This window comes from Micromys minutus, assembly GCF_963924665.1.
Source record: "Micromys minutus genome assembly, chromosome: 7".
In the NCBI taxonomy this organism is placed as follows: Eukaryota; Metazoa; Chordata; class Mammalia; order Rodentia; family Muridae; genus Micromys; species Micromys minutus.
Genome location: NC_137976.1, coordinates 11,270,872 through 11,415,050, shown reverse-complemented (window position 1 = coordinate 11,415,050; position 144,179 = coordinate 11,270,872). Strand labels below are relative to the sequence as shown.

The 144,179-nt window shown below is 41.3% G+C and overlaps 4 protein-coding genes across 7 annotated transcripts in view; 2 read left to right on the top strand and 2 right to left on the bottom strand.

The window, feature by feature from the left end:
• The window catches only part of MRPL39 (mitochondrial ribosomal protein L39), a 14,492-nt gene extending 2,864 nt beyond the window's left edge, over positions 1-11,628 (bottom strand). Inside the window, exons 1-8 of one of the 2 annotated variants that reach the window (XM_080918670.1) lie at positions 11,528-11,628; positions 10,787-10,993; positions 8,818-8,957; positions 7,120-7,219; positions 6,705-6,772; positions 4,116-4,228; positions 2,569-2,634; positions 1,146-1,299 (exon numbers count right to left, since the gene is read on the bottom strand). In XM_080918670.1, the coding sequence (XP_080774796.1) occupies positions 1,146-1,299; positions 2,569-2,634; positions 4,116-4,228; positions 6,705-6,772; positions 7,120-7,219; positions 8,818-8,957; positions 10,787-10,940 (795 nt within the window). In that variant the 5' untranslated portion in view covers positions 10,941-10,993; positions 11,528-11,628. The remainder of the gene's footprint in view (positions 1-1,145; positions 1,300-2,568; positions 2,635-4,115; positions 4,229-6,704; positions 6,773-7,119; positions 7,220-8,817; positions 8,958-10,786; positions 10,994-11,527) is intronic. The other variant, XM_080918669.1, reaches the window with a different exon arrangement.
• A 35,127-nt stretch (positions 11,629-46,755) lies between these two features.
• On the top strand, positions 46,756-96,535 carry JAM2 (junctional adhesion molecule 2). The gene is made up of 10 exons (XM_080919465.1): positions 46,756-46,997; positions 75,021-75,089; positions 79,432-79,539; positions 81,083-81,235; positions 83,936-84,135; positions 86,412-86,511; positions 87,446-87,553; positions 89,965-89,980; positions 92,254-92,296; positions 93,464-96,535. The coding sequence occupies exons 1-10, from the start codon at positions 46,931-46,933 to the stop codon at positions 93,494-93,496; spliced, it is 897 nt and encodes a 298-aa protein (XP_080775591.1). The 5' UTR covers positions 46,756-46,930; the 3' UTR covers positions 93,497-96,535.
• A 1,038-nt stretch (positions 96,536-97,573) lies between these two features.
• Positions 97,574-104,992, bottom strand: ATP5PF (ATP synthase peripheral stalk subunit F6). Its single transcript, XM_080919385.1, has 4 exons — positions 104,855-104,992; positions 100,737-100,916; positions 98,128-98,252; positions 97,574-97,699 (listed from the first exon to the last, which is right to left on the bottom strand). Exons 2-4 carry the CDS (start codon positions 100,898-100,900, stop codon positions 97,662-97,664), a joined length of 327 nt encoding a protein of 108 aa, XP_080775511.1. The 5' UTR covers positions 100,901-100,916; positions 104,855-104,992; the 3' UTR covers positions 97,574-97,661.
• On the top strand, positions 104,982-129,221 carry GABPA (GA binding protein transcription factor subunit alpha). 3 transcript variants are annotated; one of them, XM_080919383.1, is made up of 10 exons: positions 104,982-105,069; positions 108,995-109,097; positions 111,085-111,229; positions 112,594-112,678; positions 114,428-114,673; positions 120,320-120,514; positions 123,842-123,895; positions 125,456-125,596; positions 125,805-125,997; positions 128,443-129,221. In XM_080919383.1, the coding sequence occupies exons 2-10, from the start codon at positions 109,021-109,023 to the stop codon at positions 128,669-128,671; spliced, it is 1,365 nt and encodes a 454-aa protein (XP_080775509.1). In that variant the 5' UTR covers positions 104,982-105,069; positions 108,995-109,020; the 3' UTR covers positions 128,672-129,221. The 3 variants fall into 3 exon arrangements, with proteins under 3 accessions (XP_080775509.1, XP_080775508.1, XP_080775510.1); XM_080919382.1 differs by lacking the exon at positions 104,982-105,069 and adding an exon at positions 105,427-105,560; XM_080919384.1 differs by lacking the exons at positions 104,982-105,069; positions 120,320-120,514 and adding an exon at positions 105,427-105,560.
• The last annotated feature ends 14,958 nt before the right edge of the window (positions 129,222-144,179 follow it).

The window sequence follows — 144,179 nt, the reverse complement described above, 5'->3', positions numbered from 1 at the left end:
ACTGTTTTAACTATGGCAACTCCTCTTCCCTCCAGGCCAAGTTTAGGCTCTGTGTATTAGAAAATTTTGAAAGTAAAAAATATATTTAAATAAATGAAAAATATCCCATATTAATATATTAGGAAACTGAACATATTGAAGGTATGGTGGTTTAAATATGCTTGGCCCAGGGAGTGGTCTTGTTGGAGTGGGTGTGGCTTTGTTGCAGGAAGTATGTCACTGGGGGGGGGGCTTTGAGACCCTCCTACAAGCCACATGGGAGCCAGCCAGTCTTCTTCTGTTTGCCTTGCCGTCAGAACAAGATATAGTACTCTCAGCTTCTCCAGAACCTGCTCCCACCTTGATGATAATGGACTAAACTGTATTCGTATACTTTGATACAAAAAATGCTTAAAATTTGTACACTTATCTTTGTTTTTTAAAATAAAGTTCTTCAATTAAAAAAGGGGGGGGGAACCTATGAACTGTAAGGTACCCCCAATTAACTGTGTGCTTTCTAAAAGTTGTCATGGTGTCTCCTCACAGCAATGGAACCCTAAGACAAAAGGTAACAATTCTTTCCAAACTGCTAGAGAGATTTAGAGAAATTCCTATTATGATCTCAAACTGATTAGACTAAAGTTAAATGAAATGCAAAGGAATTACAGAAGTTACATTTTTATATAAACAACATGTATGCATATATGACATTTGTTTTCTAAGCCATCAGCAATGAAGAATGCAGCCACGGGTGCATGCCACCTATTACTCCTCATACCTGCAGTTACCACCCAACGCTTACAAGAGTGGAAGGAAACACTTGAGTAGGAGCAGTGTGGGAAGAGGTCCGCGGAGGAGGTCCAGGGCATCTGCCTCACAGACTCACAGGACCCCATGCCCGAGGGCACCATCACTTTTATTCTCCCCAGCTACTTTGGAAAATTAAAAATACCAACCTTGATTTGATTGAATTTTTCCAACAACTGGTTCTTCCTTGAACAAACCTTTACTCCTAAACAAGTGTGTTCTAAATCATGAGGATGCTTGCAAAATTATAAGTAGAACACAAGGAAAATCATAATGTAAGTTCTTCTAAGCATTATAAAATCAAGTATAGACTCAACACATCCCCAACTTAGAAGACTTAGAGCTTTGGCCTTACTTACTCGTAAGTGAGTGGGTAAAGACAGGCCCTGAAATCTGCGTATGAGGCTCGGCTGGCTGGGGTGGAGACTGTGGACCGCTGACACTTCATACTGGAAACAAACACTGGTTCTCGGAATAAGAGGGCCTTCACTGACATCAATGAAGTCACCAATTCTGGTTTGATAGAGAAAAATAAGCAAAGAAAACCTTAATATTAAATCACATTAGTTTGTAAAAAATAATTGTCTTCTTACTGCTATCTCTCAACAAAATTACTCTGACTCAATCCATCTGTCACAACCCCTGATATACAATGTCAAGAGGATAAATTGAAAATTATAAGACAAATCTTTTTCTTAATTAGAATTCCTACAAATAGGAAGGATTTTGAGTCATGGAACAAGCTAACAGCACATGTAACTTATCTCAGACTAATACCCTATAACCTTACAGTAACCCACAGTACTACCCTGTAACCTTACAGTAGTCTATTCACAATGCACTAAGTGCAGAAATTAAGGACTGTTTCAGGAAGAATTCACCCCACCCCATGCCCGGGCTGGGGCATCTTCTGAGTTCTAGGAGTACTCAATGTGCAGGCATAAAGACTCCCTCGGAACCCGAATAAAGCTAAGCCTAGCTACACATGCCTGTGACCCCAGTGTTACTGGACTGAGATAGATGAATCCTGGACCTCACTGGCTAGCCAATGTAGCTGAACCCACAAGATTCCTGTTCAGTGAATGTCTCAAGGGATAAGGCAGAGGCCAATAGAAGACACTCAGTGTCCTCTGGCCTCTGAATGCACATGCTGGGAGTGTGTATCCATGACCTCCTGTTTTCTCCATCCCTTCCCTCCTCCCCTCCTCTCTCCTGGACACAGCTCTCTAGGAAAAAACACCAACAAAAGCAGTAGGTTTTCTTCATCCTTCCAACAGAGCACGTTCCAAGTTAATTTACATGAAACATAAATAACAAATTATTCATAGTTCTATACACAAAACTCTCCTGTCCAATTCCTATCTAATGGTTTGCCCAATTTCAAAATCAACTCTCAAAAATTACTTTAACATTTTCAAATCTTCATCTGAATAAAAATAAATCCTTTAATTTTATAGAATCACATGTGGTAGCATATCCCTGTAATCCCAGCACTCAGGAGGCTGAAGCAGGAGGTTCGCATATTTGAGCCCACTTTACAGAGACCTGGTCTCAAAAAAAAAAAAAACAAACAGAAAGGAAGAAGATATATAAAATAAAAAGGAGAAAGCACAACTGTCCTCAAGATCATGTGAACCTCCTAGCTGCCACCACTTCCAACACTACCAAAGTCACAGAGTGAGGTCATGACAGCCAAGGACAGTCCACAGGCACCTCCTAAGCCAACACACTTCGCTAGGACGAGGCTGACTGTAGCAGAGACCCCCAATGTTAGATTCTTACCTGTGTAACTTGACTATTCTGTCAGGATTCTGAGATGCCTTCTCCTCTATGAAGTCCACTTTGTACCTGAAAAGCAGCACACAGGCAAATCACACTCTAAGTAGTCAAAACATCTAAAGATATTCGAGCTTCCAACTCCTTTTCACCCCAACAAACTCCTCCCACTAAGGTCACCTGCAAGCAGACACTTCGGGTGCTTTACTTCTCACAGCGCTTCCCAGGGGCCTCAGGGGCACAGCCGCAGCCTGCTAACCCAGATCTTAGCCACCTTCCATTTCCCTTCCCTTTAATGTCTATCCTACACCCTCATTTTTACTTGGCCATTCGCCCTGAAGTAGCTTTCTTGACTTGCAAATGTTAGCTTCCACTGATGCAGTTAGATTCCCACACCTCTGTCCCTAATCCATGTCTCGATTCCGTGCTAGAGACCCAAAAGTTCCTGACATCCACCAGGGTATTCGTTGTGCCTCATTTTGTCTGTCAACTTGAACAAGTTAGAGTCATCAGATGAAGAAATGCCTCCTTGAGATCCAGCTGTAATACATTTTCTCAATTAGTGATTGATGGAGGAGGGCCCAGCCACTGTGGGTGTCATCCCTGGGCTGGTATCCTGAGAGCCAGTAAGCAGCACCTATGGCCTCTGCATCAGCTCCTGCCTGACTTCTTCCAGTGATGAACTATGATCTGAAAGTATAAAATGAATAAACCCTATCCTCCTCAACTTGCTTTTTGGTCATGGTTTTCTTTTGTAGCAGCAACAGAAAACGCTAAGTAAGACAATATATTCCACAAACACCCAGTCACCAAACTGAACGAGAAAAGTCTCATTCTTTTCCAATTTAAACACGATTTTCATGCATTCCTATCTTAACACAACCATTCATGAGTCTTAGTAAAAATCCAAAGAGATTTCCTTGATTCTTTCAACACTACCAACAACTGCCCACTTGGAGTGGAAGAATGAGAGGGAAAGGCCGCCCAGTACACAAAAATGCACAGGTTATCATCTCAGAGTAGAAAGAAAGGGGAAACATACTATCCAGATAAAAAGGGAAGAGCCAGCCTAAAAACCAGAAAACTAAAACATAATGAGGTTACTGAGGGAGCAGGGACCACTTTTCTCATAAGTCAGCAATGATATTAATAAAGGGCAATACAGAAACAGCAGTGAATTACAGAAAAAGAAATCTCAGGGCAAAAATAAAATAAAATGATACCTTATATAAATCATATATTAAAATTCCTAGTGAGCATGGAAGTGTAAGAGAGCCACAATTCCAGGAACTCCAAATACTAAGGCAGGAAAATGAGAAGTTCAAAGCCTACCTGCAGAACTCAGTCTCAAAAATCAAAAGGAAAAAGAGGGCTGAAATATAGCCCAATGGGAGAGTACTTACCTAAATGAACAAGTCCTTAGGTGCAACCCCATGACCACAAAGAAATATATATATATAAGAAAAATAAAATAACAAAACGTAACAGCTGAGTTTTCCCCATGAGATGCTATTCTTGGAGGTCAGCGTGTCTGAAAGGCAGTCAGTGCTTACTTGTTATGCTGAAATATCTCTAATGCCACTTTCGCATCAACTTCCAGAGGTTCAAAGGGAAGGTCCCTATATATTAAAGTATGGGCATCTTTTGTGAAAGAACGGAGGTTCTCCTGGAAAAGAAAGAACTAATCATTAGTAACCATTAAGCCAAAAGCATTTCACAGTAAGTTAGAAGACAGACCACACACTTAGTACCACAGATCTAAGTTTAAAAGCAGGGAAAACAGAAAAACTAACTTATTAAGACATTTTCATTCCGAGTATTCCTGTATGTAGACAATACACATTCCTTTAATTCCAGAAGCTAAAAAAATGTATAAAGCATTATACTGGTTAGTAAAAACTACTGAAGATAGATCTGCAGAGAAAATTTTAACACTTTACCCAAAGCATAAAGCAAACCCTGACATAAGTATAAATAGAAACACCAATAAGCAACGATAATGAGACAAGCGTATGCTGCATACACATGACTAAAACTAAGCTCAATAAACGCACGAGAAATATCACTGTTTCCATTCTTCAGTTTTACTGGTCATGTGATGCAGGATATTTGACCACAGGGTGAACCTGGAGATAGTGAACTGGAAAAACCTGTTTCTTGTTGTGATGTGACTCAGCCCAAACCACACCTTTAACCCAAGAGCTTTCTGTAAACAAGAGCTAAATAAAGGCAACAAGAGGTCAAGAGGCAGAGCAAGCAACAGTGGGCAGGGAGTGAACACAGAACCCAGGAAAGAGCAAGGGGGATCTTTGAGTAAGGATATTTAAGACAGCACGGAGAAGAAGGAGCTCTTCCCTCTTCAGAGATGTTGGAAGAGTAGGAAGGTCTGCTAGCTGTTTCTCTAAGCTAACAGGCTTTCACCACATCATCTGGCTCCTGAGTCTTCATTTGGCAAATTGAACATTTGGAATTTTGTTTTAAAATCAACAGTTATTTAGTGTCAGCAAGTTCCAGACCATTCGGGATCACTATTATGTATGAAGCAGAAAATATATAATTAGTTGAGGTTTGGATATGTATGTCATTGCTACTTCAATCACTTTTTCATATCTAATCTCCCACCTTAAAAAAAAAGTTATTGATTTTATTTGTATGTCTGTGTGTGCAATTGCGTACAGAAGCCAGAAGAGAATGTCAGATCTACTGGAACTGGAGTTACAGGGAGTTATGAGTGCCCGATATATGTGCTAGGAACAGAACCTATGTCCTCTGTACAACAGCAAGTACTCTTTTATTTAATTATGGAGACATTTCTCTGGCCACATCTTCCTCTTGATAAGACTCTTACATATAAAGAACTCTCACTATATGCAAAATACTAAAATAGTTTAAGGTGGTAGTTTCCAAAATCTACTCTAGGACTCCCAACTATGTGTGCTTGTGTTGTGTGTGTAGTGTATGTATACTTGTTAAAGTGACAGACACCTGATGGAGCCAGAAGAGAACAGGTATGAGGTGTCCTGCTCTCACACTCTGCCGTATTCCCATGAACAGTGTTGGCCGCAGGACCTGAAGCTTGACTGGTCATCAGCAAACCCTCAACAATCTCTGCTCCAATACTCCCAAGAGTGCAAGGGGTTGCAACTACATGTGCTTTTGACATGGATACTAGACATTTGAACTCAGAACCTCATACTCACACAGTATCTTAGTTAGGAATTTTATTACTGTGATAAAACACCATGACCACAAGCAACTGGAGGAGGAAAGATTTATTTCTCTCATACTTTCACATCAGAACCCATCAAAGGAGTTCTGGGCAGGAACTCAAGCAGGAAGTGATGAAGAGGCCATGGAGTACTGTTCAATGGCGTGCCCCCCTGGCTTGCTCGGCCTGCCTTCTAGTTCCCAAGAGCACAAGCTCAGGGATGGTACCACTGACATGGACTGGGCCCTCCATCAATCACTAATTCAGAACATTCTATACAGACTTGTCCACATGCCAATCTGGTGGGGGCATTTTCTCAATTGAAGTTCATTTTCCCCTACGACTCAAACTCCTGTAAAGTTGAAAAAAAACAAAACAAAACAAAAAAAAAAAAAACCCTACGCTGTGAGCCATTTTACTGAGCCATATCTCCAGCCCAGCATTTTTTTTTTTTTAATTCTGAACATCCTAAAAACCATTGCTTTAGGAATGGTACTTCAAAAGCTAAGCATGGTGGCACACACCTTCAATCCCAGCACTCAGAGGCAGAGGCAGGCAGAGCTCTAGGAGTTTGATGTCAGCCTGATCTACAGAGTTAATTCCAGGCCAGCCAGAGCAATGCTATAAAACCCTGTCTTGAACAAAAAAACAAAAAACAAACAAGAAATTTTTTTTTTAATTTTTTTAAGTCAAACTAGAATAAAACTACAATGTTTTATTCACTACTGTGAATGTCCTACTACAGTCATCTATATCACAACTAAGCTGAAAAGTCCAGTGGACGGATAGAGAGTGATGACTGGCAGGCAGACAGATGATGGGTAAATCCTCTCCCAGAGAGGATTTCCTAAGTACCATCAATGTGCAGCAGCAGCAGCAGCACTGTTAACAACGCTATTCTGGCAGAGAACAATGTTCCAGGGAGCATACTTACTTTTGTTGGTATCCACTCGTCCAGTCTCTGATCCAAAGCCACATCATAGCAGAAGGCCCCAGCAATCACTGTAAAAGAACAGCAGGTCAGCAGCTGGCCCGTCTTCCCTTTTCCTCACCCTCCCACAAACTCAATTTAGAAATAGTCTTCAAAAGGAAAAAGGAAAAACAAAAAAAAAACTATCGCAGTGTAATTCCATGACACCTGTATTTAAAAATAACTAATTTTATTCTTAATTACTGACTTATCAAATTATTCACACTTCATCCTAGCAGAGTAATTCTATTATCTATACTATATGAAATACATGTACAGTCTTATACTAGGTGAAATCAGAAATAAACTCTGTAGGTAAACAAAAATAAATACCAAAGCATTCACAGAACTTGGAGTATGAACACAGTGTATGTATTACCAGGAACTTGGGGCGCTCTGACCAGGCTGACCACATAGTCGTCTTTGAATGCCCTTTCTATCACACAGCCCATCATCATGGCACAGGAGCGCCAGTAAGCCTAAGGAAAGAAACACACAGTGCAGCACAAGTGTCACCAGCATCCCTACATTAAATCTTAGCCATTGTGTCACTTAGTACGTTCTCCCAACACCTGCCCATTCTCCCACTGTAACCAAATTCCATCAAAACCTACTGTGCTTTTGCCAAAACACCTCAGTTCACACCCAGATCTTACCACTCCATAGCCAGCAACCTTAGTCAAGCTGTGAACACTCTCTTTATCATCTACTTATGGGACAATGGGTAGAAAAGCACCTACTCTTGAGTTTGAGATTAAGTGATCACCTGTAAGTCAATTAGAGCAGCAGCTCATACATAATAAATAGTGTCACCACTGCAAGTGCTTCTCTCATCCTGCTTGTCATTTCTTCTTTATACTGAACGTATATCTCACTGTTGCTGCATGTGGGACTCTGACGAGGCCAGAAGCCCCAAAAGCTGGAGTTCCTACAGGTGGGGGTTAGCTACCATACGGGTGCTGAGAATTGAACCTTGGTCCTCTGTAAGAGCAGTAAGTGCTCCCAACCACTGAGCTGCCTCTCGGCTCCTAAGTATGTCATAGCAACAGATGTTTATTAACATCTGAAGTCAAGAACTAGATCCAGGAAGGAATTATCTCTATATCTACAGAAACAGGAACCTAGTCCAACAATAATATAAAAACGCTGTGTCTAGAGACACAAGCCAAGGGATGCTAAAGCCTAAAGAATTTTGTCAAGCAGAACCTAGCAGGTTTCACAGAGCAGACGGCTTAAACTGAGTCATAATATAAAAACACAATTTTAAAGGGGAAATAAAATGATCTGCATTGAAGAAAGAGCATCAGCAAAAGCAGGGAGGAGAATAAAGTGTAAACCGGCAAGTACTGGCAAGGAAGAGGAAGAAAAGATTCCGTAGGTGGTAACACTCAGCCACCAGAAAGCTATGTCACCTCTACCACAAAGGCAGGTTCTTCCGGAAAAGGCATAGAAACCCTGTAAAGTCACTAATAAAACTTGATAGAATTGTTTAAAAAAAAAAAAAGTGATGTTCTAAGCAGTAAAAATAAGGAGGTTGAGAGTAGAACAAACTCAAAAAGTTACTAAAATCATCCACTAAAGATGTGATCTCAGAACAAATTCAAGTTATGTCAGCAGGAGTGGAACTCCCAATAACATATAGGGTTATCAAAAGTTATGAGCATTGGGCTGGAGAAATGGCTCAAGAGCATCGACTGATCTTCCAGAGGTCCTGAGTTCAATTCCCAGCAACCATATGGTGGCTCACAACCATCTGTGATGAGATTCGATGCCCTCTTCTGGTATGTCTGAAGACAGTGACAGTGTACTCACATACATGAAATAAATAAATCTTTAAAAAAAAAAAATTATGTGCCTAAATGACATGCCCTATAGTTTTGTCAATCCAAACCAAGTATTTTGGATTGAGAATATATTTGGATTTCTCAATCCAAACTAGTATTTTGACCTGAGCTGACCAGTAAAACACTATCTTGAAGACTACCACATGAGTTTGGCCATAACGTTAGACTATTTACTCACAGAACGCAGGTTTTATTCAGAAGGATAAAAAAAACTAGAGGAGACAGGAAAATACCTTATTCACTTCTCTTGGGTCAGGGTCTTTGAAAGTAAGAAATTTAATCTCACAAGACTTGGTCAAAGGCTTATACATGTCCCATGGTTGTCCGTCCACAAGAGCCAGAATGGACTTACTGCAGTACCACTCACTCAGGTCTGGGAATAGAAGATGGATTTATAATTTAAATGTAAAAGAATCCAAGATGAAAGGCTACATGTTTAAATGCTACATCATGAAGAACTATGGAAGCAAAATTCTGAGGACTATTTTTGCAGAAATATGTACAACAATATATATGCAAATTTTTAAAAAAATCAACACACAAAGGTATTTTAACAAAATGACCCAAACTTTTAACAATATGTATTAAAGCTAAGTCTAGACTGAATTTAATCTACCAGTTAACAAAATAATCTGGAAAGAGCTATAATTACTCAAAGAGAAACAACATGAATATATGGACTGATGCACACACAATTAAAAAAAAAGGAAAACATATCTGTCTTAGTCAGGGCTTCTAATACTGTGACCAAAGTCCATAACCAAAAAGTAAGACAATGAGGAAAGCTTTATTCGGCTTACACTTCCAGAATCATAATTCATCACTGGAGAAAGTCGGGCAGGGCTGGATCCTGGGGGCAGTAGCTAATGCAGAAGCCATGGAGGGTGCTGCTCACTGGCTTGCTTCCCATGCCCAACTCAGTCCACTTTATAGATCCCAGGACCACCAGCCCAGAGATGGCACCAGTTATCATGAACTCAGCCCTCCCCCACTGATCACTAATTGAGAAAATGCCTTACAGCTGGATTTCATGGAGGCATTTTCTCAACTGAGGCTCTTTTCTCTCTCATGACTCTAGCTTGTGTTGAGTTGACACACAAAAACCATAATATCTATACACACACATAAATATGCTTAAATTATCCTAGAATCTTGCTCACAAATTACCTTTATTCCATCATCCCATGACACAGACATGTCAAATTAAATAATACAGTTATTACTGTAAAATTACAAATGTGAATTCACTGTAAGCTAATCACCTCTAATCTGTTTTATTTTCTAGCCTAAGAAAATTCTAACCCTGAATACATACTTTACACACAGTCACAAATATTATCAAACTGGAGCTTAACATATCAACTAGTTCCGTAACAAAGGTCTTAGAGGTCATGATGGATCAGAAACTTCATCTCTGCATATGGTGTGTACGGAGTTCCATTAGGGACTTAGGCTTGTCTTCCTCTCCTCCATAATCTCTATTGTCTACCACACAGCACATACTATGAAATACATGGAAACCAAAGGAGTACTCGTCATCAGTGTTTGTTTAGCGGCCAGAGTGCAGGGAGACTGACTACACATGCCATATCTAGAACCAGTGCTGTCAATCACCTGAACAACACTATCACAGCCAACCATGCCTATCTACTATTTGGGAGCTATTTCAATTTAAATATCATATCATATATTTAAATACCCTATCCAAATGTCTTCAGTACCTTTACATCCAAGGATCTAACAATAGAAACAAAATGTTAGCATTCGCTATACTTACATTTCCATCCATACATTTAGTACCTATGCTAAATGAAACCACAACACAGGAGACAAGTAGGAAGGAGATGAGACATTAGGGAAGGAAAAAAAAAAAAAAAAAAAAAACAAAACCTAAAAAGAAAAAGGTAGAAAAAAAAACAACAAAACCTCAAAACAAAAACAAAAAAAACCTTTAATGCGACCTGCTAGATAAATGCTTCCAGTTCATAGAAAGTACTTAGTCATATTCAGGCAAACTTGGGAGACAACCTGTACACCACAAAAATGATGCAATACCCACAGTACACACAAAGCAAAAGGGATAGTGGGTGGCAATGTGACTGCAAATAAATCCTATAGTTTTGCAAAGTAATCACAGCATTTTCCCCTCTGCAGTGTTCTACATAGCTCGTGTAAAATGATCAAAACTGGTCTGCTACTTACGCATGGCACAACTGTAAGGAGTTGAAATGTTTTTATTCATCACGAACACAGTGCCAGGATCAGTTTTCCCAACATGCTTAACTTCGATCTTCTCTGTTCGGGGAGTTAACGACAACTGCCTACTTTTCTCTTTATTAAACAGATCATTCCGCATGACTGTCAGTTCCGTGGGTGACAGCTCGGCAGCTGGCGATGTCGCTATAAATCCTATGCAGAAATTAAAGAGTGAATAAGTAAGTAGCTTACTATGGGCCTATAACAAGTACAGAGAGCGGTAGAATTTTGCGGAACATACGTCAAAAAATCGACTAAGGCAAATCACTTTATAACGTTAATAATTTAGGACCCAACAACGAAAAAACGCTGGACGCTGATTTACTCTCAACTCTCACATCACCACCGATTTCCTCAGTGGCGTCCCAAAACCAGACTCGGTGGGAAGGAGAGCAAAGTTGTAGTTGGAAAGCATCTGGGGGGCGGGTGAAAACGCTCCAGGAAAGAGGAAATCCCATGCCCAAACTATCAATATCTAGCATGAGAAATGCTTTTCTTCCAAACTCCATCGCAAGGGACGTGGCAAGGGACGCACGAGTACTCACTCCCTAGAGGAGACGGGGACATGTCTGCAGGAGACTAGGGTGCCTTCCTAAAAGCCCCACAAGAGCCGCCAAGCCCGCATCCCTTCTCTTCCCTCCGATTCCAGCACCCAGATTGTCTTCCCAGACTGGGAACGCAAAGAACTCACTCCAGCGGGCCCCGCCGCCCGGGCCCGGCCGCCTAAGAATCAACCTTCTTCCCACTGCGGTAGCCATGGCTTCCGAGGTAGCCCAGGGAGCTCGGCGCCCGGGTCCTTCTCTTCCCTCTTCCTCCCGGAAACTCGGAGCGCCGGACCGAGGTTCCGTAGGACTCCGGGGCTCAGATGCTGGGACTGCGGCGTGCCACGCGGGGGCGCGTGCGCGCTTCTCCGAGGATTGATCACCTTTAGCCCCGAATGTTTTCTGTTCAAGGATGAGCCACTGCTCTGAAGAATAGAAATGTCTCCCCAGCAGAGGAGTCACATTTGAACCTCTGTCTTACAAGAGTTCCATTTTCCGGGCAGAAAAAAATTAAAGGGCTTTTTCTGCCTTGCTTCTTTGATAGCCTGGCCAGCCCCTCCGGATTCAACTCTAGAGGGTGGAAATAAAGGTTTGCAAAAGTGAGTTTTAAGTCAGCTGCAGTGGGTCTGAACCCGGTTCACCGTTTGATCGACCACGTTGCTGTGCTCTTGGAAACACATCATGTTGATTTTGGAAAGAATGACCTAGAACTCTTTTCGAATGATCTGGGAATGTCTGCACGGAATCTGTGTCTCGTCCGTGGATGTATCCCAAAAGTGCAAACCATGCTTGGCGCTCAGCAAATTTTTGTTATGCCTGTTCGTAAAAAACACTGCTACATCTAACGCCTTTGTGGTGCCAGCATAATACTGTTGGAGCAGCATTCTATACTTCTGCAAAACTGAACAAATATAGTTTTATAAACTTAGGAATTTTCACATGATCCCTACTTTTAACTTGTGGTGGAGTATACCGCCACCAGGCGGAAGGGTAACCTGAGACACAGATACTATGCTTTATGCCACACAAATGTGCTGTCTCCTTGGCCCAAATCATACATTTTTACAATTGCATAAGGAAAGTGTTAAGACCTTTCCTTATCTTTAAGGTAAAAAAATATAAGTATAAATTTGGATTAAATCATTCAATATTGTACTAGACTATCTCTCATGTAAAATCCTCTGCGGAGAATAGTGAGAGATGCCTGCAATCCCTCCTCAAGAAGGCTTAGGCAGGAGCTGGAGAAACCTTAGCTACTTAGCACACCTTTTCTCAGCAGTAAAAATTCTAAATCAACCCTGGAAAAATGTGTGCACATGCGTGTGTGCCATGTGTGTTACTTCCTTAAGTGTTTTATGGTCCCCCTGAAAACTTTCGGTTTCATACTTTTTACAGACTGTGTACTTTTAGCCCCACCTAGAAAGACTGTAGTTCACAGCCACATTTAAAATAAATCTCTGAACATTAACTTAAGAAAATTTAATCATAAGCACATCTGCACACCGCTGACTGGGGAGTCTACTCTCACATAAAGTAATTTTGCTGGAAGGATGCCACAGGTGATAGTGGCCAAGAAGTACTGAATATGTGCTGGTTATAAAATAGTTTGTTAGCCCACAAAACTGCCTTGAATAGTTGTAATGTCATTTGCCAGGCAACGTTTGGAGAGTTGTACAGACCTACCCAAAATAGACTTTTGACCAAGAATTTCGTGTGTGTGTGTGTGTGTGTGTGTGTGTGTGTGTGTGTGTGTTTTCTGCATGCCTGTCAGCACCAGTTGCTTGACTGGTGCTGGAGAAGGTCAGAAGATGGCATCAGATCCCTTGAAACTGAAATTACAGGTGGTTTTGAGCTGCAAGAACAATGGAACGACTCCCTTCCTCCTCTTCCTCCTCCTCCTCCTCCTCCTCTTCTTTTTCTTCTTCTTCTTCTTCTTCTTCTTCTTCTTCTTCTTCTTCTTCTTCTTCTTCTTCTTCTTCTTCTTCTACTTCTACTTCTCCTACTTCTTCTCTTCTTTCTCCTTCTCCTCCCCCTCCTTCTTTTCTTCCCCCTCCTCCTCCATCCCCTCCTCCTTTTCCTTCCTCTCTTCCTTCTCTTGGAGACAGGACTGAAGACCAGGCTAGCCTTGAACTCAGAATCCACGTACCTCTGCCTCCTGAGTGCTAAGTCTAAAGGTTTGTACCACCACACCCATTAAAGAGGCTCTTGTTGCACAAACTCAGAACAGCTTCTCCCCTATCTTTTATTATTTTTTAATTTAGCATATAAAGTATTAGAATTCATTGCAGTAAGTTCATGTCACTAAACATTTCCAATTGTTCGCCCCCCCCCCTCTTTGCTACACTTGCTGAGTCCATTACCCAGATAATCTACTCGTTGCTCACACTGTGGTTTGAATTGGTATGTGTTATTGGGGTCCTCAGAGGAACAGACACAAAGGCAGAGTACAATATGAAACAATATTAGTAACCAAAATTATGATAAGGAATTTAGACATGAGTATTAGTCCTTTCCCCATGGAGACACGGTGTGCAACCGTTGCAAACAGCAGCCTTCTTGGTAGTGTATGTAGCCTGTTGCCTGTATGGGATTCCGGAAAGGACCTTGGAGACAATTTTCTGGCAGTTACTCAAGTCTCTGGTCTCAATGCTGTCCCATTCTAGGTTCTAGACAGGTATAAGTGATGCCTTTAGGTAACCCTAATGGCCATAGTTCACAATGGCCTGGTTGGTCATTTTGTCCTTCTGCACCAAGCTGCAGAATTAGGAACATTGAGCCTCATGATTGAAGCTCAAGTTCCCTGGCCACAACAAGACCACATCTCAAAGAAGTGGGGTTTCACCAAGTTTAATGCAGATTTGTGTGTGTGTGTGTGTGTGTGTGTGTGTGTGTGTGTGTGTGTGTGTGTGTTTGCAGTTTCCTGAACAAGTAGAGAGCTCTGCATCACTGAGAACTTCCATGGTGTTCTCTTGTACCCTAGCAAATCATGTTCAATAATAAATCTTACATCCAGTGTATGGAAAAGGACATATATATACTAGAAAGTACCAAAGTCTATAATATTGTTCAAAATTAAATGGCAGTAGGTAATGAAGAAATAGATTTCTTTACCAAGAAAAAAGTGCTAGATAATCAATGGGAAACAATCATAACTGGTTCGGATGAAGAAAATCATCATGGAATGTTAATGTAAAGAAAGTTGCTAAGTGTTTTGGCTCAAACCTTTAATCCCAGCACTCGGAAGATAGAGGCAGGAGGCTCTCTGAGAGATTGAGGCCAACCTGGTCTACACAGCAAGTCTTGGACCTGTCAGTTACATAGTGAGACTCTTGTCTCAGAAACAAAACTGGGCAAAGTTTGCTTGGATCCATTTAAATGACCCGTGTGTAGGCACGTAAGTATGCACATGGAGACCAGAGGTCAACTTCAGGTCAACATTGTCCAGCTTGTTTCTTGAAACAGGGTTTCTCGGTGGCTTGAAACTCACCAAATAAGCCAGGTTGTCTTGCTATCTAGTCCAAGGAAGCCACCTCTCGGCTTCCACACCATTCCAAAAGTGTGCTTCCAATCCTACCTCTTCTACACAGGATCTTGAGCTCAAAGTCAGCTGCTGATGGTTGCACAGCGAGGTCCTTACTCACTCTGTCTCTCTAGCCCTGAAAGTCACCTAATCTTAAGTATCATCTAACTAACCACAGAGAAACCCAGGTCCCTTCTTCTGTGGGGCAAATGTTATGTGCTGTCCCCAAAGACTTTGATTTTGTTTTTCAAAAATTTGTACCTTGAATCTCAGTAAAATCAAATTATTATACATTCATTGAATGAAAACTTAAAAAAAAACTGTTAGAAGCACATTGGGAATCACTTTCATCCCAGCCCTTTTCATACACACACACACACACACACACACACATTCACACACGCTTCTTGAGTGTGTGTGTGTGTGTGTGTGTGTGTGTGTGTGTTTTCACTCTTTTCATTTTCACTCTTTTGATCCAAATGCAACAAACCAAACATATGAGTCTGGAAAAATTGTACAATGTATATTCATGGAGTCTTGAGAGGAACAGAGCTCAGCATGCAACTGGGAGCAGGCAGAGTTCAGCGTGCTAGCATTTTAATCAGCGGGGATGCCTGTGTGTTAGTTAAGGTTTCTATTATCAACTATGGTGGAATATGAGCAGAAGCAACTAGGAGAGGAAGGTTTTATCTTACAGTTCTGTAGCCACACTCTATCACTAGAGGAAGACGAGGCAGGAATCAAAGACAGGAATCTGGGGGTAGTGAAGCAGAAGCCATGAAGGAATGATGTTTACTGGCTTGCTCAGTTCATTTTCTTATACCCCTTACCCAATGGTGGCACCACTGGAAATAGTCTGAACTCTCTCACATTCCTCATTAAAAAGAAAATGCTTTATAGGTTTGTCTACAAACCAGCTAATGGAGGCATTTCCTCGATTGAGATCCCTTCTTCTAGAAAACCCTAGCTTGTGTCAAGTTGGCAAAAAAGCAAACCAGGACAACCTATGAAAGAAAAGAACAGGCAGCCAGGAAAGGCTGACTACACGTGAAGTTCAAAGGAAGAAAATTAACTAGGCATAGTCTTGACCAACCGATCCAGGCAATCTAAACATGTGTCAAAACCCTCATGGACCATGGACCTGAGTCAAAGTCCACCATGAAGGGCATTTTGGTCTCCCTGGAGCTAGTTTACTTCAGTATTCCTTTCACATGCAATGCTTTACAGGGAGATGCTCCTGAGACCTGGGATTGTAGCCTCAATGTATACTTGGCAATGAGTCTTAGAATTTATTAGATGACGGAGGATCAACTGTAGTACTTAAAACTGGAGCTATGAAGCACATGAAATAAACTGCACGTCATAAATCAAGTAATTTAAGGAGTAGTTGATATGAATTTTACATGCCCCTCATAAATATTCATGTGTGTGTGTGCGCGCGCGCACACACACACACACACACACACACACACATTTATGCCTTTTTTGTATTAAGGCTCTATTTCTACATGACTTTAATGATTCATACTGCAGTGAAATATCAAAAGATAAAAAGCAGATTAAAAACGTATTTTTCCCTCTCTGCTGATCCATGAAGTTAAATGGTATGGTTCCTCTACCATCATTCTTTATCAAGACTTCCGGGAAACCTGCCTGTGTGTGTCGGACATCTCTGGAAATACAAAAGGCAGTCGAATATAAAGAAGTACAGAAGCTAAGGGATATAGCTGAGTAGCAGAATGCTTGCCTAGCATGCACGTGGCTCCGGGTTTGATCCCAGCACTACAAAAAGATTTTTTTTTAAAGCAGAAAAAAAGATGTACAATGCAACTGACTCCTTCAATCCCTCTGGTTTAGAAGAGCCTGTTCCCCCTGAAGCCCTAAGAAAACCTTGCCAACTCTTTCTTAACTTTAAAGAGGGAACCAAGGGTACAAGTCATCAAATAACAGTACTGCTTGTCGATAATATTTTTTCTGTTTTGTTTTACAAAATGACACACACACACACACACACACACACCATTTGGGAAATTATTTGGGAATTTCATACAATGGATCTTGGTCACATTTGCTTCCTATTCCTCCCAGATCCCTTTCACTCCTGTGCTCTCCTACCCAAAAGAGCAACAACAACAGCCCACAAAGACCAATCCGTACTTCCCATATACTCACTGGAGTATGTCCACACTCCCAGTGGCCAGACCCTTAAAGAAAACGAGTCCTTCCTCACCCACCCCACCCCCGAAGCTATCAAGGGTGAAGACTAAACTTAATTAACACCATCACAAATTTTAAGGACTTTCCCCAGTTGCTTCCTGTTTGGATTCTTTCTTTCTGGGGGTGGGGAAATATGGGGGTTGTCACAGAAGCCTTCAGTGTCTCTCATTCTCAGTTATGAGTCTGCAGCCACCGGCACCTCTGCAAAAGAAGCTCCTTTGCCAAAACAGCTATTGGCAGCATGGACCATGGACTTCCACAGTTTCCGATGGCAGTACAGAACACATCACCTTCGTTCTTAAAAACAAATAATGTTTATTTAAACTGCTGATGATTCAACACGTGCTGAAAATTACAAATAAAATCACGAGTTGAAGAGATGGCGCAGATCGGGTATCCCACCCCTTCCCCCTCAGTTAGTAGCCAGTGAAAAATGAATCATAAAGGGACTGGTATTTGGCTCAAGGTCAACCAGAATGTTAGTGTGGGCATCTGGGTTTCTTGGAAACACTAGGGCATGCCAAAAATTTCAGGACTCCTGATGCATGTGGAATTTGGTCTTTAAGTCATTCAGAATTATCCCTGCCTGTGACTGCCACCAGGGGGGGGAAAATCCTTCACTTCATAACTTGGTGGGAACATCACAAGAGTTCCCAGTCCCATTTGTCTAAAATTTCAAAGATGTACTAATTTGCCAAACATATGTTCACAGGAATTTTCTTTGAAGGAAAAAGATAAATATGTTTCCTGGACATGGGAATCCTGACCTTCAGCCTGGGAAAACCTATCCAACCAATCAGAACACAGCTTATGTAGAAGCTTAGGATGGAGACACATGGGTCCTGAAGAATAGAGTAAGTAAGGCTTGATTCGTGTTTTTTTAACTCCTTCTTCCTTCCTTCTTCCTTCCTTCCTCCTCCTCCTTCTTCTCCTCCTTCTTCCTCTTCTTCTTCTTTTCTGTGCGTGTGTGTTTGTCTAAGACATTCATTCCACCAGCTTCATGTTAGTTTTACAAGACACCACTTCTCAGCTGATCTTAATGCTACTGGTGTCCTTTCTCTGTCGATGAGCTGAATCACATTCCATAGCAATCCCCTGCTCTTAGTTAGTCATAATTTCCCTTCCTTTTCATATTATGTTAAATTCTTGACCCACCTTCCTTGTTTGTAGTCCCTTAACTATAACTTGCATTCTCTTTGCTCTCTCCCAACCATAAAATTTTGTGGAAGGATCCTAGGATAGACAGGGAGACATGTATCAACAAAGGAAGCCAGTTTCCCCAAAGATTGAAAATCTCTCCCCACCCCAACTTCATATAAGTTGTAGAGCATTCATAAGAAATGCCCACAAACTCCAAGTGTGTAAGTTGGTCACTGTGGGAATGGTTCACAAAGGGTGAAGACTCCTGAGTCAGGGCTTGAGAGATTCTGATCCTTTTCAGGTCTTCCGTCCACCTCCAACCCTAAAAATGATCTTTAAAAAAATTCTATGAAAAATAGTCTTTCCACAAGATAAACTCCCTAATTTGTTATCCAATGCCAAGGATAACAAATTGAATGCAAGCAATACTTACAGGATTCAGAAGGCTTTTGTTTATATTGTTTCTGTGTATGTGTGTGCATTTGTTTATATTGGTGTGAATGTGCATGTGTGTGCACATGCACATACACACAATAATAAGAAAAAGTGAAAGATAGAAAAAAGGCTATGAATTTGAGAAGGAACAAAAAAAGGTAGGGTATGGATATGAGTAGGAAGAGAAAAAGGAAGCTGAAAATGATGTCAATATATCCAAATTTTAAATATTGAAAAATATTAAACATATTAAAACCATCTCTCTTTCCACTGTTGTCTATGAATTCCTGGCATAATTCTTTATACTTGGACACAAAAGTCTAGAAATTTCAATAGATTCCCTCACGACCCTGGTCCATGCTTATAACAGAGTTGTGATCACCCCAAGGCCACTTGAAAACTTTAGATTCATAAAATCTAGTGCAGAAAATTATGAAAAGGCTAGGCCACATCCTAGTTATCCAATTCCTAGGCCTGAAATAAAATTACTTATTTACTAAACATATGCACAGTGTGTGAACATGTGTTTGTGTGTGTGTGTGTGTGTGTGTGTTTGTGTGTGTGTGTGTGCTCCCAGAGTATATGTAAGAGTGAGAGTTTTGCTGCAGGAAGCAGTGGTCTGCCTAATTTTTCTTAGAAGGTATGTGGAAGGGCTTGCTCAAGAGTATATAAACATTATTTTGATAGGACTGCCACGGTGACTATTAAAGTCACCAACCATACAAGACGAAGTAGAGATGTTCTTATACTTATATCTGCGGATACTATTCTTGTGGAGAAGAGCTACACTTGCTTGATCGTTAATTTGAGGCTGAGGTCCAGGATCACACCTTTTCAGTCTTCCATTCCCCCTGCTTCATATGAAATAGTTTTCAAACCCCAGCTGTCCCTGACCCACTGGGATCATCACAAAACCTGCAAACTTAGCCACAGTCTCTGGCTCTACAGTTTGTGTCCCATCTCGAAATTCTCCTGTTACATTTTGCACCATGCAATTACACCCTTTGACTAGAATAAATGGACCCAGTTGGATGTGCTTGGTGATTTTGTCTAAAGCTTGTTTCTAGGCTTTCTCTTGTTGTTCCACTTTGCACAACAATAGCTGTCCTGTGAAAATCCCAATGTTAAGAACGTAGCACACAGAAAGTATGAAACCTGAGCCAGGTATGATGATGAACACCTTTAGTCCCAGCACTCAGGAAGCAGAGGCAGGCAGATCTCTGTGAACTCCAGGCCAACCTGGTCTGTAGAATGAGTTCCATGACAGCTATGGAAAGTCTTTCTCAAAAAAAAAAAAAAAAAAAAAAAAAAAAAAAAGAGGAGGAGGAGGAAGGGAAGGAGGAAGAGAAAAAGGAAGGAAAAAAGGAGGAAGGGAGGGAGGGAGGGAGGGAAGGAAGGAAGGAAGGAAGGAAGGAAGGAAGGAAGGAAGGAAAGAACCCATACTTTCCCAACTCATTTCATTTTATTGCTCATTCAACAATCATCCCAAAGTTTTGGATCTAACCACTGTACCAAAATTATTTCCATTATTTAAATCCGTCTCCAGAAAATATAAAGACAAGGAATTTATAAGGACATGAGAATAAGGACACAGTAGCCCTCAGAACAATTGTCTCTGTGACAACTGTGGGAGTATTTTGATAAGTGTTGGCAACAGGGCACGGCATGTGATGGGAGGGAAGGAAACCTTGGCATTCAAACAAGCAAATAGTTTGGCGACAGTTTCTTCAGTTTCTTCCGTGTTTGCAAATGCCAGTAACAATTTCTCAGACTGCAGAGTAGCTGCACGTGACAGATTCGAGAATGCTTTACACAATGCTCACCAAATAATTCATCCTTCCAAATTAATAATCCCATGAACCCTTTGAATAATCGGAACTGCTAAAGCTAAAGTCTGTGCTGGAGCTTTCTATATTTAACTCGTGCACATTGATGATTTAACAAGTACATATTGATGCCCTGTTATAGAATCAGAAGTGAGTCAGACATCCAAATGAATCTTATATAACAGTGTTTCTGTGTGGTTGGGGGATATGTACACATGCATGGCTGTGCCTGGGTTCTAACAGAAGTGGTAGAAGAGTCAGGTGTCTTCTATTTCTCCCAGCTGCATGGCAAAATCTTTCACCAAACCTGAAGCTTGCCACGTAGGCTTTCTGACCAGTAAGCTCCCAAGGGCCAGCCTCTCTCCTTTCCAAAACACTGGGGTTACAGGTACACATGACCATGCCCAGCTACTTATCTAAGTGCTGTAAATTTGAATTCTAGTCCTCTCTTGCTTCCAAAACATGGGCTTTTCCCTACGAAGCCATCTCACCATCCCTAATTTAATCTCTGTTTTACATACATGTATTTGGTAAATGCTTTGCATACCATGACGTGAATGAGGACGCAGAAGGCAACTAGCAGGAAATGATGCTTTTCTTCCACCCAAGAGGTTCTGTGGACTAAACTTAGGCTTGGTGGCAATTGTCCTTATCCAGTGATTCATCTTTTCTGTCCTCTAACTCAGTATTCATGGGTTTCATATTATTAAATCTTCAGGTTAAAACGATACCCTGTTTTTTCCAAACCTTATAGGCATTCCTGCCTGCAGTTTTAAAGCAGGAAAGTTGAGTAGGTGAGTGGTGATGATCCTGATCCTGGGAAATCCTTCCCTCTGGCGTGGATCTCTGCCGTCCCTCTAGGAATGTGGTGTTGCTTTGCCTTGATTTCCGAGGAAGAGTCAGTTCTTGTGAATTCAGTTTGGACTTTCCCATGCCCTCCCTCCAAGGTCAGGAAACCAATGAAAGGTTTCTGCAGGCTGCTATCAAGAATATCTGGTCCAATAATACATCCCAAAACTGGGGAAATGGCCACAGGATATTATGAAACTTAGGAAGCCCCGTGCAAAATGAACTCAAGCTAAAATTCTATTGATCTCCTGACACCATAAGCTCCTCTTCTAACCAGAGGAGGCAGAGTGCCAGTGAAGGCCCAGTGACACAAGTCCATTAGTTGCTCAAAGGTCTGATAGTTTACTCTTTTTTTCCAGTGCTCAATTCCTTAGTAAAAAAGCCATTAGTGTTTTTGCTTTCTTTGTTTTCTTTTTATTTGTTTGTTTTAAGCTAGCAGTCCTTGCAGGGAAACTAGTGGGAATATTAACAGTACAAAGTCTTAGTGTTAGAGTCTTTTATCAAGAGTCCCAGCTCATCACTGAAGGGTTGTGGGGCTATCAATTGATTCATGTCTAAGAATGGATTGGAGTTGTGCATTCATTGTTTTTCCTCGGAGCTGTAACAGAGATACTTGGCTAATGCTTCTTAGGAGAGGAAAGATCTACCTTGGCTCACAGGTTCAGAGAGTTTCATTTCATCATGACGGCAGAGCAGCAGTCCGTATAGGAGGGTGTATGGATTGGCTGCCCTTCACAGCTTGGCTCTGAACGCATAGAACACAGACCAGAATCAGCCTTCACATCCCATCCCATAACCTGCTGCTACCAAGTAGGGCTCATGCCCCTAGCTGAGAACCAAGTGTTCAAACACAAGAGCCTACAGAGGACATTTCACATTCAATCCTGAGTGGGCTCTGAGTGTTTTATGATTTACATTAGACCATGAGAAACATTATACAGATTATCTGTTTCATTCCCAGAAACACCTTCATCATCTGGCAACACCGTAGGTTTGAGCAAGGCAGCTCATTCTAATTGCTGCTTTGACCCTGCCAGCCATCACAGGACTGCCCTTGCCACGTGGCCAGTGGTGAGTGAGAGCATCCCCTTGGCCCTGCTACCCAAAGACCCCATTATCCCCATTACTTTAGGTTTCCAGTCAGTTTCCACTGCTAATTGCAGTTTCCACTGTTAAATCTTGTCTACAGTCAGAGAGGCCATGAGTTGTTCAAAGTGGTCAGGACTTCCCTCACAACGTTGTTATTCACCATCATTATGAAATATGTCATCTTTGACCTTCTCAGTAAGGGGGAGTAGACATTAACTGACGGTTTCAAATAGTCCAGTCTTCCTAGACTCCAGCACCGGCACTGAACTGATGGATTTTAATTGTCTACCACTCATTCATAGTGCACTACTGACCATCTATGTTTTAGCCAGACAACCAAACTGCTGGAGCCCTATTCATTTATTTGTTTATTCAGTGTGTGTGTGTGTAATTTTTTTATTTACTTCTTAATTGATAGATAATGACTATACATTTTACAGATATATGGCATTTTAGTATTTATAATGATGAACTTAAGATTTTGGATTTCCCCCTTATCTCAACCACATATGATTTCATTGGATGAGAACACTGAAGATCCTTGCTTCTGATGTTTTGAGTCATTGGACACAACAATTTTACCTGTAATCACCCTCTGTGCAATAACACAACAGAACATATTCCTTCTCTCTGGCTGGGATTTTGTGGTGTTAACCAATCTTTTCTTTATCCTGTGCCTATCCTGCCCAGTAACCACTCTGCTATTTTTGGCTTCTATGCACTCAGCTTTCTTAGGTTTGGTGTGAGCAAACCAAGCTGTGTTTACCTTTCTGTGCCTGACCTGCTCATGATCTCCTGAAGCATCCATGGTATTGTGAATGACAGGAGTTCATCCTCTCAGGATTAAGTAGCCATGTATTTGTATATATGCAAGTTTGGTTTATCTTTTCATCTGCTGATGTACATTTAGGTAGAATGGGTATCTTGTGAATAGTACCAAGTTAAACCTGGGGAGGCAGATATCGTTTTGGCATACCTGCTTCAAATGCTTTGGCTATATATCCAGCAGTAGAATTGAATTATATGCTCATGCTATAGATCTACCTTTGACATTTTTTGCAGACCCCATACTGCTTTCCTTACTCGGTTCACTGATTTACAGTTCCATCACAATGTACAAGACCTCTTCCTTTTTTGCGTCCTTGCCAGCATTTAGATTTCTTTCTCCTTTTGATTGACACTAGAAATTCTAGTTTGACTGAGGTAATGTTGCATTGTGGATGCTTGGCATCTTGATGAAGACCAATGATATATATGGAGCAGTTTGACATATTTGCTGGCTCTTTTATGTGTTGGAGTCCCTTTGACCAGCCAGAGCTGTAACATCTTTGGGTCTCCAAGACAGCTTCATTGTTACAGCTTCTTGTTTCAATGTCTGGGATCCACAAACAATCTTCTGGGCTCCTCCAAAGGGCTGGCTTCACCAGCTCTGCCCTCTGTAGCACTCTAAGCTTAGGTTGATCCACTCCACTGCTGCTGCTGCTCTTGCTGATCATCCCATAGTACTGACATCTCCAATATACTGGAGCCTTCTGATGCTCTCACAGCCTCTCATCATGGTGCCAAGCCTCAAATCCTTTGAATGACCCCTTCAGTCCTGGATTGTCAACTACAACTAAGGCTGCACTTTCACAAAAGGCCTTCCATAATCTCTCACAGTGCCAAGCCACAGCTGTTCTTTGTAATGTCTTCATGCCTTCAAAACCAGTACCACCTGGGTGATTCTTACACATTACCAAGTACATCTGCAACATGAGGTACAACCTTGGCTATCTCTGGAGCTCAACTGTTTTGTGCTCTCAGGAAACACTTCCCAGAAGACTTCATCTCATTGATACTGGTCTCTTCTTGGTGAACATTAATGGGTTTTTGTGATGGTTTTTATATGCTTGGCCAAGGTGCTAGTATTATTTGGAGATATGACCTTGTTGAGGGAATTGTGTCACTGTGAGCATGGGCTTTAATATCTAGCTTCCTGGAGGCCAGCGTTCTCCTAGATGCCTTTGGAACAAGAGGTGGAACTCTCAGTTCCTCTAACCCTGTGCCTGCCTGGATGCTGCCATGCTCCCACCTTGATGATAATGGACTGAACCTCTGAACCTGTAAGCCAGCCCCAATGAAATATTGTCCTTTATAAGACTTGCCTTGGTCATGGTATCTGTTCACAGAAGTAAGACTCTAACTAAGACAGTTGTTATGTGTGTTGAACAGTTTAGACCTATAGGGAAAAAAGGAGCACATAGAATGAGAATAAGCATGTGGGTACCTGTGGTGCTAGGGTCCAGATGCTAAGTCCTTATTATTACCACACTGAGCATCAGGAGTAGTGGGAAGTGATGAGTTCATTGGGCAGAGTCCTCAAAAAATGGAACAATTGCCTTTACAAAAGATGCCCTGGGCAGCAGTCCTTCCACCCCCACTCTGCAAAGATCCCATGACAGAGACTCACACACCCCTCAGAATGTGGACCCTATTGGACACTGAAGCTTCCCTTACCTAGATTGTGAAGCTCCCTAACTCTACAATTGCAAGAAACACAGTTCTGTTGTTTATAAGCTCCTTGGATGATGGCATTTTGTTGCTACCGTCTCAACAAACTAAGACGCCTGGGTTGACAACTTGTCGCATATTGCTGCTATTTAATTCTTCTGAAGTATTTGACATAAACTGTATAATATTTTACCTCTGGCTCTATAAAAAATAGAAACATACTATTTCCTTATATAGGAAGTGAATTTTACTTCTGAAATCTTTACATTGAAAAGAAGACATTTCTTGTATTTAAAAGTGACTATTATTATTCCTGTCACTATTTCTTCTACTAGCAAGGGAGAAGGGGCGAAAAGTACTTGGACTTGTTAGAATAGGTTGAAATAACAGCTAACACTTTCAGTTTTGGAGTTTCCAGAAAGGATCTGACAAAAGGAAGCCAAGTTCTCTTTCATCTTGAATTATTGATGATGACAGTAGTCAACTTAGTCCAAAAGCTGAATCACCCTGTCTTAGTCAGGGATTCTATTCCTGCACAAATCATCATGACCAGCTTGTGTCAAGTTAACACACAAAATCAGACAGTAAACATCCCTCATTGGAAGTGCTATACAAAAATATGGATAAGTACTGGAAGTTTTTGTTTAAGAATTTAGTCAAAGGGGCTACGAAGATGACCCAGTCAATAAAGTGCTTACCATGCACACATGAGGATCCGAGTTTAAAATCTAGCACTCATGCAAGGAACAACTCTGGGGGGGACATTGGAAATGCAAAGATCTAAGTGGTTGTCTTAGTTAGGGTTTTACTGCTGTGAACAGACACCATGACCAAGGCAACTCTTATAAGTACAACATTTAGTTCAGGCTGGCTTACAGGTTCAGAGGTTCGATTCATTACCATCAAGGCAGAAACATGGCAGTATCCAGGAAAATGTGGGGCTGGAGGTCTGAGAGTTCTACATCTTTGTCTGAAAGCCACTAGAAGACTCACTTCCAAGAAGTGAAAATAATGATAATAATAGTTATTATTTTTTAAATCTGGGTTCAGAAGGCCATGACTACAATCCTAAGATAGGAGTACAGACACGTGAGTATCCCTGAGGCTTACAAACCAGCTAAGATAATCAGAGACATGAGCTCCATGAAGTAGAGAGCTGTTGAAGAAGACCACCATATATGTTTGGCTTCTACATGCACAGTGGCCATATGTTCATGTGCAACAAAACACACACAGATACACACTACACACACACACACACACACACAGAGAGAGAGAGAGAGAGAGAGAGAGAGAGAGAGAGAGAGAGCATGAGAGAGAGAGAGAGCATGAGAGAGAGAGAGAGAGACTCAAAGTCAATATGTTAAATTTTGAAGGCTGAAAGAATATAGAGAAATTATAAAAGAAATATTTGGGGGGGGGGGGGACTGGAGAGATGGCTCGGGAGTTAAGACCACTGTCTGCTCTTCCAGAGATCCTGAGTTCAAATCACAGCAGCCACATGGTGGTTCACAACCATCTGCAATGGCTTCCAATGCCCTCTTCTGGTGAGTCTGGAAACAGCTACCATGGACTCAGATAAACAAAGTAAATAAATCATTTTTTAAAAAGAAAAAAAAAAAAAAAAGGACTTGAAGAGAGAAGAAAAAACTACTTTTACAAAGCCCAAGTCATATGCTAGTCGAGGCATCCTTTCTTCTGTCTGCGTACACCCCCTTCCTCTTCAAACATTAAAAGGGTAAGGTTTGTGCTCGATTTGGCAGCACATACACTGAAATTGGGGTTCTACAGAGAAGGTTAGGATGGCCCCTGCGCAAGGACGACACACAAATTCATGAAGCCTTCTATAAATAAAAATAAATAAATTTTAACAAAGGTAAGATTTAATTCTTTTATCTTATAAGTCCTTTGCCTCAAGGTCAGAAGGGGGCATCAGATTACCTGGAACTGGACTTATGGATGATTGTGAGCTACTTACTATGAGGGTTCCAGTAATCAAGCCTGGGTCTCCTGCAAGAGCAGCAAGTGTTCCTCATCACTGAGACAGCTCTTCCTGGTACTGTAAGCCTGGTCGAAAATACAGCTGGGAAGGTCATAGATCCTAGGCGAGAGCTGACTGGTTTGTCAGTTAAACTGACACTTCATAAAACACCTTCTGAATATTTATGTTTATGCACACAGACCGATGTCACTCTTGGCCTTAATCAGAACAACTTGATTTCCCTTGAATGGTGGTGACACAGAGGTTCCCAGCGTCTTAGGGTACTCAGAATGAGGGGCAGTTGAGTGTTTAACCATAAACAAGCCATTTATACTATCCCCTCTAAGGCTTGGGGCACTTGGAGGAAGAGGGGACAGAATGTAAGAGCCAAAAGACAGGGAGAAGAGCCTGAAATGTCCCCTTCTGGATTTGACACATGAATTGATAACAGTTGATCCAGACTGGGCCTGTCAATAACCAAGAACTCCTGGAGTTCTGTTCCTGCCTGTTGAACCACTGGATATTGGAATATTTTGAGAGAGAGAAGTCATTGTCTTTGGTTGTGTACTGACTAGTGAGCCAAATGGTTAGCTCCAGACCCATAGCCGCACAGATAGCCCTGATTAAACTCAGTGCATCAAAAACAAAACCAAAAGACTCCAGGATTGTGGGAAAATGTTAAGGGACCTAAGAGACTGGAGATAAGGGAGTCGGGTTAGAGTAATTGGGATATATTATATACGTTAATGAAGTATATTTGTCAAAGAACAAATTCAATTAACAGGAATACAGTTTTGTTATGAGAATTTATTTCTAAATTTGAAATATAAGGGCAGTTTAGTTTTGCACTTGAAAACATCTGTAAAATTACAGTCCTTTTTTTTATATAGGAAGAAACAATGTTGCAGGTGTGCGTAGGGTGCTTACAGGGTGTCAAGAGACAATTATTGCTTCTGGAGTAGTCTGGGAATCTTAAAAACCTTTGATTTTCAGTTCTCTGGAATGGATAGTTCCTATTCTAGAAAGGAGTGACAAGGACCACTACGTCTCTGACCCAGCATCCTGGTTGTTAACCACCATCCACTCCAAAGTAGAGGTTAAAAGTCTTCTTGTGTATAGACACGCATTTGAATTTCTGTCTCTGACCTTAGCACTTTAAATGCCAACAGACAGGCTTTCTTTGTGCTGTTACTCCAGGAAAGGGGACACCTCAGAAGATGGTTGTAACCTCTGAACATTCACATCTATAAAGTTCAAGGCAAGCCTTAAAATCAAATAAGCAAGTGTTACATGAGCAAGCGCTCCCCCTTTGTAAAAATGCTTTTGAGAATTTTGTACTATGTATTTTGAACTTTTCTCCCCCTTCCCACCCTTCTCAACCCTCATTCCTCCCCACTTGTCTTTGAGAATAGTTCTTTTTTTTTCCTCCCTCAAGTCCATTACGGCCTGCCCTGGTGTGTGGTCAGTCTACCAGGGGTCACATACTGGAAATGAGTTACTTCCTTTTGAGCTGTTGCCCGATGGTGTCACATAGATCTCTAAGCATTGTAGGTGACTGTGATTACCCCACATCACCTTCTAGAACTTGACAGTAAGACCTTATTGCTGAATCACATATTTGAATCACACGACATGAAAACATCCAGCTGGTACTTGCATTCAGACTTCATCTCTCCTGGCTAGCATCCATCATACCGGCAGCTTCCGGAAGGAGGGAAACAAGCTTTGGGCTCATCCAGCTGTGATTCTAGAAAGTTCCAGCAGTGGGTACCTGACACGATAGGGTCACTGGGGCTAATGGCACAAACGCTGTGGAAGTAGCTGATGACGTTCAGATTGGATCAAAACCCCACTCTAAGAGATGGAATTTATTCCTGACACCATTATCAAATGGGGCCAAGACACTGTAGCTAAATAGGTCATGGGTCTTAGGGGGTAATCCATCACCATTACTTTGCTTAATAGTATTCATATAACTCCTAATACCTCCCTGCAATAATTCTCAAAGAAATAAACATCTGGGCTTCTGGGGAAAAGAGAACATTGTCACGCTGTTATCAATCATGACACTGAGTGTTAATCGTCTGCTGCTATTCCAGTCTGCAATTATTTCGTCAGCCAAAAAGAACATTCGGGAAAGGCCAAAATCATCCACCTGTTAGAGCGGACAGATCCGAGAGCATAGAAGAATTCCTGAGTCTTCGGGAGGGAGAAGGCTTCCGTATGTTTCATGTCTATTTGAGCACCGTTACTACGAATGTCCTTCTTGTTCATCCTCTCTGCTCCCCTCTGAAAGATAAACTCTTTCAAGGTGAGAGTGTGGAGTTGAAATGCTGGTGAGCAATGCTGTTTTACACGCATATGTTCATGGAGATAGTTTAGAAACACAAATAAACCATAAACACTTATTTTTGCTACTTTTCTCCTATTTCTCTACCTGCTTAAGTTGACATAGAGGATACACGGTAAATTTGGTCTTTCAAGAGTGCCTTGAGTATTTATACAAGAAAAGGACTCCAACTTTCTTTTTTTTTTTTTTTTTTTCTTTTAAAGTTATATTTTTTCTTTTTTTTTTTTTTTTTTGTTTTCTTTTTTTCTTTTTTTTTCTTTTTTGGTACAGGGGCAGAAATATCCTCTCAGCAAGTAGGCAAGGTAGTAGAATCTGTTATGGAAAAACTCAAGTATTAATGTTGTGAATTTATCAAAAACTTGTGTCAAAAAACTTATTAAAAACTGTCAAGCTTTATAACTTATTGCAGCCATTTAAGTAGTATTAACTATTCTTCCCAAAATTCAGGCTGGGAGCTGGGGGATGTTTCAGTTTGTAAAATCCTAGCCGTCTGAACATGCGGACCTAAGTTTGGGTCCCTGGAACACACATGAAAGTCGCATGCTGTGGAAGGTGCCTCTAATACCAGCGCTGGGGAGGCAGAGATCAGATCTCTCATGCTCGCTACCCATCGAGTTATAATATAAACTACACCGATAAATTCTCATGTACTATTTGTGACCGCCAAGAACTGATGCTAAGAACAAGACAAGCTACTTTGTCTCAGACCCCAAACATGTTTATTGTGAAGGTCCACCCCCTTTCCTCGGGACGAGCTAGTCACCTGACACAGCAAAGAAAAGAAAGAAAAAGAGCAAAGCATTCCAGGAGTTAAAACATCATGTTCTTGAGAACAGGAGAGTAAATCATTTGGGAGGGGAAAAAAAAAAGAGAAAGAAACAAAAAAAGCATTGTGCCTGTACTGGCCGGTTTTGTGTCAACTTGACACAAGCTGGAGTTATCACAGAGAAAGGAGCCTCGGTTGAGAAAATACCTCCATGAAATCCAGCTATAAGGTATTTTCTCAACTAGTGATCAAAGGGGAAGGGTCCAGCACATTGTGGATGGTGCCATCCCTGAGCTGGTAGACCTGGGTTCTATAAGAAAACAAGCTGAGCAAGCCAAGAGAAGCAATCCAGTAAGTAACATCCCTCCATGGCTTCTGTATCAGCTTCTGCTTCCTGATCTCCTTGAGTTCCAGTCCTGACTTCCTCTGGTGATAAACAGCAGTGTGGAAGTGTAAGCTGAATAAACCCTTTCCTCCCCAACTTGCTTCTTGGTCATGGTTTTTTTGTGCAGGAATAGAAACCCTGACTTAAATAAATTGATATCAGCATAGTGGGGTATTCCTGTGACAATCTGACCATGTTTTGTGGAGGACTGTGGAAGGACTTTGGAACTTTGAGTTAGAAGAGCATTGGGGTGTTAAGAACTCTGTGGGATATTCCCTAGGAGCCTGGAAGATAATGTTGAGAACAGTGCAAAAGATGGAGGCCTGGCTTGTGAAATTTCAGAAGGAAGATTAAAGACTCTTTGATCAGGGCTGTTGCTGTTTCGATTGTGAAGATTCTGTGGTTTTGGTTAGCTGGGGCTGAAGAATCAGCTGTGGTTAACAAGATACCAGAATGACTAAAGCAAAACCTTTGCATTACTGGGACTATTAATGTTGGTCAGCTTCAGCTAAGAAATTAGTGGTGATTAAGAAGAGACCAGCATCACTGAGGTGAAATCTTCTGGGAACTGTTTTCTGAGAGCACAAAGAAGCTGTGTTCCAGAGAAAGCCAAGGTTGTGCCTCGTGCTGTGGCTGGACTTGGTAGGGTGTAAGAGTCACCCAGATGGTACTGGTTTTGAAGACATGAAGGGGTCATGAAGAGCAGCTGAGGGTTGGCACTGTGAGAGGCCATGAAAGGCCATTGGTGAAAGTGCAGCCTTAGTTGCAATTAGTGCCCCAGGACTGACAGTAGTGTTTTAGAGATGCCAGTACCATGACATGACCACCAAGAACAACAGTGGCAGTGGAGAACAGGCAGCTGGAGCCTAGAAGACATATGTGTGCTACAAAGGGCAGAGCTAGAGAAGTGACCCAAGCCCTTGGAGGAGCCCAGAAGTTTGTAAGTGGATCCCAGACATTGGATGGTTAGAGATTAATTTTTCTTTTGATTGTGACTGTACCCTGATATTTTCCCTCTTGAAGAAAGAAGTGGAGCCCACAGCCAAGAGACTTTGAATTGTAGAAAGACTCTGATTTTTAAAAGAAATTGGATATTTTAAATGGATTGCAATTTTAATATGTAAGAATTTGTAAAGACTGTGGGACTTTTAGGGTCATTTAGATCTTGGGGATAAATAAGAAAGTAAGGGTTGAGGCTTAATAGTGATGTGTTTGTGTGTCAAGTTGACAAAGGGTTAATTGTACTGGCTGGTTTTTGTGTCAACTTGATACAAGCTAGAGTTATTACAGAGAAAGGAGCCTCAGTTGGGGAAATGCTCAATGAGATCCAGCTGTAAGGCATTTTCTCAACTAATGATCAAAGGGGAAGGGCCCAGCCCATTGTGAGTGGTGCCATCTCTGGGCTGGTAGACCTGGGTTTTATAAGAAAGCAGGCTGAGCAAGTCAGGGGAAGCAAGCCAGTAAGTAACATTCCTCCATGACCTCTGCATCAGTTCCTGCTTCCTGACCTGCTTGATTCCAGTCCTGACTTCCTATGATGATGAATAGCAATGTGGAAGTGTAAGCTGAATAAACTCTTTCCTCTCCAACTTGCTGCTTGGTCATGATATTTGTGCAGTAATAGAAACCCTGAGTAAGACAGTGTCCAATAGAACAGTGAGAAAGAGAAAGAGAAATCTTTCCCAACAGAGGTTACTTTTGTTGATGGAATGGCATTACAAGCTTTGTGAGAACAGGAAGGTGGAAGCTCCTTGGTGGGGGATGGATCTCCCCTGCCTGGAAACTGTTTAATTAAGAACTTCAGCATTGGGACTGAAGAGATGGCTCATTGTTTAATACTCTTCCCAAGGACCCAGTTCCATCTCTCAGCATCTACATAACAGATGGTTCTCAACTGTCTAATGACTTTGTTCCAAGAGATCTAACCCTCAACTGGCCTCTGTTGGCATTGCATGCCAAACAGACATTTATGCAGACATATATGCAGGCGAAACAAATGCCATACATATAAAATAAAACCAAAAGGGGGTTTTCTTCTAAAAGGAACTTTAGCACGACCATTTCAGAAGGGCCTCTCCAGTCACTTCCATTGGGTCTTGGAAGCATCGTTGTGATGATATTTTGCTAACTACATGTTGTTTCTTTCTATGTGCTACTTAATATTTGTTTCTTCTAATTTTTGTTTGCCATATACATATTCCAAACTAAGAAGCACAGGTATAAATATCATCCGCCATATACAAAACCAATCTAAATGAATCTCAAAAATAAAGAGAGTGAATCAAGTTTCAGACACTGACTCTTGGTCTATGCATACAGCTGTACACACACACACACACACACACACACACATACACACACACACTTAGGTGTGTGTTAAATTTATTTTTCATTGTGAAGTATTAAGAGGTAGGATCTTTAGGAAGTGATAGGGCCATGGAGAGTCTTAGAATACATAAAATCTTGTGGCTTCTGACTTTGTAAACATTGTACTGATGATAAGTCCAGGTGCTGCATCTTTGGGACACTATTGGTTGCAGACCCCGTGCCTACACCAGTATTTAATAAAACATCTTCTTTTTTATTAATTAGTTATTTTATTTATTTACATCCCAAATGTTGCCTACCTCTCCCTGTCCCCTCCTGCATAGGTCTTCCCCCATGCCTTCCTCTGTTTCACCTCTGAGAGGGTGCCCCCCCTCCGCCCTGTACTCCCCCATCCTGGGGCAACAAGTCACTACAGGATTAGGCATATCTTTTCCCACTGAGGCTAGACAGGGAAGCCCTCTGCTACATAATGTGCTGGGGGGCTTGGACCAGCCCAAGTACGCTATTTAGTTGGCTAAAGCTTCTTCTTAAGTCGTATTTACAGTCATGGTGAATCTTTGAGTAACCCCACAACCATAGTACTAGCCTCCTGAAACATCCTCAAGCTCCTTTGTAAGTTACCTGGAGTCCACAATTATGGCAACAGAAACTGGACTAAGACATGTATCCAGTGTCCTGAAGAGATATCAAAGCTTAAGTTTTCTATTGCCTTAAAAAAAATGGTGTTCTGTTAAAAACGTTACATTCTCCTTACATCTGTGTATTCATCCGGTAGCCAAATAGTCACTGTATGTTCATCAACTGACAGAGGACAAAGAGAATAGAAAAGTAGTCCAAAAATACATAGACTGCCTTCATGGAATGGGTCTATTAGCCTTTGACAAACTGTGATGAGTTAAATGTCAAATCATGGCTCTCATGCAAGGGAGGCAGAGGAACAAGGATTTTAAATACCAGGGTTTGATTCCATGGGGAGGGAAAGAGATCCCCTAGGAAAATAGCTACTGAGCAGAGGCAGGAGGCTGAGTAGGCACTGGTCAGATGGAATGCTATTTAAAGGCTCCCTGGAGAAAAAGAACTGATAGACTAACTGTAGGTTTGTTAATGGATATTTATCAGATTATCTCATGTGGTTAAGGACCAAGTAAAGCAAAAATAAATAAATAAATAAATGGCTCTGTATACAGTAGGCAGAGAAACCAGCAGCTGCCCAGTCCACAAAGCTGGATGGCCACAGTCTTAGTTGTCACTCTCTGACTGCGAAGGCCTGAAAGATTCACCGTCCATGTTAGAAGGCTGGAGAATCTGAAGCCTGTCACCAGTGAAGGATGACAACAGCAGCAGTGGCACAGATGCAGTAGCCAGCAAAACAAGTAGATAGGAAAGCACACAGCACTGCCTTTCCCTCGGCCCCCACCCTCAGGCTGTCCCTGGAAGCCTGTACCTGCTGAGGGGGAGTCGTCACCATCCTCCTAGGAAATGTCCTCCCAGACCCCACCCTATGGAGTATCCTTTAGTTGACTCCAGATCCATCAAGCTGACAGTGGAGACTGACCATCACCAATGGGCAGAACCTCAAAGCAATTCTATTGAATGGCTAAGCACAGGGAACTGCAGTCAGCCAAGGTTCAAACCTTACTCTGAGCAGTTTCAGTCCATCCAAGCTACGTTAGCAGAATACCATAGGTGGGAGGCATAAGAAATGAGCACTTACTACCATAGGTTTTGAAGCGAGAAGTCCAACACCAGGCGATAGCCGATTGCTTAGGAAGAGCTCACTTCCTGGTTTGGTGAGTATCATCTTTCAAGACCTGGCATCTCCCCCACTAAAGGAACCAATCCTGTCCTTGTGGGCTCTATCTGTACTGTGTAACTACAGTCCAAAGATTATATCACGTCACACCGTCAATTGGGCAGCCAGGATTTCTACAAATGAATTTTGAGGAGGCGCAAACGTTCAACCAACAACCAGCACCCACAAGCCATGGCGTCTCTGGCATGTTGTTCAACCTTTCTGGTTTAGATACCTCACCCATAAAACGAAGTGAGAGAGTTATTTTCCTTTATTTAATATGATTGTCATGAAGATTGAGTTCAATAACTTGGCAAGACTTGAGCATCATATCTCACAAAGCATATGTTTAATAACTGCCAGATGATAATAAATTTAAGTAAGAGTAAAGAACCTATTGAAGAGGAGAAACCACATGTGTGAAGGTTCTGTAAGAATCTGTGGAAAATATGAAAAGGTGGGAAACTGGTTGTGATTTCTGCATTTGTTCTAAAAGCTGCTGAGATCTTCTGAGGATTTTAAGTAGGAGTGTTTGGTACATTTCATCCCCCTCTTGACTTAATGCTACAGCATCACTGGACTATTCTCCCTCTTCAGCATGGGCCTCAGGTCTGGGCACACCTTTAATTCCAGTACTCGGGAGGCAGAAACATGGAGAATCTGTGAATCCAAAGCCAGCCCGGTCTACATAGTAAGTTCCAGGCCAGCCAGGGCGACATAGTGAGACCTTGTCTCAAAAAACAGAGAAGGTCTTGAAATATCTTCATCTCTCCATCAATGGTGATTGATAGTTTTGCTGGGTATAGCAGCTTGGGCTGGCACTTGTGCTCTCTTAGGGTGTGCATGATGTCTGTCCAGGCTCTTCTAGCTTTCATAGTCTCTGTTGAGAAATCGGGTGTGAGTCTGATTGGCCTGCCTTTATATGTTACCTGACCTTTTTCCCTTACTGCTTTTAGTATTCTTTCTTTGCTTTGGGCACTCGGTGTTTTGACTATTATGTGTCGGGAGGTATTTCTTTTCTGGTCCAAGATGTCCTTCAGAAGATGAGTGGATACAAAAATTGTGGTACATTTACACAATGGAATACTACTCAGCCACCAGAAACAATGACTTAACAAAATTCTTAAGAAAATGGCTGCATCTAGAGAATATCATCCTGAGTGAGATAACCCAGTCACAAAAGAACAGACATAAAATGCAGTCACTGATAGTGGAATGCTAACCCCAGAGGCTTGCACTCCCCCAGAAACAACTCACAGACTGTATGAAGTCCAAGAAATAAAGAAAACAAAACAAAAAAAAAATTTACAAAACAAGAAGACTTTGACTATTTCCATGTTGCGTTTTGTTTTGCATGTACTTCACGCTCATTGTAACTATTAGGTTTTCAATGCATACTGTCAAGCCCTTGAAAAAATCAAGTACTGACTAAAAAAAATATTCACATAGTTTTATGTAAAAATTATTTTAATATCTGAAAAAACAGTACTGACAAAATGTATAATTTTAAGCAAAAAAATGTTTAAAATCTGTACATTTATCTTTGTTTTGTAAAATAAAGTCGTTTAAAAAAAAAAGAGGAGGTGAGGAAAATGGGACATGGACCTGGAGAGGCAGCCCAACGGTTAGCACACTCTTGCTCATAGATTTTTATTTCCACCTATCCTTTCTAAACATCAATCCCCTGCCTCCTGTTCACTGGGATAGTTTTACTACATGGCCCATGCTATTCTGGATCCTTCTGCCTCAGCGTGCAGGGACTACAGTCACAGGTGTATGCAGCTGTGCCTGGCTCACCTGCCTTACCCTTTACAAATGTATTTGTTCACTTATTGTGGGGAGGGGACCTCACGGGAGCCTTGGTGTTCATGTGGAGGTGGAAGAAAAGCTTTCTGAATGTTGCTTCCAGGCCAGCTTCAGCACCGCAGGGCCAACTGAGGAAGCCTGAGTGTGGAGTCAGTGACTGATCGCTAAGCAGCCTTTTCTCTGAGGGAAGAAAGCTTGGTTCGCCCGGGCTGGCACTCCCTGTGACCAGCAAGAAACTCTCTGAACTCCTTAAACACTTTAGGGGCCAGTGAGAAGAAGAGGAGGAAAGGGGGAAAATCTCACACACACACACACACACACACACACACACACACACACACACACACAGAGAGAGAGAGAGAGTGGATAAAGCATGACAAGTTCCAGCAACTTCACATACATACACATATACAGACATACATACAGACATTGCATCTGTATGTATATTAGATGGATGGATGGAGCAATGAGCTGCTTCCATCTGTCTCCCATACATACATAGACACACACACACATTTGGTGGATGAAGAAAGCTCCAACAAGCCACATACATACATACATACATACATACATACATACATACATACATATACATACATACATACATACATATACATACACATACATACATACATATACATACATACATACATACATACATACATATACATACATACATACATATACATACATATACATACATACATACATATACGTACATACACACATACATATACACACATACATATACATACATACACACATATACATACATACATACATACATACATACATACATGTACATATTTTGTAGATGGAGAAAGATCCAATGAATTGACTCCAACAACTTTGTTTTTTCTCTTATTTTTTTTATACCAGCAAAGGTAAGGTTCTCTATGTAAGAAAAAGATTACCTCACAACTATAAGTTACACATTCTCCAAAAGCAATCACCATAAAACATATTCTTCAAAAGCAGCTTAAAATCATCATACAAAAGGAAATTACAACATGGTTATTGATTATGTATTCTTTTGAAACTCACATTTCACTAAACATTTCCCATCTACTGTGCTCTCCACAAGCTCATCACAAATTAACAAAGTTTAAGCAAACAAGTTTTCCCCCTATGCTTAGCTGCTGACAATTTGTTTTTACCAAGAGATACAGAATTATCTACTTTATTTCTTAGTTTTGAAGTCTTGTTCAGCTATACCGGCTAACCATCTGCTCTCTGTTCTTATATCATAAAAGAATCACTTACTTTTATTCATAACTCTGTCTTTTCATGGTGTGCACTGAAACCTGTGGCCACATCCCCAGATCGCAAAATCCAGAAACTCAGACCCAACCTAGAATAAACGTTTTGTTTTGTTTTGTTTTGTTTTATTAAATCACTAACTTGTCCCAAGCCTATTTTTCTCTTGTAAGTACAATTACATTCTTGCAAACAATGAAAGCTCACTGTTCTTCTTTTCTAACCTGTGCAAACCTCAGTATTTATGGGGCGGGGAGGGAGGGAATACATTCTGCTCTTATATCTAACTTTATTATATATTCCTGGCAAGACAACTTAAACCTTCCTATCAACCATTCTAACTTCCTAAAACTGTTTAAATCAAACCATAAAGTCATTAATTCATCTAAACAACATTATTTTATGAACGTTCATCTTGATGTTGATCTGCACAAAAAAAAAAAAAAAAAAAAAGGCTCAATAGAGTGGGCTGTTACCCAGGAAGCAATCACACCAGGCTACAGGCAGTGAGGGTCTCCCCATGCCCACTCACACCATGACAGAATGTGTGGAGACTATAACAGTGACAAACACGAGAAGGCACAGCAGGTGCAAGAAGCAATCATGGGACGAAGCCCCTGGGGCTGTGCCTCTCCAGGTACATCCATGTGAAAAATGGTGGGCCATCTTCCAGAAGCTCACTCGCCCATTGCAGCTCCCCTGGCATGGCATCTGCCACCTTATTTTGAAGCAGACTGTCTTTTGCTTCCTTTACTCCGATGTGTACTTCAGATTATCTGGCCCATGCACTTCTCCTTCCTTTGCCTCTACCTCCCTACAGGAGTGTAGAGATACCAAAGGCATACCACCACCACATTTAGCTCTTTATGAGTTTCAAGGATTGAACTTGGGGCTTTAAGATTGCATAGCTAGTGCTCTTATAAACTGAGCCATCTCCCTGGGCACAGTGTTCCTACTTTGTAGGGAATAGAGAAAATCCCAAGTGAAGCTCTGAGGGTATGTGTGTTACTAACAAGGGTATGTCCATGTTAAGGACTCTATGCCTCAGTCACACGGTGGTGACAAAGCTCTACCTAGGTAATGTTTTCGAGGAATGGAGATGCTTTCCTCAGGTCTGAGTATGAGTGCTTAGAAGGGTTTACAGTGTGTGCAAAAACTAGCAACTGCAGCTTCCTCCTCTAGGATGTTGACAGCGTGAGACTGCTCACCTCTAGAGATCTCTTAACAAGCAAGACCAGCTAACTCCTCCTTCTGTGATGTGCCTAATAAACACACAGGGCTTCTGGGTTGCAATGGTAGCAGACATCCACCAGATCCAAGCTTAAGATATCTGCCCTTCAACAAGCACAAGCCAATCCCTCAGCCTGGCCAGAGGAAACTAGTATCATTATATTTTAGAATGTCCTGTGGGATGGGGCCCAAAGGGAAGAATGATCATATCCTAGATCTGTAGACTGTGGTGGCAAAGGTGTACCCTGATTCCTGCTTGAGATAAGTTGAAGCCCCAGGGACCCTAAGGGTCAGCAGGAGCTTCGTAGTTTCCCAGGAGATCAAGCCCCTCTTCTGCAGTACAGTCCTCCCCACAGCCCCCTGTAGAGAGGTTTGAGTCACACAGGTCATGCCCCAAGTTCATCCTCCAGGTAGGATCAGGACAGAACAGTCATGCCCCAAGTCCTTCCCCATAGGTGGGGCTCAAGACAGAAACAAGACCACACCCCCAAATATGTAGATGAGGTATTCCCAAATTCTCAGGCCAAGCCAATAGGAAGTACCTGTTGTCAGTCTCTGAACCATCCCAAAACTATATATAAGAGGCCTGTCCGGAAATTAAAAGTGTGCAGGTATTACTCCATCGTCTGAGAGCTTCTGTCATAAGGACTGTAACACAGCCATTTGGGAAGAGATATACTCTCCCAAAATCACCGCCAGAAGCTCCCCTGCTCTCCTTGCCGGCTAGCCAGTGTCCTGCTGGCTCAGCCTGGCCCGGTATCCAGTGGCAGCAGGTGGGGCAATACCAGTAGCAGAACCAGTTCCCCTGCCCAAGTCCTGTTCTCTTCGCCTGAACCCATGCACCTAGCCAGACCAGAGATCTCCGTGCGAGGCCTCCAGAACGCAGGCCAACATAGATCCACTGAGCATCTTCTTATATAGTTTATAGCACCTCTGTTCAGTACACGGAGTTAAAGGGCATAGTCCCCTGTAACACATGGATAGTTATACCCTTTGTAACTCTCATCAAGATTAAGTTTAGTTGTCCTAAGCAAGGTATAAGGTGGGTGGGATTACAAATGTAAGTGATGTGTTTATAGAAAGATAAAGGGGGGTATGGTTCTACGGAGGTGCGGTGAGGTGTGGGGGAAGGGGCGCCTCTGCGGGCCCATGCTGAGGCATCCCTTCCCTCTGAGGGACCAGACACACGAAAGTATAGGATAGAATAAAATTTATTCAGGGCATGGGGGGGGGGAGTTAAGAGGGTAGTAGAGACAGCGAAAGGCAGAGAGAAAAAGAGTAGAGAAGAAGAGGAATAGAGGAGTAGACCCTGGCCATGAGCAGCTGGAAAGAGGGGAGGAAAGGAATGGAGAGAGAGAGTGGGGGTAGGAAGGCAAGAGCAAGAAAGGAGCAAGAAAGTGGGGGGGGGGGGGGCAAGCATCCCCGCTTATAACCAGGCTATTGCCAGGTAACTGGGCAGCGATTGGACAGAATGCTAACAGCAAGTGTAACAGCTCTGAACAAAAGCTTTCCCTAACACAAGTGTTGCAACTCTAAGGCGAAATCCTCAATGTAAGTGTTACAGCTCTGACGGGAAAAGCATCCTGGCAGTCTGGAGCAAAGGAATACTACAAAGTCACGCTGCACAACAAAACCCACACAACAGATTTATTGGGAAAGACACAGAGGATAACCGCAGCGGCTCCAGCAAGAAGCAGAGGGCACTGCATGGGAGGCAGGCATATAAGGGTTTGGGGTGGGGCAGTTTTCCAACATGGTGATTGGTGAGATTTCAAGTCCTGAGCTCAGGACAATCCAGGGATTGGTGGATTTGGATCAGCTTTCAAACCTGAAAGTGGGCTCATACCTCCTACCCTACAACAACCAGTTGGCAAATCCTTTTCTAGTCTATACAGAAGAAACCCTTTACCCTACAATAATCAAAGCAGCAAATACCTTCCCAGTCTATACAGAAGAATTTGTACTGAGAAACTGCTTCAAGGCAGGGCTCCTTCCTGACCTTGCATGACCGCAAACCAATAATAAAACCGTGGCCAGCCTCTTTCCTAAAGCATCAAGTGAAGGAGATGAGAAGGCTGGTCAGGGGCTGAAAACCTTGAAAACCGGCTCAAAGTTTTTCCAACTTGTGGCTGTTCTGATTCTGTGGCTATAGACTAATCAGCACCTGCGATAACCTTTGTCCCTTCTCCCCCCTCTCGCAAAGAAATTCTATTTAAAATGTTTCCTGTCACTTAATTCTCCATCTTGTTGCTAATAAAGACTCCAACTACTCAACAGGTAATAAATATGCGTTTTAAGAAAGAGAAATCAATGCCTTTATTAACTGGTTGCTAATGAACTTTACTTAAACTGGAAGGTCAAAGTTTCTCAGTGATGATAACTAATTTAGGAACAGAGAACACAAAAGAAAGACAACCCGATATCATGCATTCAAATATAGGCGCCTTATGAGGGCCATTCTTCTTCAACCAACCACATGTTTTCATCAACCTGAACCACGCCTCCTAAATGTTCACAGCTCCTCCCAAGATCACACTCTCTCAGGACCAAACATCTTTTGGGAGGAAACAAGGTCATCATAAGTACTCAGGGTGGAATGTTGAACCAAGGGACGCTCATGTCTGAGGTCTGAGGAGGTGATGTGCGATAGGGAAGCTGGATAATGGAGAACCTTCTAAAAGACCTTGACTTTTATCCATAGAAGGTTAAATTTTATCTGGGAGATGGTTGGGAATTCATGTGGTACTACAAACAGTTTGGTTTTCTGCTCTCTGGAAATTACAGCGTGGGCACACTTTCCAGCAACTTCTCCACACCCATGAGACACCAACTGGGAGACACTGAGGAATCACTCGGCTTAAACCTAGCCTTTTCCTTCATAGCTTGTTTTAGGAAATGCGCCTTCACACCTCTTCAACGGTATTTGAATTCAGAGTTGGAGTGGGTGGAAAGGAAAGAAAATGGTGATGAGTCCCAAAATACCAAGTCTCCATTTGTGCTTACCTGAAAAATCCTGTTTATAGCACAAAAGCGAAAGTGAGTCTGACAAGCGAGGTGTGAGGGGAAATCAGAGGAGAAGGGCTTCGGTGGCCTACAAGTGCTTATTTCTGTAACTACTTTCAGTAACACTACAGATACGCTCCCCCTTTTCCTTTTCTTCTGTCCTCTCTCATCCTCACTTACTGCTAATTGGAAACACATAATCCTGCTTATCACGTTTGTGAAATATCGATGGCGTTCACCCTCCGTTCCTATGCTCTGTGCATTTATTTCACTCCTTTGTCTTTCTTGGGGCTTTAGGCTTGCTCGAGGCACTGTCTCTCTTCCCTCCAACCTTCCCTTTACGGTCTGTGATAACAGAACCGCTCTATGACTGCGTCCTTCTATGTTGCACCTCCTCCCTCCCCCAAAGTGCCACTACTAGTGGGACCAAAGAGCTGAATTTTAAAATTAAATTAAAGCATATGCAGTCATTTGGGTCTAGAGCCTACTACAATGGATAATGAAGTTCTAAAATATGGTTCTTATGAAGATCATGCCAGCAGAGGCAGGGGGATTGAACATTTGAGGCAGGAGGTGGTTCTGAAAGCCATGGGAAGCCATGAGAGGCAATGAGATCAAATGGTAATGGTGGTGGTGGTGGGCTCATAAATAGCTACATTAAGAAATAAGATGGGAGCCAGCTGGGTGTGGTGGTACATGGCCTGCATCCCAGCATTTGGGAGGCAGAGGCAGGCAGATCTCTGACTCTCTTAAGTTCAAAGGTAGCCTGGTCTACAGAGTGAAGTCCAGGACAGCCAGGGCAATGTGTACAGAGTAACCTTGTCTGAAAAACAAAATAAGGAGGACAGGGAGGGGGAGGAGAGGGGAAAGGGGAAGGGGGGAAGGGGGGAGGAGAAGGGAAAGAGGGAGGAGGATGAAGGGTAGGGGAGGAGGAAGGAGGATGAGAATGAAGGGGAGGGGAGGGAGGACGACTCAGAGAAAGAACACAAGAAAGATAAATCTAAACTGTAAGGAATGAGTTAGGAGCAAAGCAGCCATCCCAGGCGGCCTTGGTAATAGTGCCTGGGGTAGGTGGTGTGACTCTGCTTTAGTTAACAGGTATGGCTTCCTCCCCTACCACATTGCTTTCAAAGGATTCACTTCCTGGATCATGACCTCCAGAGTCAGCAGGATGTTGATTGGCATCTGTAACCCAGTCTCTTGCTTTGCCAGTGCTCTGTTCTCTGTCCAGCTCCACTGACAGTCTAGCACTGGAGAGCCTTGCTTCTCCTAAGCAATCCCCAGTTTGAGATCTCCCAGCTACCACCACTGCTATTTGTCCTACCCAAAATGTCCACCCTTTATTTCTTTCCTTTCAAATAGTCCATATTTGAAAACCAATGAATAGAGTCCTGACCTCATCCCTCTCAGGGAGCCCATACCCGTATCTTTGACTTTGGGTGAGCCAGGAGGCATCTGTCGGCCTAGTTTTTCTTGTCTGTGAAGTGGGAACTCTAACATTCCCTCCTCTGGGGAAGATTAAGTTTTGCTACTTTTAAACTCTACCACCGAGAAAGCATAAAATAAAGCCAGCTGTTGTGGGCCCCACCCCAACAGTTATCATGTGATGTTAGAAATATTTACAAATGGAACTGTCTCACTCCTGGAGACTGAGTTTATTGACAGCAAAGCTTGGTCTTACTCAGCACCGCCCCTAGAGATACACTGTAGCCATTGGACAGATGCCTTGGCTGCTTGTTAATGATTAAATAGAATGTCACAGAATAAGCTCTCTGTCTTTTTTTTTTCATGATTTTTTTTTAAGGAGTAACAAAAAAAAAAAAAAAAAAACCACATAGTTATAGCAAAGATGAGTGAGAAGGACTGTAACAACTTTGTTTTGTGAAAATGGATGAAAATTTCCAGGTCCAAGGAAACGGGGAGGCAGATCTCTATGAATCTGAGGCCAGCCTGGTCTATAGAGTGAGTTCCAGGACAGCCAGAGGAGCTATGTAGAGAGACCTTGTCTCAAAAAACCAACAGCAACTATGATGGTTAACTTTTCATTTAAAGTTTATATTTACTATTCTTGAAAGACCAAAAACCAAAAAGCAAACAAACAAAAAAGCCTCTAACATGCAAGCTTCTAGCTTGGACAGGCTGTACTCTAGTATTCCCCCTTTTCCCCAGACATTAAAGACTATTCTTAAATTGACTGATCTTGTGAAATTTGCTGTTCTGGAAAGTACTGGGTCATAATACTAACTGATAATTCATTCTCCTTTTATAATCAAACTTGACTACTCTGTTCCAAATATGACTAGAAGACATATATGTTAAATTAGTGTTAAATTAGACCCCCTCTATCTATCTATCTATCTATATATATATATATAAGCATATAATCTCTCATATATATATAAATATATATATATATATATAGACATATGATCTTGTGGGGTTTTCTTTTATATGTGTTAGGCTGCTTTGGTTAGAGTCTGTATCTTGAGAGCACTCTCAGGTGCTGTCCTGGTGTACCGTTGGATGCTAGTACCAAAAACAAACAAACAACAACAACAAAAACTTCCAAAACATCTTCTTATTAAAGTTAATTTATGGTCATGGTGAATCTTTGAGCAACCCCAGACCCTTAACACAACAACAACAAAATGGCAGATTAATCCAAGATTAATCTGTGAAGGCAGATTGTTTTATTTCTGTATTCTTTAAAAGGCCTGGAATTAATTAAAATATTCTAAAGAGATGTATGGGTCTCCCGCCCTCAGTATCAATCAGACTATTGAAACCAAGAATGCCAATGCAATGTTATGTCCCCAGGCATCTCCTGCAGAGAGAAAGAAGAGGCAGCATTTTAGAGGGGCCACTCATTTTCCAGAAAAAAAAATTCCCATAGTTCTAAGTAAAAACTTGTACCACCCTATAGGATGAGACTGAAACCCAGACAATGACAACAATGGCTTAGGTGTGAGCTGCTTAGATGTGTAGATACTTGGCTCTGTATTTTATGTCACTTCAGGACCCCAAAGACAGACTTAGGGTTCACTGGGTCTCTACACCTAGCCGCATCAAATCAACCCCCCACCCCAAATCAGCCAATTTTCACTACTAATTTGACTCTTTTAATTGGCATGCTGAAGATAATGGACTTAACCTGCTTTGGTGCTCAGGCCATAACCCTTAAGTTAGATGACACCCTTACTGTTTGTGCGTCTGAACTACCAGAACTGCTTTTGCCTTTTTTTTTTTTTTTTTAACTTTGCTTTTCTTGCCCCCAGGGGTCTTCTGTCCCCTCCTCTTTCCCATGGGGACAAAGCTTTCATCACGGTTGCCCAGGCAACCGTGGGGATGCCTCATTCCTCACAGCTCTGCATATCTAAGTATATCTTAAGCCTTTGTCCACAAGACGGGCTCAGTTCTTTGTAAATGGTCCACCACTAAATCAGCCACCTTCTACGCATAATTATTCATTATTTAGCCTTATTTAAAGCTAAATATTAAAAAAAAAAAAACCAAAAAACTCTTCACCTGAAAAACCACACTGACACAGACGACTCAATTTTCTTGAATACCCCAGATATCAGTTCTGGAGAGGAAATGTGAAAATCGCCTTTGCAAGTGCATGCTTCCGAAGTGCGGGTCAATTTTAAAGAACGCACTGGAGCATTCAGAATGGGTTTCCCTTTTTAAAAGCACAAGAGACCAAAAATAAACCTGACAAAAGGGCAGCTGTAGAGTTTTAACATGTGGAAAACTCCACAGGAGGCAGTTACATAATGGGAAAGAAACAAGATAAATATTTCACACCGTGAGATGAACTTCCAGATGACAACGAAGATGCCAAGAACCCGGAACACACCTTAACTTTCTGCGTGGGGGCGGGGAGGACCGACTTGAACCAAGAAGAGGCTAAGCCTGACCTGACTTGCAGCTGGAGTGATGGCTTTCTAGACTCAGAGGCTGAGCTCACGCTCTCTACTCTAAGAGCGCTTTCCCGGCGGTTTTGTCCGCTAGGTAGAAAATTACCAAAAAAAATCTCCCACACTAGGCAAAACACTGAAAAGGAAGTTTCTTTGCGCCGAGAGAAGAAAAGAGACGTGGCGAGATCGACCGAGTCATCACTACTCCCAACACACACACACACACACACACACACACACACACACACACACACACACACAGAGAGAGAGAGAGAGAGAGAGAGAGAGAGAGACGCGCGCGCGCGCACACACACACACAGAGAGAGAGAGAGAGAGAGAGAGAGAGAGGGAGACAGAGAGACAGAGACAGAGAGACAGAGAGAGAGACAGAGAGAGAGAGAGAGACAGAGACAGAGACAGAGAGAGACGCGCGCGCGCGCGCACACACACACACACAGAGAGAGAGAGAGAGAGAGAGAGACAGAGAGACAGAGACAGAGAGACAGAGAGAGAGACAGAGAGAGACAGAGAGAGAGACAGAGAGACGCGCACACACACACACACACACACAGAGAGAGAGAGAGAGAGACAGAGAGAGACAGAGAGAGAGACAGAGAGAGAGACGCGCGCACACACACACACACACACACACACAGAGAGAGAGAGAGAGAGAGAGAGAGACGCGCGCACACACACACAGAGACACACACACACTACCCTGCCCATCCCACCGGGCTGCGCTCCCCCCGCCCCCACGGTTCCTCGCCCTGGGGACAGCTGGCAGCCCAGCGCGGGACTAGACACAAAGCGGATCAGCCTGGGGGCGGGGGCCGACCTGCAAGGCTCTCCCTCCAGAGGCCAGTCCTCTGCTGCCCCTTGCTTAGGACCCTGCGGACACCAGGTCCCGCGTCCACGCCCTCCCCTCAAGCCTCTTCCACCCTTCAAAAGAAGGAACGTCCCAGACCCTCGCGTCCTAGGGCCAGAAGACCTGCCCCACGACAGCGGGTGGAGACACCCCTGACCAGAGAGACTGACATCGCGACAGGGCCCGCCCCTCTGCTTCCACCTCCTCTACTCCGCCGCCGGCAAAGTGCTGGGGGACCCAGCGGCTCGTCGCGCTCCTTCGGGGGTGACCCTCGGCTAGGCAGCCAGCTGGCGCCCGCGTAGATGGCGAGGAGCCCCCAAGGCCTCCTGATGCTGCTGCTGCTGCACTACTTGATGGTCGCCCTGGACTGTAAGTCTCTGGGGTAACTCCACCCCGCGACCCAGTCTTACCCACCCTCTCGTCTGGCTACACCAGCCTCCCGGAACCTTGCCTGCAGGCATGGCGCTGAGGGATAGGGGTCTGCCAGGTTTGGCAGTCTGGGAGCACGAAGGGTAATCTGGATGAGGGCAGGCTCTGGGCAGGGAGAGTGAAGTCCTGAGTGTCCTGTAAATAGTGTTTGGATTGGGGCAGTTACAGTTGAAGAAAACAGACGATTCTCCTTGCAAAGTCGGAGGAAGTTTTCAAAGACACAGGGACGTGATCAGAATGCAAAACTCTCTAAGTATTCAAGATGCGAAGAGCCCAAGAAAGATGGCATCCGGGGTTGGCGAAGGCCACTCTTAAGTAGCAGCGACTGAGGGATCAGTGGCACGGTTCCAGTGAAGTTCGCTGAGCCGCGGTAGCTTTTCGCCTTTACGCCCGCAAAACCTAGTTAGAGAAGTCTTGCGTGTCCACGGTAGCCAGCTGCCGTGTCCCCAGGGATGTCCAGCCAGCAGGACTGTGAAGATTGTTAGAAAGGCGCAGGAGATGAATGAGCACTCTGGCAGCTGATGTAGCAGACGAGGCAGCCCAAAGCCAGTTTCTCTGGGTGCTTGTAAAGAGGATTTGCGCGGTCCGCTGTGCTAATGTGATTTGAAATTTGATTTTGTTTTCTTCACGTTAACGTTTTAGGAATACTTAGAAAATCACTATCGATTTTTAACGATAAAGTCTTTGTTGCTTTTGTTGTTGATGATGATAATGATGTCCCCCCCCCCATTACCTTTTGTTCTGTTTTTTCTTTCCTGGATTGGGGGGTGAGTGTGTTGTTGACGTTCAAGTTCTAGTTACATTGCTTATAGTAGTTAAATTATTCTGCCCGATGAATGTCTTAACACTAACACTAAGGCTTTTTCTCATGGGAGCCCACAAAGTGAGTTGTCCCTCAGCGCGCAAACAGGGTGCCTAAGGACTGAGGGAGAGGTCTGTATCAAGCCAGGAAGTTGAAGATTCACAATGAAATCTTTATGCATTCTGAAATATCAGCTTGTAGAAAACGGAACCCTCAGGGGCTGAGAGGTATACTCGGATCGAAAATCAGCAACGAAGCTGAAATCTAGGAAAAGCTTAATTTAAAAAAAAAAAAAAAAAAAAAAAAAAAGCTAAAACTGTGTGTTCCTCCGAGCTCTTGAGTTTCACTTTAACAGGAGTGTGTCTGTAGTAGAACTGTTCATTTCAAAAACAAAATAGTTTTTCTCTGAGGCTCCCATTCAATTATCAAAATAGAAACGATAGACGCTGTTTGACAGTCCAGCGTAGTCAATCCGGTAGCAAGCAAAGGCTTACTGAAAGTCTAGAACGAGGTCTTGGATTTCTAGGTTATCTGTGGGCTCTGCTGACCCTGACACCTGTAAGGAGTAAGTTGGGAAGCAGTCTGGCATTTCAAGAGCATTTTCTTTCCTTTTAATACATTTGAAACTTGAAAAAAAAATTTATATTTAAAGAAGAGGGGCATTAGCATAGAAAGTTCCCACATGCTCCATTCTCCGTTGTCACCATTGCTGTCCCATTAGAGTGTCAGATGAGACACTCTGCTTAGATCTTTCTCATTCTTATAGAATGTCCTTCTCTGTTCTGGGATTCCACATTGGGTTCAATGGTCACGTTCCTTTATGCTCTGCTTGGCTGTGGCAGTATTTCAGACACCCCTTGGCTTGGGTTGGTTTGTTTTTATTTAATAACCTTGAGAGGTGCTGGACAATTACTTTGCTAAATTTCCTTCAACTGGCACATCTCAGATACGTCATTTGTGGTTAGATGACGTCATAGGATGTCTGGAGGAAGAACGAAGAGAGGAAAGAGCCATTTTCATGGCTTACCACTATGACTTTAACCTTCATCGCCTGGTGGAGGCAGTGTTTGTCAGCTTTCTCCACGGGTTCCCTACTGTTTCATCCTCAAATCCACACTACATTTTTTAAAGGAAAGTCAGTGTTTGCAATCCACACTAACACACAGAGGCTAGGTTGGTGATACATGATTATAATCTCAGGAGACAGGCGGGAGGAGAAAGGTCATTCAAGGCCAGAAAGGACTCAAGAACAGCCTGGATTTCAGTGAAACTATCTCCAGAAATAACCAAGGAATGAGGGTGGCAGAGGGTCTCGGAGGTAGAAAGTAAGGGCTAAGAAATAAGTACTTACATTACATGAACACACATATGTATGAGCATGTGCATACACACACACATACACAGAGCACATATACACGCACAAAGAAATTTATTTTATTTTCTTAATTTCTTCATAAATTATTTTGGATTTGTATGCTTCAGAAGTATGTCTTCTCAAACTTATTTACATACTTCTTTAATCGCTTATTTTAACATCAGCCCGGGCTTATTAATAAATATATAGTTAATATGTATTTGGTTGGTAATAGAATACTATTTCTTATTTATTAAAGAACTAGAACATCCCTTATGCTAAAGTTGCATACTTGTGTTTTTATTTTATTTTGGGATTTATTTATTTATTTTATGTGAGTACGCTGTCACTGTTTTCAGACACAGCAGAAGAGGGCATTGGATCCCATTACAGATGGTTGTGAGACACCATGTGGTTGCTGGGAGTTGAGCTCAGGACCTCTGGAAGAGCAGTTAGTGCTCTTAACCACTGAGCCATCTCTAGCCCCATCCTTGTATTTATAATATTCCTCTCAGACATAACTGTATTGCTCCTTTGTCCCAGCCCAACCATGTATACTTAAAATATCATGCTTATCACATTCTTTCTACATCTGTCAGCTTCTAATGTCTTTCACAGTAGGTTCTTGGGAATTTTTTGTTGTGCTTTTTATTTTTAAAGTATGAGTTCAATATGAGTTATTGAGCCATGAACATTGACTTTTATTTAGTTGATGTATTGGTCCCCTATCAGCTACTATAACAAAGCATCTAGGGTGATCACATTAGAAAGGGCAAGGTTTGTTTTGCCTCCTGCTTTCAGAGATTTCAGTCTATGTCTGGCCTCAACTGTTGTGGCTGTATTGACACAGCACATAGGGAATATGAGGAACGGAGTTCTGTCTCCAAAAAGGGGACTCAAGGAGAGGAAGAAATTAGGTGCCCTACTCCCCAAGAGCGCACTGCCAGTAATAAGTAAGAACACCCAGATAGCCTCACCTCTTAAAGGTTTTGCCATTTCCCTGTAGACTGTAGGCCAGGGACCATCCTTTAACACATAGGTCTTTGGAGAATACTCATCCAAGCTATAGTATCTTTCCTTGTCCAGTGAGACAGAACCTTTTTGATCGTTCACAGCTGTTCTTATTTCCTTGACTGGGCAAAGCACCTGATCCACAGTAGACGTGAGTGTATATCTGATTGATGATCAGGTGGCTTCTGAGTCCATGCAGCCAGCTATGACTAAATATCATAAACTAGATAGCTTACTTTTTAAAAAAAGATGTTCTTCTCTTTCAATTATAGATGCTGAAAGTTCACAGTGAAGACAAAAGCATGTTCAATGTCTGATGAAAGCTGTGTCTGGTTCATATATGGATCCCTTTATGACCTAATCCCTTTCCAACAGTCCTGTGTCCTAATGCCATCTATCATGTTGGTATCTGGGTTCAGCATATGACTTTGGTAGACACAAACACATTCAGACAATAGAATAGGATGGGGGTGACACAGGAAGGACAGACATGGTGGACAGAGTGAATTAATGATAATCCTGTAAATCACAAAACACCAACTTCAGGCTGAGTGGATGGACTGTCACATTTCTATAAAGTGATAGGCTGTTATTTCTTAAAACAAAACCAAACAAACAACAGGGGAAAATGAGTGTTCAGTGTTGGGAATGGGGCTGTGATGAGTATTTTGATCTCTCAGAGAGTACTTCCTGCCACTTAACAGACTAGTTGCAGCTGGGGTTTCAGATCTGGATTGGACCCCTAGCCAGCTACTTGGTCCATGTCTATAATCTCCCATGAAGTAATCATGGTTGTGTTAGGAAAGAAAGGTCTAGATCCTGCATACCTTCAGACTCCAGGGGACCACTGATAGGAAACTTCTGCCTTTTGTCAATGTTGTCAAGGACAAACATCACAATCAGCTGGCTGAAGGCAATTATTTGAGCTGGTACAGTCTCGATTATCTAAAGAACACAAAGGTCAAAAATGAGAGTTTGTTGGTGGAGCTGACAACCATTTAAAGTCTATGTCAGATACTGCACTTTTAAAAGTCCAGAAAGCTACAACCTTAAACAGAAAAGTGAGTTTCCATTGGCCAGAAAGTCTCATTTATTCTTTCACCTGTGCATGAGGAATGGAAGCCTGACAAGGACCAGCCCTGGCTTGGAGAAGGTTTCTGAGGAAGGGGTGTCTGGGAGCAGGGAAACAAATGACTCGAAGTCTAATTTTTGGTTACAAGATGACAGCCTATGTACTACTTGAGACAGCTTTGCAGATCTATGTTCTGCTTCCAAATGCCCAGTCTTTTATTTACATATCAATTCAGCCTTTACCCCAGGGTCCCTTTTGATTATCTCATGAATCAGCATTCCTGATCCAAGTCTCCTAATTTTTATAAGGAGACAGCAAGCACAGCTCCGACAAGAAGATAGCTGGGTGGGACCCTGCCCCAAAATGACCATTTCTATCCTGCCGGGACATGGACCTAAACTCCCTCTGTCCCAGGCTGACCTTGAGCTCCAGATCTGCCTGCCTTTGCAAGCGTAAACAAAAACTTTTAGCAGGGTAGGATCTTGCCCTGTGATCACCACTCCCTAAATCTCTTTATCTCCTCCTTTCCGACATGCTGGCTTCTAGTGCAGCTGTCTTTGTGCCTTTAGGTGGGTCTGTGAAGCTCCTTGTACAATTCATATTGCCTCCTTATATTTTGCACAGTTGAGACATTATATATTTTTGAATTCATGTTTTCAGAGTCCTTTCCCACAGCCTTCAGGGCTGTCCAGAAGGTCACAGCATTCTACCATTTTGCAGAGACATTAGCCACACCCTCAACTCCCAGGCTCACTCTGTCTCTGATTGTCAATTGTCTTGGAGTTATTAACCTTGGCAGAGAGGAGAGGACCTTCCTCAAAGGAGGAGCATAAAAATATGTACATTATTACACCCACAAGACTTATACATACAGCAACCACCAACACTTATGGAGGCCCACACCCTGCTGGTTCTGTTCCAGGAACTGGAACCATGTCATTCCATCCCTTACACAGCCAAGCATGACTCCCATGATGCTTTTGGACTCAGACCACCCACACCTTCCTTTGTTGAATTGTTTCCAAGGGGCTTATCAGCAGAGGAATGGGCAAACGCTGCTGTCCTTTTCCTTTTCTTTCTTTTCTTTTCTTTCTTTTTTTTTTTTTTTTTAAGGTCAAGGACCACCAGAGATCTGTTAAGGTTGTCATAGCAAACAAATATGTTTGTTGGTTTGTCTGGCTGCCTGGCTGTTTGTCTCATCACACGGTGTCAGTGGTAGGTTGCTGACTCCATTCTTCAGGGCTCAGAGGAAGGTGAGGGTGAATTTAGAGAAGAGGAATTCGAAATGGCTCAGGTGTTTCCTTTGACAAAGCTAGGAAAGGAAGTCTTAAAACTGAGTACTGCTTTCTTGGAAGGCCTTACTGTGCTCAAGTGCAGGGTTCAGAAAACTAACCCAAATGATAAGTTGTCTGTTGCTGTGAAAATAAAGGCCATAACAATACAACACTAATTCACCATGTTAACATTTCAGAAATATGAAATAGACCTCACTGAGAGAAAACTAATTTGTCCTTTTTTAAAAGAAATACTTCTTTATTTAATGTATACGAGTATACTGTAGATCTCATTACAGATGCTTGTGAGCCTCCACGTGGTTGCTGGGAATTGAACTCGGGACCTCTGGAAGAGCAGTCAGTGCTCTTAACCACAGAGCCATCTTTCCAGCCCACCAATTTATCAATAAGCATTAAACCTTCTGGGAGTTACAAGGGAGAACTTGTGTCTCAGTCTTGTCCAGCTTTTCGAAGCCACCATAGGGCCTACCCATCTTCAAAGCCAGCACCAATGCCAAGCAGCTACCGCTGTGGTTCCCACCCTTTTGTCTGTTTCACCTGAGTAATTCAGGCTAATGTAGCCATTTCAAAGTCAGCTAATTAGCAGCTTCATTTCCATCATAGCCTTAGTTTCCATGTCCAATGTAAAGTAACATTAATAGGTTGGGAGAACAGAATATGAGCATATATGTGCTAAAGAGGTGTGGTGAGTGTCATGGTCAAGAGCATCGTCTAAGGGAAATAACCTTTAGCTGTAGACTGTCATTCATAGTAATCTAAAGCCATATTCTTGCTTTGCATTTGACTCTGTGGTCCAGTGGTAAAGAACATGTAGTATGGGCCAGAGTAATGGACTCAGTCAATAAAGGTACCTGTTGCCAAATCTAATGTGGTTTGATCCCTGGAACCTATGCTGTAGAGAATATTGACCTCTAAAGTTGCTTCTGACCACCACATGCATCCCCATACAATAATAAATAAATGTTGAAGAAATCACAAAATGTTCTGTGATGCACAATTCTCTTCTACTTCCCGGCTAGGTGCCCTGGTACCAATTATTTAATTTTTCTGTCAGTTTACTCATCAGTGATGGTGATAATCCCTATGATGATGTTGACCTTATAGCAGTTGGCAGAGAATTAAATGTGTAGCAGTTGTGGGAGAATTAAGTGCATTGACACAGTTAGAAAATTGGAGCTACCAGCCAGATGTATTATGTACACGTTAATCAGTTAGAGTTATGTTTGGAAGAGGCCAGACTAGATGGGGTATGAAGAACTTAACACACAGGTACAGGGGACTATCAAGTGGCAATTCTTCTATAATTATTTCTTAATGGTTTATTAAAATACACACATACTTAGTCACACAGTTTATATGCCCACAGAGAATTGTTTTAGATTTGAAAAGTACCTAAATCTAATGAGGGACTTGACAAATTAGCCTTGGATCTTTATGGTTCTCTTCCCACTCATCTCCCTCTTCCTTTCCCTCCCCTTCCCTCTTCCTCTCTGCTTTCCCTACCCCTATCCCCCATCCCTCTCCTTCTGTAGGCATTAAACCCAGCACATGGTCTACCAGTGATCAATTTCTCGAGCCTGGAAGAAATTTTTAAAAGTAATGTCTGCCACAGGTGTGTCCAACTTCCTGTTCACCTAGGATATGAAGCACTAGGTCTTTGGTTACTATTTACCTTCTTCAATTTTGTTCCCTTTTCTCACTCCTGGGTCTATCATTCTTCAGCATTTGTTTCTGAAAATCTCTGAGTTGCCACCCTTAAGAAGGTTATTTTGTTTTATGTATAAACTCTGTCTCTGCCTCTGTCTCTCTGTCTGTCTGTCTGTCTGTCTGTCTGTCTGTCTCTCTGACACCTGCTTAAATAGATATTTAAATGAATAAATAAATGTCGATTCTGCTCAATGGGAAAGGCCACCAACTTGCAGCCTTTGGATGGGCCAGTGAGTGGGTAGGAAGTGTTCTGTGGTTTGAATTGTTCCTTCAGTTTATGAACCTCCAAACTAAGGACCTCACTGGCCCAGTGCTGTGAATGTGAAGGATACAAGAGAACACAGTTATTTGGGTGCTGTCTTAGTTTTTAAAGTCTTGATCAAGAATCCTTGTGACCTTAACTGACAGGAAATTTGGGTCTTTGTTAGAATCCCTGTCTCTCTGTTTCTCTCTGTTTCTGTGTCTGTTGTCTGTCTGTCTCTCTCATCATCATCACCAACATCATCACCAACACCCAGGTTTTAATTAGTTGTATAAGATTTTATGTTTTGTTTTACTTACCAACACTGTCCTTTTCCAAAGGAACAATTTATCTGCCTTTTTTTTTTTTTTTTTTTTTGACAGTTTATCTTTTACACACTGAACTTGATACGAAAATTTTCAGTGCTCAATAATCTCTAACTTTTTGGATGCTGGTTTAATGCCAGAAGGGGAAGATTCTACAGAAGACATGGGTACAATGAAAATAGCATGTAAATCACCTTCAGGTCACACGGTGCACACAAGGTAGAAACAGATGTTATATTGAGAGTTGGAGCCTTTCCCTAAGACATCTCAGTATGTCTGTGCAAATATGCTAGAAACCAAAACAGTTCTGGGGCCAAGCCTTTCAGACAAAGCAGGGTTCAGCCCGTAGAGTGTAAAGACACCACTCCTTGTCTCCTTCTTGCTTTGAGTGTCCAGTTTGCTTGCTCTCAATCTGCTGCACTGTTTGATCTGTTCTCAATACGTATGTAAAGTAACATATACACATGGTAAAGCCACCCAGCATGCAAAGGCCTCCTTTGCAGCATCTGATTCCTGTTGTGTGACTTCTGGGTAACTGCTCTTAAGTTCTTGCCTACAGTTTCAGGAAATAAAAAACAATCCCATGGAAATGCAAATATATCTATGTAGTTTCTTCACAAATGAAAAAGACAAGCAAGGTGCTGCACTTCGAGACAAATAAATGGCCATCCATTCTGTGCCAGTTTGGGCTACATAAGAAATTCCATGCCAGTTGGGGCTGTCTACTGAGACCCTGTCTCAAAACAGAGTTAAGGTCAAAGTTTGCTCTTTTGTGTCCCTGAGCAAGTAAAATTACACTGTAGAGTATGTATGGTAGAATACATGTAGTGCTCTCTCCTTTCTATTAAAGGTTCTTTTAGTTAGCAACAAAGTCCCCATGCAAAAGTTAGGTCTCACACTTGGGGCTCACAATAATGTCGCAGAGAAGCCTTTAAATTTTTTTATGCCCAAATGCAACAGAAGCAATCCACTCAAAACTAAATAATGGCAGAGAGTAATTAACACAATTGAGGGAAGTAGACTTCCAATCCAGGGACCAAAGCTCAGAAGGGAAAAATGCCAACCTCAATCCAATTAGAAAGTCCGGGTAAGAGGGTGTGTGCCAGACTCAGAGAGAGTCCGGGCTACAGCTAAGATTCACAGACAAGGGCAAACGGCTGCTATTTAAAGAGACCAGACAAGAAGTAATGACCACAAGTAAAAAGAGAACGTGGTGAGCTGCTAGAGAAGTGCTAATTTTGAACGGGAGGCTGGTGTTTATGTTTTAGAAAACTGCTCTAGAGGTATTTTTAAAAAGGGGGGGGATGGGTAGCGGCAAATGTGACCCAATGGGATGAACTGTGACTCAAGTGTCTATTTATTTATTTATTCATTTATTTGGATAAACGTAAACCTGCAGCCATTTATATCACACAGAAAATAATATTATACTGCATAAATGTATTTGGGGCTGTGAGATCATTTCAGCTGGGCTCATAATGGTTCCAGAACAGGTGAGGTGTGTGTGCGTGTGTGTGTGTGTGTGTGTGTGTGTGTGTGTGTGTGTGTAGCTTCTATTAGTATGTATTTTTGTTGTCATGTGTTTTAACCCTTAGGTAAATTAAAATAGGTAAACTGTAGTTTATTTCTTTTTTTTTATCATAAAATTAAATGTCCTTTTCCTGATAAAAATCCTAGGAAACATGCTAAATTATAAACCCTGATAGTTCATATTGTGGTGGGCCAGAAAACAGACAGGGCAATGCTGATAGTTCTTGGCTTTCCTTTCTCATCCCTTTTATCCTGCCCAGGCCTGTAACCAATGGAAGGATGCCAACCATAGTCACAATGGGTTTTTCTCTTCAATAATCCTTCCTGGAAATGGCCCCTAAGACAGACTCTCACCAGTGCCTTAGGTGTCTCTAATTCTAAGCTTGTTTACAATAAAAACCTTCCATTACACCTCTCTACAGTTAGAAAGAAATATATTCACTGGCCTGCCTTTCAGAGTTGTAAGACATTTTACTGGTTGTCTAACTGTAGAAACACACACGTCTCTTATGTTGGTCAGTCATGGCTACAAACTCAGATGAATCCAACAGTCCGTCTTGGTGGAGTTGCCTGAAATTAAACAAAGGATGCTGGAGAGGTGAAATGTACACTGTGGAAGGTAGGACTCAGACTTTTCTCTCGTGGGCAAATCTCTTGGCCACTCAACTAGGATTACAGGAATCTGTGTCCCATAATTGATAAAAGATTATTAAAAGGGATGAAAGATAAGGCTGATAAAGTGGGCTTTGTTCCCAAACCCCTCATAATGTTGCTAGGCATTCTTGTCAAATATTCATAACATATTCTGGCATCAACCTGAAAAAAATGTCCTCTGATCCAGCTGGCTCATGAATCCCCTTGGAGGGTATTGTTATCTCCCAAATGCCAAGATTGGGTCCATCCCGAGACTCTCTGCCCTTGATGTACCACTCCCCATGACTGACCGAGGGTGTTAGAATGCTTGGGGGTAAAAATGTCACTGTCTGGGGCAATTACCTTCAAACTTTATTACTAAAGGCCATGACCCAACATAAACATATATGAATATATACATATATATATGCATTTCTATATTTCCATATCAACACATGTTGTGTCAATTATAAAAACATATAGACTAAGAACCGATGAATAAAATAATGGAAGCCAATAATGATGAGCAGAAACGGGATGGTGACTGACCGTCCTTATTGGAGCAAACTGTGCAATGTCTAGTATTGAAGCACTATGAGGTTGGTACATGACCAGACAGACAGACAGACAGACAGATAGACAAAAATTAGCCTAATGGTGTTTTGGAAATTAGCGATGTGTGTATGTGTATTCATGTTTGAAACTAGGTGGAATACTCAATCCATGCTGCCCTACTAAGTGGTAGCCATTTGGGGAGAAAACATGAACCTCAAAGAACACATTCATTCCAAACAGATCACAGATCTGAATCTAGCAAGAAAGCAAGCAAAACCACTCCCCTCCAGAAATAAAACACACCGACTAATTTTCCCTTTCCCACTGAGAGTGAATGAGGGTCAGGAAAAGAAAGCGCCACAGAATAAGTCAGAACAGTCGTGACGGAGGAACAATATTTTACAATTTAATTCATTTTTGTAACCCACTGGGTTCATCTAGTGCTGCTCATAGGCAGGTGTGAGGATATCCACTGGAGAATGCACACCCTACCAGAGACCACACCCCTGAAGAAAACCCGACTCTTCCTCCCACAGCAACTTCCCACCGGAACTCTGGAGGGAGGGGGGGGGGAGGACGACTCCTGAACCCCTCCCATTTGCTTACTAGAACATTGAGTCCTTTGAGGTTGCAGGGGTCCTCCGTAGGGAACATGGCTCCCGTGAGTTTGTGGCTGCTTTAAAAGGCAAAAGAAACTGACCAGAGTGAGTTTTGTGGTTTGAGGACCTATCCACCTTTTGTGCCCCTCCCCCATGCTTATATTGATTGCTAATCCCAGTGCCACTGTGCTAAAAGAGGCAAGCCTTTGGGACATAATCAGGTTGTGAGGGCACAGCCTTTGGGAATGGGATTAGTGAGCTCACATAAAAGGCCTGAGAACAGGAGAGGAGGGGGATGGGAGAAAAAGCAAAAGGAGATAGAAAGAAAACTAAGGGAGAAAAAAAGAGAGTCCTGGGGGGCCTCATTCACTTTTCCTTCTTTCTGTAGTGTGGCAGCAGAGAAGTGCTTTCTAAGTCCATCTATAAGAGCTGGCCCTCCTAGACTTTAGGTCACATGTCCCTCTGTCTTGGACTTCCTGATTCCAGACCATAAATAATAAAATCCTGCTGTTTATAAATACGTGGTCTAAAGTTATTTATCATAACAACAAGGACAAACTGATATCAGTCTCTATAGCTTTACCAGGGTGGTCTATATTTTAAGAAAAAAAAAGAAGGAAAGAAACAAAGAAAGAACAAATGGAAGGAAGAAAGGAAGAAAGAAAGAAAAAAGAAACAAGAAAAGGAAGGAAGAAAGAAAGAAAGGAAGGAAGGAAGAAAGAAAGAAGAGAGGGAGGGAAGGAAGGAAGAAAAGAAAGAAAGAAAGAAAGAAAGAGGACAGGGGGAAGGAAGGAAGGCAAAGGAAAGAGAATTATCTTTAAGTAAATTTTTTAATGCATTCAATCTATTTCAGAATAACAGAAACTCCTTTAAAATACCCAGAATAATACTATCATCAGGAACTTGGAGATCCTGCATTTAGGACAAAGGCCACTGCATGTCACCTTGTAGGTGTTGTTCTTGCTACCATACTTTTTGCTGCATTGCTTTTGTAAGGTGGCTTCCACAGCTGATCCTCAAAGGGTAAAACTGCCGATCAGACAGCACATGTGGCATGCACCTACCGATAGTAGGAAGAGCTGGTACTGCAAATCTGATTTATTCCCAAAAAGCAGCTAAAGTTTTTCCCTGGGTTTGCTAAACAAAGATAATTTGTCTGAACCTTTCCTGTCTATCCTCTGGCTCTTCTAATCAACAAAAGAGAGTACTTACAGAGATTTATAGGGCCATACAGCCAACATTTGACATAAACTCAAGCACACTTAAAACTATTCCTACTTCCATAAATAACTCATTTTACATTCAAATTCATTGATACTCAAATTTTAATGGGGCGATCCATATGGATACTCTCTCTCTCTCTCTCTCTCTCTCTCTCTCTCTCTCTCTCTCTCTCTCTCTGTGTGTGTGTGTGTGCTCCTATAGGTGCATGTATGTGTGGTGTGCATGTAGAAACCAGAGATCAGCTTTGAATACCATTCACCAAGAGCTATCCATTCTAATTTTTGAGAGAGGGTTTTCAGTTGACCTAACAGGAAAGCTGGCTACTGACAACGAGCCCCTGGAATCTTACTGCCCCACATCCTCAGTCTTGACATTAGGAAGCTACCACCAGGCCTGGCTTTCCCACACAGACCTGGGGATTGAACTCAAGCCACAGCAAGGGCTTGACTAACTGAGCAACCCCATGAGCCCCGTCTGCTGTCTGTATGTAAGCGATTTGCCATATTGCTTTAACCTTGATGACACACAAGCTCCTGGGAATGCTTTCAAGAAGAAAGTGGTTATAGTGGGAAATGGAAGAAGTCAAGGCTTTAACTGCCAAATTAGAAATAGCCTAAAGCCTGTGTCAGCAACATGTATACATTCCCCAGCCATTTATGTCAGAAGCTATTTCCGTATTGGGGACCACTTTCCCCAAATACACTGTGAGTTCATGAGCAAAGGATGTGGACCAGAGGAACAACTTCCTCTCCAGCCCTTCCTTACATCTCACTTTTCATAGAACATATACACAGAGCTTTAGTGATTTGAATAAGCAGTCATATCTGTCTTGCTTTCACCATTCCTGTGTCCAAATATTTATCTTTAGTTGGAAGATAGTAAAAATCTTCTAATTAATACAAGAACACTTGTGAGTAGACTTTAAAAAAAGATTTATTTATTTATTATATATAAGTACACTGTAGCTGTCTTCAGACACACCAGAAGAGGGCATCAGACCTCATTACAGATAGTTGTGAGCCACCATGTGGTTGCTGGGATTTGAACTCAGGGCCTGTGGAAGAGTAGTCAGTGCTCATAACCACTCAGTGGTCTCTCCAGCGTGAGTAGACTTTTTATTATGAGGACCGGAATGAGTGAAGAACCATCACTATCTGTTGGAAAATAGACAACAGTTGTGGAGGTGACTAGAGAAACATTGCCTTTATAGAACAAAGCTATCTCACCAATAGGTTGACTTCTAACTCGTCTCTGCATAGGACAGTGGGCATCTTTTACTAGCAGCGATACTGGTCCTATCATCTCTGACATGGCTGTCTCAGAGACAGGGGTAGTGGGCAGAATTACCTTCGCTTGTTGAGTTCGTTAATTTCATGAATTTTGCTTGTAATATATACATGCCCTTGTATACTTTATTAAATTATTAATATAAATGGATTGTGGAATAGCTCTACTGGATACCTCCTCTTTATGTCTCAATAATAAATATGAAATTTGTTAAAAAGGCATAATATCAATAAAATAGAACTAACATTCCAAGACTGAATTAGATTGGCTCCTAGCAATTCCTATGTATGGCCTTAGAAAAGTTACTTTAATTCATTTGGGCTTTGTTTTTCTTATTTATACAATAAAATAGTTTTGATTTAATGGTAATTAGTGACTCCTAACATTTAACAACATTTCTGAGTGAGAAACTATACCATATTTAGTCTTTGATAAATTTATTTCATGTATACATGAATGGATTTTATTTTTGAACTCTAAACTATCTCCTTCAGAAGACAGGAAAGCACTCTCTAGGGGAAGATAGGATGATTAGCAGGAGCAACACTGAACTCTAGGGGACGTGCTTGGTCAAAGATCACAAAAGAGTGAAGGCGAGCCAGAAAGAGTGCAGAGAAGGAACACATTCACAATGCCAGTGTCCTGGTCACCTGACAGGAATTCTGTAAAGCCATTTATTTGGAGGTCAGGGAGAAGGAAGGGAAAGGCCTGGGCAAATGAAGAAATGAGCAGCCAGAGGACTAAAGGCAAAGAAGGAACAAACTTAAAATGTGTCCACTGTTGAGAATACCTTCAAAGAGATCTTTCATTCTGCAGTCTCATGTCAACATGCCTCTAGGACACATGTCTCACTGCTTTGTAGATGAGAGCCCCACACTCTCCTTTGAACCAGAATAGGAAGAACATTCTGGAAAGCATACGGAAAGGGAGGAGTCTGAGATTTCAAGAGAAATGTTATCTTTGGTGTCCCTAATCAATATGAAACCAATGGGACAAAGAGTCTTCCACATTTAAATTTATACTCAGCATGAGTATCTACAGAGATGCTGTAAGCATGACTCTTGTTCTGTCCTGGTCAAAGAGGTAGATGGTTTAAATATCTTAGTGTATCTTTAAAATATTTTTGAGCACTAAGTATGTTTGGACTATAGCTGTCTCTTAACATAATTAACTGCCTTCCATGTTCACAAACCAATCTCAAAGCAATATTAAAATGAAGTATAAGCCATAAACCTATAATAAATATTTTATTGTAAAAAATATTTAACTAAATATAATTTCCAGATATAAGCACATCCAATATTTTGAAAGATTTATTACTCAATTATACCATCTAACAGGATCACAGATTGTATTAAAAAGGAAGTAGAAAAAGAGGCAATTAAAGATATATATTAAAGAAACCATTAATATTTTTCTTTTCAATAAACTTTTTATTGCTGAATTTTAATACAGCAATATGGCTGCTCTGGCAACTGATCACATCCAAAGATATGGTCCAGCGACAATGCAGACACACCCCGGATTACAGTATGACGTGCCTGGAATGCAGACATGCCCTTAGCACACACCTTTAATCTTTAACAATGAAGGTTATCGTAGTTTGCAGAAGGAAGAAGCCAAACCTGAAAATGACGTCTAATTGAGGGGCAGACAAAGTGATGAGTCAGTGGAAGATTTAACAGGATGAGGCAGAGATGAGACATGCAGAGGAAGAGAGGGTACTAAATACTAGCAAGAGAACATAAAGGGGTGGGTGGGGGCATCTCTGTCATGCCCCACCTGCCAGCGCCATGTGGCACCTACTAATATTTTCTTAAACAAAGTTAAATGATTTTTATGGCACAGGTTTTCTAGGTTGTGTTTGTGTATGTGTGTGTGTGTGTGTGTGTGTGTGTGTGTGTATACATGACTTCCATTCATCGCTTCTCTCCTTTCTCTCCTTGTACTGTGTGGGTTCTTGGGACCAAACTAAGACATGGCAAGGGCCCTTACCCATGAAGCATCTCCCTGGCTCCCGTCCATTTTCTTCAGTCTATACATGTGCACATTTTAACAGCTGCAATGTCCTATCTGAGGGATGGATGCAAGCTGCATTTTGAAACAAAGGATATCTTTTTTTCACTAACTCCCTTGGTCATATTTTACAATGTCTTTTGTGTTTTACCACAGTTCAACTTTAGTTTCTATGGCAACAGGATAAATAAGAAAGTACTTGGAACTATTTTAAAGTGTTGTGTCCAGGATTTCTAACTTTAGAAACCAACTTCGAATCATGGTCCATTACCAGGTAGGTACACAAAAAAGTTCACAAAACAAAACTCTCAAGCTTTTTCAGGTAAAAATGTGTTCATGAATTAAATCAGTAGCCATCATCGAGAGACGGTGTTGTCCATATGGACGGGGAAATTCCATTGCTCCCATTTTTACATGAAGAGCTTCAGGTGGTCAGAGCTGCTGAAGAGGAAGAACTACTCTCCTACAGGAACAAGCTCCCATGTAGGCTGTTCACTCCCACGGGGTCACCCCTGGACACACGGACATGCAGGCGATGTTAGACTCAGTATTTATGAAAACATATATGTGCATATGTGTACATATATGCATATATGTACATACATCTAGGAATGATAGTTAAAAAGAGAATTATGAATTTTTGGGTGGAGCACTGGAACAGTTGGTCAGGGGAGGAAGATAGGAGTGGAGTGAATCTAGCACACAGGTATGCAGTTCCCAGATTAAATAAACGTAGGGTCTGAAGCCGTGGCTCAGCAGTTAAGTACAGAGGGAGGATGGAGGTTCAGTTCATAGCACTCACATGGAGGTTTACAACCAGAGACTCAAGTTTCAGGGAATCCAGTTTTCTTGGATACTCATACACATAAAATGAAAATAAAAAGCCACTTAAAAATCCAGAAGTCTTTAAAAATCAAAATAATTATATTTTTAAAAAGGGAGAGAGTGCTGTGCTTTTGAGGAGAACTATTTGATTGCTATCGAGATAAGCAGATGCTGTGGGGTTACCTGGCAGTGACTGGGAATTTAATTAGCATCTAAGGGATCCAACTTGTATCAAAATGAAGAATTCCCCTCACATGACCTTCAATCCTCATGGTCTTCCAAAATCCAACCACAGACTCATCCAAGTGAAAAGTGTATAATTATCTAAGCCTATAATTTGCACTATTTAACCTCTAGGCAATTTTGTAAGTCTCATCTTTCTAAATATACAAATTTCTATTTTAATATGTAGTAATGAGGTTCTTGATTTTATGTGGAAGGGGTTTTGATTCTCTTGACTGAATCTAGATATAACTTTCTAAGATATAATTTTCCAGGATACTCATGAATGAGCATTTGCTAATTAAATATCTACTGTGTTGTTTTCTTTCTATTTCTACTTAACATTAAGAAATATCACATTTAGTTTTTTAAATATAATATATATGTTATATATATAATATTATCAATATATTTTGTTTCAAAGCGGTTGCAGCCAGCGCTTTTTTCAGAGAACTCCTGGGCTCGGGAGATGGCTCAGTCCCAAAAGTGCTTCCATGCAAGCATGAGGACTTGAGTTCGATTCCCAGTGCCCACCAAGAAAGTCATGTTCAGTGAGTCACACTTGTAGTCCTAGCCCCAGTGTCTCAAAGCCAGGAAGATCTCTGGGACTCACTGGTTGTTGGCCATTCTAGCAGAATTGGTGAGCTCCAGGTTCCAGTGAGAGGCTGTCTTTCTGCAAACAAGGCTCACAGCTTCTGAGGAACATTTAAGGTTAACCTTTGCACTCCTCACTCATGTGCACACGTGTGCAAGTACCAGGACTCATCTCCCTTGACTCAGAGACGTTCAAGTAGAGTTAAGAACCAATGAATGAAAATGAACAGATGACAATTATATACATTGCATCAGTGCGTCAAAGTTTTTGGCTTGTGGCAGTAGAAGACAGGAAGCTTATTCTATGTATGTATGTGTATATATATACATATGTATATGTGTATGTATGTATGTATATACATGTATGTATGTATGTATATATATATGTATGTATGTATGTATATGTATGTATGTATATATATGTATGTATGTATGTATATGTATGTATGTATGTATATATATATGTATGCATGTATGCATGTATATATATGTATGTATGTATATATATGTATGTATATATGTATATGTATATGTATGTATATATATATGTATGTATGTATGTATACACACACACACACACACACACACACACACACACACACACACATCCTTTCCTGATAAGACAGCCTCGGAGAACTCTGCCACTGCAGCAGGTGTGTGCTGAGAGGAGAGGAGAAGCCAGAACGCCACTCCCAGGCTACTACAATAGTCTCAGCAAGAGCCTTTTGCGCTTAGACCTTATTGGTGGGAGTAGGAACAGAGGGGAGCCTTCAGGTTGTAACTGCACCTCAAAAAGAGCGAACAGAGCTTACTAATAGACTGAATTTCTGTTCAATCAGTGGAATAATTAAGGAAAACGCGATTTTGGCCAGAGCAGCTATAGCTGTTGAATGTCACTGTCCAGGGTGGGAGAGATGGAGTAACCTTAGAAGATACTATTTAGATACAGGGTTTGAAAGTCTCTTAAATCTTCAAGTTGCAAGGCTGAATAGACACTTGTATCTGAGCCCAGAGTTTGGCAAAGATGTCTAGACTGGAGATAAACATTTACGAGTTGTTGGCACTTGTCGCTGCTTCATGTCGGGATTGTCTGGCTCGCATCGTTGTGAAAAGAAAAATGGATAGAGAAGAGGAGGCAAGCATGAAATCAAGGGGAGGAAAGGTCAGAGAGGTCTGTCCAGGGTGCTAAGTGCAGAGACATGGAGAAGAGTGCGATGAACGGGGGTGACTGGGGTAGCGAGGAAGCTGCCACCATCACTACTCTGTTTCTCAGGTGCTGCTGCAATAGGCCAACAGTGCCAGCAGCGGTTAAAACACGTCAGCAGGAATGGGAGAAGAGAAGCAAACATAAGCCCTCCTACTCTGAGTAGCCACTGAAATGAAACTGTGCTAATTGTTTTGAGAGACGGGGCGGGGGAGCGAGGGAGCGCACCTACCAGTTTGTTACTTGATAGTCCATCCTACTGCGTGGTTATCATGAAGTCACTTTGGAACACTGGGTTTGCATGGTCACTCTGTATAAAAAGCATCAGACAGCAAGGAAAAGGGAAGAAGTAAGAAGTAGGTATAGGGAAACTATTACGTTCCAGGATCTAGGCTAAGCAGTTATGGACTTTAATTGAACCTTTACAAACCAGTGAAAGGAGGCATGGTCCCCATCGTTCTGTGGGTAAGTGAGCCAACACTATATCTTACCCTGACTGACATGGCTCACACATGATCTTGTTCCTTCTCAGCTGGCTCTGAGAAGCCAGGAATATACCTCTAATGCTAGCTTGAAGGGCTGAAGCCGCAGGATTCAGAGTTTGGGGTCAGTCCAGGAAACATAGAAAGACTATACTTCAAAAACAAAGTAAACGAGTTTTGTTTAAAGATTCCACTTTGGGCTGGCAAGATGGTCCAGCAAGTAAAAAACACACCAAATCTAATCAGTGCTTCCATGATGTGCATGGGTGTGGAGTCATTCACTTGTGAAATGTAGTCTCACTATTTTGCTCAGGCTGGTCTTAAACCTTTAGGATAAAGCAAACCTCCCCCCCCCACACACACATGCATATACACACACATGCATACACACACATGCACACAGAGATGCACATACACACACACACACAAACACACACACACCAGGGTTCTCTGTAGCCCACGATGGCCTAGCAGTGGCTATGAAGCTAAGGATGATGTAATGTCTGATTTCTCTGCCTCCATTTCCCAGGTTCTTACAGACAAGCACCATCACGCCTGGAGAAACGTTCTTCTGTGCATATATTTGAACAAAAAAAGAAAAGAAAAAAGAAAAAGAAAAAAAGTTGAATTGTCAGAACAACATAGGCAAAATATATAAGAATTTAGAGACATTTTGTTTGTATATTTTATATACTTAATTTTAACTAATACATAAAAATATAAAAATGGAACCTGTCAAAGGAGCAACAAGCAATGTTTTGTTACATATATACATTATGGAGTATCTAAACCAGTTCAAGCCCATCTATCACCTAAAACATCATTTCCCTATTGTAAAATTTCTAGAATAAAATTTCTCCATCTTAAGAAGAAAATCCTATCTTTTAGCCTTTAAATAATACAATATATTATTGCTCCTTGTAGTCACCCATAGCACACCAGAGCTCCATGCTCCTTTTAAAACTATCACTTAACACCTGTGGACCAGTGTCCCCCACATCTTACCCTGAACTTCTAGGTGGCCAGCTTTTGCCGATTCCACCTAAGTGTGGCAGCTTAGGGTACTTACCATTCTGGCCTGACTGGGTGCACTTAACAATCTCCAGTTAGTATTTCTACAGATGACAAGACTCATTTTTTATGACTGAATAGTATTCCAACAGTATAGCGTATAAGCGTGTATGCGCCACATTTTCTCTACTCGTGCATCAGCTGATGGACAAGTAGGTTCTTTCTTTTCTTGTCCATTGTGACCAGTGCTGCAATGGACACTGGAGCATAGATGTCTCTAGCATGTCTGCTTTATTTCTGTCGGATATGTATCTAGTATTGAAGATCAGTTTGAATAGATCAATATAGAGGTAGTTGTTCTGGGTAGCTAATATTTGTAATACATAAAGTATATGAGGAGAGGTTGACAGCTATGTCTACTTCTTTGATCTTAAGGATCTTTGGCTACTACACTTCTCTCAATTCCATTTACTTAAAAGATGGCTTGATTGAACTTGTTTAAATAGGAAAAGGTCCTAATCTAATCTTAAGACTTTTAAATCACGGTAAATGTTTAAATATTCTAATACATCTGTCTTGCCTTAGCTCTTCCAACTCAGACTTCACTTTTTAAAGCTTGTACCTAACAATTCTTTTTATCAAGACAAAGTGTTGGTTTCCACCTCAGCATTGCCATCAACCGGGGTCAGGAACGGCCTCTGTTGGCTTCTTTACTGGACCAAGTTTTCTTTTTCAGTGTAAAGTAGGAAAATAAACAGCAATACGTTATGTAGGCCTGATGGTTGAAGTTCATGGCTGTTTTAAAGTCAGCTACAAAGCATCTTCAGTTCTTATGAATGTGTTTCAAAACCACTGGCAGAAGTTCACACAGCAAGGCAGACATGACCATTTCCATTATGGGGAACAGTTCCTGCTCAAGTCCTGCCTCTTTGGAGGGGACCGTGCACCTCTCCCCCCCCACCACCACCACCCTGAAACTAAAAATAAAAGTTCTTGTGTTTCTCTGTTACTTATCTAAGATAATCTGCTAGGACAATGGATAAATATTGATTTTAAACTACTATAAGATATTGTTTGGATTAACATACTTCATTTAAAATGATTCAAAATATAAAGTATGATAGGGGTTTTCATTTTAAAAGTAAAATACAGGCAGTATCTTGTATAAAATTATTATGAAATTGGACAGAAATCATCCTATACTTTAAGTAAATAGTTAAATCATCGTGTATTTTTAGAATGACTGGTAATGATTGCACTGCTACGACACATTGCACAGGTTTATCAGGAGGAACTTGACATTCTGTAGAATTTACTATGGACAATACTTATAAGGCTAGTAGTGTATAAGAAAGTACTCCCACAAGGTAGGAATTAGAAGTTAGATAACATGGTCATCTCTCTCATAATCATTCAACCATATTAGATCTAAGGAGAGGGGAGAGAAAGATGGAGAAAGACAGACAGACAGACAGACACACACACACACACACACACACACACACACACACACACACACACATAGCTTGCAAACATTTGAGGGAGTGGTAATGGGCAGAGGACAGAGGACAGAAGCAGAGGCAGAGAGGCAGAGGCAGAGGAGACTGATTTTTTTCTTTTTGAGAGAGAGAAACCAAAAAAGAAATTATGCAACCATAAGCACTGACATCTGGTGCACACGGCTTTGTAACTTCTGAGTGTGGGTATTCTAATGCTCTTGACTTTGTAGCTGCTAAGAGCTGACATCCACTTTTCCATGTTCTGCTTGGCTCCTCTTAAGATGAAGTCAACAGCAAACGAGGAAATTACTTACAACGTCAAATATCAAACTACACACATCTCAGTGATGCCAAGGAACAGGGAAAAGACTCTGAGATAACACGGGTGCCTTGGAGTGTATCACAGGCACTCCTCAACAGGAAACACATCTACCTGGCACTGACAGTCATATTAAAATTATCCACTGCCATTGTTAAATACTCCTCAATTTTAATTATCTAATTACTATGATCAATATATGACTTTTAAAGACCAAAAGTCCAAAACCCATGTCAAAATTGGATAGTTACTTTTTAGTAGACATGAGTTTAAAAGCAGCATTACCACGGGAACAGGAAGGAATATAGCAAAGTATATAAAAATATGCTGTATGAAAATTTTAAATAAAAAGCAAGAAAACAATAGAGTTATCTAATAAGTCATGTTTGGTTCAATTTGATCAGCTCGGGGTAAATGCCTAAAGCCTGCTTTTTGAATCTGAGTTCAAGAACTAGAACTCTAGTACTGAGTCACCAATTCTGGCTCGAAAAATCTGAAAATCAGCGTGAAATATCTTGGAGTCAGATTACGAACTTGTTCGGTGGTTGTTTTGGCCATGGGACAGGCAAATGGTTATTCCAGTTATCTCTTCATGTTTATAAAACCCCTTTAGCAGGAGCTAGAGAGATGGTTTAGCAGCGAGAGCAGCTGCTACCCTGGCAGAGGCTGGGGTTTCAGTCCACAGCACTCACATGGTAGCTCACAGTCACCTGAAAGTCCAAGTCTAAGGAATTCTGTGTCCTCTTCTGATCTCCAGAAGCATCAGCAGGCATACACACAGTGCTCATCTATACATAAAGGCAAAATACTCATACATTAAACAAATCCTAAAAAAAAAAAGTCACTTAGGTATCAGATGCAAGAAAGCGCTTCTCCCTCCTACCAAACCCTACCTGCCCACACCCCTGCTCAGTGCTGTTTTACACCCTCAGTGGCCTCTGAGTTCCACTTCTGTGTCATAATAAAGCAATTTCAAGGTCACTGATAACAGCCCAAATGTCTTCAAATGGTTTAAAGCAGTTAATACAAGTTATTTTATTGTCAAAATATTCTCTAATATTAACATCCTGTCAGATTCATCTTTGGACCAGCATTTATCCTGCATTAGCTTTATTATTGTTTTCAACATTTTTCTGAAGCAGCAGACATAAAATAGAGTCTAATTAAGGGACACTCATTGGGACCAATCTTGGCCTTGGTATCAACAAAGACCCTGGACATGGGGTATCGAGGACCTCCGTATAAGCACATTCTTTGTAAACATTTCAAGAATAGTGTTTTCCTTTTTTATTTCTTCATAGTAGTAGGGATTTAAACCAAGGGCCCTATATATGCTAGGCAGACATGCTTTTAACCTAGCTATGTGCCTAGTTTAAGAAAGATTCTATTTTATGCTGTCTTTCACAGTACATATAGGTATGGGCTTGCTATTTATTTATTTAGCTCCCCAGACTGACTACCATAGGGCTTGAATAGATGAAGTGGTCTCCAAAGACTCTGATAATTCCACCTTTAAAACACTGAGGATCTTACATGAGCAATGAGTTTATGTGTACATCCATGAGTTCTATCAAACTTTGATCTTTAACACAGAAGGTTGCGAATTATTTTTTTGTTGTAAGTCTCTGGTAAGATGAAGACAAAGAATCGGAGCCTTTCCATGTCACACATGTGGTACCAATCAAAGCCTACTGACAGAAATACTTCCAGAAGGCATCTGAAAGCCAAGGGAAACCGCCCTGCTTATTGTTGCTTCAGGTTTCCTTTGATTAGTCTTCAGGAAACCAAAAGAACAAGAGCCATTTATTTTAAAGTGCAGAACTTGGAAACAATGGCCTGGCATTGTTTGACTGTCATGTTTGTGATCTGCAGGCGAAGATCACGCACACTTAGCTACTAACCTTCATTTCTTGTAAATCCAAGGGTTATAATTTCCCTTTTCTTTTGATAAAGGCAGTTCTCTGACGTACTCTCATAAAAAAAAAAAAAAAAAATGATCCTACACCTCCATCTGTGAGCACACACAAAACAGACAGGTGCTTGGGCAGGTCAAACAAACAGATTTTTTAAAAATGGCTTGATGAGTATCTGCACGCATTTGAATATCTAGGACTTTAGGATGTTTGTCCCGAAACGATCAAGGACATCAGGCTAGTGTGTGCAACTAGAAGATGATCCCAATTTTTTGAAATTCACTCAGATCAAATATTTAAAGACAGTAGCAAAGTTTTTTTGGTGCCATATACTGAGCGGTCAAGTGCACTTGTCATGCTTGAGGTGACACGGTTGTTTGGGATGTTCATGACTGGATCTGCAGTGTAATCAAAGGGACAACTTAAAATCTGGAAGACCCCAGCCTCAGTAGCACAGCGCAGAGAGAGGCAGGAAAAGAATACCCGTGCTCATCAGGATAAACATCTGAAGAGATTTCCATTGCCACTGCTGTCAGTTGGCTGTTTTCTTATTATCATGTCCACTCAAAACTACAGCACAAAGAAAGTCCAGATTTGTGGGAAGACTAAGTATATAAAACACAACCCAAGTCTGTTACTGACCAAAGTAAGACCTTTTCATTGTGTATGTGTGTGTGTGTGTGTGTGTGTGTGTGTGTGTGTGTATGTACATGTGTGTCTGTTTTATCCTTCTACCATGGGGTTCTAGAATCAAGCTCAGCTCACCAGTTCACAGACACAGACACACACACACACACACACACACACACACACACACACGGTACATGAAGTTGGGAGGGGAAGGATATGTTTTAGGGATACAGGAAGAGTCAGAGGGGAGTCGAGTCCATGGAGATGGATATGATTATATTTTATTTTATATGTGTATGTAATCCTTCTTAATGTATGCAATTGTAGGACTACTAGATTAACTCCACAATTAAAATGAAAGAACTGATAAATTCATAAAAGTTTTAAATTTTCAAATACGTACATGTAAAATTTATGAGTGAGTACATGTTGTGAATGAAGTTATTTTCCACAGAACTTTTAGCGATCTTTGAAATTAAGAAAAATGTGTTTTCAAAAGATTTAGTAAGTAGAAAATTGGAATAGACCATAACAAAGAAAAAGAAAAACCATGTTCCTGTTATGGGTCATATAAGTTAGCTTCCAACTCTCTCAGCCTCGGAGTGTATTGACATGTTCCTGGATAAATGAAAATCTTCAAGGCAGCTGAAGAAAATAAACACTCTCAGTAGGTGTGTGGAGTGTTCAGAGTTCAAAGCCAAGACAATGTAAACGGAGCAAAGATTAGCTCTTCCGTTTTCACTCAGATTTCCCCTTAGCTGGTTTCCAGAGACTATTAGTCTTTATTGTTTTGTCTAAAAAGTCCAGTGACATGTTTCAAAACTCGACAAGACTGGTTAGTCATGATCCAGATCTGCTGTGGGACACTAAGTCAGATGTTTCAAAGTGTCTTTTGAAAGTTTAAAAATCCTTCAAGTTTGGAGTCATAATTCTTACAGAAATATCCAGAGCTTTCATCATTAAATGGAAGATATCACAAGAAGGCCCTACATACTCCTAAGCTCATTTATGAAAATCTGGTTTAGCTATAGTCTGGACCCAGCTTCTGCTCTCTGAAGGTTTAGGCTCTGTCTTTGAAATCTAGAGAATACAACTGGGGAGAGAGAGAGAAGGTGGTGGAAAAAGGAGATCTGGGAGGGGGAGCGGAGGGGAGAAGCTTGAGGGGAATGTGGGAAGAAGGAAAACCAGATTGTGTGTGAAGGAAATCCATGGGAAATGCAGAAAAGAGACGTGAAGCGATTCCCCGGACCTTTTTCACACTTCTTGAAATACAGGTGTCAAAAGGGTTGTTTGAAATGACTCTTTGGTGGCCCTGACTCCTTTCCATCACTGAGCACAGTGGCCTGCTGCTTCCTACTCCTTAATGGTCATGTCCCTTAGGACTAAGAAGAAAAAATAAGCAAAAGAGAAGAAGCCACCTCACATGAGTTCTTTCCCCTCCCCAGAAATGTAATAAATTACCTTTCATCATTATGAACTTCCCAAGAACTTTAAAATAGAACTTTAAAAACTTTAAAAGAGCTCACAATTCTCTGCTCTCCTTCAGTCTCATGGCTTATTCTATACATGTCTGTGAAGCTAGCCTATCTGGAGCAGGGTTTTCAACCGGGAATGATTTCCACACCACACTTCCAAGAATCCAGATTTATTTGTCCATCTCTACAGTTTTAGATGTCAGGACAATGGGCAGGGTGATACTTGTATTAAAGCCAGAGATGGTATAAACTCCTACAAGAAACAATCTGACCTCAAAGGTCATAGCATTGAGAACCCCTGGCCAAGAGCCTTCTGAGATTCCCAAGGTTCTTAACCGTTGGGCACGAGCATGGCTGTAACCAAATACTTGAGAAAAACTTTGAGGCAGGAGCATTTCATTTTGGTTCATAGTTTTGTGGTTGGCCTGAAGAGCTTGGGCAGAACCTTAAGGCAGCACTGTTATGGGATGAACGACCTTCTTCATCCCATGGTGGACAGGAAACCGAAAGCAGGAGACAGAAAGTGGCCAAGGGCAACTTAGCTCCAATACCCCACCCCGTGACTAATTGCCCGAAGCTAGGCCACACCCAATAAAATTTCCAGGGCTTTCCAAAATACAACTGCATGCTGGGTATCTGTCCCGGGGGGAGCATTTCATACTCAATCTATAACCACAGATAATTTTTAGGCATTAAATGAGTATATACTTAGGAAGCACTAGGGATGTTTGCCTGACATATATGAATACTTAATACATGTTAGCCATCATTATTTTACTCGAGGCTATATCAAGATCTGTGCTTGCTAACTCACTTCCTCTGTCTACCTCATGTCTGGGAAGCAGGTGTATTTTAATGGTAATTTCTCTCAAACGCTTGCCTAAGCTGTCCAGTTTTTCCACGTCTATCCTGATCAGTGGGTTTTTGTTTTATCTTGTTTTTGGTTTTTTTTTTAAGGTGATGAGTCAAGAGGTGCCCTATTTTTCTCTTGCTTGATTTGGGGTATTTAAATGTTCTCTTGAGACCAGGAACATTGATGAATGCAATAAAGGGCAAAGAGCAAAAAGTACAAATCATCCAAAGCGTTGAAGTGGGTGGCAGAATGCTCAGCCTGCGTGGATGCAAAGATAGGTGTACCCCGGGCCAAGTGCAAGATTCTGACAGGAGTGACCCTGTGTGTTGTGATGCTTTTCACTGTAATTGAATCTGTAGAAATAAGGGAAAGTTTGCATCCAAGCTGACATGTTACGTTTGCTCACGGATTTGTGGTGGAAGTCGCTAAATGAGAGATAGGTGTTTAGTAAAAAGAGAGGCTTGCCTGCTTCATCCCAGAAGAGCTATCAGAGCTGGCGATGAGGATTTGTGAAGGATTTTATAGGAGGGGGTTGTTGTGGTTGTTTTTGCAAAAAGTGGTAATTGAGTCAATGAGAAGATAAAAGACTAAAAAAAAGATAGTTAAGTCTTCTCTAACAAGTTATTTCTGAATGTATGTATGAGTGGATGGGTGAATGGATGGATGGATGGATGGATGGATGGATGGATGGATGGATGGATGGATGGATGGACACATGGATATGTATGTAAGTGAGTGGATGGGGGGATGAGTGTGTGAGTGGGTGGATGAATGGGAGGTAGGTAGATAGATTGTGGGTGGAGAGATCGATGGGTAGGTTGATGAGGAGGTAAGTGGGTGATTAGATGGGTGATTCCGTGAATGAGTGGGAGGGTGAATGGATGGATAGGTGGATAACTATGTGGGCAGATAGATGGGTGGGTGAGTAGATAAATGGATGGGAGGGCGGATGGTGGGTGGGTAGATGCATGAATGGGTGGGAGGATACTATACTGCATAATAAGGTAAATTAAGGACATGCTTGTTTTCAGAGGGGCTGAGGAGAGAGAGTGAAGTTTCTGATGTCTATTCTGTTTGGAAAATATCTAAAAGCGTAAGCCACCATAAAGAAAGGAAGTGACTTGTGTGGCATGCTTTCCTGGTTTTTCTATTTTATGTTTTATATGGTATGAATTACATAACAATTGCTCCTCAGTTTAGGCTGGCTTTGTGAAACGCTGTATCCCAATGAAATATTTGAAAGCAAACTGCCATATTGACTATCCGTTGATTTTACTCTTTCAGATCATAAGGCAAATGGATTTTCTGCATCAAAACACCACCGTCAAGAAGTTACAGTAATAGAGTACCAAGGTATAGCATTTACAGGTTTAACTGGATTGATCTGTTTACATGCCTCATGATGATGTTATATACATGATGCTATATGATGCTACCTAAGTTTTAGATCTTCTGCTTACTCCCCCCCCCCCGGCCGTGTGTGTGTATGTGTGTGTGTGTGTGTGTGTGTGTGTGTGTCTGTCTGTCTGTCTGTCTGTCTGTCTGTCTGTCTGTCTTGGGGGAGGGCATTCAGTGAGGAAAAACTTTGTGGAGTCAGGTTTGTCTTTTATCTTATGTGGTTCCAAGGATCAAACTCAGGACTCTGGGTTTCTGTAGTGAGCTTTTTAACTCTGAGCCATCTTACTGCCTGCTTACATCTTATTTTTCTTTCTTGTACAGTCTGTCTGGTTCTGCTGATGGCATTTACCTCATACTTGGAGCTTCTCCAGTGGCCACTCTGGCAGCCCTCTTCTAGCCAACCAGGTTTTGCTCTGTTCACCTGCAGAGGAACTTTTGGCTTTCAGGCATACAGTCTTCAAAGATAAGCAAGATAAGGGTTGCTTGGATGCTCTATTAGGTCGCCTGGGCAGAACACGATTAGATGGTAAAAGAAAACCCTCTTGGCTACTCTTCGTTGTAATGTATTACATAATTAAGCTAAGACAACACACTTCAGCGTGGGTCAGTTTCACATGAGGAAGGTGGCTAAGAGGAAGTAAACGCCCAAGAGTGATTTGATGTCTGGCGCACTCACGGGAGGGCAAGCTGCACTGGGCAGCATGCCAGAGAGGCATGACCTCCAGAGTCAAAGAAAGTGAAGTTCTGTCTTCTGCTCGCTTTCCCAGGCTTAGCCCCAGGCTGTACATGGCTGGGTTTGAATATCTCTATTAAAATGTCAAAATCCCACCCTTTATTCTTACATGACTTTTGGAACATTGAGGCAAAATTATCACAGCTTCACCATCTGACGTCTTAAAATGCAAACACTTCGGCGGTACTCGGTACATCCAAGACGACCTAAAACCTCCACCCCTCTCTAGACTCAGAACGCTTCCTCCACTCCAGAGTGACGTCCTGAACCTACTCGGCTTTACTTTTTAAAGACCTGCTTTATTTTTAATATAGAAAATCCTTCCATAATTTATTGCCATCAAAAGTTAATCTCAGTGATAAAGTGACTATGCTCAGCAAGAAATTACTTTGTGGTAAGGCCAGTGCTTATCCTGTATAAGGAGCTGGGTTTAATGTGTGCACACACAGACAGATGGACAAACAGATGGACAGACAGACAGATGGACACACATACAGAGAGGGAGAGAGAGGGAGTCAATCTGACTCCAGAGTAAGTGTTTACTGTTTCCTCCCTTGTTTCTGCTCCTTCACTTACAGCACACTCTCGTTCTATTTTTATCTGTGCCTTGCTTATTACAATTGGACTCCCCATTGAGCAAAAATCGATTTGTAGTTTCTTACACATTTTTGTTTAAGGGTATTTTTTTTTTTGAAGTGACATTTTGTGATTTGTAAATGTGAAACATATTTCATTCGGGGTTTTCCTTCTTATGATTCACTGATGTCAAAAAAATTGTGAATTAATCCCTGCTCCTCTGGACGGCTGGTCTGTCTCTCTTCCCACGGTGCTGCCAAAAGCAGATTAAGCTGGAAATCAGGGCAGCATTGCTGGGTTTGTCCATCTCCTGAGCAACTCTCTACAGCATCTGAGCCTGAAAGCTATTAACCAGAGTTTAACATGTTTTACAATACTCAATTTCTTAAACAATAATCATTTTTCAGTGGAAATTAAACAGATGTTTTGACAACATAGTCCACCTTAGTAGAAAATGTTTGCACCTTCTTGTTCATTAATGTGTCTTGTGTGAAAAAATATAATTTATATCAAAACTGTTTTTTTAAAGAGTCATTTATTTATTACATGTAAGTACACTGTAGCTGTCTTCAGACACACCAGAAGAGGGCATCAGATCTCATTACAGATGGTTGTGAGCCACCATGGGGTTGCTGGGAATTGAACTCAGAACCTCTGGAAGAGCAGCCAGTGCTCTTAACCACTGAGCCATCTCTCTAGCCCAAAACTGTTTGTTTTACTATCCAAAACAGAGGTGAAATTTCAGTTCAGATATAGCTAATATAAATATAAGACTTGTGTTGGTATGAACTTCTATCATGTCAAGACAAGCTTACAGTTTAAACTAACTTCCCCCATGAACGAAAACAATGAAGACCATTCATAGAGCAATGCAGTACGCAGGATATCACATGAACCAAAAATGTGTATGTGTGCATATTTATGGCTATACATCTATAGTTGTGACAGGAGTCATTATTTTATCATTTCACCGACATGAGTATGAGGGTCACATCATCTTAGGCCTTTTAAGTAACAAAGGTCTGACTTGGTGGCCTGTGCCATGAGCTCCCATGTCCATAACCAAGAAGCTCGATATGGGAAATTATGCCAGTTTCAAGTTCTGTCGAAGGCAAAGGGAAAGTTAGCATCTAGGTTCTTTATCTTGAGGCGTTAGCTCCATGATTCTAGCGCTGTCACTGTCCCATGTCAAGGTGCTGAGGCCTGAGGGCCCTTGGTCTTGTCTCTCCCTTATGCAGGGCACTTTCTCAAGGACTGTTAGAACCCAGTTCTCTGCCTTCAAAAGCTTTGGTCTGACATTACCTCCTGAAAGAGGCCATCTTTGATTTGTGCATTGTGTCCTTGTCCCTGTGGCCCTCCATGTCCCCTGATGCTGCTTCTGTCTTGTAGCAGATTTGTTGACTTGTTTGCCTGACTTTCTCTGCCTGACTGTGAGATCCCAACTGGCAAAGGTTCCTTTTCTCTACTCACTGATTTCAGCTCAAGAACAATGTTGGCCACACAATATTACTGAACATATTTTGGACAAGTGGCTAGGTCCCTTCTTCACATTATATGTGCTTGGTGAGAAGAAGACTGAAGTCAAACCAGTAGGTAGAGAGAAAAAAAAAATTGGTCACATTTTCTAATGGATTTCTTCAGGTTTTCCCACAGAACAGTGAGGGGGAGAGTCAGGGGAAACTCATCAAAGGGATGTATTTGTGTGCGTGTCTGGTTAAATATACGAAATAATGTGGCACAGTGTAAAATGATATAGGAGTAAGTCACGGAGAAATCGTGAAGGCAAGTGTGGGTGTGTGCGTAATTGTTGGAAAACTCTACACAATACGGGAAGGAAGCCTATCTAAAACTTGAGCCTCCGGAAGTTACCACCCTTTCTCCTTAATCAACAGAACAGAACTGTTTCCTCAGACAGATCCCTTAGCACACATTTGTCTTTGTAGCATAGCTGTAAACACCTCTGAAAATGATCACTCTGTGTGGTGTGGAAGCTTAAAGCTTTACGCATCCTCAAAACAGATCCTAGATCTATTTTTTCCTTGCCTTTTTATCCCCCAGAGAGTTTCCTACTATCTTTCATTTTATTTCTGTCAACAGATGCACAATTGACAGTTTAGACACACAGCAAAGGCCACATAACAACCACAACGACCCATCGGTCATTCAGCCATCACCACGGTGTTGCAGGTTTCTAACACATGCCTATAGTTATTTTGTCCACGACTGTGCATATATAATGAGGGCTGTTAGACAGTAGCATCAGGTGTTCTGTAACATCAAAGTCAGACATAGGCAAACAAGTTTAACCTAACTTTTCTTTCAGTGAAAGATCCTCTGGGGTGTCTTGTTTTCTCTGTGCAGCCTGGGCTGCCCTGGAACTAGCTCAATAGTCCAGGCTGGTCCCGGATTCACAGAGATTTGCCTCTCTCTGTTTCTTGTATGCTGTGATCAGAGGTGTGTGATCTCTGTCAGCCACAGCTGCCCTAACGGCTTCGATGCCACGATTGATGCCCATCAATTTCTGCCTAAAATGGTACTATTTTACCTGCGTCTTCTAGCAAACTGTAGACCCCTCAGGTGCCGAGATTGGAAATGACAAGTGAATAATTAATTACTCAGCTGTTTGTAAAGCACAAACACTGTTTAGGCACGTGTGTTTTGCATATGCTGCTACTTTTGAGGACTCACAACTCTGTGAGCTACCATCGCATTTCAGATGTGAAACTCCAGATTCCACAACTAGAGAAAGCAGGATTACGCCACATCATTATCACAGAGAAGAGCCGCCATGCTCCCAGTTCATTTTTGGGTTGAGTACTCGTGGCACCCACTGGCACAATGTATCTGTGTATGTGTTTGTATGTCTGGGTGGAAATGAGTGGATAGACAGAAATGCAAAAAGAAAAGCAATTTAAAGACATTTTAATGTGTTTTTAGTTAAATAAGGTGCAAACTCATAGGAACATTTTTTTTTCCTATTGTTCCTAGAGGCTATTTTAGCTTGTAAAACCCCAAAGAAGACCACTTCCTCCAGATTGGAGTGGAAGAAGCTGGGACAGGGTGTCTCCTTGGTCTACTATCAACAGGCTCTCCAAGGTAAGAAGTATAGACTGGACGAGGCCAGAGTGAGAAGACACCAGGGACAGCCACCTCCTTTAGCTTAGAAATGGGGACAGGAGAGGACTGATTACTGAAAACGTGTTTCTGTGAGTGTGATATGAAGCGAGGAGTGTCTGAGACTAAAATATCACAGCTATGAACACTCGACAGAGCAAACTCTGTCAGAGTGAACTTCCCTGAGTCCTAGGACCATTAGTTGCTTAACACAAAATACAATCATTTTTTGCTGGGCTAGTAAATTAAACTGTTGAGAGAGGGGGAAGAGAAAAAAGCTGATCTGAGATATGGCCAGGCGTGATGGCACATGTCTTTAATCTCAGCACTCTAATGAGGGCAAGAGGATGCTCTCTGTGAGTTTAAGACCAATGTAGTCTATGTGACAGGGTGTCCGGGACTATAAAGAGAGACCCTGTCTCAAAAAGACAAACAAACAGAGCAAACCAAAAGATGAGCTTGGGATGCAGGGTTCCTGCTCAGCAACAACAGCCTTACCCTGTTAACCAATTCTTTCTACAAAGCAAGCACCACTGAGAAGCCTGGAGAGTTAGCGCTGTGGACTACTAAATACCATGGAGCTTGGAGAGTTAGACCATTAGTTAGATATAACTGTTAGCATGTACTTTTCTACATGTCTTTCACTCTCTACTCTTCCTGCTGATCATATAATTTATTATTAGTTAACATGTGATAGCGGTGGATGAACTATGGCATTCGTTTTGTGTATTGGTAACTTTCCTGTCGCTGTGACAAAATACTATGGCAAAAGCAACTTAAAGAAGAGAGCATTTATTTTTGGCTCACAGTTCCAGAGGGGCACAGTCCATCATAGCAGGGAAGGCAAGGCAGCTGGAGCAGGAAGTTTGCTGATCACGTTTTTACCTGTACACAGAAAGTAGGGATGTACAGAAAGGAATAGGGTGAAGCCCTAATCCCTCGAGGCTCATGTCCAGTGATGTATTTCTTCTAGCAAGGCTCCACCTCCTATCTGCGCGATAACCTCCCAAAACACAGGGCCAGTATTCAAAGTCAGGGACATTTCTCATTCAAACTATCATGTCCACTGAAAGTCAGTCACTCAGCGGGTAGAGGAATCCAAAGCTGTATGAGTTCAAGGCCAAGCAGATCTACATAATGAGTCCTAGGACACTCAAAGCTACATGCTGAAACTATGTATCAAAAATCAAATAAAATAAATATGCCATCCGAGTCTATTCCATTCGGATAGAACTTACATGTTTCAAATGGCTAATAGTACAGGGATTATTACTTTAATTTCCTACAACTGCCCATTCCGGCACCTGCATATAACACAAAACCCCATTTTATTTTATTTTACTTTATTTATTATTACACTTATGTATATAGGGATGGGGAAATGTATACCATAGGATAACTTGCAGGAGTTGGCTCTCCTTCCCCTATGTGGAATTCAGGGATGAAGCTCAGATTATGGGATCTAGAATACTACATAGAAAGCTGCTTGATGATTTCTAATCTTATTGTCTTTTCCGCCCAAAAGGTGAGTTTAAAGATCGTGCTGAGATGATAGATTTCAATATACGGATCAAAAACGTTACAAGAAATGATGCTGGAGAGTATCGCTGTGAAGTCAGCGCTCCGACTGAGCAAGGCCAGAACCTGCAGGAAGATACAGTCATGCTAGAAGTACTGGGTAATGCACATGCGTAATGTTTGTCAGCTGTCCCATCCCCATCCCCCAGCCCTGGGGAAAGAGGATTTTGTTTGTTTGCTTTTTAGTAGCTTACATATGTTCCCTGTCACCCCGCCTTTTCATTGTCAGTACAACAGACACTTGCTAGACCCTTTCTGTACTTTGAATTAGTAGGCACTTCCTTCAGTAGTTAGCCAGCATGAACTCTGCCTTTAAAAAGTCCATGCTAGGTCTGGAGAAATGGGCCAGCAGTGGTTAAGAGTACTTGATGCTCCTACAGATGTCCCAGTTTGGCCCAAGTTCATTTCCCAGCATCTCCATGATGGTCACAAACTTCTGTCATCCCAAGTCCCGAAGATCTGCTACCCTCTTCTGGCCTTTATAAGCATTACATGCATTTGAAGCATTTACATTCATACAGGCAAAATACTCATACAGATTAAATATACATAAATAAATCCTTAAAACCATCATATTGTGTGGCCATATCCGCATTTCTATATTACAGGGAATGGATTTGAAATCTTAATTACATCTTCCAGATTTCTTCACAGTACTTTTTATATTTCAATTACTGAGAGACCATGTTGTGGGACTGTCAGAATTCTGGCTCACACGGTCAGTCCTGAGTTTCCCTGAGATTATTAATAGTTATCTATGGTCTTAGTTAGGGTTTTTGAAGAGACTTCATGGTCATCCAACTTTTTGTAAAGGAAAGCATTTAATTGGGGCTGGCTTACAGGATCAGAATTTCAGTCTATTATCATCATGATGGGAAACATGGCAGCATCCAGGCAGACATGGTGCTGGAGAAGGAGCCAAGAGTTCTACATTTTAATCCACAGGGAGCAGAAGGAAACTGTGTGTCATACTGGGTGTACCTTAAGGATAGGAGACCTCAAAGCCCACTCCCACAGTGACACACTTCCTCCAACAAGGCCACAACTCTTAACAATGTCGCTTTCTATGGGCCAAGCATTCAAACCATGAGTCTGTGAAAGCCATTCCTATTCAAACCACCACACCTACTAAACTCTCTTTTAGTTCGAGTTCCTAAGACCCTACTTTTCCCCTTTATTTAAAAAGTATTCTATAATATAATAAACAGGATACAATAAGATCAAAAACCCCACAATCTCTTGAAAAGTGTCAACAGCTGGAGATCAAGTGTTCAGACACACGAGTCTGTGAGTCACTCCATATTTAGATCTTAATGTTCTGACCCTGAATTCCAAACATTCATGGATATTTAATAAGGTGAGATGCATTAAGTCTAACTTCAAAAATCACTAATACCATGGTCCAAACACTGTTCTAACGTCTGAAGTCTTAGATTGTTCAAGGCAATTGCTTAACTGTCAGCCCCTATAAAATAAAATTTAAAAACGCAGTGTTCAGAATAAACATTCCTCTTCCAAAAGAGAATAATGGATGAAGCGTAGCAAGGAAAGGCTGGGCCAGAGCAAGGCCAATACAGAAGGAAAAGTGCCCAACTCTCCAGTTTCATGTCCATGACCAGGAACTTTTGGTGGTATCTTCCTTTGTAAATCTAACAAGAATCAGTGGCGTTACCATGGCTACCATACAGCTTACATGCTAGGCCGTCTTGACATTTCCTCTGGCAATCAACTTGGTCCACTACTTTTAAAGCTCAGTCTCACTCCAGTTTTCAGGACATTGGCAGAAAGGAGCCAGGTTCTTTGTCAAGATGTCATATTAATGCCCACTAATCTAATTTCTGATACAAGTTGAGTCCGTGACCCTCACCCCCAAGCCTTAAAAAAGTACAATCTTTACTGTTCGCCCTTCCGTGTCATTCTTCCACACTCCCACCAGATGAAGCTCAAGCTCTGTTTACAGCAGTGTAACACTTTAGTCTGCAGCTCCAAACTCTATTACAGTCCTGCAAATCAGTTCCTCTGGCTTAAGAGCCACGAGGTCAGCGACTCCCAGCAATGCTTCCACTTCTTGGTGCTAATTTTTTTGTTATTAGCCACTTTTCTCATTTCTGTGACCACCTGCATGACAAGGGGCAACTTAAGGAAGGCTGGTGTTATGAGTAGGTGTAAGTCCAGCATGGTAGGGAAGCCACGGAGACAGGGTCAGCTCCTCTGTGGGAGCATGATGCTGCTTGCTCACATCTTGGCAGACCAAGAAGCAGAGAGGGGCCCCAAGCAGGACTAGGCTATAGCCTCCAGGTGAGCCTTCAGTGACACGTTTTCTCACAAGTGTCCTACAACTTCCCCAAACACCACCATGAGCTGCCGGCCAAGCGTTCCAGCACACGAAGCAAAGCCGTGGAGGATATTTCATACCCAAATCCTAACATCCTACCTAATGAAATGAAAAGACTCACTCAGAAAAAGACACAACTGCCACCCTCAGTACATGGCTTCTGAAGTTCAACTATACTGATAACTACTTGGTAGCAGATGGGGATAAGGAAGCGAATGAAGCATCCATGAAAATTTAATAGGTCTGGACAGACCACTTTAACTTATATTCCTTTGGTCAACCTAATGTATATGCTACCTGTCATCAAGAAGGGTTAAAATATCGTATATTCTGTGCTCAAGCAAAAAAGAACACACTCCCAGTGAATAGTGACCCCTATGTGTCTCAGCTGTCCACTCAATACAGACTGTTGAAAGCCATGTTCAGCTAATGAATAACCCACACTATTTGGCTTCCATCGTCCAGTGGCTCCTGCTGTTCCTTCGTGTGAAGTACCCACTTCTGTTATGAGTGGAAGTGTCGTGGAGCTACGGTGTCAAGATAAAGAAGGAAATCCAGCTCCTGAGTACATATGGTTTAAAGATGGCACAAGTTTGCTAGGGAATCCAAAGGGCGGCATACACAGCAACAGCTCATACACAATGAATACAAAATCTGGACTTCTGGTAAGGTCATCTCAGGTATTAAACTACTGCCTGTCGTTCTGATCAAAAGGCTATTAGAACTTTACATTATACATAACAGGAGATGAAGCTCGTTGCTTCCTAAGTGGAGAGAGGAGGTGGTAGCCGGAACGTAGACGTATATGTGCTAAGAAATGATGGAACAGACTACTGTGGGAAGTGGGAAGATGGGATAGGAAACCAGGGAGCTCAGCAAACAGGGTGTGACCTCAGGGCAGGCCAAACCTTTTCCGTGGTGGATCAGGAAGTACTCTATAGCTACCTTCCTCTTTGGCCTGGAAATCACAACCTCGATCTCAGTTTTAATAACCGAGGAAATGCACAACAAAACTCAGTTGGAGAAACCTGAACCCCAGTACTAACCGTGTGGAAACAGTGACCATAGGAAAACCATGTTAGGGTGTCTGAGTCATTAAACTTTCTGATAGATCCAGATCCTTTACCGAAGTCTTTGTGATTTACCTATCTGTTACCTAATCTGTAATTTAGTCCAGATTATCCAATTGTTTCTAGAGATATAGCTCTATAAATAAGTTGTTCAAACTTAATGACTATTTTTACTTTTTTAAAAATGTTTTTTATTTATTTATGTATATATAAGTACACTGTAGCAGTCTTCAGACACACCAGTAGAGGGCATCAGATCTCATTACAGACGGTTGTGAGCCACCATGTGGTTGCTGGGAATTGAACTCAGGACCTCAGGAAGAGCAGTCAGTGCTCTTAACCACTGAGGCATCTCTCCAGCCCTATTTTTAATTTTTTCATCTGTGATTTTTTAGAGTAGAGGTAGGAGAGGGGAAAAAAAATCAGATCATTTCATTTGCAACCTTTTGCTTCCAATCAAAGTAACATCATGTTGGGTTTTAAATATTTTGTTTCCAGCAATGAAAAACCAGTACCACAAGTATTATTATGAAAAAACTCTCATAGGCCAGGTAACACTAACAAGTCTTAAGAACTCTGAGACAGACGTAGGCCGTTTCCATTTATTCTTTCGCCTAGTGCAGTGTCATTTGAAAGCCAGATCTTCTGATGCCCAGGAAAGCAGGCTGGTTCTCCAGTTAAATAAAGAGTGTAGGGTGCTGCCCTCAGAATAAGGTCATGCGCTAGCATTTCCAGTCTTTGGGAGCAGTCAGCAGGTCCGAGCCATTTTACACTGTGAAATTGGGCACTAAACCTGCTGTCACATGCTGCTATATTTACTCTTCAGATTTATTTTTTTCTGAGTGGGTGATAAAAGCCCTGAGGCAAGTCTGGAAGGCTGGGATGCACACTCTTCAGGGAGTCAGCCCTTGGGGTATGTGGTAAGGACACCTTATGCCCAAGGGCAGCTTAAACTGGAGCGAGCTCTTCCTCCTTCACCCAGCTCCCTCCCTCCCTCCCTCCCTCCCTCCCTCCCTTCTTTCCTTCCAGAAACTCTCCAAGGGTACCAAACTACAGGGCCAAATTATAAGGTGCTTTATACCAAAGTCTTACCTCTCATTATATGGCAGAAAAAAGTGAGGGTTGAACTTTTGTTGTTGGTGGGGTTTTTTTTTTGTTTTGTTTTGTTTTTTTTGTTTTGTTTTGTTTTGTCTTTTTGTTTTGAGACAGGATTTCTCTGTGTAGCCCTGGCTGTTCTTAGACTTACAGAGATCCACCTGCCTAGGCATTGTCCTGCAAGATAGGATTAAAGAAGGTGCCACCATGGCCTAGGAGACTTGAACCTTTCTTTTCAGGATTTTCAAGTACTCTGGAATTGCTATAATTTACTATCCTAAAAACATCAGTTGCGGTTTCGTGGGCCCGGAGCTACTTCCTGGCTAAAGCTCTGACTCTTGGGGGAAAGTGCTTGTGGTTTGCTCCTGCAGTGACCTCACTGTGACTAAAAATGGCACTTCCCAGAAATTAGAGATACTGAGGGGTCACATACCTGTGATGCTGGCTATGCAAAGACAGAAGACTGAGCATCGACGGTTTGAGACCAGCCTAGGCGACAGAGTGACATACTGTTGGAAAGGAGAAAGACGGAAACAGACTTCCTCAGACATGCCTGTCTTTTCTGCCAAATTAAACAGGCCTACCTATTTACCTCTCAAAGACCTGGCAGATTCTGGAAGATACCTCAATTCACAAGAAAAATAAAAATGTCTGGGTCATTACAAAAGGGCAGACCCACTTGGTGACAAACTTCAAAGGACAATATTTATCTTAGGAGCCTACTCATAGATTTAAAGCCTAAGTAAAGGTCTGTTCATTTTTCTTTGTACAAACAGCAATTCAACATGATTTCCAAGACGGACAGCGGAGAGTATTACTGTGAAGCCCGTAACTCTGTTGGGCATCGCAGGTGCCCAGGGAAACGCATGCAAGTAGGTAAGCATGGGAAATTGAGAAGAACTTGTGGGCAGAGTGTAGAAAGTGTGATGGTTAAAGGAGCAAGAGATGAACGTGTTGGAAGAAATGTTTAAAAAGACATATATACATAGAAAACAGTTGTTTTCACTGTCTTCTAACCAAGGCAAGAGAATTTAGCCTATATATACAGATGCTTTTAATTTATCAAATATGTGTTTTAAAGTAAGCTTTTCCAAGAAATGTGCCTTTCAAATCACTGCTAAGTATGGTATATGTACTGCTAGGGACCTGTAAACCACCTCCACTAGATTACCGCAGGCAGCAGTGTCTCTCTTCCTGGGGTTACACCATAACACAGCAGTGCTTGTGTGCTGTGAGCATTATGGAAGCGTTAGCCATCTGGGTCACTGTCAGGAAGTCATTGACAATGGTTGAGTCAAGGCCCTGAAACACTAAGCTTATGCTAATTGCGGGCTAGGTTTTCCAAAAGACACAGGGAATAATTAGGCATCGAGATTGTTCAAAATGCAACTATAAGATATTGTATTTCACAAAATGACTTTTGGAATCGAGAGAGTGAGAGCGTTAGTTTTCCCTAGAAAATATGACTTTTGGAGCACACCCTCTCTCACCCGAAACAGTAGGGACCAAACCCAAGGCATGAGTGGATGTCAAGGAAGGGCTTCAGGGCTGGAACTCAGGTGTCCAGGCTAGATGGCAAACACCTTTACCCACGGTGCCATCTTGCAGGTCCAAACATTTAAGGCTTTGTAAAAGCCTAGTTCTCTGAATATTTCCAATCAATTTGAGCCATGAATTGAAATTAACCAGTTAAGTAGGTTTCAGAAGCATTAGCATCGCTACCAAGGAGGTTTTATGGCTGTTGGATTTAATGACAGCATCTGTCCATCCACTTAACAAGAATCCACACATGCTTTATTTCACATTCCAGATGTTCTCAACATAAGTGGCATCGTAGCAGCTGTTGTTGTTGTTGCCTTTGTGATCTCTGCATGTGGCCTTAGCATATGCTATGCTCAGAGAAAAGGCTACTTCTCAAGTAAGTTAAGTTTATTCTTCTCAGATACTCCATTTCTCCTGAATATAGAGAATTCTTTCAAAGGTATTGTTTCTCCTATGACGTTCTATCAACTCTGGAGAGTAGTTTTATTGCTACTGTGCACATGCACATGGGTTGTGATGTGGGAAGAAGGAATGCTTCTGGGAATTCTATGGAATGTGTAAGACTAGTCCTTGGAGTGTAACAGCACAAAGACATTCAATGTAGATAAATGTTTATAGTGTATTAACATATGGTATGAGAGCCTTATATTTTATGTGAGAAATTGTATATTTCCGAATGGGCATTAATTACTAATTTTATAAATAATTTCACTAAAATAAGCCATCATTGAAATGTTTCAGTGTAGAACTGTGTAATATTGGATGTCTAACTTAATGCCAGGATGAAGAAAACTGCCAGCCACACCTAGAAACTAGTTGGGTGTGTTGGTTTATGCCTGTTATCTCATGAGATAGTATGTCTGAGCCATATAGTGAGATCCCTCTTTAAAAAAACTCATAAAACAAGGCCGCTGAGCACACAGAGACCTACTGAATTAGGGATGCTTCCAGACTCGGCTTTCCCTTCTTCTTGGTTAGAAGTTTTGTAACTTCAAACTACATTTGATTATGCAATTGGTTTGATGTAAATTTTGGAGATTTAATCATCTTATTCTCTTAATATACACCCGTATATTCTCAGTGTCTAAACTTATGAAACCTCAAGAGGTTCTCCTGCATTAACAAAAGGGTATGACATTGAATTTTTAAATAAAATGATAAATTATAGTTTGAACACATTTTAGAGCCATTGTTTTTTCTTTTCTTTTATTGGATATTTTATTTACATTTCAAATGTTATCACCTTTTCTGGTTTCCCCTACAGAAACCCCCATCCTGTCCCTTCTCTCCCTGCTTTTTATAGGGCATCCACCCACCCACTCCCACCTCCCCACCCTGGCATTCCCCTACACGGGAGCATCGGGCCTTCACAGGACCAAGGGCCTCTCCTCCCACTGATGCCTGGCAAGGCCGTCCTCTGTACAGCCATCATTTGATAGTATTTGTATTAGAATTAGGTTTAAAATTATTCACATTGAAATAAAATCAAAAAGGGGCTTCCAATAGCATTTATAAGTAAGTCTTATACATCATAAATGTTTCCATGAAAATTATTTCAAGGTAATTCCTCCTGTGTAGCTATTGGGCATGGAGCCCACGTGTGCAATTACAGCACTCACAGAGGCTGAGGCAATAGGATCATAAGTTCAAGGCCAATGAAAATTAAGATCCTGTGTCAAGAAAGAGAGAGAGAGTGAACTGTGTGGTGAACAAGAGTGCAGTCTGGCCTATCCTATCCTATTCAGTTAATAGACACTAGCTGTGTCCCCCTGCTGGTCAATAGTGAAGGTATAAATGAAATTATGCAAAAGTCTTGTAATTTTTTACCTACTTAGAAAAATACCTGATGATTTTTAAATGAGGAATCAGTAAAGCTATTTCTGAAAATACTAACAGCATTGACTCGGGTTTAGCAGTTCATTAGCTTAGATTATCCCTTCCTTTTTCATATGGCAGAAAACCTGTCCAAGGGAACCTTAAGTTTTTAACTTACGTTTGGGAACAGCATTTGCAAACCTCTGGCCAAGTCCATCCAGTTTATATATGTTTTTCTTTACTCTTTTTTGGGAGGGGTTGTTCTGGTGCTGAGGAATAGACCTAGGACATTGTACATTGTAGACAACCACTCAGCTACTAAACAACATGGCCAGCCATTTAAACTAATTAATTATGGGGCATACCACCCTGAATATGCTGGATCTCATCTGATCTCTGAAGCTAAGCAGGGTCAGGCCTGGTTAATACTTGAATGGGAGGCCAGCCTTCTTTTTACTTTACTCTGAGACTAAGTTGCCCAGGCTGGCTTTGAATTTATGATCACCCTGCCTTAGCTTCCCAAGTATCTGGGATTACAGATTTAATCCACCAGGCTCAGCTCCTTTCCTAAGGTTTCCTAAGGCCTATAAGCTCATTTTTTTTTTATAAAGGCAAATTTGTAATTACTTAATAAATAGTAACACTATCTTGAGACAGTCAAAGAATCCCATTCTCATTAATAGGCTGATGATACTTTATTATTATTTTACTTTAAATTTTAATGACATTTTTGAAAACTTGTTTTTTTTCTTAGTTATATTTATAACTACCAAAGCTTTTTTTAAAATTTTTTTTATCCTTGAGCCCTCAAAGCCAAAGATATGCTGTATGCATGATCTTTTATAGGAAAGCTTGCATTTAGAAGTTACCAATGTTACAGGTTGGACTCAAAAGAAAATCAGCCAAAGTCACTGTAGATAGATGTGCATATGAATTCTTGCATTAATGATATATATACCTGTTCTTTTGCAGAAGAAACTTCCTTCCAGTAAGTATTCTTAATACTTTTTCCTGTCTTTTAGTTTTTAATCATCTATTTAATGGCAAAGTAGTTTATTTGTGTAGAGTAATCCTGTGAGAAGTTACTCAGCTTCATCAAGAGAAACATAATGCCTCTGTCCTTGGGCCTATTTGTAAATGACAGGAGGAGACATATAGTCTCTAACTGTAGACATTTCCATAGCACAACTTTAAAAAACATTTCTATGTATCACTAAACTAAAAGTTTTCAAATAAGCTCTCCCTTAGTAATGTTCACACTTAACTGAAATGTAATCAGTTTCCTGCCCAACACTGCTCTAGGCCCTCCCACTACACTAGTTAAAAGGTGGGGGCAACACCCACAAAATCTGTATTGGAGATCAGTGCCCAAACTAGCATCATGGTGGAGCCTCCGTTCCACTAAGCAGAAAATGACTGAACCTGTGCACTGTGCAGCGCTCCAGTGTGAGGACAAGAGAACAGAACAAGTGAGAAAACAGGGAGCACGAACAGTGGGAGTGGAGACCATCTTTTTAAATAGAGGGCCAGGAAAGGCCATGGGCAATGTCTGGTAAGGACTGAGGGAGGAAGCCAGCCAAGCAGACAGCCACAGTGGTGTTCTTGTAGAAGGGAGATGAAAGAAGCAGCTCAAGGTCAGGATGCCCAGTCTGTGCCAAGAGCTGTTTGGGAAAGAGAGGCAGGGAGCACACGGAAGTACTGGGGCCACATCATATGGAGATGTTGCATGATGTTTTGAGGATTTTGAGTACACAGAAAGTCCAGGATGGGCTGGAAGCAGCTTTAAACTCTAATTAAATGCTCATCTTGGTTTCTCTGTTTAGAATAAACTTTAAGGGGGAAAAGGTGAAAGTAGTTAGACCGATTAGAACATGACAGTAAGGAACCAAGACAGCGTGTCATACATTGAATGTTAACATGGTATTTGAGGGGTTATTTTCAGCAACTAACTGATCTAGACTAGGCTGTTAAGAAAAGAGCAACATGGAGGTGGCCTCAGGGTGACAAGGACACACACTCTACTTACTGAATGTGGAAGATTGCAGGTTTGGCTTTGGAAGCAAGGTCTCAGAGAGGAGCAGAGAGGTGAAGAGCACTTGAACTTTTAGAAGAAGTCATTGAGAGTGTGCATATGGATCTGGCATTGGGGAAATATTTAAGTGTCTGTGTGTTTTCTTTGATTGTATGTCTGTGTACCAAGTGCATACAGTATCCACGGAGACCAGAAGAGGGTGTCAGGTCAGGCCTCCAGGAGTTAGAATTACAGATAGTTGTGAGCCATTACGTGGGCACTGGCAGCTGAATTCCGGTTCTCTGCAAGATCAAGTGCTCTACCTAATGGAGACATCTTTCTAACCCCTTAATTGCTGAGAAAAATGTTGCAGTCATGCATGAGACATGGATAAGGTCATCAAGGACCCAGTTTGGTTGTACTGGATCTGTGACTGACCTCTCTTTCCACACGGTCATTGAAGATCCCCTGTCCACAATCCCCGCCCCCCTTCCCAGCTGCCATGGCTTCCCTTATATGCTTTGAAGACACCGGCTTCTTATTCCCAGATGCCTGCCTCAACCCTGGGTCTGGATCTCAGGATAAAGTCTAAGGTGTCAGGGTTAGCAGAGGCATGGCAATTCAGAACAGAGCAGCCTGGATGTGTAGCCACTGCCCAACCCCACCCCAGCCCCAAGCAACTGTGAGCACTTCAATTTTTTAGTAAGATCTGAAGTGAGTGAGGGTTTTGAGTAGAGTGACATCTGCTCTTAAACAGTGAGGGAGATTTATACTTTCTTAATTTCGGTCTCTTTCGAATGGGGGGGATCTTTATAATCCAGGAAGGAGGAATTTATTGCCTTATACCTTATGTCCTTTTATGATATCTATAGTTTTCAAATTCACTAAGCTTCTACTAGAAACCTGTTCAACACACAACTTTCCATGGACAAATGAGATATCAGATAATAATCAAACTTCTAAAATATTTAATGTTAATATAGCAGATTGAAAATAAGTCTCTGTGTATTCCACAAAAAAATAAAAACTAAAAAACTTATCCTGTTAGATTTAGACTACATTTTGTTACTCAGGGTTTGACACAAGCTTTGTTAAATGGCTTCCCTGGATACTGTCCATAAATGTCAGGAATCCAGTTTGGGCTGCTGGTGTTTCTTCCTGCCTGGCTAAGACAGCCCTGCTGAATGAGGATGGAGGCCAGGATGGGAAGTAATAATGTTGTAAATACTGTCTTTGTGTTCTACAAACAGGAAGGGTAGTCCTGCATCTAAAGCCACTTCACTGAGCGAAAATGTGAGTACTACTAAAGCATGTTTATTGAATAGGATATTTAGGGACTGTGGCAGGGAACTGGAGTGAGTATGTGGATATTGTGACCTCGGCTTTAATACTTTAGACAACTGGTCCTTTAAAAGATCTAGGTAAATGTTGGCCTCGTTTCCATCTGGGTTGACACATGAAGATGTCTGACATTCAGAGCAGGTACTGCACATGATCTTTATCCTATCATTTCTGTTGAGGGTATTAGGCTCTAAACCTACCTCCCTAATGTGACGAAGTCTGGCACTGTCAGCCATTCTCGATAGATGAGGAAACTGAAGGACATTCTTCAGGGATAGAAAATGCCATGTAAACTGCTGAAAAAGAGCATCTCAAAACACTTAAGAGGAAACTATCATCTAGTTAAGATTACTTGGGAAGCATCATTTGGACCAGCTGGACTACTTTGTGGTAATTTAATAGAGGTGGGCCATCAACATTCTCAACATTTAAACCCTTCTCTGAGGAAGAACTCCCAGAACTCCATACGTCTTCAGGCAAGGGATTCTTAGACGTCTTAGAGCAGACCCCAGGGCCAGTACTTTAAACATTTAAGTGATTCTTACAGACACTAGTATTTCACATCCACTTACTGCTCTTTAACCTCCTGTCCCATAAGTTATTTTAAAAATTACCTACTTTAGGATCTACGACTGAAGTTACCATTTGTAGTTGACTATGCTGAGCACACTCTTCTTTAATTAGGGGACAGATATCACATCTTATCTTCTACAATTTATAGAGAAAGCCTTAAAGACTGGAATAAAATAATCAAACGATAAAAGGGACTTTGTCTCTGAAGTTTACAAACTTGGCCGCACACACATCTCTAGTTCACCTTTGTTCTGTGTAGGGTTTCCCAGCTCAGCGCTGAGCCAGCCTGTGTCATACCCTGAGCACATAGGTCAGTGAGCAGCAGGAGTGCACTGACTCCCAACAAGCCAAATCCCCCTGGCTCTAACGCCAGTCCCAGGTCTTTATTCTCAGCAAAGTTCAGGTTTCCTGGCTTCCAGCAAATTAGACGAAGTTAGATACTGACCATAACTTGAGGAATCTCAGTTCAATATTCATCAGATTTATATGAATGCATTTAATCAGATAGCGTCTTATCTTTAAACTTACTTTTTTCTTCTTTTCTAGGATTTCAAGCACACAAAATCCTTTATAATTTAAAAAGAATTCCACTTTTGAGATGCACCAAAACCACAGCTGTTACACAAGTTATTAAAATATTGTAAAACTCTGCTTTGTCTTACATTTGCAAAGAGATGGATGAAGAAATGAACGTGGAAATTCATCATAATTTTTATGACCTCTAACTCACAAGAAATATTATAAACAAAACGTTCTTGCCACCACTAAAACACAATTTGGCATCTTGTGTCTGACCTAAAGTGAAATGTCTGGTCATCTGAGTTTTTGAAATGCAGATGAATGTCATTTTTGGAGTTGACTATATCACACCAACTGCGAAGCTAATCCAAGAGGCAAGAATACAGTGCACGTGCTCTTTCCGTGCAAGAATGCCTTATGTGTTCAGGAAAATCTCTAATGAATGAAAACACTGTTCGAAAAATTCCTACCAGAATCCTCTTCTTACCTCTACATAATCCGGGTTCCATCGCCCTGTGTCTCTGTATCTCTGTAAGTGAATCCCAGGGCTGGGTCTTACGTCCAAGGGTTTGCACTTTATATTTTCTTACGCTTCTCAGAACCAAAAGCAACGTGAAGGGAGCTGCTACTGCCATTTCCTGAGACTCTTGGAGATCAGAATGCACTACTAGAACCTACACAACTCCAGACACCTGTGCTTAAATGGTGACCTTTTATCTCTCTCTAAAAAGCACTTCTGAACTGGGCTAGTTCCTCCCTGGTGACGTTGAAGGGTTCCCGATCTGCTCATGGTGGAACAGGGACATAGGGGAGAGAAGCCTTTGCCCCATAAGTAAAAGGTAGATGAACAGCTCATTTTGATTCTTGATCCAGCAAAGGCCCAGGAGAAACCATGGCTGAAATGAGACAGGGCTCTATTGTCTTCTGAACTGGTTATCCACAAAAGCCACCAACCACCTAGTGTCAGAATATGAAATTCCCAGGGCTCAACAGGAAAACCAGTCCTATTGGGGACAGGTTTACCCATATTAAAAATAAAATGAACTTGGGGATGTCTAGTTCTGGGTAAATGAGCATGAAAGGTCATGTACTCCCTTATCAGCTTTGAACATGGGCAGTTGGCTATCCACCCAAAAGGCAAAGCAGATTCTCAGGATTCTCATAAGTAAATGGGGTAAGTGGTCAGTGTCTGTTAATGGTCTGGTCACTGGGGTGATGCCCACTGCCACACTGCTCCCCTTTAAATTTGTGGCCTTCAATACTTCCTAATCACTAGACACCTTCCCAAAGGGCTGACTTGTGTAAAATGGCTCAGCCCACAAGATCAGATTCACACTCGAGCCAGCAACTACAAAGTACAAGACAGTACACAATTCAACCACATGGTTCTTGATACAACCACACAATGTAGAGTACAAGCAAGTGTGTCAGTAACATAGATGGGATTTGCCCACAGATCCAAGCTCCTCGACCCTGGTAGCAAACAATAATGAAACACCTGTGGTGTAGAAGAAGTCAGGGTAAATGTTGCTTAAGCCGTGACTATAGATTTGCTTTGGTAGGAAGGCTATCCTTCTGCAGTGCCAAGCAGACATATAACTCTCTTTAGACCCACAAAGCATCACAACACCAACTGCGTCAAGTTAAACGACACAAATCCACATTGTGAGGACAATTGCGTAGTGCCTTACCTTCACTAGTAGATGAAAAGCTTCCTTTTAGGAACCTAAGCAGTGTAAACATCTAAGGACGTCTGTGCCAAACACCTACTGTACATTCATAACTAAACTACTGTATGCAGCTAAGCAGAAGCCATTGCATAAAGAATGCTTCCTTCTACACAAAGGACCTGACTGTGCACACTAATTTTCTAGTTACTAAGTCCATGTGGGAGTCACTGCCATGAAGACTTGTCCCTCTGCTGCTTTCTGAGACTTGAACTCTAACGTGGTGTCAACATCTAACTGTAGTTTCTAGAACATGCTGATTTTATTTTTCCACAGTGAAAGTGTAATAATGGTCTGGAAACATGATAGCAAGTCTTGTCTTAGTATCGTCGCTGTTGTAACTAGATTCAATTTATTTTTAGTCGGAATAGGGGTTAACAGCTAAGTCTGGATGTTTATTTTTTTAATACAATTTTACAAAGAACTTCCTTCATTCTACAACTCACTTTGTTTGATTAAAGTTCAAACTACAAAAATAGCTGTGCACAGCTCTCTTTTTTAGTCCCATTCAACAGAGGGGGGAAGTCACTCACCTATTGTTCAGTAAAACCCAGGAAACCCCTCCCTCCCTCCCTCACACCTGCAATTGGGAGTGAGGCAGCTCTAGCAGTTTTAAAGCCCAAGCCTCACTGGTCTCTCAGCGTGGATACCTGCCAACCTCAACGTCAGAACACAAAAAGGGTAACAACTTACTGATGTTCTCTTTGTCAGAGGTTGAGGATAAGGGAGTGCGGCATTTCATTCCTCTTCCAAGACATGTTGTTTTTACAGTCGGCGGCTCCCGTTTGCAGTGCTGTCACTGGAGGACTGGGGTCCCTCTGAACACACCCACCTGATCCACAGCTCACTTTCTCTTCACCCTCAGTAACTTCTGGCTCACCCCAAACCTATCTTTGTCAAACTTTAACATTTAAAAAGATACAACAGAATTTTCTACACAGCCAACCCAGAACCTGCTTTCTTTTGCTGCCTTATGATTCACCAAACTGAACTATGCTTGTCTTTACAATTTATTCTGCCCTTTCGGATACATTTGTAATACTTCCCTTGGACCATCAGTCCTCACCATAAGCTATGGAAATCCTACATACTCCTGACAGACAAGTCAAATTCAACTCTCTGTGGGACGGCCTTCTCCCACTCGAAGGTTTGCCTCTGAATTCCAATGGCATTTGATTCTTCTGTGATATTGAGTTCTGTGTTATAGTACAGTAGGTATGTATTTGTCTGACATCTCTACCAACCTGAAACCCTGAGAAAAGACCCATGTTGTACAGGTCTTTATGAACCCTAAGGTATTTAATAGTATCTGACATGAAAAAGAGTTTCTAAAAATGTTCAATACCTGTGAAGCACAAAGAATGATTAAATGTTAAGCATCTACTTAGAATATTAATAAAACATTGTTTCTGATACAACTCGGTTTATGTTCTATGAATTATTAATACATGAACTACGGATGGACAAAAATTATTTTTTCTTTTAGCAATTAGTTAGTTATCCATTTCCATATAATTAAGTTCTATGTATGGGTGGTTTGCCTGGTGCAGCTGGATGTTGGGAGAGGAAATTAGGGCCCCTGGAAATGGAGTTCCAGACAGTTGTAAGGTGTACTGGTAATCAAACTCAAGTCCTCTGGAAGAGCACAGATTCCGAACCATGGAGGCATGTGAGGTGAGATTTCTAGTCTCCCACTCCCGTGTGCCATAAGAGCTTAAGTGTGTATAGCTGTGTTTGTGATAAGAAATGACAGAGAGAGACATAGACTGAGAATAACTTGGCTAGAGATCTCACATGTATGAGGACTCTTATTCTCCAATTTTGCTACCCCAAGGTAGCTAGAGGTTTAATAAACATGGACATTTCCCCTTTAGAAGTCATACTTCCTTGAGTGCCACCTACAGTTGCTGAAACTTGATGTAAAAGCTCCTAATTTACCACATCCCCAGGAAATAACTGTTGACTCTTTTACAGCTGGGCAAGATTGTTTTATATAGTTTATCTTTCAGGACCTTTAGTTCCAAGCCACCATCTCTCCTGAATTCACTCCCATAGGCAAAAATTAGGGGTACCAGTTTGAGCTGACAGTGGTTAAGAAAAAACAGATATTCCTGTACATATTCCAGATTTCCTAAGAAAACCATGACAAAGAATGTAAAACCCCCTCCTTCAAGAAGATAACTATAACACCCTTCCTTCCCAGCACACAAGCACTTAGACAGATGATGATGTCCCATTATTAAAGAGGACACCACTGCTCACCGGGAAGACTCTATGTGGGGAGAAGACAATCTTATCCAATTTACCCACCATCTCCAGCTGGTTCATTCTACCAGAATGAAAGGATTTAGAAAGAGACAAAGTACTGCTATGCACACACATTGCCTATCAGCAAAGAACTTAAAGGACATTTGATAACTGTGAAATGAATGTTTATTTAAATTTTTTAGATTAGTTGTACAACTAATTCATACCACGTGGACTTTATTATACGTTCCTCAGGACTGTGGTTTGTCGATGATTTCAAATTTGGGATCTAAAAAGAGGGAAACATTTCAGGCTTAATTATACTGCAATAACAAGATTAGGTACCATGCTGAAATTGGCCAGTTTCAATGTTTAAGAAAAAAAAAAAAATCTGTTTTTAAACATGTGCAGAGAAACAAGACAGTTGACAAACGTTCTGTGAGGGGGGCTCTCTACTAATCTATGTTACATGTATGTGCTGTGTCACTGGACCAATCAAATGAGAGTGGTCTCCTGACGCATCACCATGGTCCCAGTGCTTTCCATGCATGTAGGATCATCACAGGAAACCCTCATTTACCTTCCACACACCTCAAAAACATTATGGATGAGCGACAGAGCATGTTCATTAACAGGAGCAAGGTCCTAGCTCTAGAGAAAAACAGACATCTTCTCCACCTACAGAATCCCCCACATTTTGTTCATGACAAGACTTACCGTCAAATTTGAAGGTAGGAAATGTATCCATCTCTCCTTTACCATACATTTGTTTAAGCTTAAAAAGCTCTCTGTCCAGATCTTGCTGATATTCTGGGCCAATATCAACAGGTCCTCCAGATGCCCTAGTGTATAAATGAACAAAAACTAATTTATGCACTAGTTAAAATAAAACCAACCAAACAAACAAACCAAAAAGGTAAAGCCACTCTTTATCGTCAATCTTAATAAGGTGCACATGTGGGGGAAAGAAAAGGTTAGTAAAATGACTATTCTATTTGCATCTCAAGTCAAATTACTTTAGAACAAGGTTTCAGAGATGAGGTGCCTTTAACCCGCAAGGTTTGTTAGCATCAAAGACACTTAATAATCAGATTTTTCTCAGGATCTGAGTTGCAGTATATGGAAAATGATGCAGTCCAGATTTAAAAAGAAAAAAACTAAACCAATAAAACAAAAATTCCCATCAAAACCCACTGGAGGCTTGAAACGTTAAGCCTGGGAGTTGCTAAATAATAAAATGATCAAGGGGCTGGAGATGCCTCCATGACTGGAATACCTACTGTTCTTGCAAAGGACTCAGGTTCTGTTCCCATTACCCGCAGTATGCTCACAGCTCTCCATTAACACCACTTCCGGGGGAACCTACACTCTTCTGACCTTCATAGCTACTAGGAATACATATGGTACACTGACATACATGAACACACACAGGCAAAACATACACATTAAATATGAGATAACAAGAGTTAGTTATTACAAATACACGGCTTCTGAAGCTGTGTACTGTATACACGTGTGAACACCAGAGGTCAGTTAGGATATTCCGTGACTCTATCTCTTTCCATCTCTCCACCTCACTTTCAGGCACTTTACTAACTGAACCATCTTCCAGGTCCTAAAGACTTAATGACTGCATGGTTAGCTACCTTTAGAGAGTTCCAAAATAAATTATCTGGCATTGACGCTTCAATCAAGGTGGATCCAATGTTTGACATTTGTCTTAGTTACGGTTTCTACTGTAATGATGTAATCTCATGAGCAGAGCAGCACGGGGAGGAAAGGGTTAATTTTGCTTTAAGCTTCCATATACTGTTTGTCATCAGAGACAGTGAGCACAGGGACTAGGAACCTGAAGGCAGGTTGATGAAGAGGATGAGGAAGGGCACTGTTACTGTCTTATTCCACAAGGCTGGCTCAGACTGCTTTCTCATAGACCACTCGTCTTCTGGTCCAGCGGTGTCCCCCACAATGGGCTAGGCCCTTCCATCTCAATTACCAATTTAGAAAAAGCCCTACAAGCTTCCCTATGGTCTTAGCTTATGGACACATTTTCTCAACTGAGGCTACCTCTTCTCCAGTGACTCAAAGTGTCAGGCTGACATTGAACACCAGCATAACATTGTAACTCGACATCATCATCTACAAAGTTAATACATAAAACTGTGCATACTCCTCCTGCACCAGTACCCCTGGGATCAAAAAATGTATAATCATCCAAACAAATTTTGTGCTTTCTAGCTTTTATACCTTACCTATCATCATTTTACTACCCTAAAAGATATAACCCTCCTACTCCCATTTACCTATCTAGACTTTAAAATATCTTAAAAAAATTATTTATTTTAATTATATAAGTACACTGCAGCTGTCTTTAGACACACCAGAAGAGGGCATCAGATCTCATTACAGATGGTTGTGAGCCACCATGTGGTTGCTGGGAATTGAACTCAGGACCTCTGGAAGAGCAGCCAGTGCTCTTAACTGCTGAGCCATCTCTCCATCGCTAAAACAACTATTTTTAACCTAGTATAGGGATGTCTTCCAAAGGTGATTGAAAACCAGCAAAATCATTAGTAAATCCCCCCTCCCTTTTTTACACCAGGGAGATGATTTATAGCTGTCCTAGAGACACTCAAAAGGGCAGAATGACCCAAACACTGCCTTCAAAACTCTAACATGAATTTTTCTGAAATGCCTTTCAAATTGTCTCCAGTGTATACTCCTTTCAACTCTCCAAACACTCACCCTGCACCTCATGATTTATCTTACAGTTATTTGTTTATAAGCTTTCTACTTCTGTCAGATTTTAGGAATCTGCATTTTGAAAATGAACAATATTGCCCATATCAGTTAACCACCAAGTCTTTTGTAAATGACAGATAACCAAACAAAAGAATTATAAACAGATGTGTATTATTTTCCTAAGATATAGGGGTTAAATCAAATGATAAATATACTGGATATCCATCTCAAATATGTAGTTTGAAATCTTGTTTTCCCAAGTCTTACTTCATGCCACTTTGAGTCTTTGGATAGATCACCATGGAAATAGTCTTAAAGAAAAGAATGCTTTTTACACATATCCCTCAAATCACATCCCAGGGAAGCTGAAACAGGGTTAAACACTGACTGTATGCCTTGCCCAATCATTCTTAATTTCATGATGTAAAACTAATCAATGTCTAAAACACTTAACTTTCTTAAATAGATGTTCTGGGATTGTCCCTTGGAACCTTTATAAAGCAGGCGCAGTCAGGCCTTACATCTTGAGATTTACATGCTCACAACACTTCTATTCACAATGCGCTCCATCATCTGCCACTTACTGTCGCTTTGATTTGTACTCTCTTATCTTGTCCACGAAGAGTTTCTGTACAGGATCAAGTTCCTTATTAAACGCCACAGCTGTGACACCAATGTTCCTCCTCAAATGCACAGAGACTGCTGACCGAAGGACAGAGGAGAGCCTGAAGATCCTCTGAAGAATCATGGTTGAGTCTCTGGTACTAGAGAAGCATCAGAAGTTAGTATGCTTTTCATAAAGCACTTTAAATACATCATGTGCTGAGAACCTACCTCTTATGAATTACGTTACAGCACTAAATTACATCAGAATTCAAGCCATGACAAGGCCTTTCTTGCCAAGAGGCCCTGAGACCTAGGAATAGCTGAGAGTTCTACTAGAGTTAAAAGCAAAGAGAAAACACGCAATATGGGGTAGTACTTTTCTTTCTCAAGATCTTAACCCTAGACCTGAGGAAACAGTGAGGTGAGGCTGTTTAAGAACATTGCTTGCCACCAGCAGGAAAAGACAAATTGTCCATACTGTGCCAATTTCCATGACCTCTGGAAGGGACGAAAGGAGTCAAGACAGTCGTTTTAGCCAGGAATGAGAGGCTGGAAGTTTCCACTTCATAGGCTCACAGAAGAAAAGCAGCATTGCCTGCTAACTACTCAGGATCCTAGCCACTTAACGCTGTAACCAATCAACTTCCAAAAGAAACAGCAAAGAAAAACAGCTACCAGGCCAAGTGAGCCCCGCAGTAACAGAGATTAGAAGATACAAGCTCCCCTGAGAAAGAGTTTACTGAAGGTCAAAGTCAAAAGTTTAAATATCTAGCTTAAAGCATCTGTATTCCTCAGACCTTTGAAGCTAAAACAAATAATATTCTGGCTCAAAACATTGTAAATACATTACGGGAGAGGATAATTCTTGTTGAACCTGAGTAAATAGGAATTTAAAGATCAAAATCAAAAGTATTCCAAATTACAAAAATATATCCAAGCAGGAAGTCCAAAAGGAAGAGGTAGAGAGGCTGAAATGAAAAATTTCTTCTGATCTAGACTTAGCTTATAAAATAAAGGGCTCACCAAACCCTAGTGAAATGGGAAACAGGAGAGCCACACTGCAATGAATAGCTCCATAACATTTCATAAGACAGTAAGTGTACCCTGGAACTAGAACGACCCCTCTCCCACCGCACAGCTATAACCATTGTGCTACAGTGCTTAGTGTCTGACACTCAAAGCATCTCAGAATGTCAGTGATAAAGGGCCACTGAAACCCCCGAGGAAATCCTGCTACGCCAACATGCTTTCCACACTCTCACCAAGTTCTATCTGCCCGCTGACACCTTACTTCTACGACACTGAGAGGACCATGGTCATGGGCATACTGCTACTACTGCTACTACTTCATATTATTAGAGAAAGTACAGAAGAGATTTTTAAAACCTTTACGTTAATTTGACAAAGAAATTTGTCTTGAATTTAGTCTTGAACCCCTTGGAGGGCTATGTTTTGTTCCGTTTGTTTTTAAAGGCAGGATTAGAATCCAGCTTATGATGCCAGCACTAGGGAGGCAGGCACAGGCAAATCTTTGGGGCTCATTTGGTGACCTAGTCTTTTTGGCAAGATACTGACTGCAATGGTTTTGCATATGCTTGACCCAGGGAGTGGCACTATTAGAAGGTGTGGCCTTGTTGGAGGACATGTGTCTCTTTGGGAATGGGCTTCGAGACCCTCCTCCTAGCTGCCTGAGGATGCTCAGGCTGTTTCTGGCTTCCTTCAGATGAAGATGTAGAACTCTCAGCATCTCCCCTGCAATGTATCTGCCTAAATACAGCCATGCTCTCACCTTGATGATAATGGACTGAACCTCTGAACCTGTAAGCCAGCCCCAATTAAATGCTGTCATTTATGAGACTTGCCTTGGTCATAGTGTCTGTTCTCAGCAGTAAAATCCTAACTCAGACAGAAGTTGGTACCAGGGACTAAGGTATTGCTGTGATAGGCCTGACCATGCTTTTGTTTGGAAGAATGTGGATTTGGGGACGTTGAATTTGGAAAGCTGTGGAAGGTTTTAAATGGGGCTTAATAAGCTATCCTAGTAGGAATGTGGAAGACTTTGTCACTGACTATGATTTCAGTTGGGCAGACCTGGCCCAAAAGGGTTCAGTAAAGAAGTTCAATATATGGCCTAGAGACTGTTTTTGTAGTATTTTAGTGAAGAATGTGGCTGCTTTTTGCCCTTGTCCGAAGAGTCTGCCTGAGGTTAAGGTGAAGAGATTTAGATTAATTGCTTTGAAAAAGGAAGTCCTAAAACAGCCTGGTGTAAGTTCTGTTGTGTGATTACTAAAGTTCACTCTTATGAAGAGCATTTTAACAAAAAGGAGCAAGTCGAGAAAGGAAAAATACAAAATATATGGTTTGAATATTAAAGGGACACCAGGAAGTGAAATGGAGCTGAATCCTGTGTTTAAGAATATTAAAAGTGAATAATGACCTTGGGGCAAGATCCCATCCAGCTAGGTTAGCTCCAGGAAACTTAGTATAAACCTTTAATCCCAGGAGACAAAGACAATCCGATATCTGAGTTCATGGCCAGCCTAGAACAGAGCAAGGTAGTGAAGGAGTTAGAAAAGAGGAAGCTAGTGATAATCTAATAGAACAAGGGGGCATGTTCCAGCTCCTGCAAGCAGCAGAACTCAGCAGCTTTGGCCATGTGGCTCTGGCTTCATATTCAAGAGAAGGAAACTAATTGGACAATTGATGCTGGTCAGCTGGAGCTACAAAATTAGTGGTGATTAAAAAGAGATCAGTATCAGTGAGGTGAAATCTGGGAAATGGATAGATGGATGGATGGATAGATGATGGACAGAAATGCATAGAGGGGTTTGAGTGGTCCTTTACCACTAATAGTTCAAGAATCTTTAACTATAAGCCAGCTGACCAGCACAACGGTTATTAAATATATGTGAAGGGAGAGGGTGTAATTCTCTCCAAGGGCACATTTGTTGTCTGAAGATAAGTTTGGCCGTCCTGAATAAGTTGAATGAAGGTGGCAGGTATTGGACACACTGCTATGCTCTCTGCAACACGAAAAAACAGCAATCCTCCTCACTCTCACTTCTAAAGAATCAACAGTACCAACTTTAACAAACCTGGAATAACATTTACTACTGCTGGAAAAAAAATCAAAGAAGCAATGAGTTTGCATTCACCCGATCACAATCAAATTGAGACATCTGAAGAAATCAACGTGTCATTCATAATCTACCAGAGAGTTATACAGATGAAAGAGCTACAGGCAAATATATAAGACTTTATAATAATCACCCAACTCATTCGCCTCCTAAATACTACTCAGTCGTCCAAACAATGAGCACATACTCTCTTACCAAAAACACTGATGCTTCTCCTTTACTGCCTTTCACTTTTTCAAGTTAAATCGAGAATGTGATCTGTTCACTATCACACAGAAGACAAATTTCATCAGAAGTGTAAAACACCATCTGTGACAAATTCTGTACTGAATTAATATCCGGTGGTAGCTAGCAGCATGTTAGGAGTCTGATATTAAAAATATTAGGGAAAGCATGGGAAAAAAAAATCAAAGTTCAATTCAGAGGTGTCGCTCTGGGAAGGAGCATGGCTCTCCTATTTATAGTGATTGACTAACCAGCCCAGCCAAAGGCTAGTTCCTTTGCTGCCTGTGAGTATCTAATCATAAAGTCAATCAACAAAGCTGTTTAAGCAGCTTAGTTTCTAGATTGAACACAAAATTTTAGGATATCACCATGCCCTTTTCTGTTTTAGGAGGAATGACTGCTCGTGGCGTGCATAATTCCCAAGCTTCTCGGGCGAGCTGTGACCTTGGGCTGCCCCAGGCGGGGCTGCAAGGCACACCACCCCGCCTTTTTTGCTTTGCATGTTGGCCTGTTCTGCTCTCAAAAGAGTAATAACGGTCTTATTTATTGGGCGTAGGCAAACTTTAATACCCAGCAGGGCCGAGGTCACCGGTGACCCCAGGCCATAAAGGTGCCAAGGACACAGGGCTGCACTCTACTACTAGGGCAGAGGTGATGGGCTGCCCTTGCCTCGTGAAGAAACCCAGAATCGCAGTCCCAAGAGGCCAAGTTAGCCTAGTTACCCTCCCAGTCACCTTGCACTGAGTCCCGAGCTGCCAGAGTCACCGCCGCCGCCACCGTTCTACTTCCGGCCCTGGCTCCGCCTACACACGCCTACCCGCCATCGCAATGCACTATGGGCCACCGCTTCAGTCGTTCGACGCTCACCGGACAGGAAGCGCCTCGAAGAGAGTCTGCGACCGGACGCCTCTAGGTGAGACAGAAGCCAAACAGGAGGAGGAAGTGGAGGGTAAGTGCTTCCGGGTCCCTCAGCTAAGACTCCGCCATATTTCCTACACTTAACTTCACCCCCCTTTTTCCTCTTGGAAACGCTGCACTGTACGCATGCGTACTTTGGCCTGTCCCCCTAGTTTAAGCTCCCTTCGGAGTCAGCGTCCTGATCCTTGGGGTTGGGGAGGTGGACGTAGTGTGGGATAAAACGAGCGCGTAAAACAAAGCGCCTTGGGGCGTTTGTGCCTCGTGAGCCCCCGTTGTCACGGGCGTTCGGGTCGCGCAGCCTGCTGGGAGTTGTAGTTCCAGGCCCAGGGGTGCCTGGGAGGCGGGAGAGGGGCTGGGGTTCCTTAGCGCCGATTCCGCGGGAAGGGCCCCGGGGCCTCACACTGCTACTCGCGGGAGCGGCGCGGCTTACCCGGAGAGGCGCTGTACCTGGAGCCCGCGCCGCCGCCGTTCCCAGCCAGCTCTGGAGCGCGGGCGAGGGCCGCGGGGCGGATTCCGGAGCTGGTGAGTGCGGCCGCGGGCTGGCGGGGAGCGCAGGCCCGCGCGGCCGGCCTGGTTCCGGGGCTTTCCCCCGCCGCGGCCCCCCCGCGGCCGCCTCTGTGTTTTGTTTCCGCTGGTCCCCGGCGCTGTGACTCCCATTTCCGTTCGTGGAGACTTGAGGGAGCCGGGTGGGGAGGGGCGGGAGAGGCTGTGCGGGGAGCCGAGGGGAGGGGCGCGGGGAGCGGCATGGCCAGGGCCGCGCTGCGGGACGCGCCGGAGTCGCCCGTCGCCAGGCGCGGTCCAGGTTCGTAGCGCTGGCCTTGCACATAGTCCCTGCGCTCCGGGGACTCTGGAACATGCCAGACCTGTCTGTCACCCGATTCGGCCACACTCCAGATCCAGTTGTCCTTCTGGAACTCTCTCAGAGTTGCGCCAGTGCCATCATTCTAATGTATAGGACGACTTTCTGGTTCATTCCCGAAGATGTCAGTGAAAGTTAATGTTCCTTGCCAACTCCCCCTCCCCCTTTTGTTGGTGGTGTAGTGCAGTGAACACAACGATGGAGTTTAGGGATACCACCGTTAGGGTCAACGGCGTCGAGATTGGTGCCAACGCGTCGTTTCGAGACGATGAGCAGTCATTTAATAAATTCCTAGGCAGGCCGGAGAGATGTCGACGGGTAAAGGCACTTGCTGCCAGGCCTGACTGTTCAGCCCCTGGAATCCAGGTGTCAGGAGGACAGGACTGACGACCCTCTCACCTCCACAAATGCTCGTGCTCACTTTATATTTGTGTGTGTACACCTACGTGCTAGTTTGTGTCGGGGGTGTGAGTTTCACATTCTAGCCTGTAGCTTGGCTGACCTTGAACTTGCTATGGAGACTAGACCAGCCTAGAGTTTAGAAGGACTATCTGCCTCTATTTTCTGAGTGCTGGTATTAAAGGTGTACCACCTCCCCTAGCAAAATATGTGCAGTCTTTTTATTGCTTATTTATTTACATTTCAAATGTTGTCCCCTTCCTGGTCTCCCCTCCTCAATTTTTAGAAACAGGTAGGTTGAGCTAAAAATAGCTGACTGCTGGCAAGAGCAAAATATTTATACAGATCCACCATTGATTGTCAGGCTTCTTTAGGTACCTCAGTCCACTCGACACTGGCCATCTTGTTAGCACCTTTTCTTTGTATTTGTATAAACACCTGGATGCTGACTGAATTAAGTCCATTTTATCTTTACTACAAATACAAAAGTGTAACTTGGGGATACATAGTCATGACAGTGAATTAAGTACTAAGTGAGATATTAGTTTGAGGAGCCTGGGGATGCCAAGTAGTGGGTTAACCTGAGTCTCTGGCAACTGTACAACAAACCTACAGGACTGAACAGAAAAATGGTAGCTTTGAGAATTCATTTGCTCTTCACCAGTTTCAGACAGGGTTTTCCTGTGTAGCCTTAGTTATCCTGGAACTCAATCTGTAGACTAGGCTGGCCTTGAACTCAGATGCACCTGCCTCCACCTCCCATGTGCTGTGATAAAGGCGAGCACCACTGCCACCTGACACCGTTTTTAACTTTTGGAAAAAGTAATTCACTTACTCTACCTTCCTGTCCTCCCTTGACAAGTCCCTCACCCATTACTCCTTTAAAGGGAAGTCCCCCTTCAATATCACCCCACCCTGGGACGTGCAGTCAGAGTAGGCTGGAGGCTACCCTCTCCCACTGAGGCGCAACTGGGTGGTCCAGTTAGGAGAAGGGGATCCAGTGCCAGGCAGCTGACTCAAAGACAGCCTCCCTCCAACTGGTAGGGTCCCACATGAAGACCAAGCTGCACATCTACAATGCTCTGCATGCTCTTTGGTGACTCATCCCCCGTGGGTCCTGGTTAGTTGGCTCTGGAGGTCTTCCTATGGTATCCTTGACCCCTCCGCCTCCCTCATTTCTATTCCGCATCTGTTTCCATTGGCTGTTGGACAAAGCCTCAGGAGCCAGCGGTGCTATGCTGCCATCGACAAGTAGAGCATTCATTAGCAGCGGCAGTTTTTAATGTTTAATCCGACTACACACGCAACACAGATGCACATGTTATATTTCCCCTAATGTTGGCCATATATTCTAGGAAATACACAATACAATGTGCATAGTTCCTTTTAAATTTCATTGGAATGATTTACATTAGTGCATTTCTTCATACCCTGAATTTTTTTAAATTTCCTTTGGTGTCTTTTTCTGTGTTGTGCTTTGCCTACGTTGGTAGTTTGTCCCAACTTTTTTTCTCAGTTAACTGAAGACTTGACCTGTCCCGCTTATTAGTACCTTGTCACTTTCAGGTGCTGTGGGGACCTTTTCTTTCCTGTAACTTGTGTGTTAACAAGACTTTCAGTCTTTATGTAATCAAACTAGATTTCGTAGCCAAGTAGTTATAATCCATCTCCATGTTAAGCTTCAGGTTTGAGTCCAAGTTGCTTTAATGTAGTTGATGCATCTTTCATTTGCTTTTGTAATGACTCGAATTAACTTACTGATTTAGACTAGGCCAAACATATAAATATGTGTATTCACCTGAGGTAATTGTCTAGGAATCTTACTGCCTCTGTCTGCTAACCTAGGCTTAGGAAGTTTCTAGCCTCTGTACAATCTTATCTAGGCCTAGAATATTTTTAGCTTCTGAGACTTACTGCTGAATAAATTCATCTTTTCTAGCTCTTTCTGACCTCTGGCTGTCTGGTTCACTCAGCTGTTCTGGCTAAAAACTCCATTCAACACTAACTGATTCAATCTGGTTTCTCTCAGCCTTTCCTAAATTCCCTTGTTTGGCCTCACAGTAACTCGCAATCTGTTATCTTCAGGCTCCTTATTTTCCAGCTTGTTCTGTCTTTGCCTATGTCTCTTTTGTTATCTCTATAACTGTCCTTGTAAAACTGTCTCCTTTCTCTCCTTTTTATCCTGTGTACTGCTCTCTTAAATCGCTTTCCTTTCTTAGTGAGAGTTGGCATGTATTCTGGCAAATCTTTCTGAGTCATCACTTTGTCTGCCACTATTAGACCTCACTTATAAATATGGCTGCTTCCTTTTGCCAACTAACAACTTTACCTGCATGGTTTGGGATTAAAGATGTGGTATTAAGGGCATCTCTATATTCCAGCCAAAGGAATGAAAGCTAAGGACTGAGCCACACTGCAACTAGATATAGTACTCCCTGTCCCCATAATCCTACACAGAGTATGATTTAATATCCTGCAACATCAACAAGTTCCAACACATAGAATAATGAAGTCACCATATCAGGCTAACAGATGCCACTTTAAACAAAACCTGGTTTATAAATGCTGTATGTGAGCTTTTACATATATAGAGTACCTCTTTTTCCTCTGCTTTAATTCAGTTTTGGTCTCTTGCATATCATTTTGTTTGTACACATGATTATTTTTTTTTAAATCTCTTAAAATTTAACTCTTCCAGGACTGAGCTTTTGAAATACTTCAACCATGACTAAGAGAGAAGCAGAAGAACTGATAGAAATTGAGATAGATGGAACTGAGAAATCAGAGTGCACAGAAGAAAGGTTGGTATTTCTGAATTGATCAGTTTTTAATGTCCAGTATACCAAGTTACAGTCAAGGAGCAGGCCAATATGTTTGTTTTTAACCTGACCTCACATTGTAGAGGATATTGTAGCTTGTTTTTTGTCGTCCCTCTCTGACTTAGTAGCTCGGAAAGGAAGGCATTTCTGAAATAAAGCAACAGCTTAGTTGGTCGGATCACACAGTTAGAGTAGTCTATACCCACCTCCATCCAAGGGGACTGTTTTCCCCCCTTTTAAGTGATTTTGACTTTCATTTCAAAGACAGTTTAATTCAGCCTGAACTTACATAACAGTAGTTATTTATGAATAACTATAGGATAACTGAAAAGGGTAGGCTGCTCTGCTTATAGCTAAAAATATGCTAAAAGTGCTCACTTAGTCAAAGGAATTTTTTTACATTAACCAAGTATGCTATTTAAAGCAATATTATCGTTAGTGGGTTTGTTTTATAAACTTTAACTGTTTTAACAAAAAAAAAAATGTGATGTATATATTTACTAAATTTCCTAAGTGTTATACTTAAAAATATATAAATATAAAATGGCAATTTATATGTATGTACACTTAAATATGCTTGTTTGTGTTAAATATGTGTACTTGCGTGCCAAAACATACATGCAGAGGTCAGGGGTCAGCCTCAGGTGTTGTTCCTCAGGATCCATCCTATTATACAGGACTCTTGTGTTTGATGATGCATAGGCCCATCCAGTTGGCCTGTGGGCTTCTGGGGATTTCTGCGTTGTCTCCCATCTCACCGTAGGAATGCTGGTGAGGTGTGTGTGACCGCACCTGGCTGTACATGGGTTCTGAGCAGCCGAACTCCGGGCCTCAACATGTATAGCAAGTGCTCTTCTACCAACCAATTTCCCTGGACATGCACTCACGTTTTATTTTATTAGTTTTAGTTTTAATTTTAATTGAGTGTGGATGTGACTCTATGCAGGTGAGTTCTAGTGCCAGGAGAGGCAAAAGCTTCATATTGCCATGGAACTGGAGCTTCAGGTAGATGTGAGCCACCTGAAACCAGCTCCTGTCCCCAAGGCTCTGAACTACTGAGCCCCATATCATACTTACTTTTAATACATATTTTTAATAACTTAAGAGAGGTTTAAGTCACATTTAAATATGCTATGAAACGTATTTCCTTAAATACTGCTTTTTCAGTCTCTGCCTTGCCTTCCTGTAAGCATTTACAAAGAAATATGTACAATTACTTGTCTAGGCTCAAACCTATTTGAATTGTGAGATAACAGTTTGCAAAAGCTCTAAGTAAATTTTAAGAGGCAGCATAATTTTCTAAGAATAATAACAAGTAAGATTAATTACAAAAATTGGCTAGTATTTAAATTAAATTGGAAGTATTTGACTTACATTATTACATTTTATTAATTTATATTTACTAGGTTATATTGGGAAGGAAATTGATTAGTAGAAATGATATATATAAAATTCTGGTTTGGTTTGGTTTGGTGTTGGTTTTGAAATTGGGGCTCATGTAGCCCAGGCTGATTTAGGTTTCTCCATGGAACTGAGGATGGTAGATGATCTTAAACTCCTCATCCTCCTGTGTCAACTTCCCAAGTGCTGAGATTATAGACTTGTGCCACCCTTCCAACCAATTGTACAGATTTCAAGGACATAAGCTCTTGAAAATAACTATAATATAAAAGCAGATATTTCCCCGTAAATAATGTATGTCTAGTATTTATGTGCTAGCACATACATTTATATGTATAACAAGGCATGCTTTCAAGTGTACTTTAAGTTTCAAGTCATCTATGAGATTTAGTTTTATTTATTGAGACAACTTGAGTGCAACACAGCATCAAAGAAGAAATGAGTTCAGAATATAGTAAGGAGAGAAAAACGTCTCAAAAGATCATTTGTGCTTTTGCTTTTAATTTTGTTTTGAGCAAAGTGTTAGGGTGACATGTAATTATTAACATTTATCTCCATTAACATTTAGCATTGTGGAACAAACCTATACTCCAGCTGAATGTGTGAGCCAGGCCATAGACATCAATGAACCAATAGGCAATTTAAAGAAACTACTAGAACCAAGATTGCAGTGTTCTTTGGATGCACATGAAATTTGCCTGCAAGATATTCAGGTAAGGCTCATGTCTATAGATAGCTATAAATAGACTTGATCTATGATAGGAAATTTGAGCATTTAGAAATAAATTCTTTCAACAAATTTCTTATATCTAAAATTTAAAAGATTGAGTAATAAAATCGAAATGAATGAATAATAAATCACTTATTCCTTTTTAAATTCATGAATATGAAATCAAATTACAATGGAAATGAAATTTAAAATGGAGTAGTGGGAAACACAATGACCCTGGAGACAAAAGTAGTTTTTGCTGACTAGCTGAATTTTGTTTTATGTGAGTTTTTTAACCTTTAAAATTAGATCTCTTCACTAAATTGTTTTATTTTCTTTATATTTTATTTGTAGTAAAATTTAAATACTAGTTGATGTTTCTTGGCATTAGCTGCATTACAATTTCCCATTGTTGTATTATGATATGCAGACTTAATCAATACAAGTGTTTTACAGTTTGCTTTGCTCCTACTCAAGGTGAATATGAAGTTCACTTAACACTGTAGGCTTTATGTATAAGACATTGTAAACAATTGAAATTGTGATTATATTGTGACTGAATTGTTAGTAGTGAGAGTGATAGACTTGGATGTTCAGTAGTTTCTCTGCAGACATATCTAGACATAGGATACATATTATAACATCCTGTTCAAGCTAGTGACCAGGTATCTGAAGTCAGAGTTATTTTATTCCACTTGTAAGCATGGTAGAAAACACATTCACTAGAAGGGGATTTGAAAGGAAAGAGCACCAGAGTTCTAAGGATATGGATCTGACTCCAGCAGATCCAGGAGTCAGGCTATGAAACTTTTTTATTTGTATTACCTTTGTGAACAGTCTTTAGAGCTAATCCTAAGTTTTAATAAGTGACATTAGTTACAAGGGAGATATGGCAAGAGTATGTTAGCAAACTTAGATCATTTGTCAGCCACTAATTAACATTCTTTCTTGTCATGATAAACATTGCATTATCTTGTACTTTAAATTCATTTATAGAATGAAAAATTGACTATTTGTGTTATTTAAGGAGCCAACAGAGACTGTAGAGCTCCCATAGAAAGCTGCCACTTAAAATAGTCTTGGGGTGGCAGGGAGTGGCTGCAGAGGTGTGCCCGGACATGTGAGGCCTGGCTGTAGGTCGTCCTCAGTACTAGGAAAATAGAAGGGGTTTGCTAGTTTTGCTGTCCTCCATTACAGTCTCAGTGGTGAAATGATTTTTAGTTTTAGCAACTAAATATATGACAACTTTGATAATTAAATGCATTCTTTTAATTAGTATGTCCAGAAATGGTACAGTGATTTATACTAAACCATAGACAGTAGCTTGTTAATGACTAAGCTAAAATAATTTTACTTACCTATTTTAAGCTGGATCCAGACCGAAGCTTGTTTGATCAGGGAGTGAAAACAGATGGGACTGTACAGCTTAGTGTACAAGTAATTTCTTACCAAGGTAAGTTACTTTCATTGACAGTATTGAAAAATTTAGCTCTTGTTATTCTGAGTTTTTAAAAATGTTTCTGCTGAAGGTATTTAAGATGATCTTACACTCATGCTTTTGCTCAGAGCTTCTGTCTGTCAGGGTGAAGCTGAAAGTACAGGACACTGCACTAAACGGAAATAAAGGAGAACCACACCATATAATGAGCACTTGTTTCAAATATTTTTATTCTTTAAGAATTTCATGGTATTTTTGTCATCTCCACCCCATTCTTGCCCTGAACAGTTTGTTATATTTTTAATAAATACTATTTCTTAATACAGTTATATACCATTGTTCTTAGGGTGTAGTTTCTAAATATAATTCTGATTTATGAAATAGCTTTAAATTTTTGCATAACTAAATTTCCATTCAAGAATCTTTGTAGTAATGAATCATTCACTTCATCTTTATTTCCTCTCCATAGGAAATACAGTTTCTAATAACAGAGGACTTGAATGTCTGTACGATTTAAGTTAATTGATTTAAATTTGATTGAACTGAGTCAGCAGATTTTTAGGATGGGAAGGCAAGGTGACTCAGTCTTATTGAATGAGCTTGAAGACCTGAGTTCAGATACCCAACACCATGTAAAAAGCTGGACACAAGGGTGCTGACCTAAAATCCCAGTGTTGGGGAGCAGAGGAGGGAAATCCTTAGGGCCTGTTGACTATCCAGTTGATGAATTGATAAGGTTCAGGTCCAGTGAAACATCCTGACTCAAAATGAGAGGTGGAAAAAGACTGAGGAAGATGTCCCATATAAGCTCTGACTTTCATATGCAGGTATCCATCCACCTGTGTACACACACGCACACACACATGCGTGCGCGCATCACCCCACACAAATAAAGTGAAAAGAAAGACAGAGCGGAGCACAGTGGTTTGTAATCCTCATAACTTGGGAGGCAAAAGCAGGGGATAAACGTTTGGTGTGATCCTAAGCTCTGTAGGGAGTTTGTGGCTAGCCTGGGGCTATATGCAGTCCGGTTTATTTCTGTGTGTGTATGGGCAAGGGGTAGGGAGCAGAGTGACTTATTTAAATTTTCATAAAAAAGTCTATAAAATCTCAGAATGCATAGCTACTCACTTATGCACTATAGTATGGTTTCTGTTTTTTTAATTTATGTCAATATTTTTTTTAATCTCACTTTTGTAAAAAGTGGCACTTTTCTCATGTGGTAATTGTAGGTAATGTTTGTCAAGTTATTACTAAAATTTACAACACTAAGTTAAAGAATTTTTGGTATTTTTTACAAAGGTGTTAAGTTTTATTATATTTGCTTTTACTTTTTTCTTCAATACACATTTTTATTTTTTAGCTATTTCAAGATAAATTTCAGACACAATTCTTTTTTATCTCTAAACATATCAGCACCTATGTTTCCTTAAGACACAAGGGTCGTAGGCTGGGCATAGAGCTCAGAGCTGGAGTACTTCCCTCATATGTGTGAGGTCTATGTTTGATCTCCAGCATTGCAGTATAACTATTTAAGAATGCTTTTATATAATTGCATTATAATTACCAAAATCAGAAAATTAGTTTGGCACAGAGCACAGTACTGTCTCTGTTGTTTAGTATTTATTGGCAATAAGGATCTTTTCATGATCTCACTATTTCAAGAAGATTGTATTTTTTTTTCTCATTTGAAAAAATAACCTTCATTTCTTTGTGACTTCAGGTTTTATTTACCTCTGTACTTTTGTTTCTCTCTGCTGTTAGGAATTGAGCCAAAGTTAAACATCCTTGAAATTGTTAAGACTGCGGAAACAGTTGAGGTTGTCATTGATCCAGACGCCCACCATGCAGAAGCAGAAGCACATCTCGTTGAAGAAGCCCAAGTGATAACTCTTGATGGCACCAAGCATATTACAACCATTTCAGATGAGACCTCAGAGCAAGTGACAAGATGGGCCGCTGCACTGGAAGGCTACAGAAAGGAGCAGGAGCGCCTGGGGATCCCCTATGGTAATGAGACGCTGTTGGTTAGGTGCAGTAAGGTTAGAGTAGGGACACAAAACATCACTGCGCTATGATAGAACGTTTTTAATGTAGACGCTATAGAAGAATACTGATTTTTGTATACTTAATTAGTTTTGAACTGTAACGTACTAGGTACACATGATGAACAAATACATTGCTGGTTTCTGGGAAGACAGAGAATTATTAGAAGACTTTCTACCCTAAGCATGCTCACAGTGTAGTGGAAGAGAAAGAAGATAATAGACAAGAGGCAGTTGTCATAAAGATTAAATGAATACTAATAACTAACAAGTCAATAACTAATACAAACAAAGCGTGTCTTTAAAGCCTTAAAGAAATGAAGCTGAATATTTTGAGGAATACCAAATGGAGCTGAGGCAGTAGTTGACAAATTCAGTGTAAGCTTAGGTTTGTGTAGCAGACCCTTTCTCAGCAAGCAATGTCATAGGGATCCTAGTCTGAAGAAAGTGATGGTGGGTTTATTCCGAGAACTATACTTCCATGAAGGTTATTTCAAACAGACACTCAGAACAGACTTAGACCAGGATGGATTCAGGAGTACTGGGATGATGTGTGGGACCAAGAGTTATCTCTGACAACATACAACTGTTCTTGATTACTGAGAGTAAGGACTAAAAACATGAATCTTGTTCATTTGTTCCATAGACTTATAGTGACTGACTGGAGAGAAAAGAAGCATGTTTTTGTCATTTGTGCAATAGTACCTCTGTCCAGATTAGCATAGACTAGGTGATTTTGTTGGTGGTAAACAGTGATGAAGACAACACATTGTGAACATGGAGAGAGGATATCCAAGTGCTGACCTAGCTTCTCAAGCTTGAATGTCTAGGACAGTAGTTTTGAAACTAACTGGTTGCAGCATGGTTATATGTGTAGTGGAATGACACTGTGCCAGGCACTGTGGTAAGTTCTGGGCTAATGATGATACAGAAGAACTGAGCGTGCCTTCCTTAGCACTGTATAGGACTAACCTCAATGCCTCATGCTTGCTGGGCTAGCACTTGACATCTAGACTAGATTTATAACCTTAGGCATACATTTGAAAGTCTTAGAGGAAGATGGCAGTTTTGGTATGGGACAGATTTCTTAAGGGAAAGTGTTGATAGCACTTGACTTTGAAGTAAAGTACAAGTTTTCAGGAGCACAGATCTCAGGCTGGAGGTACAGTGCTGTATGGAGTTCATTCATATTGAATTTGTAATTTGAAGCTATAAAAGCTGTAGTATTTTGAGAGAAGCAATGTGGAGAAAACACAGTATTACTGGTTCCAAGACTGTACCTTAGATGGGGAAAGGAAAAAGGAAATAGGAAAAGCAAATGGCAGGTAGTACAGTGGCACACATCTTTCATCTCAGCACTCCAGTGGCAGAGGCAAGCAGATCATTTTGAGTTCCTGGCCAGTCAAGACTGCATAGTGTGACTCTCCAGAACTCATGGTATAGCTGGAGACAGAAGAAATAACTACAGAGTATGGCTGCCACCGAAGGAGAGTTACAGGCAGTTAAAGGCGCCTGAGATACTTTTGAGAAAGTCAAAAATATGAATTGCATCGAGTTTGGTAATCAAAGAATTATTGTTTAACTTTGATATAAATTATTGTTGGCTTAGATAAGCTAAATTGTAGTCAAGTTCATTAGAATTTTTTGAGGCAGTAGAGAAGTGTTAGAATAAGAAGTGATCAGACAGCTTGTGCTCTTAATTTTTCCTCCGTAGTAACCACTTAAGTATTTGCTTTGCAGTACCCATTATTAGACATTCTGTAAGTTCTGTTCATTCACTTGCAGATATTGTACTCTTTTGAAGGAGACTTAGCCTCTGAGGGTTTCAATAGCCTTGAGAGTGGTGACCTCCTAGAACCAATACCCACAAATGCCAAGGGATTGATAACTACATAGCCACATGCAGTTCCTTGTTGTGACAGATAGAAATTTACTTTAGATCTGTGGAAGCTAGTATGGATAGTTTATTTGTGATAGAAAGTTAGGAATCATCTGAAAAGAAATGCTGAGAAGGGAAGAAAGGGGACATGAAAACTCCGAGTAATGTTCTGAGTGTGTGTTTGACTTTCCACAAGACATTTCAGGAAGTAATACATAATGGCCATGGGTAGCAGGAGGACTGGCTCAAGGTCCTACCAAGAATGGCGTTTACTTAAAAGTACATTTAAAACATTGAGATCATCATTGATAATATTCTTTTTTTCTATACCTACATAAAGTTCCTTGACTAATTAATTCCAAGTAACACTAAAATATAGTTAACTAGTTACCTCTACTTTTAAATCTTTGAAATGGACCCACATTGGGAAATTCACTAAAGTTCACATTAATATAAGCCAGATTTCTCTCTTGACAGCAGCTTAGAAACTTCTTCACACATGTGGTTGCATGTGTGGATATTTTTAATATTGCCCTTTAAACAAATCTGAAGATGAAATTAATAACTGTAGTATGGGGGGGCTGGAGAGATGGCTCAGTGGTTAAGAGCACTGACTGCTCTTCCAGAGGTACTGAGTTAAAATCCCAGCAACCACATAGTGGCTTACAGCCATCTGTGGTGAGATCTGGTACTCTCTTTTGGTGTGTCTGAAGACAGCTACATACATGTAATATATTATAATAAGAATCTTTTTAAAAAGATATCTATCCAAAGAGATGAGTTCTACAAAATGTTAAAACAATAAAAACTAATTCAGTGTCAAATATGTACGTTTTCTTTTATGAAGTATGAATATTGAAATGATAGGCTATTGTCTTTTTTTTTAGAGTATTTTCAAAAATTTATGATTTTGCCCAGATTACAACATTTAAGAACATATCTAGAGTCTTAACTATAAACATATTCACATACAAAAAGATTGCATTTAAGGGCTGTCCAATTCTATAGCTCTTTCTTCTCCACATTGGTCAACTCCTTTTAGTCTTCTGTCACAGATCTGATGGAAAGGATTTGAGCCTCTGAGAAGCTGGTTCTGCACCAGCCCTCCTGCCTGCCGTCGGTCCTGCTCTGTAGCCACAGCTATGTCCTACTTCATGACTTTTACTCCTCACTGCCTCACCTTGTAGAATGAGACTTAGCTCTATTTTGTGGGCAACAAAATGGGACTTTGCTGTCATGCTGGTGACTTGCTGCTGTGTGTGGTGTGATGTACTTGGTTGGTTGCTTTGTTGTTTGAGATGAAGTCTTCCTATGTTGCCAGGATGGACTTGAAACTTGTCATCCAGCCTAAGCCTCCTCATTTGCTGGAATTGCATGCACCTGGCTTCCTTCTTCACAAACTGGTAACTTCCCTCTAAGTTTGTCTAATCGCTTTAGGACTGTGGTGGAACCATGAGACTAGTTAGACAACTGTTGAGCTTCCAAGTTGAGTATTGACATCAGTTTTGGTGGTTAATTAGTTGTCTGTCTGGCATTCCAGCTCAGACCGTCCTAGAACTCACCATTTACCCAGCTTGCCTTTGTTCTCACAGCTGATTTCTTGCTCTTTCTCCAACTGTCCTGGTTTTAAGTTACTTAGGTTTGGGTGCATGTAAACAATTTTCTTTGCCCACAGTGAGTAGTCAGCTGTCGCCTTTTTCCCTATGTCCAGAGCTGCTATCTTAGCCCCTGTTCTCCAAAGTCCACCATGAGGCTCATCCTCCATTTCCCATTTTTACAGCTTTAGCCAGTTCTCTAGTTAGCATTCTTTTTGTTCTGTTTACAGATTGTCTAGAAAGGGTAACTTAAAAAGACGCTTTCTTCCAAACAGCATTTATTTTACTCTCCCTCTTACAGTACTGTGTGTATACACGTTCTTGAGCATTGTGGCTCTTTCTCTGCTCTTTGTGTCAACTCTTGATCTTGGTTTGGTTATAGTGAGAATCTTTCCTTCACAGTACTTTATACATTACTATTATTCATTGTAATGTGTATTCTAAGAGAACAATCTCGCCATGTACTAAATGAGTACCCTGCCTTTCTCACTGTCTAGAGTCAGCACAACCTGAGCAATATCAATTTTGGAGGGAGAAGTTTTTATTCTATACTGGGATCCTCCCGTTCAGACACTTTTGGTTATGATTTTTAGAACTAGCTGAAATCTTCCCTCCATCTCCGATTTTATATGAGAGTTGCTGTGTTTGCTCATCTTAAAGCAAACAAAACAATACTGCTTTTTTTGTATTTCATTGTTACTTTATGAAAAGAGACAAAATGTGTTTTCTTGCTCTAACATCCCTGGGCTTCTCACTGTTTTCATTCCTTCCCCTTGGACCCCATGGAATTAGGAAAGCTGTTCTTTAGTTTTGTTTTTTATCTTGGCTTGCTATGCTTTCAGGGACTTCTTGGCTCTAGTTGTCTTCCTGTTGTCATTTTGCTTCTTCATAGGTTTGGAAACAAATCTTGTAGATTTTTCTTCCTGAGATGAGAGCTGACTGTTAGCCACGCTGCCCTCAAGCCTCCTCATTTAAATAGCTTTGTCTTCACCCATGCATACCGTATGGATGTGGTAGATAATTTATTGCTGGGTGTCTCTTTGGGTTTGTAAGCATCTGTGGGTTTCTGGTTTTACCTTCAGTTGCTTTCTGTTTTTCTGTGTATAATCAGAGAAGATAAACTGTTCTCATCTTCCTAGACATTCTCCATCTCTTCTTTGTGGCTTTCAAGCCTATATATTTTTCTTTGGTTTATTTTTTACCATAAATTATTTCTTATCTAATTGTTAATTTTACACATTTTCTTACTAAATAACACTCATTTATTGGGTATATGGTCAGTACTATTTAAATAAACCATCATCTTAAAGCAGGAGTACCAGTGCCAGAATTAACCCAGCATTAAGTGCCCACAGACAATATCTTCAGTTAGGTGCCAAGAATATAGTGATACAATCTTCAGATATGCTGGCAGTCTTTAATTTTCTGTTTGCAAATTTGGTTAGCTTGTAAAAATAAAAATAATAGAATAAATGAAATCATTGGAGCTTTTCTGTGTACATTCAACAGATGCCTGTTCAAGTCACTGTAGTAGACTGGAATCAGGTTTAGCACAAAGTCCTTAGAGTTATGTATGGAGTTGATGCCACTGGGGGGCAGCTGAGTGAACAGGAAGTTAGCATGCCATATCAGAAAGTGCCACCAAAGGTGAGTACACAGTAGCCAACGTTCTATTGGGAGGGATGGAGAAAGAGTGTATTATGCTCAATGTGAAAGGGAAGGTTAGCCCCCTAGCATACCACTGAGTTTTTCTCAAGGCACCAAACCATACAGTGTTTTAAAATAATATTTTGAGCTTGGACAGTATCCTCCATTATCTCTAAGATAATATACTGTAGTTGTCATGTGGCCCACCAGAGAACAATCTTACAGTCTGTTTTTAATGATAAAATTCCAGACTAAATAATGTAGAACCAAGTGACTCCTTGGTTCCTACTTGGTAACTGAGATTGAGAAATTGAGAAAGAACAGAGGAGAAAATGCATGTCAGCATAAAAATTGTTTTTCAGAAAATCAGTTTGCGTCACTTGGGAAAAACACCTGTCTGGATTTCATATGTGTATATATGTGAATTGAAATATTAACTGTGAATTTATCTAAGATGGAACAAGGCTAAAGGTAATATTTTTCTTTCTAGATCCTATACAGTGGTCCACAGACCAAGTCCTGCATTGGGTGGTTTGGGTAATGAAGGAGTTCAGCATGACTGATATAGACCTCACCACACTCAACATTTCTGGAAGAGAATTATGTAGTCTGAACCAAGAAGATTTTTTTCAGCGGGTCCCTCGGGGAGAGATTCTCTGGAGTCATCTGGAACTTCTTCGAAAATGTATAAAATTAGAGTTATTATTTCTTTGCATTGTAACTAAAGCTTAATTTTATTTTTGTAACTTTGTTTTTACTTTATTAATTGTTAATAAGCAAATACTGATGCTGTAATAACATTGTTACAGGTAGTGTGAAGAGTTCCTTATGTATTATTTCAATACCTATAGTAATGCCATAAACTGTTACTTTCCCTTCTTTTTTTAGGTTTCTATGTGAGAGACTGAGGCTGTAAGATCCCTACAGAGGGTTAGACATAGGGAGTGTCCAAACTAAGATTCTTATCTGGGCTTATACCACATTCCAAGGTCTTTCTTTTGTCTGTCTTTTTGAGACAGGTAGGTCTTGCTATATGCCATGGCTAGTCTCAGCTCAGGATCTTCTTGCTGCCAAGTCCCACGTGGCGGGGATGACTGGTGCAAGCCTGGCTAGGATCCAGGTTCTTAGAATCTCACAGAGGCTCCACCATTAGCCCTTTTTTTTTTTTATACATTCTGATCATTGCCTTGTCTTTCCCTAATCATCACCTGCATTTCTAGAAACTTTAAGATCATTGGATTGCAGGAGATTTCCCTCCTAGTCTCTTATTTGTAGGATTAAAAATGCCTTTCCTAGTTAAGTAAAAGGTTTTTAAGAGAGTTATGGAGGAGTCCTCTGGAGCAAAGCTTCTCTGAAGAAAACTTAGAATCTACCTGGCTGACCAAAAAGTACAAAAAAAGTATACATTTTTTGTTTAGTCTACTCCATATTTTAATAACGTTTAAGCCATCTCACCAGCAGTCCATCCCTTCCTACTGTTTTGTATGTTGTGAAGCTAGCCAGACCTCCATGATTTTCTGTTTATAAGTAGGGTGGATTCTGCTCTGTTTGCTAAGAGTTATGTATGGAAATGTCATGGCTTGTACTTTGTTCTGCTGTTCACTTGATGAGGAAAGAAGATCTTAAACAGTAATTTGATACTTAGCATTGTTACTTAAGGTTTATCTCTCATGTTGAGGAAGAGATGGGCTCTAGAAAGGCACTATACTTGTTTTCTCTTGAATGAACTCTCACTGATGTTTTTTGAAGAGTTACTAAGAGATTGACTATATTCATAGGCTGTGTGGGGTTATTAGCTACCTCAGTTCTTAAACGTGAGTAAGTTGAATGTCTTTGTTGTCATTCAGTGTCAGAGTCATAACTGAGTCATGTTTATTCAAACATTTTCTTATTTGGAGTCTTGGAACTACAAGAATAGTACTTAGAGTAGTCTCTAAAGTCATGGTTTTCCCAGTCTTTCCCAGATCAACTCTTTCTTGTACTTGACAGTTTCTCATTCACCTGATGTTTCTCAAACTGTAAAGTTACATTTACTTTTCCTAGTCAGGAGACACGTCTTGTTTTCTTCATTCTCTTCTGTGCAGTAGACTGGGTTTTCCTCAGAGAAGCTTTGCTCTAGAGTTTTACAACCTCGGCAAATATTTCATAGAGCTGCTTGCCTGTCCAGCAGGAATCCTTGCTCTGCTTTCGTAAGAAGTGGTTTTAGTTTTAGAATCTTAGGTCCAGTTCAGCACTTACAGAATGGGCATGATCTGCAAGGCTTTCTCCAGTTTCTCTTGTTTCCAACTCTTCTCAGAACAGGGTTCTCTGAGCAGAAAGAAGAAAGGTCTGTGGCATAACTTTTAAAGGTACTGCTTCCTAGGACAGAACTATTACTCATAAGCCTGTCATTCCGTTAGCCTTAGTGATCTCTTGTGAACCTGTCTGAAGAGAAGGAACTCCTTTTGTACCTTGTTTACAAGTTGGCCTACCTGCATGCAGATCCTAAGTTAAAGTTTCTCCCAGGTTCTATTTGGGGAAGATACATAAGAAATATACCAGGCATACAAATTCTTCATCATGCTTTTAATGTAAACATCTGTCAGCAAAAGAATAAGTCTTTAGGAAAAAGGACTGGATCCGCTTAATAGCGCTAGGGCCTAATGGTTTCTCATAACTGTTCCATGTTCCTCATGATTCTGCTTTTCAACACATGTTTCTTCTCTCATGCATGACCAAGGTTTGGGGGGCTTTAGAGGAAGTACAGTATTCAGGATTCCTATATTTTCTTAGATTATATATTACTTCCTGTGTTCTGCTTTTTACCTTGAGAGTCCTTAAGAACTACACTTTAAACTCAGGTCTCTGAGGATCAAGGGTTTGGAGCTGAGTTTACAGGTTGCCAAGAATGAGCTGTCTAATGAATGGTTCCTTTCTAATTTGTCTCCTTTGAGGTTAAGCTGCTTGTATTCATGTAGTGGCAGGACACTTTTAGTTTTAATAACACTTTCTGTCAATTATACATTAAAAACTAAAGAGGAAAATACACCACAATGTTTTTAGCCCACCCTTAATCCCAGCACTTGGAAGGTAGAAGCAGGTGGGTCTCTTCTCAGTGTGAGCCAGCCTGGCTCACAGCAACAGTTCCAGACAGCATGGGCTGCAGAAAGAAGTCCTATCTGGACAAAACAAACTTTTAAGAAAAGAGTTCTGGGTAGAATGTTCAGAATTAGAGGTCTCAAAACATAAAAATCCTCAGTTTACTGTAGTGTGCTTCTTGAAAACATTTTTTCTTTACAATTCATAATAGCCTTGTGAGGTGTGTGAGATCTCATTCAGATGTGAAGAAGTAATATCTAAGGGTTTAAATTTTAACTGTTAAGCTCTACTAAACCCTTACTTCTCTGAGGATAGTCTCAAGTGATTATTTAAGCCCTCAAACTTATAAGCCCCAAAGAAAGTTCCATCTGGTAGGTAGGTTTCAGACCTTGTCTTACTCACTCCCAGCTCTTCTCAGCTCTTGTATCACAAAATTGAACCTGGTCAGAACACCCTTAGGGTCTTCTTGGAGTCTCAGTCTCGACTCACCCAGTCTGAGGGCGATCACGGACAGGGTCAGTTTTAATAGACAGGCAGAGCTGTGGTAGACTGAAGTTAGGATCTGGGATGTGTAATGTGCAACACAGTAAGAATGGTGTTTGCTTGGGAAGAGTGAGAGATACTGAAGGCTTTTGTAGAAGATTCTGTTCAAGCCTGTTAGTCTGGATTCTCTAAGGAACAGAGCTAATAGAGTGAACTAATATACGGCTGTAGCAAGCCTTTGGTATTTCAAACATGACTAATTATTATGTAGCACTTAAGACAGCTGAACATTTAACTAATTTTCAGTTTAACATGTATCTTATTTGTCTTACTAGTTTTGTTTCTAATCATGGAACTTTTTTTAAAGGCTGTGTTTGCTAAGTTCATTTTTACTGTGTTGGGAATTGTGTTTTTTGTTTTAAATGAAAATGAATTTTTTTGTGTTCTTCAGATGTTTTGGCAAGCCAAGAGCAGCAGATGAATGAGATAGTTACAATTGACCAGCGTGAGTATTCATTCCCGTAGAATTTCCAAGTATCAGTAAGAAACTGGTTTTTTTATTAAATGACTTCAAGATAAAGCTTTTAGCATAACTTTTCTAATTACAGAGGACAGAGCAGTTGAACTTAAGTCCATGTAGATCAGGAATAGAGCCATGTCTGTTTGCTTTGCTTACCCCTAGGCCTGTTTGTCTCTTTCTAAACTGAGAGCTTGTTTACATTTCAAATGTTATTACCCCTTCCCAGTTTCCCCTCTGAAAACTCCTCATTCCACCCCTCTTCCCCTCCTCCATGAGGGTGCTCCTCTACCCACCCACTCACTCCCACCTTACCTCCCTGGTGTTCCCCCACACTGGGGAATCAAGCCTTTAAAGGACCAAGGCCCTCTGCTCCCATTGATGCCAGACAATGCCATCCTCTGCTACATATGAAGCTGGAGCCATGGTTCCTCCATGTGTGCTCTTTGGTTAGTGGTTTAGTCCCTGAGAGCTCTGGGGGGTCTGGCTGTTTGATACTGTTTTTCTTCCTGTGGGGTTGCAAACCCCTTTCAGCTTCTTCAGTCCTTCCCTTAACTCCTCCATTGGGATCCCCGTGCTCAGTCTGATGGTTGGCTGCGAGCCAGAGCCTCTCAGCAGACATCCAGCACTTCTGGGCAGTAGTGTCTGGGTTTGGTGGCTGCTTATGGATCCCCAAGTGGGGCAGTCTCTGGATGACCTGTTCTCAGTCTGCTCCACTCTTCGTCCCAGCATTTCTTTTTAGACAGGAGCTATTCTGGATTAAAATTGTGTAAAGGCTGGGTGGCCGAGCCTAACCGCTGGATATGGTCTCTGTAGGTTCTCCCTCCCCTTTTTGGGGTATTTTAGCTAATGTCATCCCTTTGGGGTCCTGGGAGCCTCTTGCTTTTCTGCCATCTGGAACTTTCTGGTGGCTACCCTCAGTTCCCCATCTCCCATTGCTTCACACCTCTCTGTTCAATTTCCTGACCCTCAATACATCTTGCCCATCTCCTCCCATACCTAATTCTGTCCCCCTTTCTTTCCTCTCTCCCTCCTCTCTACCAACTATGCATGCTTGAGGCTTTGTTACATTAATCTTTGATAAACTGAATTATTGTTTAACACATGATAAACTTAGCTTTGTTGATACTTGCAACTATGTTTCATTCATTTTGACTGCTGAATAGCATGTCTAAAAATGTTACAAAGTTTACCAGGTTGGTCAGTTTAAGATCGAATCAACAATGTGTTTTTCTGCCCTTCAATTCCAATGAGCCCCAGCCTTTCTCACCCGGACTTGTGAACTTAACAGTCATAAAGACAAATGTGAGTTCTGAATAGTTTAAATTTTCATCATGTTTAAACCATTTTTATGAACAGGTGTATTGTAGCTTTCTGATAATGGATATTTGCCATTCCTACTTTGGAATAATAAATCTAGCTGTCTGTAAGCTGAGATTCACAAATCGAAGTCTTTTCCTAACATAATTAAAGGAATGTTAATTTTATTGATTGCATTTACTTTTACTATCTGTGTTAGAGGGAAATATTTTTTCCTTTTTCTTTTAGCTGTGCAGATTATTCCAGCGTCAGTGCCTTCTGCTACACCAACTACGATTAAAGTTATAAACAGTAGCACAAAGGCAGCAAAAGTACAAAGATCCCCACGGATCTCAGGAGAAGATAGGAGCTCACCGGGGAACAGAACAGGTATTTTTGCATAAACTGGCATTAGAAAACTTGTCAAGTTAGATATTAAACTATGAATATGGGCTGACTCTCTGGCAGTGTTTAGCTAATGTTTACAAGATGAGAAGTTTGGTTTTACTTTGGTTGAAATTGGACCACTGCTTGTGCACTGCCTTTGACCTGTGTTAGCTTCTAACATGCTGTTTGCTTGTTCTGCTTACGGATTTAGGAAACAATGGTCAGATCCAGCTATGGCAGTTTTTGCTGGAACTTCTTACTGACAAGGATGCTCGAGACTGTATTTCTTGGGTTGGTGATGAAGGTGAATTTAAGCTAAATCAGCCCGAATTGGTTGCACAAAAATGGGGACAACGTAAAAACAAGCCTACGATGAACTATGAGAAACTTAGCCGTGCATTACGGTAAGCGTTTGCTTTTGTTTTCTAATATATTCCCTAAAAATATAGCTTCATATTGTTGATATAAACGTGGTAGGTAATCATAACAAGATGCATGTGCGTGTGTATGATGAGATAGATGGCTCAGTGAATAAAGGTTTTCACCCCAAAGCCTACTGCGTCACTGACTTTCCTTTCTGAATCTCTATGGTAGGAGAATGGCTAACTTCAGGCGCATATATACATGTACGCCCAGAGAATGAACAATATGATTAAAAAAAAAAAATTAAAGCATAAATGTTCTATGCATTATGTTAAAAATTACTTAAAAGAGTTTTCCTTACAATTTTGATGTGCATAAATCTTTTTAAAAACAATCATAAGGTTATTTGTTTTAAGTGATTTAAAAGCATATAATTTCTGTTCAAAACCAACCTGCTTATTGTAAATATTTTTGTAGTTTGCATTACAAAGATGCTATATACATATCGAATATATATTGTATCAAATTCATGAATTTCTGTTTTTGTAATTAATTTACAGTTTAATCCTTCTATATCTGAACATCCAAAAGTAGAGCTTGGAATTATTTTCCCTAGTTACTTTGAATAAGCTTAAGTGGAAAGACCTCTGTTACCAGGTGTTGGTGAGGCTATGGGAGTGCTTCCGCACTGTGCTGAGGGGTGCGTCATGCAGGATTCTGTCAGGGGTGCCCTGCTAAGTTACTGACTTTTCTGAGTAGACCACAAGCAGGAATGTCTGAGTGTCCATACATAAGATTCTAAATCAGAAATCACCCCGATCCATCAGACAAATGAGTGAGACAGTTGTTCTTTACTGAAGTATTAAAGCTGAACTATTGTCGCAGGTGATGTTACGGAGTCAGGAAGGGGTTTGGGTTCAAAGGACTGTGTGATAACTATATAACATGGTGTATGAGTGTGTTACTTAGGATAGCAAGGGGGCTGAGTTCAAAGGACTGTGTGTTAACTAATTTTGCATATGAGTGTGTTCACTTAAGATAGTGTGATAAAATAAGAAAAGTAAACTATGAAGTTTTTGGATATACCTTTAAGAAAAAAAATACAAAGAAGAGCAGTGAAGTTACTGTCTTGAAGCAAACTTGTGGAAAAGAACAGAGTGCTCTAGTTATTGACAGTCTGTTATTAGACCTGAGTAATAACTTAATGGTGAATTGGCATTTCAGATGTTAACTTTTGTATTTTTTCTGTTTATATGGTAGAGTTCAAAATTTAGGAGTTTTTAAAAGCTAGTTTGACAAAGGTAAGTGGGGCAGCAGCCATGTGACAATGCAGGTTCATGTTGCTGTGTGCTGCTGTGTGGCGTATGCCATAGGCTGAAGAAAGGAAGTATCAAACACAATCAAAGCTTAGGGGTGTGTGTGTGTGTGTGTGTGTGTGTGTGTGTGTTTTGTTTAGTTTTACCAAGAAATGATGATCACACCAGTCCTAATTACATTCTAGACATATCAAACCACTTGCTTTTTTCCCTTTTCTCACATGTCTATTTATCATAAACTTGTATTCTTAAACTAAATGACAAGCAGTTTGGTGGTTAGTAAATTCAAATTCTTTATTGTGTGAAGTCTCATGTACAAAGTAGCTATAAACTCAGCTGCTTCTGTCTCCATGGAAAGTGCAGTAGACAGCCCTGTAGTGTGGACTCCATGTCTGCTCTGCAATGGTAGGCTGGACAGCTGTGCCTTTTGATGCCCTTCACCTCTTTTCCTGTAGCATCTTTCTTCTGACCTTAAATTCATTTCTTATGGGACCCCTCATGGTTTGGAGAATTTCTCCAAAATGTGGGCAACATTTATATGATAAATGGAAGATGAAGGTATTTATTGTATTAAATATATCATGTTAGATTTTATGTAAAACAAAAGTGGACTTAACAACTATCTGTAACTTTGCTGTTTGGACTCTTCTTAACATAGTGTATATTCTATAGTTAACTGTGGCAGCCATTGTATGCTAAGCACTTTATAAAGATTATCTCTCTCTATTCAATATTTTGTGAGGGTACTGACTGTTTTCACCTCACTTTATACATGAGGAATAAAGGGTTAAAGGAACTAGGATGTTCCTGTGGTCACAAAGGCAGCAAGTCCAGGTGTGAGACTTTGCACCATTGTCTCTGGATTAAAAACCCTTGGTTAGGTCCTTTTGCCATTTCTCAGATTCTTTTGTTTTTGTCGTCTCTTTAGTAATTCTGTTGGTTTCTGAATCAATGTTATCACAGTTGTTATACATATAAGTTTTTAAAGTAATGAGGACTGAAGTGTTTGTAAGTAATGTTCTGGAGTTTGATTTATAATGTTAAGTACTCTGGCATCAACATTAACTATTGTAGTGAGTACAAAACTCTGCTAGGTTTCTGTTTGTAGAAAAGTAGGGAGTACGAACTCTTCATCTTTTACAATTACTGATGTGGTTTTTCTTTTTAAAGGTATTATTATGATGGGGACATGATTTGTAAAGTTCAAGGCAAGAGATTTGTGTACAAGTTTGTTTGTGACTTGAAGACTCTGATTGGGTACAGTGCAGCGGAACTGAACCGCCTGGTCACGGAGTGTGAGCAGAAGAAACTTGCAAAGATGCAGCTCCACGGGATCGCCCAGCCGGTCACAGCCGTAGCACTGGCAGCTGCCTCTCTACAAACAGAGAAGGACAATTGAGACCTAGCACCTCCTGAGGACTCTTAAGGTTTTTCTTAAATATTTAGAGCAAGCTTTGCTCTAACCTTTATTACTGAATTTGAATCTTATTTCTAGAGTGTACAATCTGATGCATGATTTTTTTTATAAATATTTCATACTCTTGTGAATTTGGATCTTTTTATGTTGAACATATATTTTAGAATATGTTAAAGGATCACCACGATGCCTGCGATGCGAGAGCAGGTTCATCGGGGGTTAGTTTGCTAACAGTCAGGAAAGCTAAACTGGTCAGTATTAATGTCTAGCCCTACCAAAAAAATAGCGTCTGAAGATGAAAGTAAGGAAGAAGCATTTCCAGGAACCAGCCTGGTGTAGCCACTGCGGGAGTGTAGCTGTTTCCTCTCTGCTTTCCACAGAGCCTGAAAACGGACATTCTCAGCTAAAGCATGTGTGCCTGTTTCATCTAATCAAGCAGAGCTAAATGGTCATATCAAATAAAATTATATTGGTAATTACTAAACTATCAGGTTATTAATTTATATATTTGCAAGTAAGAAATAAGTTAACTGACAGAAGAAAGTGTTGAATGAGACCCAGGTTTAAAGCTGGCTTAACTCAAACCATTACTAGTGGTTTTCTGTATAGATTATTCATTATGTCAAGCCAAGGACTTAAATTATTTTGAGAGAGGCATTTAATTCTAATAAACCAGCTATTGCAAAAATTCTAAAATGATATCATTCTTTCTCTCAGATTTTAAAAAGTATACCTCAGAAAAAAAGATGGTTTAGTTTTGACTTCCTCTTAAAAAATTAATCTGTAGTACCAGATTATTATGCAACACCATTTATATATTCTTTTCTGTGTTTCTGATAAGATGAAGACTTTAGATCAGGCGAAAGTGTTTAGTGTTGAAGTAAGTTCCTTGTGAATAGTTATGAAAGGGTATTTGCCTGAGCTCTGTAGGCGATCTTCTTTAAATAAAGTTTCCCACTTGTTCCATTTTTTTGAATATTGCATATATGACTCTAAAAATACTGTACGCATTGCTAACCACTTTCTACAGATATGAAAACAGAAAAATATTTAAGGGGAAACTAATATTTCTAAAATCTTTAAATAAATCTTAAATGAAATGCCTTACTGCTTGCTAACACCAAGAAGAAAGAAATGGCTAGAAAATTCTTTCTATGTTTATTTTAAAGTATTATCCATAAATCATGATATGAGAGATTAGCATATAGTTTTCATAACAGAAAGGAATTTCTCAGAACGGTATAAGGCTATTTTATATACACCTCTCTCATTTGTTTTTCTTTCAATTCATTCCCCAAATTGGCTTTAGAAGAGTTGGTAAGGAAAGAAAGCACATGCAGTTGTAGCCTGACTGTGTGTCCAGGACTAAGTGGAGAATTGGGGACAAGAAAGAGGTTGCTTACCTCTTACGTCATAACTTCCAGTGCTGGCTGTCAAACTTCAGGTGTTTCTACTCTCTTTATATTAAATCCTTTATGATTCTACAGTAAGTAGAAAGAGTTAAACTGGATCTTTTATTTTTGTTTGGTTTATACACACACACAACAGTAGGCTGGCAAATTATTTAGTACAATTTGATCACCATGGTTTGAAGAATGCAGAGTATAAGAAGGATCTCGAGGCCCCGACTTGAGATAACAAATAGGCATTCCCCATCTTCTGAAAGCCTGGGGAGCCGTCAGTCACTGCTTCAGAACAGGACATTCCACAGTACATCCAGAGCTTGAGAATCTTAAGAGTTACAGTGTTTTGGAGACAATATGTTAAAGTTCTAGCCAAGAGGACAGACTTTGTGTATCATTCAGAGAAACATGTTTTTAAGGAAAGGAACATTTATATTTGTTTATGTCTGTAAAATCAAACATTTCCGAATGCTTAAAAAAACAAAACACAAACTGCATTCTGTAGATTGCCTTTCCTTGGAAGCTGCTGTGTTAGTTGTGATTTGAGCACAGTTCCCAGACATGAGCTACTCCTTTTCTTCACCCCTGCATCCTTCCAGGAGCCTTCACACGGGAAACGAGAAGGGTTCCTCCTCAACTCAAGCTTTCCCACTCTGTCTCCACTTAGATTTTAAATATTGGTTGTTCTTATTGAGACCACACTTTGCTATCTTCAATACAATTCATGTTACAAGAGGGTATTCCTTGCTCGGTTTTCTCATACATTTTTCATAGAACCTAAGATACAGTTAAACAAAAAGAACAGAAAACTGTTATTTGTACCTTGTAAGTTTGAGAATAATGAAATGTTCATTTTGTTAGAAAACCATTTTTCCATGTGATGTTTACATTGAGCTCATTTTATACATGTGCTAGCCTGAGATCTGAACATTTGTACTGGCATTGGAAAGTCCAGCTAGTTAGGCAGAAGCTCTGCGTGCAGCCAAGCTCCACATGATGAGTTAACCAACTACATTCAGTTTGCTGTCGAGCCATGTCAGTAAAGTAGGAAAGATCACTCAGTTTTTCTGCCCAGATCCTGCACTGATGCTCCAGTGCGGTTATGTCCTTTAAAGAGCGGGCCTCCAGATAGTTTGGGCAAGTTGTGTCATTTTCTGCATTTGCCACTTACGCCACTGCCTTTTATAAAGAACTAGTGTGTCCTTGAAATAGCACAAAAAGGTTTTATAATTTATAATTGCAAAACAAATCTGTGACTGACTTAATGTCTTCAGATAAAGGCTATAAGATGTTGATATTTCAATATTTCACTTATTCCCAAGATAAAAACACTCTCGGTCTTTTGTAGAAGAGAGAATTTTTGCATACATTTTTACTCTTTAAATAAAGACACTTATACTATCATAATAACAATTATGTATTTCTTTGTTTTTTTGTAATTTTACATAAAACAGTTATTTTCTATTTTTACTCAGATAAATATTTGTGCATAAAATGTAAAAATAGTAAATGAGAAAAATAAAACTATTATACAATAAATTCTTATGTTGAAAGTTTTTTGGGTTTTGTTTTCTTCTGGAAAAAAAAATTAAGATTCCTTGGATCTACTTCTGATAAATGTACATATGATTCCTCTACATTTCCTTACTTAAAACCTATCAAGTAGTGATCTCCAAAATACCTCTGTGTCACATAACATGCACACACAAATGAAATTAAAATGTGCGTTTGGGGAGGACAGGTTCTGCTGTCCGATAGTCTGTGGTGTGAAAAGTAGTGTACTCTCACCCACAAAACAAGGGTTAAGAAGGAAAGCCAGTGAGGTTGAACGCTTGTCAGAAGGCAAGCTGAGCGCTGGAGAGTTGGTTCTTTCCAAGGACCCAAGTTTGGTAACTAAGGGATTTATATAACTTCTTCCTGGCCTCTACAGATACATATATGCACATGCAAATAAATACCCATAGATGGAAACAAATACACATAATTGAATAATAAAAATAAAATATTTTTGAAAATGCTATTCCTTAAAAATAATTGAGCTATTTATTTATTTATTTAGAGTATTAAGCACCAATTTTAATAATCATACAAATAACCTCATGTCAGACTCTTCAGCAAAATTATTTCTATCACTTTTAGAGGGGATTCAAAGCATTTCAAGTTAATCTAACTACATTTCCCTGTGGGAGCTTGAGACATTTTCAGATTACTAAGCTATTTAGTCAGGGTCTGAGCCCTTGCTTGTGATCTTCCTGCTCTGGCTCCGGAGCACTGTAGTGACAGGGTATTTCAGACAAGACTTTCCAATTTAAAATGTCATTTGCTTTTTTGTAGCCCTTGCGCATGCTTAAATGAGAAACTATGACTTGCATTTCTTTCAGAATATGCTGTTTCCATTTAGTTGGGAGTGATGAAAATCATCTCATCCTAAACTGAGATTTGCTGATAAATCAATCAAAGGATTATATATATAAGCATATATGTCTACTTATAGTAAATAACCATTAGGACCTATTATAGTGGAAATTAGTGCTCATTTCAGGTAATGGTAAAAAGTGCAGAATACTTGTAGCTCAGTGCTCAATTGAGTAATTCCATCTTGGGTGTATCAAACATTTACCTTTTCACTTTTCTTAACCCTTTGATGTATGTATCAGTACTATCCAATTTACAAATGGAAAAGTTGAGGCCTAGATATATCAAAGTTACTTGTGTATAGGCAGTCTAGACTTGAAGCCAATATAATCTTTTTTTATTGGGATAAGTCTATCTCAGTAAAGACTACTAACAGCTAACAAAAGGCAAGATGCGGCCATTGTGTTGAGCATATGACTCTCACAACTGGGTACCTTAACTGTGTCACTTGGCTTTGTCTAAAGTGAGATGTTTGTGTTAAATATAGCCAGCCTTAAATCAAATGTGGCTGTTGGTGTCACTATTGGCTACTGAACCACCAGATGAAAAGTTGTTACACCATTTCATGAAGGATGGATGCATTTGTCGGGTGGTACTTGAATATATACATCAGTCTTAATATCTGTTAGGTGACAGAACTTCCAAGGAAGACACATCTAACCTGTAGCAGAACAAAGTATAGATACCACTGAAGTCTAACTGGTGTACAGGAATATGGGTCAGAGGTTACTTATGGGAACAGAAATGACTCAAAGACAGCTGCATCACCAAAGTCCACACCATCGTGGATGACTGTTCACAAAACTGGGAACCTGGAGCACACTGCACACACAGCCTGCAGGCAGCTCAACAGATTGGAGGAGAATATCCTTTATAAATTAGTTAGGCAGTGGCTGCACATGCCTTTAATCCCAGCATAAGGGAGGCAGATGTAGGAAGCCCTCTAAGTTGAAGTCCAGACTGGTCTACAAAGTGAGTTCCAGGATATCCAGGGCTACACAGAGAAACCCTGTCTTGGGAGGCTTAGCTAGTCTCAGAGTCTTTCTTGCAGTTCCTTAGATTTAAGGGGAATGCTCAGCTTTTATTGCTTACTCTGGTGGGAAGAAGCCTAGTGAATCTGGTTAGTTTCAGGGACTTCCTGACACTGTTTTAAGGTGTTACCTTGGTTGAGTAGCTTTCTACAATAGGAAATGTTTCAATCTGGAGGAAATGGTTACACAACAGCTTTGGAAACACAGCTCAGAGGGGTCCATAATGGGATACATTAGGGCCACCCTTGAAAAAGAAATTGAACCATGATCTGATAAATCCCAAAGCTTAGGACTGATTTAGAGATAAAGCAAACAGCACCGGTTGGTTACAGGGATATAATCAGCAAAGTATGATTGAAAGAATGACACAAAAATAATTCTTTAAAATGTCAAGTATAGAAGGTGCAGAGATGGTCCAGTGCCTGAGAGTATGTGCTGCTTTTTGAGAGGACCAGAGGTTAGTTCCCAGCATTCATCTCAGGCAGCTCCCAACTCCAGATGGTGATGCTCTCTCCTGCTTCTGTGGGTATGTACACACACGCACACACTAACCTCTGTAAAATGTTAGTTTCAAAGATAAAAGGAATATGTAGAATAAAAGATCAGTCTTCTTAAATGAATTAAATAGTGTGTGATCTCTGGACTCATAATAAATTACAAGTGAGAGTTGAATAATTAGTGAGCAGTGGATATTTGAAAATCCTGAAGTTGCTGTACATATCTTGGGCAGCAATACTAGTTCTTGTGGTTATAACAAAGGGGAGGCAAAGAGGAAGAACGTCCATTAGAAATGTACTTTGGGTAAAGATGAAATACTGTAACGTCACTTGTTTCCCGATATTTCAGAGAGTGGAATACAGATAACAATGGCAGTTCAATTCCAGGCTGAATCTGAGTGAAAAAAAATGGGTGCTCATATTATTTCATTGCATATATGAAATCCTTCATCAGTTTATGCACACAACTCTAAAGAAACTCACCTGACAGCTGGAGAGATGCCTCTGTTAAAGGCTAGGCTCACAACCAAAGATATACAAAACTTAACTGGAACAAGGGTCAAGATTGAGGACAATTTTATTAATGTTTGAGGAGAAGAACAACAGGGCAGCAAGCTGTTATCAGGAGGAGAGGGGAGGAGGAGAAAAAGCTGTGTCTTGAGTTATGGTCTGGGAAACAGATTCTCAGCAATGGAGGTAAGCAAGTGTCTTCGTTAGGGTTTTACTACTATGAACAGACACTATGACCATGGCAAGTCTTATAAGGAAAACATTTAATTGGGGCTGGCTTACAGGTTCAGAGGTTCAGTCCATGTCAGCATCTAGGTAGGCACGGTGCAGGAGAAGCTGAGTTCTACATCTTCAGGCAGCTAGGATGAGGCTCTTGAAGCCCACACCCACAGTGACACACCTCCAACAAGACCACACCTTCTAATAGTGCCAGTCTCTGGGCTGAGCATATGAAAACCATAACAGCAAGCACTGAGAGATAGAAGTCATCTGACCAACGAGTGGGGCAGATGTAGCTTGAGAGGAGTGTCTGGACTGGTACACTAATGCTTCTGACCTGTGTTGGAAGAAAGGAAAGGGGTAAGTTCCACTTTGCTGAGGGAGTTCTCAGGGAAGCAGATGGGCTCTGCAGTGCTGCCTTTGAGCACCCAGTGTATGGGGTGGGGAGCTTCTGGAAAGGCTACCTAGATTATTCCATATATAGGATGCATTAGTTTTTCATTAGTAGGGCTTCTTATAAAGATCATTTCATTTGTGTGTGTGTGGGTGCATGTTTCTCTCTCTCTCTCTCTCTCTCTCTCTCTCTCTCTCTCTCTCTCTCTCTCTCTGTGTGTGTGTGTGTGTGTGTGTGTGTGTGTGTGTGTGTTCAGGTGTCTGGAGGCCAGAAGAGGATGTAAAATGCAATGGAGTAGGACTCAAAGGTACATGTGAGCTACCAGGCACAGGAGACTGCACTCCAGCCTCTGAGGTAACAAGTGCTATTAACCACCAAGCCGTTACTCCTGCCAGCCCTTCTTACTGTGTCTTTGTGGGAGTCAGATTTACTGCGGGCTACACAGAGCCAGTGATTGATGGGCCCAGCTGGATTAACTTTTGAGGAAGGATCCAGTAAGGCATACTGTTCAAATTTTTGAAGTAGATCAAAACTTCATATCTCTATGCAGGACCAGTGGTGTATTTTCTTTTTTCTTCACTTCCTTTCTTCTCTTTCTTCCTTTCCTCTCTCTCTCTCTCTCTCTCTCTCTCTCTCTCTCTCTCTCTCTCTCTCTCTCTCTCTTTCTCTTTATAAGAAGAAAATAGCTTTTTAAAAAATGGGTCACAACATATCCTGATGTCTGTACCTTGTTATTTGGTGTTTAAATCCCGAAGACCAACAAAGCTGATATTTCCACTGTTAAGGGGTTACCAGAGAAAAACCAGGGTGGGACCCAAAGCCAGCTGTTCTGGAGAGATCCATCCTCAATGGCCTCAACGGCTACTTATACTTTTGTAGCCCTCTCACATTTACCCCCAAGAGTTGTGACCCTAAAGTCATGGAGGAGATGGGGCACACCTGTCATCCTAGCACTCTGAAACTATTAGTGTAGCCCACGAGTCCTCAGCATCCAAGGACTGAGAACTGACACTTAAGGAAGTCACACTGCCAATTCAGAATTTTCATTTGCAGGAAGAAATGGAGCCTCCGATAGCTAACTGGTAACATTACACTGAAGTGTATTCAAAATCTTAACATGATTGATTTTAAAGCCACATAAAATCAAACTGAGAACTTTGAGGAACTTTATGTCAAGTATTTTCTTCAACTGTGGGTTAGGGCTTTGTCTAGAGGTCCCTTAACACAATGGAGGAATGAATACAGATATTGTGGTACATTTACACAATGGAGTACTACTCAGCTATTTAAAAAAAACGAGTTCATGAAATTCCTAGGCAAATGGATGGAACTTGAAGCTATCATCCTGAGTGAGGTAGCCCAGTCACAAAATAGCATTCATGGTATGCACTCACTGATAATCATATACTACCCCCCGCCAAAAAAAGCTCTGAATACCCAAGAAACCATCTACAGAACTTATGAAGCTCAAAAAGAAGGAAGACCAGAATGTGGATGCCTCACTCCTTCTCAGAAGGGAGAACAAATAAGGGGAGGAAATACAAGGTCAATAGAGGAGCAGGGATTGAAGAAAAGATCTACAGAGACTGCCTCACCTGAAGAACCACCCCATATGCAGCCACCAAACCCAAGCACTATTGCTGACGCCAAGAAGTATTTACTGGCAGGAACCAGGCATGGATGTCTCCTCAGAAGCTCTCCCAGAGTCGTACAGATACAGATGAAGATGCTTGCAGCTAAATATCAGACTGAACACAGGGGCTCTTAGAGAAAGGACTGAAAGAGCTGAAGGGTTTGCACCCTCATGGGAAGAAGAACATCAGCAGCAGCCCAGGCCACTGTGGTAGAGAGGGTGATTGGGAGAGGGAGCACCTTCATGGAAGCAAGTTGAGGGGGAGGAGGGACGGAAGTGGGAGGGAGGGTATAACATTTGAAATGTAAATACAGAGAATATCTAATAAAATTGAAGAAGAAAAGAAAAAAAGGGGAGTGGGGAGCAATACTAGTGGAGAAGTTAGAGAAAGGACTGAAGGAGCTGAAGGGGTTTGCAACCCCATAACAACAATACCAACCAACCAGAGCTCCCAGAAACTAAACCTAAACCACCCACCAAAGAGTACACATGGAAGGACCCATGGCTCCACCCGCATATGTAGCAGAGGATGGCCTTGTCTGGCATCAGTGGGAGGAGAGGCCCTTGGTCCTGTGGAGGCTTGATGCCCCAATGGAGGGGAATGCCAGAGCGGTGAGGTGGGGGAGGTGGTGGAGCACCCTCATAGAAGCAGGAGGAGGGGGTTGAATGGGGAGTTTTCGGAGGGGAAACTGGGTAGGGGGACAACAAGAACGTGAAAGGTGTGGCAAAAGCAAGAGGTTCCTTAAAGTAGGATTTCAGAGTTACTTCTAGACTGAAACCGTGCCACCAAGAAACAGGCTTGAAAGATAAAATATTGACTACAGCCTGCCGGTCATCGCCTTTTTCTACCCCAGCGCTTTTGCTGGACGTCAGTCTGTTACGTCAGTCAAAAGTTACTTCCAAATGAAACCCAGCTGAATCGAAGGTGCTCATCGACTTTGCCTCACGTGACCTCACTGCAGCTCTTCTTCTGAACACTTGCTTTGCATACTTCTGTGGGGCACAGGGACAGACACCGGAGCAAAGCCGGTGAGCACGGCTTGGCACACTTTGGCTCCGAAGAAAAGGTTGTTGAACACAGTTGACTTGCTACGTAGTTGCTTCTAATAGAAAGGTTTCTGTTCCTATAGCGACATAATGGAGGAACTTCAGAAAAACTTCTAATTCTTGGGTACCATCGTTCCTCAGTATATCCCGGCTTTGTAAATCTTTAGGCTGTATCATATTTAAATGTTTGGTTTTGGAAATTGCTGCTCGAGTGGCTGATCTTCAAAAAAAAATTTTGTTTTAGGATTAGAACAAAATGTCCAACAGTTTCTGAAGTGATCCCGAAGTTGGCTCTGCCATTTTGTACTGTGTTTTTATGAAGCGACGTTGTCAAGACTGATAAAATAAGTCTTTATCAACTCTGAAAAACAGTGGAGACTCTGTGGACCAAGCAGAATCTAACGTTCAGCCGAGACTTTGTTCTTTATGTAAAATAAACAAAGACATTTATCTTATTACTATGTAACTTCGCTTTCCTCCCTAATAAATGATAAAGCCATATGTATGTCTAGGGATTATTTGCAAATACATTTCTCGATGATTTATTACCAATATAGGTATGGGCTCTGCATTTATTGTATACACCAGCATATATCATGACGCGGGGCATGCAAACATTGCTGAAGCAAAAAAAGAGCTGTGATTAGAAAAAACTGAAGGACTCAGCCTTCTGGACTATGTCAGTTCATGACAGTCTCAGGTCTCATCACAAAGCGCACGGATGTACAGCAGGGGTGTGGGTCTAAATCGTGAAGAATGTCAGGCTGTCCGTCAGATTTTGTCTTTCAAGCCTGTTTCTTGGTGCGTGGTTCTAGAAATGGCAGGACTGCCCTCCAGCCAGCACAGTTGTCAGGGGATCAAGATTCACAGGAACACTTCCTGATTCGCAAGCTGGAAAAAGCAGCTGCCGACCAGAATTCTTATGACACATTCTTGTCAAAAGAAAAGAAAAAAAGTCTCAGGACTGAGCAGTGAAATTTTCAGAGAGCTGTAAGCTTCCAAAGAATTTAGCAAGGAGAAGGCTGGCAGCTCTGGGGGGGGGGGGGGGGGGGGGACGTGACTTGCCCGAGTTGAAATATTCTGTGATACTATCTGATAAACGTTTACTTCTGTTAGAACACCTCCCCCATCCATTTTGCATTTTAAGTCTTAGCACACAGCACCCCTGTTGAGAAGCTAGTCTTCGGAAAGAGATCAAAACAAGTTGTTGTTGCTGCTGCTTCTGTGTTTCATGACTGCCTACTGTTGTTTCTAGGACCAAATGTCCAACAGTTTCTGAAGTGATCCCTTAATGGTTCTGCTGTTTTGTACTGTGTTTTTATGAAGCGGCGTTGTCAGAACTGATGAAATGAAAGTCTTTATCAACTCTAAAAAACAGTGGAGACTCTGTGGACCAAGCAGAATCTAACATTCACAGGCAAGAATTCCCTGTGGCTACTTGGTTTTCAAGTCATCTGTACGGTCTCCAACGTTCTCTCTCAGGGGAGAGAGAGTTAAATTTGTCTCTTCTGGTGTGGCCTGGCAGGAGTGAATTGGATACCGCAGGGGAAACTGGGTAAGTTTCTTAGGAAAGTCAGCATTAAGTGGTAGTCTAGAATTACAAAGGAGCTAATGCTGAGAGAGGCTGGCTGAAGAAAGCCTTTGAAAAAAGCCTTGTTCCTGAGATGGTGGCTGCTTGTTCCAAAATGGCATTGCCAGAAGAAAAGATGGGAAGGCCAGGAGGGCGATATTTAAATGGAGCTGCTAAAGGACAAAGGAGGTCCCCATAAAACACCCAAGCTAAAGTCCACACTCCTGGAAGGCTAACGCTGTTACATTTTCTTCCTCCATAGTTTCTCTCCTGTCTTTCCTGTTCGGTTCTCTGTGCCAGGAACGAGCTTGGCCAGCCTCTAGATAACCATGGGCACACCCAGCATGCTTTGCTGCATACTCTTTCCATTTCCCAAAGTTCATGCTTGGAAGGTCGGCTGAGTTTATCTTTTGGGATGCACATGGACTGTGGTTTGTTCTGTTCTTTGATACTGAAATGCCTTGTCTCTATGGTTTCTGGTCTTTGTTTTGGGTTTGTGTATTCGTGTCTGACCATGTTAGGATTACGTACCTACATGCACATAAGAGGAGGCCAGAGGAAAACATCAGCCTTTAGGTCCCCTTTACCTTTTGTTTGAGACAGGATCTCTTGCTGGTCATTTTGCTCCCTTGGCCAGGTTGGTTGGCCAACCTGTTTTCAGGGATTCCCCAGCCTGTGCCTCTCATCTGGCCGTTGCTGGGATTATAGGTGTACACTACAACACCTAAACAACACCTGGCCTTTTCGTGTGAATTACAGGGAGCCCAAAAGTCCTCATGTTTCTGAGATGGGAACTCCATGGACTGAGCCATCTCCTAACCTCCAGCCCTTGTCTTTCTTTTCCTACTGCCCCCGCCCCTGCCTTCAAATTCTTACTATCCTTTACTGTCCGAAATTGACAAGACCCTCTTAAAATATGCTTTCTGAAACTACATAATCCCTATTCTCGGGCTCAGTATTTGGCTCCCCTCCTTCAGCCTCGAGGTAGGCAACAATAACCTCATAAATCATTGACATGACTTGCACGTATCCATAAAATGATTGTAATGACCTTCCCAGAATTCACAGAAATCTATAAATCTTGGAATCCTTTCACATCAGCACCAAGTGGGAGATTTTCTTAGACAGTTACTGTTTGTGTGTAGATCTGTGTGTTCTCAGTGCACCTGTGCACACTTGCTACATGCTTGTTTTCGGACAATTTCTACCATGTGAGTCAGGTCGCTGGGCTTGGAGGCAAGCACCTTTACCCACCGTGCAATCTTGCTGGTCCAGAAGCAGGATTTTCATGTGTTGACAAGAGCTTCCCCTGCTGATGTCAGGAGCGCTCAGCTGGATGTTGGGAAGGTAGGGAATCATGAGGTAAAGCCTGAGCTTACCCTAGCTTGTGCTCCAGGGAGTGAGATTCCAGGACACAGGGCAAAGATGGCCACCGGGCTCTAAGAAGTTGTGGGGGGCGGCTGGGGAGATGGCTTAGTGGTTAAGCCCACTGGCTGTTCTTCCAGTGGTCCTGAGTTCAATTCCCAGCAACCACATGGTGACTCACAACCATCTGTAATGGGATCCGACGGTCTCTTCTGGTGCACAGCTGTACACGCAGATAGAGCACTCATACATATAAATTAAAAATATCGATCAATCAATCTTTCAAAAAAGAGTTTGCAGAGTACAGGGGACACTTGGGGAAGCCTGTAGAAGGTTCACCCACACTTATTGGCTCACTGATTTGAGGACACAGCATCCCAAAGGCTGAAAAGGCAATACCTGAGTGAAGCTCAGAAAGCAGTTCTCAGAGCAGATGCAGAATCCATGCTCCCACCAGCCATAGAGGACAGCTTGCAAATTTGAGGCATTGAATAATAATATAATCTGAAAGTATTAATATTAACTGGCTATTGATTTGTGTCATAATTTAAAAAAGAAATCTACTTTTAAAAACATGAAGGCTAGGGATCAATTTCACAGGATCATCAATACACCTCCCTAAGTATTTAATCGTATCTCATGGCCATTAACATACATCTTTAAAAGTCGTTTTTATTCTTTCTATTGGATGTTTGATAAACCAACTCCGATAACCCAACTGGAATTTAATGCTGCTCATCTGGCCACTATTGAGTTATATGTCCAAGTAATAGGAATGAAAAACCTGAGTGGAGTTTCTGGGATGCAGTGAGGTCCCAGTTCCGGTGTTTTCCAGCTGATGTCACTGTGGCTTAGGCAGCCACACAGCTGGCACGGAGCACGGGCAGGAGGAAGGATGAAAATCTGCAAGCGTGGCTGAAGCAAAAAGACAGGGACACGTTTTTGAGGAGAAGGTTCCAGGAGATGGGGATAGATGCGTGGCGGTGGGTAATTTCCTATGGAATTGGTGGCTCATGAGCCGGCGCAACAGCAGGAGAAACTTGGCTGCAGTGACTCTGCAGGTGGTTGGAATCGCTGGCTTTTGCAGTGACACAGCACATACATCAGCCTGTGCTGTCTTACTGCAGATTCCCCGCATGGAGCTCACTGGCTTGCGGGCTGAGCTTGGCAGAGAGTTGTAGAGGGAACCCTCAGAGCCGGGGTACCGTCCCCCCTCCCTCCATGTCACTGGGACACGTGACAGGAAGTGCGAAGCGTGCCCGGTGCTGTTTATTATAAAGAAGAGTTATTCCAGTTCACAGTGGCTGAAAATGTCTGCCTGGACTCGTTACAGCTCCAAAGTAAACAGTGCGGGCTTGAGCCCCACCAGCTGTTAAGTCACGCATGTGGTCTAAATGGCAAGGTAAAGAAATTCATGGAACTAAAAACTGTTCATCAACAAGGACTCCCTGCCCCCCCCCCCCCGAAATGGGAAGACATATTTTTCAGCTCTTACTCAGCTGTGCAAGAAGGTAAACAGATGTATTCCTTAGCACTCCCTGCCGAACATATTGCGCTGTTCACACATACAACGTGGTGAAGTTGAAGACACACAAATGTTGTCTGTTACGAAACCTGTCTCTGCAGGAGCATGATTTCCAAGGAGGCTCTCATTTAAGACCATTTCTTGGAGTCGTGCTTTGTGTGAAAGGTGGTATTTTATCCTTACAAACACAATATCATTCACATTTAAACCCTGGCTTGATAAGTGGCTATTCCTCCCCTTCTCCTTAAACTTGGAGGATTTCATCTGTTTAACATTTAACTTTCCCCATCAAGATGTTGGATGCCTCAGGTGAAGAAAGGGTCTGGGTAAAGTTAAAGGGAATTCCAGGCACGGAAGGAACATGTACCACATCCTTGGAATCTGTGTGTTGATGATGATGCTCCTCACGGGAACAGCATTCCTTTGGAATTCTGCCAGAGAATGTCCAGTATGCTCAGCTCCTCCTTGACAAGAGTCTGGAGCACCCTGCTATTGAGACTCAGTGGCCTGAGAGAAGCCTAAGGAGGGGTTTGTGGGAAAGTTACCTGCGTCAGATCGTCTTTCTGCAATCCTACAGACTGGTTGTCCTCTGCTGTTCATGGAGGGATTATTCAAGCCACAAACACTGAACTTTATGGATGCCCAAATTTTCGAAGGGCAAAAATTTGCATATAACATAAACACAAGGTCCCCAAATCACCTCTGGACAAATACATAGCACATTGTAGGGTCAGTGACATTCTCTTGTAGAGCAGGATTAGCTTCGTATTCATTGCATAGCTGCAGATGGCCTTGAACTTCCAATCCTCTTGCCTCTACCTCTGGGGCTTTTACATCACAATTGACCAGATGTATTTTTTTTTCCAAGCAATTTTTATGCACAGTTGGTTGAAGCTGCTGATGTGGAACTTGTAGGTATGGAAGGGCTTTACTGTATTTCTGTTCAGTCACTGAAATATCAAAATGATCTGTCAAGGCTCAAGGGAATACGACCATTTAGCAAAATAACAATAGGTTCTACCCTAAGGCTTAGGATCTCCCAAGCCATGGATTTTTGATGAGACTTACAGTTCCAGATCTGAACTTCCTTCCTGTGGAACAAATCTCAAATCTAGCAAAAATACAGTTATCCTATATGAGCCATGCTACTACCATAGCCGTGGGCACATCTTGACAGGCAGGTTGTCTTAGTCAGGGTTTCTATTCCTACACATAACATCATGACCACGAAGCAAAATGGGGAGGAAAGGGTTTATTCAGCTTACACTTCTACATTGATGTTCATCACCAAAGGAAGTCAGAAACCCAAGCAGGTCAGGAAGCAGGAGCTGATGCAGAGGCCATGGAGGGATGTTACTACTGGCTTGCTTCCCCTGGCTTCCTCAGCCTGCTTTCTTATAGAACCCAGGTCTACCAGCCCAGGAATGGCACCACCCACAATGGGCTGGGCCCTTCCCCCTTGATCACTAGTTGAGTAAATGCCTTACAGCTGGATCTCATGGAAGCATTTCCTCAACTGAGGCTCCTTTCTCTGTGATAACTCTAGCTTGAGTCAAGTTGACACAAAACCAGCCAGTTCATGGGTCAATAGTGTAGCATACTGGACCCTGAATGGGATATTTTAATTAGCTCCACACCCCCCAAAGCTCAGGAGCATCACAGAAAAAGAGGCAGATAAAAACCACAAAAGATGGAGAACTAGAAAGAATGCAGTGAAGTTCTTCATCCTTTTTGATTTTTGAAGCATAAAGTCACTGAGCACCCTTTGTGATGGTTTCTATCTGCTTGGCCCAGGGAATAGGACTATTAGAAGGTGTAACCTTGAAGGCACTCCTCCTAGCTGCCTGAGGATGCTCAGTCTGTTCCTGGCTTCTAGATGTA

Coding starts and splice junctions, on each gene's coding strand:
- JAM2 (XM_080919465.1), top strand. CDS start 46,931: ATGGCGAGGAGCCCCCAAGGCCTCCTGATGCTGCTGCTGCTGCACTAC. Junction 46,998..75,020: donor CTTGATGGTCGCCCTGGACT/GTAAGTCTCTGG, acceptor TTACTCTTTCAG/ATCATAAGGCAAATGGATTT. Junction 75,090..79,431: donor TACAGTAATAGAGTACCAAG/GTATAGCATTTA, acceptor TATTGTTCCTAG/AGGCTATTTTAGCTTGTAAA.
- ATP5PF (XM_080919385.1), bottom strand. CDS start 100,900: ATGATTCTTCAGAGGATCTTCAGGCTCTCCTCTGTCCTTCGGTCAGCA. Junction 98,253..100,736: donor GAGTACAAATCAAAGCGACA/GTAAGTGGCAGA, acceptor TTTATACACTAG/GGCATCTGGAGGACCTGTTG. Junction 97,700..98,127: donor TCCTACCTTCAAATTTGACG/GTAAGTCTTGTC, acceptor CCCTCTTTTTAG/ATCCCAAATTTGAAATCATC.
- GABPA (XM_080919383.1), top strand. CDS start 109,021: ATGACTAAGAGAGAAGCAGAAGAACTGATAGAAATTGAGATAGATGGA. Junction 120,515..123,841: donor TCTGGAACTTCTTCGAAAAT/GTATAAAATTAG, acceptor TGTGTTCTTCAG/ATGTTTTGGCAAGCCAAGAG. Junction 123,896..125,455: donor GATAGTTACAATTGACCAGC/GTGAGTATTCAT, acceptor TTTTTCTTTTAG/CTGTGCAGATTATTCCAGCG.